The 144,179-nt window shown below is 37.7% G+C and overlaps 1 protein-coding gene across 1 annotated transcript; it reads right to left on the reverse strand.

Annotated features, from left to right (window-relative positions):
* Positions 1 to 1,957: 1,957 nt before the first annotated feature.
* Maob (monoamine oxidase B) lies at positions 1,958 to 112,452 on the reverse strand. The gene is made up of 15 exons (XM_046453856.2): positions 112,302 to 112,452; positions 67,644 to 67,738; positions 66,500 to 66,637; positions 31,783 to 31,887; positions 30,685 to 30,776; positions 24,828 to 24,969; positions 23,259 to 23,408; positions 22,553 to 22,712; positions 18,127 to 18,223; positions 16,316 to 16,369; positions 13,754 to 13,811; positions 8,798 to 8,895; positions 4,650 to 4,761; positions 4,073 to 4,135; positions 1,958 to 2,944 (listed from the first exon to the last, which is right to left on the reverse strand). The coding sequence occupies exons 1-15, from the start codon at positions 112,345 to 112,347 to the stop codon at positions 2,792 to 2,794; spliced, it is 1,563 nt and encodes a 520-aa protein (XP_046309812.1). The 5' UTR covers positions 112,348 to 112,452; the 3' UTR covers positions 1,958 to 2,791.
* Positions 112,453 to 144,179: the final 31,727 nt, after the last annotated feature.

Raw genomic sequence — 144,179 nt, forward strand, 5'->3', positions numbered from 1 at the left:
AGACACTCTCATACTGGTCCTGACTTTGACAACCACAACTCAGATAGTACCACAAGATCTTTTGGTTAGCCAAATTTGACTCCTGTTCAGCTTCTGTTTTCTGGAAGTTTCTCTAGCAGCCTCTCACAGGTCATTATCTTGAGCAGGACCCAGGGTTTCAGATTCTGTAATGGTGAAGAATTAACCTTGAAGTCCCCTCATTAGACTTGGAATAAGAAGGTAGCCCCCAACCCTCTCTTTTCACACATATGCCACCTCAGAACATTGTAGATCTTTCTAAAGAGTTGTTTTCACAAATCTATCCTTTCAAAACCCTCTCCCCACTCTTTTTATATCCTCAAAACTGGTAACAGGATTCAAAAAGGAAACTTCTAGGTATTTCCTTTGACATTTCCCATTTTTTGTCTATCTCCAGACTCACCTTGGTAACTGATAACAAATATAACTTGGCACCTCAGTCAAATCATGTGTTTTAACAAGATTGTACAATTGCAATTTCACATGGTAAGTAGGGGATGGGAATTTTTGCATGTGGTTTTGGGAGAACAAATAAAAGGGTCACCTCTCCCAGATGGAAGTCCAGGATATATTTGGTGAATGTAATTCCTTATTCAACTTCTTTTTTTTAATTTTTAAATTTGTTTTAATTAGTTATATATGATAGCAGAATGCACTTTGATACATTATATATAATGGAATATAATTTCTCATTCTTCTGATTATAGATGATGTATTGACTTCTTTTTGATGGACATATTGGCATTAGTAATGTGACAACTTTTTTAATACCTTTATTTTATGTATTTATTTTTATGTGGTGCTGAGGATCAAAGCCAGCACCCTGCATGGACTAGGCAGGTGCTCCACCGCTGAGCCACAACCCCAGCCCAGTAATGTGACAACTTTTTTAAAAATATTTATTTTTTAGATGTAAATGGACACAACACAATGCCTTTATTTTTATGTGGTGCTGAGGATCGAACCCAGGTCCCGCCCATGCTAGGTGAGCGCTCTATCACTGAGCCACAATCCCAGCCCCAATGTGACAACTTTTTAAGGGGACTTCTCAGAAGGGTACATGCTCAAGAAGACACCTCTGTGCCAAGTATGTTTCTTGTTACTTTTTATTTATTTATTTATTTTTTGCAGTGCTGAGGATTGAACCCTGAGCCTTCTCATGCTAAGTGAGTACTGTACCACTGAGCTATATCCTCGGCCCCTATATAACATTTTTGAACAGATTCAAAAAACTAAAAGAGTCATAAAGAAAGTTGTGGATTCTTTAATTTCCTCATTAGTTTCCACACTTCCTATAAATTCATGTATGTGAATGTCAGTGTAAAATCAGAAACTCTATATTATTATTTATTAATCCTGGAGTATTTCTTATATTTCACTTATGCTAAGAATAATCAGCTTCATTTTTCTAAAGGAGAGTGTGAAAATGGTCATTTGTGGATTTTAAATACATCCTGATAAAAACCAACCTTGAGTGTCAAGAGGCATGAGTGCTTTGAAATGATAATATCATTTAAAAAGTAGTTCAAATAGGAATTAATGGGCTGTGAAACTGTAGTTTTAAATTAATGAGTATACTTAGTTAAAAGCTTTGCACTGATAAAGAATATGAAAGGTCAACTGAAATATAATTACCTTAATAATGAAGCATCTTGCTTATTAATATGTCAATTATTTTCAAAATTTTTTTAGGGGAATAAGAGCAAGGAATCATGTCACTTAACCTCCTCACCATATCATTATAAATCATTTACCAAGTTTTCACACATATGCCACCCATGATGGATCACACAATCAAAATGCATGCATCAACCGGGCTTCAGGAAAATTTTGACTAAATGCTTTCAAGCCACAATTATATACCTAATAGTGGATCTTGATTTGGTCTGTCAAAACCTTGAAGGTCATTACCCAAAAAGAAAAGAAAAGACAGCAGACATCTGCTCAATCAGCTTTATTTTTAATTACTGAAGTGTGTACTGATCTTTGTGTGGAGACATAATGGAGGATACAAAAGAAAGACAAAGACAAGATTCCTACTCTCAAAAAATTAAAGTCAGCTGGAGACAGTGGACAAGACATCAATGCTTAAGGGTATATACTGAATAGCATTGGAGCTGCACAATACAACATAGTACAGAGTACACCCCCACACGGGACACCATTAGCAATGATGGCAGGGGCGGGCAAGAGGACAATTGGAGAATTCATCTTGGGAGATGGGAAAAGCATTGAACCTGTGTTCCAGTCACCCAAATACCAGTGGTTTATTGTGGATCTTGGGCAATTAGTTCCACTTCTGACAACTTTGATTTACTCAGTTCTAAAACAGAAGATGAAAATTACATGGTCTCTAGGGTTTTCCAACTATAACAATGCAGGATTCTAAGGACAAATGCAGAGAACTTGGTAAAGGGAGGATATTATAGGCATAAAGAAGGACAAGCAGAAAGCCACATAGATGGGCAAAAACTAGCTACGTGCATATGGGCAAGGTATATAGTGGGAAAGCAAGGACCTTAAACAAATCTATCATTCTAAAGATTCTAAGGGCAATAAACTTGAAAATGGTTGGGGCAGGGGGCTAAGCTAGGTAAGGGATGCTAGCCAGGGGCCAACACAAAGAAAGATACACTGTTTCTTGGGGTCTGACTTATTCTCCTGCTCCCCACCTCATTCAGCATTCTTTATGTCTTTGTAGAATTTTATTGCAATCCCTTCCCCAAGCTCATATCCCAAATAGAGTAAGAAGAGGGTGTGGTTACAGATCCTGTTAGGCACGCACAAATAACCCCCTTTTGTAGGCCAAGAAGCCAAGAGCTGCTGCTGAAAAGATGGTTGTCAATCCAATCAGCCTTAGCAGGCCTGGCACGGAGGGCAAGTGTCTCTCCAAGAAGGTCGTGGTAATGGGTCGTGCAGGGACGTCCTGGGTTCAGAGAACATTTGGTATTAGCACAGGGCTTGTGTACTTCATTTCAAAGATTCTACTTCCACCACTGCTCCAAAAGTGATTCACTATGCCCAACCTCTAGGTCATTAAAACATGACTCTGCTAAACCACTCACTCCCTCTTCCCCACTTCACATCCATAGGGAGCCATTCTGCAGCCCCCAGCCTGAGATGATCCCCTCTTTTTACATTTTCCTTCAGCATATCTTCTCTGTCATACTCTGTGCTTGTTGGGTCATTATCTGTATTTCCCACCACATGGGGAGCCCTATGAAAGCACTGCTATAACCTTGGTTCAATGGCCAATGCAGAACACATGGGCCATAAAATTTTGTTGAGCAAATGCATCATTGGTCCCTGCAGTCCACAATCCCATCTCTAGTAGAAGCACTAGAAAATCACTTTGGAGTATCAGGGTTATTCTCTTTGACTCATAAAGATAGAGAAATGTTTGACCTTTTTGCCTTTTGTCCTCTACAATGAATTTTCTTTCTAATTTTTATGCATTCTTCCTTCTATCCAGGAATACTTCCTGGGGTTTTATTACAAAAAAATAAGTATATTAAAATAAATTTTAATCTAAATATGTTCCATTTTGTTCTATCCCTTTGCTCCTGGACTGGAGATAATATACTTTCCTTTCTTTTCTTTCCTCTTGTAGAGATTCATGAGGTCAGATATTTATTCAAAAGACATTTATTAAGTTCTTTGTTTTTTTTATTTTTTTTTTTGTTTTGTGGTGCTGGGGATTGAACCCAGGGCCTCTGCAAGCTAAGCAGATGCTCTACCACTGAGGTATATCTCCAGCTTCCTATTGAGTTCTAAATAAGTTTAGAGGAGTGTCTTCCCCTCATCAAAAAATATTTTTTTCTAATAACATGCAATGGGCGTGGCAGCTACAAATTAATCAAAGTTCATCTAAACCTCTCACCTCTGCCCTAACCCATGATGCCTATTTAAACATTCATGGGGTGAACTACTTAAGAAAGGGCCTATGGATATATAACCATGTGTGTTTTCTTGCAAATAACTGCTTTTAGGAAAGATGGTTGTCAATCCAATCTTTGGATTGACATCTAAATTCATGAAGTAAAATATAGCCTACCACAGACTCCGGTTCTGGCTGCCAGATTTCATCTTCTGGAATTTTCCCTATGGCATGCAGGATCTGAAATGAAAGGAACACCTTCATGAAGAGAAAATTTTATACCATCCTTCTCCTAACCTGGTCTTTGGATATAGAACTAAGTGAATGTCTCCATCAAAAATATCAAAGTAAAGGCTAGAGCAATCTACTCGATCTTTAAAAGGCTCCAAGAGTTTTACCATAAATTTTATTAGTTGTGAACATGTTTTAATGGCAATGAGATCAGAGGAATTGTCAAGAAAGATAAAAATGAATTCTGAATCCTAATAGAAACATGTCTGATTCTATAGTATCAGACCTAGGTTATCTCTCCAGTGTAATCCCACAAGCTCTTTTTATTTTGGGTGATATGTTCGATATTCTGGTTATTACTTTTAGGTTAAGAAGTTTCCTTTTACTTGAAACCACTATTATATTGTTCTTCAAAGGGAGATTATGGGGTGGGGGATGGCCACCAGGATCTCAGACATCTTTGATCTTCTTGTTAGGTCCATGTGTTGTTTCCTTGCCCACAGCCCATGACAATGGGCCCTACCTCTCGGGCTGCTCTCTCCCCAGCTTCCACAGCCCCCTCCATGTAGCCACTCCAGTGTGTGGCAGTCTCAGTGCCAGCAAAGAAAATCCTGCCCACTGGCTGGCGTAGAACCCTGGAAACAAAAGAAAAGAGGTAAGTGTGCTTACTGACTGACAGTCAGAGGTGAGCTTTCCCACAAAGATCAAGGCTGGTCAGTTTCTTCAGATTCAAAACTTTAAGGAGGATATTGGTAATTTCGGAATAATGTTCATTAGGTTCTCACAGCTTTTGCATCATCTCTGAAACAGACAAAAATGGATACAAGCCAAAGTCTACTCCTGTACCAAGAGCTCACAGTTAAAGGAGAGCGGACATCAATGGAGGCAAAATATGTACTTGCTTCACCTACATGAAGTAGGGACTATAGGAACCCAGCCCCATATGGCTCCCTTCATGGCTCACCATCTCTGGGTAAAGTGACAGGTGCCCCCAATTTCCCACCTGGTTATTCCACCAATGAACTTGATGAATCACTTCCTTTCACTGAGTTCTGGCTTCCCCATCTCTTCAAGGGGATGGTCTGGTGATTTCTAATACTGTTTTGATCACCAACATAGAACAAATCCATGAGCCTTATGGCTTCATAACTACCATTCATTGAGCACTTTCCTCTGCTAGGGTTGACTATGACTGGACTCTCCTTTCCACCAGTGTTAAATTTCAAGGGTATGCACTAACATACACCCTAATTATTTCAGAGACTGTTTCCTAGAACATAGCCAGCTACAAAGACAAACTAATTTGTTCTAGCTCACAGAGTATAAGTGGCAGAACTACATTTGAACCCAAATAATATGAATCTGGAATCCAACAGTCTTAGTCAACCGGTTATTCTTCCTCTCTATATTGCATTGATTTTCTTTTTAATCCCAAAGATAACGTTTTATTTATTTATTTTTGTTCTTTTTAGCTTAATTTTCAATCTTTTCAAGAGTTTTATGAATAGCTATTATTATCATTATCTGTTTGTACACATGAGGAATTTGAGACTGGGAGAAATGTGCAGTGACTCACCAAGAGCTACACTGATAGAAAATAGAGTCAGGGTTTGAACCAGATCCCACAGAAGTCAGTTTCTGATTTTATCCTATACAATTTTCCTAGTATATCATCACCATTACCAGTTAACAGAGTGCCCACATGCTGTGCAAAGGAATGCAAGTGCCATGGCATTTGGCCTGTAAGAGGGGAAGTATATCGAAACTGAAAATAAATGTCATAAGAGAAGCACTGCCCACAAGTCATTATTTGTATTGTATCAGATAAAGAATGTCCAAAGCTCACATTCATGTTGCACTTTAGTGAACACTATACACCACTGGACTTCTTATCAGAAAAGTGAACAGGTTGGCCTGAATTGATAGATTTTTCTTCACCTGTCCTTATTGCTATCATCAAAAAAGGGAGAGGAAATACAAGAGAGGATATTATATAATATTGGTAAGCTGATAATAATAACATGAAATAATATGAAATAATGAAGAACTTAGGTGTATTCAGGAAAGGTTTCCTGCAAAAGAAGGTGGATTTTCCCACTCCATGTTCATTAAACTATGCTGTATGTATTTTACTGCTTGTTCACTTTTTACAGAGGGAATTTATTCCATTTGGAGACTTCTGGGAGGTCTGGCCAAGCCCTAGAGTTAAAGATTAGAAGAGGGACAACCTGCTTAGAGAATTAATCATACTCACAATCAGAATAGAGAAACGTATAACCCAAGAATTAATTTAAACAGACAAAAGAGATAGTTTCCCTCCACTGTCATGTGGAAATTGTTTTGAGAGAAAAACAAGTTCCACAGCTAGATAAGAAAATTCCTCCCCCTTCTTTTGTATGTGAGTGATCAGACAGTATATATTCACAAAAATATATAAAATATCATAAATGGAGAGATCCACATTTATTTCTGGTGGCTTATGCATTTTACTATGTAATTGTTACAATCAGTTTTTATTTGTATTCAGAAGGAAAAAATGCTTAAGAAATGTGTGTTCTGTTCTTTGCAAAGTTGTACCTTGAACTCTGTCTTCTGTCTTCCTTCTGGTAACAGAACATTTACTGTGTCCTTCTTGTGCCCTAAAGATCTGACTCTTTGCAGTGTCCCAAATGCCACTGCTCTGAAGAGTCAGGGGATGTCCTGTGGGGAAATAGTCTCTGCTCTGGCTGGAATATGTCATTAAACTATGCTGTGCCTTAGTTTCTACTCTACAACTTGAAGGTAGTGATATGAAGCCTGGCATATGTCCATGGAAAGAACAGAGATGAAAGAAGGTATAACCATGTTACGGCCAATGACTGATGCAATGATATTATCATGCTTCTCTCACGTGATCAAGATCAGGCCAGTGTGAGTGTTCTTATTTGCTCCCAGCTCCAAAAGGCATTTTCCTGATAGTCTATGGGATTGAATATAAAACTTACCACTCTGTGGTCAAAAATCTCATGACATCTCGCTTTGGATTTAAGACCAAACCAAAAACAAAAGCACTGTAATGGTGCCCTTTCTTTGTAGAAAAACAAAGTTTTATATTTCTGAATGTGTCACATGAGGCAAAATAACCTATAGAAATTTCTGGTCTGATTCTCTATGCCATCCACAATATCACCTATAGCCCAGCCATGCTAAGCTTTGCCCTGGACCTTCTAAGAACTTACAGGATTCCAAGCATTAGTTCATGCAGTGCCATCTGCCTAGACTGTATCCCCAGTGGCCTTTTGTTTCCTACACACTGCATTGTGAAGCCTTTGCAGATTTCATGGGTGAGGTGAACTCATACCTCCTTGTATTCCCAGGGTATTATTATGTCCCTCTATTAGAGCACTTACCTCAATACTTTAAAACCAATCTTTTTTTTAATGTTCTGTCCCCACCTCATACCCATCCTGACCCACCACACTGTCAGCCCCTCAGCAGGGAGGGGTGTCCTTGATATTTAAGTTTCCAGTACAATGTTTTACAAAGAGCTGGCATTTAGCCAATATATACGAAATGAAAGAATTACTATTGACTTATTCTACACTCAGCATATCTGAAAATTAATGATTCAATAGTTTATCAGGTAGTGCTCTTTGGCCCCAGAATGTTCTCTTGGATCATATTTTGCCATGTGCAAGAAGATAAGGAAAGTGCTAACCAAAATCATTATGCATCTTCTAAAAAACAGCTTTTAATCTCTCTAGGTTTTTATGGTCTTATTGATTAGCCAACTCCATTTACTCATACCCTTTGTGTGTTGACTACTCTCAACAGCCTTTCACTCACTATTCTACATTTCCCATTTTATTTTGATTGAGCTCTTGCCATTAAATGATTGCCTAGTTTAGTGTAACTATAATGGTCATAATAATTACTGCTATATTATTAATTAATGCCATGTTAATTGTCATCAAATACAATGAACTAAAAACTTCAGTGGATCATACTTGGATGCACAATGCTGTGAATACAAAATGTCATTGAACAGTGTACTTTGAATGGGAGGGTCATAGGATATAAATTATATCTCAATAAAGTCATTCAAATAACTTGTACTCTGATTAATGCACTGATTATTGTTTATCATATGCCATTTTGTGCATTTCTATCCACGTGCTAAGAAAAGTGAGACTCAGAGAAATGCAATTTGTCCAAGATAACAAAGTTGGCTATTGGTAGTCCAAACAGGAACCTAAGTCCTTTCACACCAGTCTAGAACTCATTTCATGTTTATAATGCTGCACCCATCTTGGACTTACAGAGGTGCACTGGAGGAAGTTTGACTTAGTTCTAAATTCAGTATAAGGACCCTTCTTCTGCCAATATAAGTGAACCCTCTGACTATCCCTATAGCTATTCTTATGCCCTAGCCTTCTTTGGTTATATTGACTGGGATTACTCTTCCAGATGAATGAAGCATGAAAAGCAGTATCATGGTGCTTCATTCCTGAGAATCACAAGACACAAACAAATCGGGGATTTTTTCTTTTTTTTTAATTTTTAGTTTGTTTGGTATTTATTTTTCTTTTGTTTTGGTTGGTATTTATAAGAAACAGAGGAGAGAAGTGATACAAAGAGTTTGGGTTCTGATGCAGGGGATTTCAGTCACTGCTTAGCAATTTTTTACTCTACCTTCCATATTGAGTCATGATCCCAGGGGGGAAGTAGGTTGTGTAGCAGCCTCCAGAGTACTGCTCCTCACACCAGTTCTTCTCTTCATAGTGCACTGGCTGTAAGACACAGTGACAACAGCCTGAAGGAGATGTAGAGGGAAAGATCTTGTCTAGAATAAATCAAACACAGTCTAGGAGACTTCATAGTAGAGAACCAATTTGCAGTCGTTCCTCATAATCCAAGGGAAATTGGTTCCAGATCCTCTGATGGGTACCAAAAACCTTGGATTTTCAAGTCCTTCATATGAAATGGCATATTGTTGCATATAACTTATGCACATTCTCCCATATACTTTAAATCATCTCTACATGATTTATAATACCTAATTCAATCCAAATGCTATGTAAAACTACTGTTTTGTACCATAACATTTATTTAAAAATAACAAGAAAAAGTATGTACATCTTCATTATTTTTTAAATTATTTTTTAAATTTATATGACAGCAGAATGCATTACAATCCTTATTACACTTATAAAGCACAATTTTTCATATCTCTGGTTGTATACAAAGTATATTCACACCAATTCATGTCTTCATACATGTACTTTGGATAATAATGATCATCAAATTCCACCATCATTTCTAACTCCATGTCCCCTCCCTTCCCCTCCCACCCCTCTGCCCCATCTAGAGTTCATCTATTCTTCCCATGCTCCCTCTCCTTACCCTACTATGAATCAGCCTCCTTATATCAAAGAAAAAAATCCAGCATTTGGTTTTTGGAGATTGGCTAACTTCACTTAGCATTATCTTCTCTAATGCCATCCAATTACCTGCAAATGCCATGATTTTAATCTCTTCTATTGCTGAGTAATATTCCATTGTGTATATATGCCACATTTTTTATCCATTCATCTATTTAAGGGCATCTAGGTTGGTTCCATAGTTTAGCTATTGTGAATTGTGTACATCTTCATTATAAATGCATTTTTTCCAAATATTTTCCATCATGTTTGGTTGAATCCATACGTACAGAATTTGCCTATATTTCTGAAATAGAGTCTCATTATCCAGTTTGTGTGTGTGGGTGTATCTCTGTGTGTGTGTGTGTGTGTGTGTGTGTGTGTGTGTGTGGTGCTGGGGATTGAGCCCAGGGCATGCTGGAGATTAAACCCATAGCCTTGTGCATGCAAGGCAAGCGCTCTACCAACTGAGCTATGTCCCCAGCCCCTTATCCTGGTTTTTTCAAGATTTTTCTTTAGGCAGATCAATGTTTTGGGTAAGAAACCTCAAAGAAATTCAGGTTTTAGTAAATTTTCTCACTTGGTTTGTGCATGTCTTGCCATAAGTACTGTTCATAAGCTGTAATTTATTTCCATATTTAACTTGATCTGATCTATTAAGAGGTTTGTAGTCCCTAATGGTTTTGAGAAATGTTTTTAAAAAGAAGTTGTGCTTACTGGAGTGGTTGGACAGAAAAAATCAGAAAAACATGTCTGTCAAAGAAAAAGGATAGGGTCTGATGTTATGGCTCAGTAGGGTGCTCACCTAGCATGTGCAAGGCCCTGGGTTTGATCCTCAGCACCACATATAAATAAATAAAATAAAGGTATTGTGTCCAACTACAGCTAAAATAATAATTTTTTTAAAAAAGAAAAAGGATGAGCAGATTCATATTTTCTTGTGAAGATGAGCTTTGTTAAGGGGAGCTGGAAAGATAAACCTAGGTTTTGTGGCACGCAGGTGTTACTGTTGATGGTGGTACTTGTAAACAAATATTGGCCTTAATAGGCAATACTTCATGTGAGATTGTACAAAGTTTGAACTTCTTTTAAAAAACAAGGGCTGGCAAAAGATCTAAAATCAGCACACTACAGTGATACAGCCACCTAAATATTTATAGTAGCACAATTCACAATAGCTAAATTATAACGTCAACCCAGATGCTAGTCAATAGATTAATGGATTAAGAAATAGTGAGATACACACACACACACACACACACACACACACACTCTCTCTCTCTCTCTCTCTCTCACACACACACACACACACACACACACACAATGGAGTTCTACTCAGTCATAAAGAAGAATGAAATTATGGCATTTGCTGGTAAATGAATAGAAATGAAGAATAACATGCTAAGTGAAATAAGTCAAACTCAGAAACTCAAAGTTTGAATGTTTTCTCTCATATGTGGAAACTAGAGTAAAATAAAGGAAACAGGGAGGATAACATAAAGAAGCAATCAAATATAAATTAATAGACAGTCTAAAGGAAGTCAAGTGAAGTTGAGGAAGGAGAAAGGGAGAGGAGGAGAGGGAGGACAGGAGGTAAAAGGGAGTATCATGAATTGAAATCAATTTCCATACATTTATGAGTTGGTTGGTAATTATGTGTAACTATAAAGCTCTAATAATAAGTAAGAAAAAAAACAAGTACTGGGAGTCACTCAGTGGAAGAACATTTGCCTAGCATGAGCAAGGCCCTAGGTTCAATCCCCAGGGGGTAAAAACTAAATAGATAATTTATCATTAAACATTACTTTGAAAAGATAAAATCAACATAGCAAGTTTTAAGAGAAAAAAATGTTTCTTTAAAATAGACTTGAAAGATGTTTTGTTTAAAAAAATTTTTGCAATTGCATAACTGACTTTGGATAGTCATTCTTAAGACATCCGATTTGCAAAGGATGAAGCCTCGCCTGATGGGTTTAGTGGCTCCAGGTCTGTTGTGGTGTCCCCAATACAGCATGCTCTGGCATCTGAGGGCTGTAGCCACCTCTTGAGCATCCTTCTCTGACTGCTTGCAGGCAATTTCAAGAAAATTTGCACTTTCACCTTTCTTTGCTTTCAGAATATTTTTTTCCTTCCACACAATACACATTAAAGCAAGAGTAAAGCAAGTGTCTCTCTCTCTATGACAAAACCATACAAGGACAGAACCAACTCATTTTTATCATCTGGAATTAATCATCCCACATTAGAAAGAGATTTTTCCAAATGAAAATGACCACTCTTTTTTTGGGAAATATGAGAATAATTGCTTTCCTCGCCAGACAACCACCTCACAAGTTGCTGGAGGAACTTCAATTACAAACTGCTTTAGCCTGAGAGTGTCTAAGAATGTGACTTCAAAGAAGCTGGAATATCTCTAATAGCATTTTTAAGCAAACACAAAATGAAAACCAAAAACAAAACAAAACAAAAATCTAATGAATTTTAACAGATGTTAAGTGATTGTTTTAGTGTGTATTTTGGGTTTGCTATACCACCCTGAGGCCTGGAGTCTATGTTTATATTTATATTTACTAATGGCATATGAAATAAAAAAACAAAGCATACTCTTCATTAATATTATATTTCTCTCCAAACCAATCAATGACTAGTTTTTGTTCATTTATTGAGCAAGAATTTCAAAAAACCCTTGAGAGCATGTGTTTCACCTATAACAAGCACAGATAATCTCTAATGGAATTAAAAATTTTGTTTTAAAATAATGAATAAATCCAGGTTTGGTGTCACACACCTGTAATCCCAGCCACTTGGCAGGCCAAGACAGGAAAATTGTAAGTTCAAGGCCATCCTGGGTAACTTAGTGAGACCCAGCCTCAAAATTAAAAAAAAAAAAAAAATGGGTGTGGGGATACAGTTAAGTGGCCAAGCACCCCTGGATTCTATCCCTGGCATTATAGAAAGGAAGGAAGAAAGGAAGAAAAGAAAGAAAGGTCAACAAAATCAAAAGCCACACTACTTTACCTGGAGGAAGTCAGCCACTCCAAAACCGAGCAATGTATATATTAGAGCAATAGCACTAAGCTATGTAGCTGTTCAGCTAGATTATGGTATATATTGTAGACACTTGTGTCTGAGTGGTTTACTAGTGAAACATTTTCAGCTCCTTCATTAGATTTTATTATTATTATTATTATTATTATTATTATTATTATTATTATTATTATTTTGTGGGACTGGGGATTGAATCCAAGGCCTTGTGCATGCTAGGCAAGCACTCTACCAACTGAGCTATATCACCAGCCTTTTTTTTCACATTTTAATTGCTCATTTGTACATCACTCTCCACTGTCCTCAAATGGTTCATGGGTACCTGGGTTTAATAACCACTTTCAAAAGGTGATATAATCCATGTCAAAGCAGTAAAAATCCATCAATCTGGTGATCATTACAAGAACAGCAATTTGTCATTTTAAATATTGATGAGGGAGATGGTTATGAGTACCTTGGGCCCTCTGTCACTAAACGTCCCAAGGAAGTACTGGTTTGCTTGCTTACCACACTGCCACCCTCTCCTACCTGCCCCCACCCTGACCTGTAACCATATCAGACTTCTACTTGATTAATTTGAAGATCATCATTTCCTCAGGATTACTTCCAAAGGTGTCTAGGAAACTCATCTAACAGGGATTGGCATCAGCCTGTCTTCCTTCCATCCCTAATATTCAAGGGTAAAACAAGGCAGAAAAGGGGACATTACAGGGAGGGGGACAGGTCCTCCTATTTTTAACTGTAAGACAGAGTGAAGTGAGTGTTAGTTTGTGGGCATGAATGAGACTCTGGTCTTACAAGTTCACCAGAATAAAGGAAAGCTATTTTTCATCCCCAACCTGGCTTCCAGGATCCAGAAACTCCTATGGGTAGCTGAAACCCCTACCCTCTTCACCTCCTGATGGAGCTGGAGGCAGAGGAGCCCAACAACCTGCTCCAGGTAGAGCTCTGAATTCAGGGACAAGTGTAGCACCACCAAAACCACAACATGTCACAAAGTTCCTTACCTGCCATCAGCACATCCAGGACCCATACTCTTTGGGACCACTTATAAATTAACCAGATACTCTGAAAGTATATCAGAGTAAACATGAGCTCTAGGACTCTATATGTGTGAACCCATCCTTGCTTCAGGATGAACAAGTTCTATCACATTTAGGAAAGAGATGGGAAGCAGTCTTACCTTCAGAGCTTCCTGGGAGCCCAGAACTTTTGCATAGAGCTCACACAGTTTCCTCAGCCTACAGAACAACAATAACAACAGAAAAGACAAATGTGAAGATGAAGAAAGGAAGGGAAAGAAAAAGTGAGGGGCACCCATCCCCTTATAAGAAAGACTCGGTAAGCAAGTTGTATTCCATACTTTTGTGATTATGTCAAAATGTACCCTAATGTTATATACAACTAAAAAGAATTTTAAAAAGAACAGTAGGCCAAGTGATTAAGGGCCACTTAATACTGTATATTATAAACCTCATCTAGAAAAATAGAACTTATAGTCAAAATAAAATGTAGACCCAGGCACACACCAGCTGTGAAATTATAGGCAAATTAAAAAATAAAAAAGATTGTAAGCCATTGCTTCTACTTCAACACTTCATTTTAAGTTTTTAGATCAAGGCATTTTGTCCTAACTCAAATGTCTTAAACCAATGAGATCACAAATATGAATCATGGATTGTTGATAAATCTTTAAGAAAATCAAATAATGTGTTGCTCAAATCACTAGGGGACCCAGGGCAATTTCTTCGTTTGTTGGATAAAAGAGACCAGGTACCTCTTAAGTGTCAGTCCATCTGCCTTAGTAAGTACTGAAGATTCTGAGAGGGTGACAATATAGCTCTACTTACCTTCCTCTATCTCCCTCCCTACTATGAGGCTGTGGTGGGTACAGTGGAGAATGTATGGAGCAGGAAAAGCTGTGATTTCTGTTTCTGCCTCTTAGATACTGTGAGATCTCAAGCACATTACTAGAGCTTTCTGAGCTTTATTTTTAACAACAATCTCCATGGTTTTTTTTCATTAATGATGGAAAACTGTGGTTCCCAGATGTACAGCATCAACACCATGAGGGCACTTGTTAGAAATGTTAATTCTCAGGTCCTGCCCTAGACCTCCTAATTCAGCAAGGGTAGTAGCATCAATCTGCATTTCCACAAATCTTCCAGATGATTCTCAAGTTTGAAAACCACTGATGTCAATTTCTCCACCCTCTAACTGGTATGTAATAAATAAATGTTGAACAAATAGTAGCTCTTAAGTCTAATGGGGAATTTGGAAATAAGGCAACCATTATAATTAGTCAACTAAAATGAGTTGATTATTCAATTCAATTAGTCAACTATATTTATATAAATAAAGTTATTTCAAGCCTGCTTTTAACAGAATAGTAATGCTAACAAAGGTCTTGAACATGTTTTAAAGCTAAGCCAATAATTTTTAAAATATTATCATTATTATTTTGAATTCAGAAATTTTTTTTATAAAGGTGTATTAAAATGCCTAATATTTTCTCCTCTCTCTCTCATTCCCTTTCTCTGTCTCCCTCTTAATTTTTACATAAATGGTTTGGCACAAGCAGAGAAAAAGCCAGAAAGAACAAAGAAGTAAAATTAAATTCAGAAATAGAAGCAATTATATAAAAGGATTTAGAATTCATAAAGGTGAACATTTTAAACCACTGAAGAAATGACACATTATTCAATAAAATGGCTCTGGGACAAATGGCTGCCCATGAAAGAAATAAATAAAGTTGGACCCTTATATTACTTCTTATACCAAAATATATTTCAGAAGGATTAAAGATTTGCATAAAATAGATGAGCCTAGAAAAGTAGTGGGAAAATTGGTGATTTTAAAAGAAAAATCATCTTGCAATAGGAAAGTCTTTTCTATGCATGATAGAGCATTTGTCAGTGATGATTTAAAAATGGATAAATTTGATAAAGAGATAAAATGATACTATAGTATAAAAATGAGCTATAAATATAATCAAAAGGTAAATTGGGAAAAAGATTTGTTCCAGGCACTAGATAGGCTGCAGTGAACTAACCAAACAACACTTCCTAACTTTCATGGATCTTATATTGCAATGGGGACATTTTGAGATGAGGGCTTAAGCAGACCTCTATAGCCCTGGCCACACACAGAGATGTCACTGGTCACAAAGGAGCATGCTGACAGAAGGGGAAAGAATGCACATGAGGTTACTAAGGGCTCTTAGTTGGTAAATATGTAGTGGTGTGGGAATACATAATTGGCAGTGATGAATACTAACTGCCAGAAGAAATTGCCACCTCCAGAGAAATCAGTCCCTCTGTACCTATAATCTGTAATTGCTATGCATCACTCATGTATGGCTCTGCAACACAGTAATTTCTCTACCTGGTTATCTTCTCCACCAGTGCATTTTCAGCTTGGTTTATATTCATTTTCACAGTCTTCATAGTTCCTAGCATGGTGTCTGGTGTACAATAAACTCAATAAATACTAATTTGAATAATTAGTTCTTAAGTTATCAGATCTGTGCCTTTATACAACCAGACCCTTATAATTAGCATAACAGACACACAGTATTGTCAATGCACATATTATTGGGCAGTTTGTAAGTTTAAAATTCAGTAAAATCGAAAGGCAAGCAGATAGGTAGTAAAGAAGAAAAGAAAGAGGGAAAGCAGGGATGGAGACAGGGATGGAGAGGGGCGAAAGGAAAGACGGAAGGAAGAAGAAACACTTCTTTTGCTACCTTTCTTCTTTGTTAAGACGTGCCAATTTTCTTGCTTTGTGAGCAAGGATAAATCTGAAATATAGAAACAAGAAAGAGAAAGGAAATTAATGATTTCTTTCATCTTGGTCTCATTATTTATTTATTTATTATTTTTATTTGTTTTAATTAGTTACACATGACAGTACAATGATCTTGACATATCATACATTTGGATCAGATGGAATATAATTTCTCATTTTCTGAGTGTACAGGTTGCAGAATCACATTGGTTATATAGTCACGTTTATACCCACAGCAATAATAATGTCTATTTTATTCTATTGTCCTTCCTATCCTCACTTCCCCTCCCCTCCCTCATCCTGGTCTCATTTTTATACTACACATTTGCCTGGTATTCAATGTTCAAAGCCAACCAGAAGAAACAATCTATACATTTACCTATTTCATGTTCAGAATTTTAACTGTTTACATGTTACATTCCTGACATTGAAGAGCACCTTGTAGCTTTGGGGAACAAGGGACAAAAAATAGATGACTGGCAATGATTTCTGCATAGGGTAACAGGATGAGTGACCCACGTTCCCCCATCTGGCTGGTGGCCAATAGGAATGAACCCTGGACCTCAAATGCTTTAATTAAGGTTGCATCTGAGTCCTTCCAATGTAACCTAGTTCTTGTTCTTTGGTTCTTTCTCCACCATGGTGTCTCTCTAGCAGTGAACTTTCTAGATTCTCTCTTCATTTACAGCACTATGATTGCTTTCAAGTTAACAACTGACTTTGACTGCCCTTTCTCACCTTGGCTGTGTATGAAATAAACTTATACATGTCCTAGGTCCATCACAATTTTAGTTGCTTCAGTTAAACACGTCTTTGGAACAGGTTCTGGACCCCCAAGACAGTTTCCCATCTGTGCTGGTCTTTCCTGGAAAGTTGAGGATAGGACTGACCTTGGTTCCTCTCTAGCAGAAATGAGAAAATCTCAGCATCCCACAGGAATAACATTTACTATGGTTTTGATATGGTTTATTCCTATAAAAATTCATGTAGAAATTTGATTCCCATTGTGATAGTGTTGACAGGTGGTGGGGCTTTTTAAAAGGCATTTTCAGACTTCAGGGATTCACTCTCATGAAAAGATTAATATAGCTCCTACAAGAATGGATTAGTTTTTGTAAGAGTTGGTTGTTATAAAGTAAGTTTGGCTTCCTCTGCTGGCTCTCTTCCTTCCTCTCTCACTGTGATCTTACGTCACACACTCACTTCCCTTTCACTTTTCCATCATATGTGATGCAACACAAGACCCTAACCAGAAACCAAGTAGATGCTGAAACCATGGTCCTGGACTTTCAAAAAATGTGAATTAAAATAACATCTTTTCTTTATAAATTATCCAGTCTCTGGTATTCTGTTATAGTAACACAAAACAGATTAACACAACACTGGTGTCAACGCAGCTTCCACAAGAAGCTTTCTTAGCAAAACACCCCAAGTTATGTCTTTGAATCATGTTTCAACAAATAATAGATTATATATATATATATATATATATATATATATATATATATATATATATCCCAGCACTAAACATGAAATGGATAATTAATATAGCAAATTAAAAATGTCATTGGTATTATATGTCTCTTGTAGATATTTATTCCTTGGCACACAACAAAGAAAAGAAGCAATATGAATTTTTCTATTGCAGGATTTGGATAGTAGTGTCATTCAGTAAAACAATTATTTAACAAAGTTTGAGGCACATGTATTAATAGTGTTTGATTATCTTTTCAATACTGAACACAACCACAATGCCATAATTTGTCTTACCCCATGATAGCAGCATAGTTGCCATCAGGTTTGGTATCATCCAGTGTGTAGGCAATTGGAGCTTCCTCTCCTTCAATAACCATGGTTCCACAGTAATCTTGGATAATAGCAAAATGGAAGAACTCATTCATCATCCTATCAAACTATCTGTAGCACTTACAATAAAGCACACATTTTTCAATTTGAGAAACCCAAAGTCTGAAAACAGCATAGTACACTCTAAATTTATGAAGACAAACCAAATATATTGATAAGAGGGCTGAGTAGCAAAAAAACAAATCAAACTATAAGTCCTTTCTTCTCTGCAAAGAATAGGGCAATATGATATTTTGAATTCATCCAGGTCACCATTTAATAAAATCTGTTTTTTCTTGCCATTAATACTTGTGTCTCATATTTTCTTTTTTATAAGGAATCAGAATAAAATCAAAGATGTGTAAGGGAAATATTAGTCCTTTCCTATAGAACAGAAGGGACTGCATATTTACATTTTATGAAAAGCTACTTATTCTGTTTTGTTTTTATTTTTTATTTTTGAATTTTAGGGATGGGGTCTTGGTGTGTTGGTCAGACTGGCCCCAAACTCCTGAGCTCAAGTGATCCAGCTGCACCAGCTTCTCAAGTAGCTGAGACTACAGGTGTGAACCACTACATCTGGCCACTTATTCTATTTGAACTATTTCTTGACTGAAAACAGGGCAGACAGGACTAAAGTTCATAGAGTCCAAAACCTTCATTTCAAACATGATCTCCAAAAACCCTTTCCCCCTTAAGAAAATCTTGGGAAACAAATTCAGCTCATTCTAGATAAAAGGGCTTCCTTCAGCCCCCACCCCCCATGAAACCCAAAACACAGCCCTTTGAATCTGTGGGTTCCATATTTGTGGATTCAAAACATTGGATTGAAAATGTTTGAAAAAAATTACACATGTACTGAACATATACAGACTTTTTTGTTGTTAGTCCCTAAACAACATAGTATAATAAATATTTATGCAGCATGTATATTGCATTAGCTATTATAAATAGAGATCATTTAAAGTATACAAGAGGATGCATGGCATTTTATATAAGGAGCATGATCATCTGAGAATGTTGGTATCTGTAGGGGTTCTGGAACCAGTCCCCCATGGATCCTGGGAATGACTATATATTCAATTTCAACAAAAGACTGTGACAGAGCAGCAGTAAAACTGTCAGGCCAGGGTCTGAAATGTTGTAATAATATCCTACTGCAGCGTACTCTTCCCCCTGCTCCATCATTTTCTTGCAAATTGGAGGTTGTTTCAACAAAATTATGGTGGAAGACTCTGATACAAATGTTATATAGAAAAGCCAATAGAAGGGTTTCAAAATGAGGAAGAAAGAACAGAGAAAGAACTTTGCAGGCACACATCTCCCCAACCTGTGCTCAGGCACGAGTGTGTGATAAGACACACCCAGAGGCTTTTTTAACTGCCCTTGCTTTTCTCTCTCCTCTCACATCCCTCCCCTCTGTGCACCTATGAGAAAGTCAATGTGCTTGTGTGCCCCTTAGGTGTATTGCGGTGGGAATTATGTTGATCAAGACTGAAGTATGAGAAGAAAAAAAAATTCAAAGTCCGTCCAAGAATTCAAGAAGACTTAAGAATATAAGAGAACTAGCGAAGGAATCACGTGTTATAAGAAGGCAGAAAGCAAAGCATCGTAGCATATGCCTGTAATCCCAGGAACTTGGGAGGCTCAGCCAGGAGGATCCAAGTTTGAGGCCAGCCTCAGCAACTTAGTGAGACCCTGTCTCAAAATAAAAATGAAAAGAACAAAAGGACCCCAGGGTGTAACTAAGTGGTAAAGCATCCCTGGTATCAATCTCCAGTGTGGCCCCCAAAAAGGCGAGAGAGAGAGACAGAGAGAGAGAGAGAACAGATCTCATCAGCAAAACACACAGGCAAATCTTGATGTAGGGATCAGCTGAATTAACTGTCATAGGACACCAGGTAGGGTCAGGGTGAAGATACTACTTTCTTTTTTTGGGGGGTGGAATTTTAATATTTATTTATTTTTTTTAGTTTTCGGCAGACACAACATCTTTGTTTGTATGTGGTGCTGAGGATCGAACCCGGGCCGCACGCATGCCAGGCGAGCGTGCTACCGCTTGAGCCACATCCCCAGCCAGGTGCTACTTTCTGAGTGGAGGGGGCTCTTCAGACACTTTCTTCCCTGAGTGAAAGTGGACTCTGAGTCAGGTGGGTGCAATTAGAGAAAATAAAGAATCAAGGGGCAGAGAGAAAAAGTCATGTTTGTGCCAGTGGAATTTCATGCAGCATCATGGACTTTCTATTACTTGCAGATAGAAAGCTTAGGGGACCTGCCTGTGCACACAGTGTCCCCTCAAATTGAGTAGAGTCTCATTCTTAATAATCCCTTATGTCCCACCATCCTATATATAGTACACCTATGAGAACTTAAATTGAGCCTAGGGGTAGAGCCTAGTGGGAGAGAGGTCTTTAGGTCACTGGGGAAATGTTCTCAAAGGGGACTGTAGGACCATAGACACCCCTCCTCACTCTCTTTTGCTTCTTGGCAATGAGGTGAGCAGTTTTTCTCTGCCACACATTCTCACCATTATGTGGTGTGTTGTCACAGGCCCAAAAGCAATGGGGTCAACTGGATATGGACTGGAACCTCCAAAACTGTGACCACAAATAAACCTTTTCTCTTTACAAATTATCTCAGGCATTTTGTTATGATAGTGAAAAGCTGACTAACACAATGACTATGTGAAGAGATATGTAAACTAGTTTGACCTCAATAATCATTTTACTATGTCTATATATTAAGACATCATGATGTCTTAATATACACAATAAAATAAATGCAGTGTTTAGCATGATGCTAGGAGAAGGAAAAGAAGCAATCAAGAACTGGTTATGTCTGATACCAGAGATGCCAAAAACATTTGTTGGAGAAAAGATAGCCTTTTAACAAATAGTGCCTCGAGAAATGTAAATCCATATGTGGAAGAAAGAAACTTGACCCCTATCTCTCACCCTGCAAAAAAGTCAACTCCAAGTGGATCAAAGACTTAGAAATTAGACTAGAAACTCTCCAGCTGTTAGAAGCAAACACTTAAACATATTGGCACAGGAATTGACTTCTTTAACAAGATTCCTAAGGTGCAAGAAATAAAACCTGAAATCAATAAGTAGAATGGCATCAAATTAGCATGCTTCTACACAGCAAAGAAAACAAGTTCATGAAGAGAGAACCTAGGAAATAGGAGATCTTTGCCACATTCCCCTAAGATAGGGCACTGATATCAAGAATATATAAAGAACTCACAAAACTTAACACCAAAAAAAAGAGAGCAAATAACCCAATTAGTAAATGGGGAAAAGTACTAAAGAGATACTTCTCAAAAGAAGAAATACAAATGTCCAACAAAATATGAAGAAATGTTTAGCATCTCTAGCAATCAGGAAAATGCAAATGGAAAAAGTCAAAGGTTGAATGCTTTTATCCAAATAGTTTTGATCTGTGATTGGCTGAATCCATGGATGCAGAACCTGTGGATACAAAGGGCTGATTGTACACAGGAAATACTACTCTGAGACCAAACTGTGACATTATCTACATTTGTCTCCAGCCATCTTCCTTTCTGCTGTGTTGCTCCTCATTTCAGTCCACCCTGCTCTTTGCTCTCAATCCCAGAGATTGACTGTTCTTTGCTGATCTCCACTTGGAAGAAAAGGATACATGATAAAAGGAAATATGATAAGACTCTAGCATTGTGTTGTCCAAAGCAGTAGCTTCTAGCTACTAAAATGAAATAGAATTGAAAAATTCGGTTCCTTAATTTCACTAGCTACATTTCAAGTGTTCAGCATCCACATGTGGACTGTGGCTAGTGTGTTGGATAAAGTAGATCTAGAACCTTTCTATCATTGCAAAATAGAGGACTTCAGTGAGCATCCACGTGTACTGTCCTCCATGAGGACTAGATATGAATGAAGAAATTAATTTAATTTAATATGGTAGAATCTTGACACTAATGAGAGATGGCCTGGAAATTTCCAGAATTCCCACCACTGCAAATAGCTTTACAAACTCATATTTCAAAAAAGTATTAGAAAATGGTACTAATTTATTTTCACAAGATTTTGTGGGAGGATCAAATAAATGTTACATCTAATTGTACTAAAGAGTTGGTCAGATACCAAGGAAAGTCAATTCCAAGAATTTGTGCTGATGTGTTTTATTTGAAAGAACTATATTTAAGAACCTGGAATTTTGCTTATAACATTTGCTTGTAACTATTTTTATTAAAATTCTGGATATAAAATGTTATATCCAGAATTTTAATAAAAATAGTTTCAAGCAAATGCCTATATTGACACCAAGTGTGTTAGACCTTCTGCAGAAATCTTTATATGAGGAAAGTACTAACCATTTTTCCTCCAAAAGGGCTCCTTATAATAAACGATGCACTTGATGACTGAACCCAAAGGCACACGAGTGATCAGCTGGTTTCTCATCATTGGCAGAGGTGGGTTGAAGTGAATCTTCATGCCCAGAATGGGTGGAATAGCGCTGATCACATATTTTGCCTGAAAGAAAAGCAACATGTTTAAACATCATTGGTATGTTGTTTCAGTTTTTCCCTAATGATCTTCTCTCATTTCACCCTTGTCCCCATTTAGTCTCAACAGCAAAACTGAAAAGATCCTGTTAAAACCTAAAGAAACCCTAATGTTCAAAACCTCTAATGATTTCCCATTACACTTGGAATCAAAGTCAAGTTCCTCATAGTCACATCCAAGGTCATACATGAAACAGACTCCTGGTACATTTCTGATTCCACCTCATGTTGATCTTCCAACTTCACTCCTCTTACTTCTGTCATTTTGACTACCTTGCTATTCCTTGATCATGCCAGACTTTTTCTCACCTTGGCACTTGCCATTCCATCTACTTGGGACAATCTTCTCCCCAACAGACACGTGGCTTAATCCAGAATTTTCTTCAGTTCTGTGCTCAAACATTACCTTCTCAAAGGGTTTATGATAGCTGAGATATTCTTGACTTTATGTAAGCTTTGGTTATCTATGAGACTCTGGTCTCCCCACCTCTACCTGTTTAAGGGTCTCGGTTACCTCATATGTTTCATGGTTTAGGGTCTCCACGAGGACATTTTCTCCTGTTTGGTCAATGTGGATCACAGGTCTCTCTAGCTTTACTCGGTCCCCAAGGAGCTCCATTATTCGCTCACTCACTTGACCAGATCCTCCCACAAATTTCCTCTCCTGGAAAGAAAAAAGGCAGGTGGGAAATACAAGAATGGCTATAAATTTCTAAGTGGCTTGTTTTCCTAGCTTCTCTTCAATCTGAGATGTAGAATAACTGTTGTGAATCATATCTTTAACCACTGTTTTCTAACTGGGGACTGCTGACTTTTGATAAAATCATAGGTTTTCTAAATCAAGTTCAAAGCAACTTGTAGATCTCCAGGATCCAACCTCAGCAGGACATCCTTAGAATGATCTCCAGGTCCTATCTGTCTTGCCACCACCCCTGATCTATGTCCTATTTGTATTTGGGGTGGATTTGGGGGGTTGAACTCAGGAGTGTTGTACTTCTAAGCTATAACTCCAGTCTTTTTATTTTCCTTGCAATACTGGGATGGAACCCAGGCCCTTGCACACACAAGCACTGTACCACTGAGCTACATTCCAGCCCTTTTTATTTTTTATTTTGATATAGGTTCTCACTAAGTTGCCCAAGCTGGCCTAGAGCTTACAATTCTCCTGCTTCCGCCTCCTGTGTAGTTGGGAATTACAGGTGTGTGCCACTATGCCTAGCCCTTCTGCATTGTTTTGTTGAGCTGTTGGGTCTTGTGAAACTACTACTCAGCTACCACCTGCCTGAGCTCACCTAGGCCTTGCCCTATAAATGAAGCTCAGAACATCCCTGCCTCTACACCACACCCCACCCTACAGGTCAGCCTGGGACAGTGCCTGATGCTTCTGTGGTCACCAAGGTCACTTCACCTCACTGCACCCACTTGCCCTGAGCCCTGCTTCCAAATGTTCCAAAACTTCCAAATATTCTGCCTGCCTGTGTACACAGTTGAGCTGGCTCCTCTTTTCCAATTTTCAGTTCAGTTAATTTTTTAAAAATTTCAAACAGATCCAGGAAGAAGAAGAAGGAGTAAAAAGGAAGAGGGAGAAAAAGAAAAGAAAGTAGAAGGAAAAGAAAATGAATGTGACTATTAAGCAGATTATCTAAGGACTTTAATCCCCTTTCTACTGTGCCTAGCATAGTGTCTCATGTAATACTGGGGCTCAGGGAATAGGGAATGAATGAATTAATTAATTCCATGTGTTTTAAATTTGAAAATGCATTTCTAACTTTTCTTTTTGAGCTTTCTAAGAAGTGCTCAAGTTATGTCCATCTGATAGTCTACAAATTTACCAAACAATAATTGGAAATATCTACAAATGGAAATGTCCAAAGTCCATAAAAAGGGATAAGTCTAATCCTAAAATTACATTGGCTACTCAGTTCTTACACTGGTTACCTGATGACAGACTGTTCCTTATAAATATCACTCTGAGCTACCATGATAAAACACTAAAAGCCACAAGCCTGCCTCAAGTTTCAGCAGTTCATGATTGAAAGTAGTAGTGGTTTTCTGTTGAGATGGTGGTGAAATTAATTGGTACCTGTCCTCCATTGGTCGTTGAGATGATTCTAGTTGTGCCCCCACACTGTTTCACATACCACAGGAACCATAGAGCAGAGACCTCATGAGTCTCTGCAGTAACACAAAGGTTCACAAAGAGAGTGGCAAGATTCTTTGCAGATCTGCTCAGGAAAAAGCAACAGCAAAATTGGCAAATGTAGGAGAGTATAACTTAATTATCTAGAAATTATTCAAATAATGCATTTTCTTGGCTAAATTTAGCACAACTTGACAAGTTGCAGGAAAATGTCAATAGAACCCAATATTATAAAACAAGACATCAGATATTTAGGGATTTCTCTTCCTCCGAAACAAAATACCTTACTCAGAATCAGCTTGTGTTCCGTATTCTATGCTGTCACAATTTGTTCCCAGATACCCACTGTTTTTCAGTGATTCCTCATCTCAGTGGAACACACCACCATTCACTCAGTAGCTAAAACCAACATCTTAGAAATCAAGCTTAATTTTTCTCTCTGTCCATTACTTTGTCTCAACTCAATCCATCAGGAAGTCCAGTCATCTCTCAACACACCACTCTACCTTCACCACCACCAAATGAGTGTCATCTCTTACCAGAAGTATTGCAATTACCTCCTCCAGACTAGCCTCTCTGCCTTCTCTTGTCCTCACCTCATATATATTGATCACACTAGAAGACAGATGTTCTTTACCTCCCTCCCCATTATAGGGTTCTTTCTCAAATATAAAATAAGTCATGTCATTCTATTATTAAATCCCTCTACTAGCATCCAATCAAAACCAGAATAAGATAGCCCCAAGTAACATAGCCCATGCCTACCTCTTCTATCTCATCCTCAACTCTCCCCAACACACATTCTAATGTTTTCCCAAGAAAGATGTGTTCTTATTTATCTGTGAAAATGAGCACTGGCTTCCATATTCCCAGAATCTTGGCATTTTATGTTGTTTTGACATTGTATAGTATCTTTAGAACTCTTCTCAATGTCTGAAATTATCTTCATTATTGATTTATTATATTTATTGCTGTTTCCCCCACTATAATATCAACCTATGAGAGCTGGGACCTGAATGAATGAATAAATGAGAAGAACCATTAGTTAAATACAGTTTTTGAAACATCCTTAATGTACAAAGGATATGCTAGGTGCTGTGTTGAATGCAAAATTAGTCACAGTTATCCATTCAATTTATTTTACTCTCTAACAGAAGACAAGCTCAAAGGCTGGACCAGTGGGAAAGCAATTAACAAAGCATATAGGGTGAACCTTTGCTTGGTTTCTTGGCATGTAAATAGCTAGAGGATATATATTGTCAAGAAGCACATCAGAAAGTAAACAATCTCATGTAATTCCAAAGTCTCAGTTATATCTAGCATGCCCTAAAATTCAGTAGTAATGTGTACTCTGGGATAGCTTTAATAAGGACCAATATTGTTTTTGCCTTTGTTGTAAAGTTTGCATATTGTTAGTTTAGTTACACTTGAGGCAGAATTTTCTACCTGATAATGCTGACAAAAGGTGAAATAAATTATACCATTTTTTATTTGTTTAAGTTTTTCCACACTCAGTAGTCTTTAAACTTTTTTTGGTATGGGGGATTGAACACAGGGGTGCTTAACCACTGAGCCATATCCCCAGCCCTTTTTTATATTTTATTTAGAGACAGAGTCTCACTGAGTTGCTTAGGCCTCGCTAGATTGCTGAGGCTGGCTTTGAACTCAAGATCTTCCTGTCTCAGCCTCCTGAGCTGCTGGGATTACAGGTGTCCACTACCATGCCCAGCTTCTTTAAACTTTTTATTTTGTTCAATTGTTGTCATGACCCTATAAAATAACTGTTAGCTTTCCCCAGTTTACAAGCCAGAAAACTGAGTCTCAGAGAGTTTAATAATATATAACTACATGACCCACTATTAAGCTTACTCAAAACTCAGGTTTTTAAAACTTCAAAATCATTTATCATTAGTCAACTCACAACCTTGAAAGAACAGATACTTACCAAAGGGCAGATCGCTACTTTAGTGTATATTAACCCTGGAAATTTATAGGATTGTGACTAATATATCAGTTATTGGCAATGTCTGCAACCTAACAGCACTTTTGTGACAGTTACCATCATTCCATCCCACAAATGTATTATATATACATTGAAGTGACTTAGAATTAGTTTGGTAAGATTCAATATGATCACTGATAGGATGGAAATTGCAAAATCAATTTGCAGCATCTTTCCAAAGCAAATATGCAGACATTAGCTTAAAATAGTACTTCAAAGTGAAAATATCTTTTGTTGTTTTCTATACCCTAATTTTATAGGTAAATTCAAGACATTGACTAAAGGGAGTCATAAATAATAAAATCTTAGCAGGAAACCAGCTAGACTACCAATATTAAACACAAAAATACTGTTGAGATTTTAATTGCTGCTGACAAAAGGTGGGAAAGAAATAATCCTGGTTTGAAATGAAGGGAGAGCTAAAAATACAGTGGTCCACTTTTATTCATAGGGGATACACTCTAAGATCCCTAGTGAATGTCTGAACTTTAGATGGTACCAAAACCTGTATTTATTGTTTTTTTTTCCCTATATATACCATGATAAAGTTCAATTTATAAATTTGGCACAGGAAGAGATGAACACCAATACCTAGTAATAAAATCAAACAATTACAATAATATATTACAATAAAAGTTATGTGACTAAAGTCTCTTTCTAAAAAAAATCCTGAAAAATAATATTTTCAGATGGAGGTTGACAATGGATAACTGAGACCACAGAAACCCAAGGTGTAGATAAGGCAGGGACAACTTTAATTCTCTCTGGTGGGCTAGTCCATTTCTAATCCTTTATTTGATTTACTCTGGGACCATCAGAAGAAAGGGCATGAGCTGAACAATGTTTGAGTATGGAAAGTCAATAAAACTAGTGTAATATTTTTGTTTTTGCTCTGTTGACTTTTTGAGAGATAAATGTTATAACATTTTTCTACATGAAAAATATGTATATTAGATAATTGGAAAACTCATAAGATAAAAATATAAGGGAATGGGTATCTTCCATATTCTACACCCAAAAATATAATTACCAGTCTCATTTTGATATGTTTTGATAGGCATAGGTTTTCTAAAACTGATCACAGCTGTGATCATATTGAAAATATGATTTGTTGTAGTATATATACACAATGGAGTTTTGTTCAGCCATAAAGAAGAACGAACATATGTCATCTGCAGGAAAACAGATGGAACTAGAGACCATTATGTTAAGAGAAATAAGTTAAACTCAGAAGGTCAAAGGTGATATGTTTTCTTTCATATGCGGAAGCTACAGAGGAAAAAGGAAAAGAAAAGTGGGAGTGGATCTCATGAAAATCAAAGGGAGATCAGTAGAGGAAAGGGACCAGATAGATGGGGGAGGAGAAATGCTGGGAAAGATACTGACTAAATTATATTATAATACGGTGTACATGTACAAATATGGAAATACAGATCCCACTATTATGTACAACTATGATTCACTAATACATACATGGGAAAAGGAAAGAAGTATAATTTGTGTTCCTGAAGAGCATTTTATAAATGACAAAAACTGAAAGAATGATCAACATTAGTCTTTGAATGTATGATTTTGCTTTAGTTTGAATCATAATAGGTTGAATATTCTGATTACTTCTTTTTCTCTCTGATATGTGGATGGTGACACACAACAGGAGTGGAGGGAAGAATAGAAGTTCATTGGCTTAGACAAAGAGGAATGAAGGGAAGGGAGAGGGGATAGGAATAGGAAAGACAATAGAATTAATCCAACATCAGTTTCCTAGGTACATACATGAATACACCACTGTGAATCTCACCATCATGTACATCCACAAGACTGGGATCCTAATAGAATAAGATATACTCCAAGTCAAAATATACTATACTGTCATGTATAAAAAGAAAAAAAATAATAAAACCAGCAAATGATTCTGTGTGTATCTTACTTAGGAAGAGTTAGAGAGTTGCCTTGTATTCTCAAACTCCTAATATCTCAGAATGCTTTATTTTTAGTCAACAACCTACAGTATTAATTAAGTGGTGGACTAGGCCAAGAATAATGATAGAAAATCTCAAATCTCTATGATTATAAGGAAATATAATTGGCCCAATCTTCAAGGAGTTTATGGGGAGAAAAGATCAAACTGAATTTATGAAAAACTTTTCATAACAGAAGTTATAAACAATGCAGATGATTATATAATGACTGTATTTTGGAAATCTAAAGTATAGCATTTAAAAATCAATGATACAACCTTATTATGGTTATAATAAGTTATATTTCAAACTGTGTTCTCATAAGAAGAGTTAAATAGCATTAGACATGTGTTTTAAAGTATACAATTAATGATAGGCATTTATTTCATGACAGATGATTTTACTATTCCAGAAATGGTTACTCTCAAAGGCTGAAGACATAGGAGAAGCACAAATATGTTTCTTACAGAGATTAATTATATAATAATAAGAATAAAAAGTAGAAGTAATAAAAATGTCCCACAGAATGATAATAGATTAAATACATTATGATATTTGCCCTCCATGGAATATTCTCCAACTATGAAATGTGATATTTGATGAATAATTTTAATAATGTAATGTCTTTAAACAATCTTGAAATAAATGTCTGTATTATAATATTAAATGTTAAAAACATTTTAATGGATCTCTATTGTTTTGCAGTGCACATATAAGCAGCTTCTTTTTTAGAAATGAGATCATATATCCCACTGTACACACTCTATGACAATCTACTTTTCTGTGTGTTTAATATTATGAGTTTTCAAACCATGAAGTATTACTCTACAACATAATTTTAAAAGACTCTATAGTATTCAATGTTTGGAATGTGCCATAATTAATTCAGTCAATCTTTTATTTTATTGGCTTTTAAGTTTTCCCTTTTAAAAATGATGCTTTTAAATTGGCTTTCTTTCTCTCCCTCCCTGTATGCTTAATTTCCTTTGTTCTTTTCATGCTTCTTTTTTAAGAATTATATTGAAAAATATGCAAACTGCATGTCTTTTGAGTATTTCTATACCTCAGATTCAGATATTTATTAAAACCATATTTTTATGTTTGATTGTCAGTACTCTGTTTCCCTCCCCAATGCCTAGAGAATTTTAACCCCAAAGCCAAATACAATTCTAACTTCTGTTGTTCAACATAAGAGGACCGTCTCTTTGAACTTGGCTTCCGTTTCTCTCACTTTGTTGACCACAAACTCCCCATGTGCTTGAATTACAGCCCCCACAATTCTTTCCACTGTCTCTGTTGTCTAGAAGTGGTGAGGCCTCTTTATGCCATTTGTCTAAATACTCCTCACAGTTTTTATACAGTTTCCAGCACCAACAATAAGATGCTAATATTTGATTCATAAATACTTCCTCTCAATACTACATGTTTTTCGATAAAGGATAATGGTAGTTCCAATCACATGTTTCCCCTACAGTTATGAACTGCCTAGAAAGTCCTACTCAAACTTCAAGGAGTTGCCCTACATCACAAAAGGTGTTTCAAATGCATAAGTTAATCATCTGTGCACCTGACCTTCAGAATACAAAAATATTCCTACATCAACAATTTGAAAATGAGATCTTTAAGAAAATGAGATCATTAAGCTGTTCTAAGGAAAGTAGGCAGCACATTCTGGTCTGTTCTGAGTACTCTATGGGTTAGTACCACCTTCATGATGCAAAACTGTTCTAAAGAAGGAAATTGGATGTATAGCTATTTTTCTTTAAATTTTCTTCAGTACTGGAAATTGAATCCAATGTCTCTTTACCACTGAGCTACATCCCAGTCCTTTTTTACTTACTCAGTCCAGCAGATCTTGTTTAGCAACTCCTTCATTGTCATGTGGTCCCACTCTTCTGCAAGGGGTGCCTTCCATGGGGCATCACTGGGAATCTATATTCAGATTAGGATTTGAAGGAGAAAGACAACAGTAATTTTCCACTCTAAATAACTATTTAAACAGTATTAAAAACTCAAAGGAAAAAATGCAAGTTTTCTAAATTCTTCCAATAGTTTCTTGCACTGCATAAACAACATTGTCTTTGTAGCTTTCCTGCTAAAGTATCTATACTATTCAACCTGTACATAACAATAACACTTCCTGCACAAAAAAATAGAAGTATGCTGTATTCAGGCTATTTCCAAGAACAGATCACAGTACTTCCCCCTTAATCCATGGGGGATATGTTCCAAGTCCCCAAGTAGATGCCTAAAACCACAGATGGTAGCAAACTCTGTATATGCCTTGTTTTTCCTATACATACACATCTATAATTAAAGTTTGATTTATAAATTAGGCTCAGTAAGAGATTAACAATGTTAATAAAATAGAATAATTTTTAACAATGTACTTTAATAAAAGTTAGGTGAATAGGGTCTGTTTATTTCTGGAATTTTCCATGTAATATTTTCAGACATATTTGACCATGGGTAACTAAATATGCAGAAAGTAAATCCATGGATAAGGGGAACATACTGTACTAACTTACTAATTTACAGAGAACATTTTTAAATTTAACTCTTTAACTAGAACCAGACAGCTTCACTAAATCAACAAATCAGAGTCTTCAGTTAGGCTTTACATGTGTTTACTTATGGGCTTCAGGTTTGGGCACAGTGTAGAATAAAAGATCCAGAAGTCTTTGCAGTGTCCTGAGGATTTTCTAAATTAGAAACATCTTCTCAGGAAGGTTGAGCCATACATAATCTTCTATAGCTCATCAGTAGTATACAAATAGCAGTCTTTTGACATCTCATTCTTTTAGAGGTTAAAAACAAATTTATTCATTTCACAGATCTTTACTGATTGTTACTATGTGCTCACAATGTGTAAGGCATGGGAGATGGGTAATAGATAGAAAAATATAAATACCATCAAAGAAGCTTTGGGAAACTTTACCTCTTGCCCCATGTCATCCATTGTCCTCCAAAAGTTGTTATGATCTAAGTAGGTAATTGGATTCCACACTGGTGGGAATGGGCCTCTGAAGGGGTATGATTTGCCCTGTGAGACACAAAATACTTTTTGAAAGAAACATTAGCTATAATGTAAGTGTAGTTAAATCTTCCAAATTGGTAAATGTCAGCCAACAAAATCATGTTAGTGATCAATATGTAACATACCCTCAATTCTTGGCTCCTTGTGTCCTTAGAATCCTAATTTAACTTTTTTTTGGGGGGGGGGGCTACTAGGGATTGAACTCAGGGGCACTCAACCACTAAGCCACATTCTCAGCCCTATTTTGTATTTTATTTAGTGGCAGGATCTCACTGAATTGCTTAGGACCTTGCTTTTGCTGAGGCTGGCTTTGAACTCTCAACCCTCCTGCCTCAGCCTCCCACATCACTGGGATTACAGGTGTGCACCATCGTGCCTGGCCTATTTAACGTTTTAGCAGAGATTTCCAGTAAAATCTTCTGTTCACCACATAAATTTGGTGTCAAACCAAGCACAATAGAGAGGTTTCTCTCTGAAAGTGGCATCCTTACCATGTAAAATTTAAATGCCAGTACATACAGAAGAAGGTTACCAAAAGTCATCTTATTTGCCAATAATGCCTGTAGATATCAGAATCAGGAACCCCTGTGAGCCCCTGTGTTCACAGAGAATCAGAAAGTTACAAGCACAAACATTAGATAATTTAGAAGTGGGTAAAAAACCAATTGCAGAAATGCAACAATCTGTAAGAATGATCACAAAATCGGGCCCAGCAAGCTCTTTCAAGATCAATGCAGAAGTTGCCAGAGACTGGTAAAATCAAAGCAGAAAGATGAGATGACTTCAGGCTTATCCTCAGGACATTTTTATACCACCTGGTTCTCTCTACAGGGAAGCCTTGACACAGAGATAAAGGGAACACATCTCTGCAAAGGATTAAAGATAAGTCAGTGCACAAATCATGTCTTAACTTGTTTTAACTTGTTCATGACAGTTTAGGGACATAAACAAAAAATACTTTGGGTCAATTTTAAAACTTTTGAGTTGGAAGTCAGCTGTGCATTCTGACAGCATCTTTCAACCAAATTGGAATAACTCAAGGTTCTCAGTCAACCCAAATCTCACAACACCTGAGTCATTCCATAAAGATTCATCTTGTATTGATTTTGTAAGCAGAGAAACTAGAGCTGTGAAACAAGAAGAGATTTCATGCTCATTATTTTATTAACTCTGTGGCTATGTGGCTGTGTAGCTGTGTTGATCTTCTCTCACCAACAAAGCCCATAAGATTCATAGGAAAGAGTTCTTCTCAGTCAGGGTTCTCTAGAGAAACAATTGAGGAAGAGCTGCAGTTCAAATTTGAAAGCGGTCAGTTAGCAGAATTCTCTCTTCTCCAAAGGAAGTCAAATCTGTGTGTGTGTGTGTGTATGTGTGTGTGTGCGCACACATGTGCATGTGTTCATGCACTGTGTACTTAACACAGGGCTTTGCCCATGATAGGAAAATGCCCTACCACTGACCTACACCCCAGACATAAATCTTTTTCTCTTAAGGCCTCTATTGAATGAAGTTCAAGTGCATTATGGAGGGTAATCTGCATTATTCCAAGTCTACTGATTTAAATGTTAATCTCATCTTACAAAAAAAAAAACCTTCATAGAAACATCTAGAATGATATTTGACCAAATATCTGGGTAGTGGGATCTAGCTAAGTTAAGACATAAAATTAACCACCACATTTCTTATTTATGGAGCTGAAATGTACATATGATATTTTCAATTTCCATTCTATTTTAGTTATTTTATCCAATGGTTAAAGATCATTGAAACAATCTAAATTGACAAAAAATTGCTTGAATATAACATGTATATGTTGTTTTGAAATAATATTTGTATACATCGTGGAATGGCTAAACTGGGCTAATTAATGTACATTACCTCACATATTTGTTTTGTGGTGAGAAAACTTAAAAGCTACTCCCAGTCATTTTCAAGAATATAATACATTATTACTAACTATAGCCACTATGTTATACAATGGATCTCTTGGACTTATTCTTCCTAATTGAAATTTTGTATAATTTGACCAACATCTTTCCAACAACATATCTATTATAAATGAAAAAATTTGACACATGTATACACTGTGTAACTACCACCATGTTATAGTTTGGATATGAGGTGTCCCTCAAAAGCTCATGTGTGAGACAATGCAAGAAGGCTTGGAGGTGAAATGTTCAGGTTATGAGAGCCTTAACCCAATCACTGAATGAATCTTTCACTAGAGATTAACTGGGTAGTAACTGAAGGCAGGTAGGTTGTGGCTGGAGGAAATGCATCCCTGGGGTGTGCTTTTGGAGTATATATTTTGTATCTGGCAAGAGTCTCACTCTTTCTCTGTATGCTTCCTCATCACGTCCTGAGCTTTTTCCCTCTTCTACACTCTTCCACCATGATGTTCAGCCTCACCTTGAGCCCTGAGGTATGGAGCCAGCCTTCTATGGACTGAGACCTCTGAAACTGGGAGGCCCCAAATAAACTTTTCCTCTGTCCTCTGCTAAAATTGTTCTTGTCAGGTCTTTTAGTCACAGCACAAAAAAAAGAAAAAAAAAACTGACTAAAGCACACCCAATGAAGATGTAAAACATTCTCATAATTCCAGAATGTTCTCTCTTGCCCCTTCCCAGACAATCCCTGTCCCCTTACTGAACTACTGTTCAGTTTCCTATCATTATAGATTAGTTCTGCATATTCTAAATTTTTTTAAAAGACGCATGCTTTATGTACAATTAAATATCTGGATTTCATTTTACACAGCATATCTTTAAAATCTGTCTACATTGCAATTTATTGCTAACTGATAGTCCATCTTGGATGAACTATGGTTTGTTTATAAATTCATTTGTTGATCATTATTTCCAGTTTTGGCTTATTATGAATAATACTGCTATGAACATTCTGGTAAAGATCTTTTTGTATACATAAACATCTTGTACTTTCTCTTAGGTCCATGTCTAGTAGTAGAATTGTTGAGTGGTATACCTTTAATAGCTTCCCAAAGTTTACCATTTTACTTCCCCACCAGCAATGTATGAGAATTCCTCACTTGTTGACACTTGATGACTTTTCTTTTATACTTCTTATTTATTTGTTTTGTATTTATTTTGTTGCTTGAATTATTCTACCTATGACCAATTGGGGGACCTTTCATGTTGGCTCCTATGTTCCCTTTGACAAGCCCTTATCTTTTTGTTTCTTGGGTGTTTCTTTCCATTCTGGTACTAGAAGATTCTCCAGGTCATCTTCTATTTTCTCTACCCAAGTTCTAGATTGTGTCATTTGACCAAGAAACCTTCATTCCTTTTATTAAGAGAGTATTTAGAAACAACTTCTGGCTGCTATGCATTGCTGATTCTTTTTTCATTTTTATTTTTTGCCGTGCTGAGGACAGAATCCAGACCTTCCTGTGTGCCAAAGAAGTGCTCTATCATTGAACTATATCCCCCAGCCCTGATTTTGTTTTTAAAACACATTCACTGAGATACATCACAATTCTAATATTGCACAATTTGCATGCTGGCTTTTTTTTGCAGGGGGTTGCCAGGGATTGAACCCACGGGAGCTTAAGCACTGAGTCAAATACCCAGCCCTTTTTATGTTTTATTTAGAGACAGGCTCACTAAGTTGCTTAGTGCCTCCCTAAGTTGTGGAGACTGGCTTTGAACTTGTGATCCTCCTGCCTCAGCCTCCCAACCTGCTGGGATTACAGGAGTGCGCCACTGTACCTGGCTGCACACTGGCTTTTTTTTTTTTTTTTTTTTTTTGAGAGAGAGAGAGAGAGAGAGAGAGAGAGAGAGAGAATTTTAATATTTATTTTTTAGTTTTCGGCAGACACAACATCTTTGTATGTGGTGCTGAGGATTGAACCCGGGCTGCACGCATGCCAGGCGAGCACACTACCGCTTGAGCCACATCCCCAGCCCTGCACACTGGCTTTTAAAATCTCTTTTTGGGGCTGAGATTGTAGTTCAGTGGAAGAGTGCTTGACTAGCACATGTGAGGCACTGGGTTCAATCCTCAACCATATATAAAAATAAATGAATGAAAAAAAATTTAAAAATCCTGATATATCAGGATTGAAGGTCTAACTCAGTGGCATAGCACTTTTCTAGCAGGCACAAGGTCCTGGGTTTTCCTGAGCACTGCAAAAAAAATTTTAAATAAAACCTCTTCTTATGCTTCCTCCATCAGAGCTCAGCACACAGAAATTACTCGGTAGATATCTGTGGGTTGATCTATGGGATTATTCTCCCCAAAGCAGATGTGAATTCCCATTCTAGCTCTGTCTTTCTTAAATTGACTGACAAAAAAGCAAGTCAGTTGCTTAATATCCCAGGGCCCCAGATATCACTCTTTCCAATGTAACCTCCATAGACCCTATCATCTTCCCCCAGGAAGTATTCCAAAGTTACCATAAATAGCTGGACTAGGCAGTGTGTTAGTTTGTTTTGTGTTGCTGTAACAAAATACCTGAGGCTGGGTAATTTGTAAAGAGTAGCCATTTATTTGGCTCATGGTTTTGGAGGCTGGGAAATCCAAGAGCATAGTGCTGGTGTTTGCTTGGCATTTGTGATGGCCTTTGTATTGCATCGTAAAGTAGTGGAGGGCATCACATGGCAAGACAGAGCAAGAGTGTGTCAGCTCAGGTCTCTCTTCCTCTTCACTAGTCCCAAATCCCTCCCAGAAACCCCACCTCCAAATACCATCCACATATGAATTTGGAGATCATGTTTCAATGTGAATTTTGGAAGTATTAGTCAAACCATTGCAGTGAGCATCTCTGTTTGTTTCACCTGCCTCTAACCCCACTGTCCCTGCCTCATGCATTTATCATTCTGTGTTACTTACTGGGCTCTAAGCTGCAAGAGAGCCAACCTCCTTAGAGCAAATCATGGTTCTTCCATTCACTAGCTGTGTTATATTGCTTAACCTCTCTGTGCTTCAGTTCACATGACTGTAAAATGTGATTATAGTAACTACATCAGAGACATATTGGGAAGATGAAATGAGTTGATCCATATAAGTTACTTTGGACAGTGACCGGCACTTGGAAATTCTCAATGTTGGCGTCATTATTGCAGCTGACACCGTGACAATTATCTTTTATATGCTCAGGACCTGCAGGCCTAGTCCACTGGCACATAGTAGGTTCCCTATATATGTTTGATATCTCATCTGTGTAACCTTGAACTTAATATTTGTTTGATACACAATGTCCTGATTTCTAAATTGATATTTTGTACTCTGGTCTTCTACACTAATATTAACATCATTGTTTTAAGCCCCCTATTGAGCCCGGAAACACCAGTGACCTCTGCAGATCTCCACCCTCAGAATAGTGCCAGCCCCTGTTCCCCTTTTCTACCTTTCACATACACACACTTGTTCAAAGGGAATGACACTATGTCCCATAGGTAAAGGCAATACGAAACATGAAACCACAAGCAGGTTGAATAGCCACCCCTGACATGGGAAGAATAGCACCAATTTTGTTTGAAAATCCCTTAAGACAAAGATGGAGGGGAATAAGTTCATACTCAGCTAAATAATTTAATTATTTAGATTTCTGTTGTTGTTGTTTGATTTCATAAGCATATTGGTTCTGCCAGAAATGCCTAGCATATGACTTGAAGAAGAGTGTGAGCCCAGCAAATTTGGCTAACACATGTTTACTGGTCATCACCAAGGCCTGCCCCCAATAGCCATGGTAGGAACACAAGAAAATTATTTCAGAAAGGGAGAATTTCAATTTGACTCGTGGAACCTGGCCTGAGAAAAGATGAAGGATAAGTTTTGGATAAGGGCAGTTTCAACTGACAAATCATAATACACACGGAGCCCCACTCAATAACAGTATCCTGTTCCACTGTCTACATTAATCTTCCACTTGGAACACCTTGTGAAATGGGTATTTCTCCACACACTTCCCTCTCTTCCCCAGGCATAAGATCTTTGTCTAGTACATGTCATGTGGAAGTGGTGTAATAGGGTCTAGAGGGCCCCTTCCAATGATTCATTTGACAGATTCTAGCTCAGTGGCCCAGTTGAAATGTCAACCCAGCTGAAGTATAGAGACTCTTTTTCAATGGGGTCCCAAACACAGTGAGAGCTCCCCCAACAGCAAAGCAATGATATCAGAGACCAGCAGCCCAAACCCTCCTAATTCTCTTAGAAAGTGGGTGTGTTTGGAACCCCAAAATCAAAATCAGTGGAAAGTGACCTCCATAAATGACTCTGTATGAATAAATTGAAACTAAATTATATGTAAAAAGCACCATGTAGAAGAAGCATCTTGTATGCACTAATTTACTAACAGTCCTCAGTGGTCACATCCAAAGAGATAATGGCTTAGCCTAGCTAGATTCATAAAAGCAAGTATTCTTTTATAAGATTAGGAAAAGCTTCTATTAAACACAGGAAAGATCTATTGTTACACTCATTTAAAAAAAAATCTTCAGGATCAGGGAATAATCAAGATAGGGAGGAAATGTCTAAGTTCATAAGTTTACCCAAGCAAAGCCACTGGAAGGTGATTGAACTTCTGATTTGGCCATAGTAGAAAGAGTTCACCAATTGTTACTAGTTTGAACACTGTCCAAGGAGGCTTGTCCTTCTGAAGAAATCATAAAGAAAAATCTCAGAATAAGCCCCCAGGTCAGGATGTACCTGTTACAAAGTCCAATTTTATCCAACATTTTTGTTTTATCCTCAAAATAGCCCAGTGAGGTAGCCCAGTAGAAGTTATTTATTTCTTTTGTGTGTGAAGAAAATAAAGCACAGATGGGTTTAAATGACTAGTTTGGGATCTCATAGCTCAAGAGCAGAAGCTATTGGAAATTCAATATAATTTATAGTATCTGTGTAGGTCAAAAGTGTATGTGCATGTGTACGTGTGTGGGGGAGTGTGTAGAATGGGGTATTCTGACAATTGTCAGGAAACATTCATTAGCCCATAAATACACAGTGATGCCTCATGTAAAAATCCCTATGATAAAAATCATCTGTAGCAAACACGTTGAGAAAGGGACATCAACATAGGAATTTTGGTATTTGAAAGGAAGTTGCCCTCTGGGCTCCCTAGAAGGAACAGTGAAGTGGAAACAGGGACAAAGAGATGATAGGAGTTCTAAACAATCCAGTGCTCTATAGGGGACACTTCAAGGAGAATGAGTACTTGTGAAAGAGTCAGAAAGGACTGAAGAGCATATATCCTCACTGCTGTGCCTAGTCAGGAGCTACACTTGATGTAAATGGCCACACACATATGCACACACACACATGCACACATGTATGAATATGCATGTATGTTTTATCCATTGTGGAATTCTAGATGGCAAAAACAACTATAAAAATAATTATTCACAATCCTGCCAAGAAAAATCCATCTTGGCTTATTAACACTTCAAAATATTTCTTTTATTCTTTCATTCATTTTATACACTTTACAATTGAGGTCTTCTGGTGCATGCAATTATTGTCCTGCTAATTTTCAGTCAATGTTATATCCTAAATACTTCCCATTCCAGTCATTGATGCTTGTTAAGCATACCTTTCTTGATTATTACATAATATTCCATAATATGCAGAGCCTAGCAGTTCTCAAACTGGGGTTTAAAGACCTTTTAGGGTTCTGAAATGCACCTATGGTGTAGTTGAGGTTCTCCTTTTCTCCAACACATCCATACAAGGGAAAATTTTCTTCATATATTCCAGCCAAAATAATGGATTGCAACAGAAAGAATGCCAAAGCAGATATGAAAATCCAGATGTCCTATTAAGCCAGATGGGAACAGTACACAAGAATGTAAGTTAATGCCACTCATTCTTTTGTGGTTTAGAAACCAGCTTTTTCATAAAAATAGACTATGTTAATTTGTAATAGTATTATTATGATTATTTTAAATGGGTTAATAAATATTTTAAAGATTCACTATTTCAGTTTCTAGTATGGGAAATATAGATAAATAGAGTCATGTCAACCAAAGCTACCTGGGATTCTTAATAATTTTCAAGAATGTAAAAGTTTGAGAGGTGCTAATACAGAACCTCATGAGAAGGGATGGCATTTTAAGAGACTAACAGAATTTACTCAAATTGGCTCTGAAATGTGATAGCTATCTGATTACAGGCAAATTACTCAACATTTATAAGCTTATCTTTATTTTATTTATTCATTTATTTTGCAGTGCTAGGGAAGGAACTGAGGGTCTTGAGCATTCTAGGCAAATCCTCTACCCCAGTCACACATGTAATCTTTGTTTTTTCTTATCTTTAGAATAAGAATCATGGTACCTATCTCAAATTTGTGTGGTAGGAATGAACTGAGATTATACACAGCATGGAGAGTACACTAGATGAATGTTGCTGATGGTTTTGTGATTGTGATAAATGAACTGTCATTTATACAATCACTTCTTGCTATAAATCCATGTTCCCATTATTATTAATCTTTTTATATAAATCTTATAATCTGAATTCCTAGCATGAAGATATATGTTTGGCTTTTTTAAAACAAACTTGCTGAAAACCAGCAACCAAACTAATGCTCATGTGACCTTATTTTAGATCCTGTAAAGACTTGTCAGGTTCAGTAAAGACATCTGAACTCTGCCTTCTAGAATCTTAACAAAAACAGGCTGGCTTGAAGAGGCAAGCATTTCTAATATCAACTTCAATGATTCATGTGTCCTGTCCTCCTGACTTTTGTTCTGGAAGCCAAGACCTCAAACCCCAATTTTTGTCAAATTAGAGAAGCCCCTTTGCCATCTTATGCTTGATGCTGGCCCCAGTCCCTGCCAGTAAGTACAGGTGGTCTAGTCCTTCTTAGATCCAGATCCTGAGGAAAGACTGTTGAGAGCCACAGCCGAAGGGGCCCCAGCAAACTTTCAGACTGCCAGCTGATGATTGGCTCACAGCGCCCCAGCAACATCTAGCTGATTGGCTCCTCTGCGGTGATGCTCATTAGGCTGTTTCCCTGCCCTTTCAGACCACGGAGCTGCTCATTGGGGGACTTTTTTGGCTCCGCCCATGCGACCCAGCCAATCGGCATCAAGAGCAGGAGGATTGTGGGAGGTGGAGAGGCCTGTGGTTGTGAGAGAGGCTTGTGGGAAGCCGGTGGTGGCAGTTGGGCTCTGAGGGTTTTTCCTGAGGAGCGGTTTTGTTTGGCGTATGTGGTTCTAAAAATAAAGTTCGTTTCTTTTGACAAGTGGCTCCTGAATTGTGCCCAGCCAGACTGAGGCAAAAGACATCTTTCTCTCAGGATGTCTCCTCTGACACCCATGGAAATATTTTTAGCCATGGGGACCTAGGGTAAAGTGCCTGTCCCTCTATAACTCAATCAGTTTTACAGCCACCAACTAGGGCTATGCCTGGGCCATAAACTAATTTGGAGGACTTTTCCATGGGGTAAGAGAGGGGGAATACTTGCTTAAAACTCTTCTTAAGCAAATATTTCCCTCCTCTGTTCACATGCCTTCTTTGTGGCCCTCATTCATCTTTCTGAGTGCCCAGACCTGGCATCAACACTGTCTTCTTATTGCACCAAATCATGGGAAATTCTGTGTTTTGGGGATCTGCCAGAAGCACCCCAGCATGCAAAAGGCCTGTGATTATTCATATAGGGATCAATGGGGAATTTGGGGATAAGAAAAATAAGCAAAGCCCTGCAGTAATAATAACAAAAATGAAACCAATAACATTGAATACTCCTCTATATAGGCCCTGTATGGTACATATTACATGTACTCTGTGCACTTCACAATGACCCTATGAGACAGTAACAATATTGTCATTTTCATATGGAGAAACTGAGGCAGAGAAGAAGATGAAATAATTATCAGTTGCCTGAATTCTTACAGTGGCAGCAAGATTTCAATTCAGACATTCAGAGATCAATGCTTTTGATCCTGGAGCTTCCTATCTTCTTAATTATATTGTCAGACACTGAGCTAACAGTTCAAATTAAATTATTTAGTTTAATCCTCACAACAAGCCAGTGAGTAATTGTGTGTTAATAGTGTATTTTATTTTGCAGATAACTTCCAAAGCACAGAGAGGTGGAGTAACTCAAAGTTGCATGACTGGGTGTGGTAGGATCCGAATTTAACCTCAGGTTTGTGTATTTAGAGTTCAAGTTCTTTTTTAAAAAAGAGCTTTATTGAAGCATGATTGAATTGATATACAATAAACTGCACATAGGAGTGATAGAGCTTGAATTTCAGCTTTATGAGCTGGGACAAGGACTCCTCTGAAAATTTGCTGAAGCCATGGAATCTCTCCAGTAGAGTGCACATATATAGTAATTTCGTATATACTGACAAAAGAATGTACTTTAAGCTTATCTGTGCCCCCCCCAAAGTTCCAGAATTTGAGAATAAGAAAACCTAATAACAATATCAACAGTTTGGTGTGGTTCACAAGCAACCAGAACACTTATTCTCCACAAATGGTAAGGTAACATAGTATAACCACTTTGGGAAATTGTTTGGCACTATCTACTAAAGCTGCATATACACTTAACTTTGACTCACAACACCATGTAGCAATGACAATGAACCATCCAGCTACCCCTAAAAACATGGGTGAATTCCAGTTATAGGTTCACAACCTAGACTCAGAAATTAAATACTGCAGAATTCCATTTCATATAAAGTTTGAAAACAGGCAAAATCATCTATGGTGATGGAAGTTGATATAGCAGTTATCCTTGAGGACAGGGTAATGTCTGTAAGGGAACATGAGGATGTCTCTGGGAACTGGTAGTGTTCTGTTTCTTGGCCTGAGTACTGGCTTCATGGTTGTGTTCACTTTATGAACATTTATGAAGCTGCTGCTCATTTATGTTTTATCCCTTTTTCTGTATGTATATTTTATCAGTAAAAATTTACCTACTAGGGCTGGCAATGTAACCTAGTGTTTGAGTGCTTGCCTAGCATGTGTATGAGTCCTGGATTTAATCCCCAGTACAACCAAAGAAAATTACCTACTCAGAATTGAATTGTACATTCTAAGTGGATAAGTTGATTATATCTCAATTAAGCTGTTCAAAAAAAGAATGGTTGATGTAACTTCTGAATCATGGGCGAGGTTATTAGCAGCCAGCAAAAGAGTCCTGCACTGTCTTAAGAAATATAGATTTATTGATTACCCAAGTGGAAAGGAATTTCAGCTTTCGTTTTGACCCAGCCAACACCAATAGACTGATATGGAGCCAAGATTCCTGCAATCTGATGCACTGAGATGGCACCCAGATCACTAGACAGGTCCCTTCTTGGAAAAGGATGTTCAATGTCCACACATTACATAACTGACTCCCTCAGAGAGAAAGGAGAGGAAGGGTTTTAAAAAATCACATTCCTGTTTGGATTCCAGTTGCACTGAATTTGAAGTGGCCACCATTATCTGTGACACAATTATTGTAGATTTCCTGTGTCCTGATGGTGGTGGAAAGGCCACCCTGAGGAAAGACATTCATAATTTTCAGAGTCCAGAATGGGCTGATGTTGTGTTTGATGTCTCTTAGCATTAGATGCTCATTTCTTAAGTAGATGAGCTTCCATGCCATCCTCAGTGGCTGTTAACAAGAGTCTGAGTTAAGAGTAGTATTTCTCCTGGAAGAATCCAGACTCAATCTCTATTTTAACTATGGACTGAAATGAATCTTTGGGGAGTTGGATTAATTTCATTAATTGATTGTACTCCTTTTTACTTCCCCATTACTTTTATTGCCAGACAATGATAATCCATTCATCAGTAAAGCACAGATTGTCTAAAATTAGTTGCTTAAACATCACCTGTGACTTCTCTTTCTCCACTTTCATGCATAGTCAGTTGTACATTTAAAATATATCTAGAATCCAACCACTTCTCACTTCCTTGACTGAAAGCTCCCTGGTTAAAGCCACTATCAGCTCTGATCTTTATTACTTCACTAATTTCCTAAATTCTCTCCATGATTCCACCTTTGCCTCCAAGAATGTCTCCTCCAAAACTCACATTCAAATTTAACTGCCACCATAATGGTATTATGAGGGGAAACCTTTAAGATATGATTATGTCATGGGAATGGAAATTATGATAGAAGTGGGTTAGTAATCATGGGAGTGGGTTCCTGATAAATGGAATATGTTCAGCCTAATTTTTCTCTGTCTTATGCATGCTGTCTTGCCCTTCCACCATGTTACAATGCAGCACAGAGGCCCTCATGAAATGCCAGTGTCAGGCTCTCAGATTTCCCAGACTCCAGAACTATGAGCCAAAGAAATCTCTATTCTTTACAAATTATTTAGCCTGTGGTATTCCATTATAGCAGAAGAAAGTGGACTAACCCAGTAAGGTATAATTCAGAGCATGTTACTCTTTAACCAATTTCCTCTAATGGCTTTTTATCACATCTGTAGGAAATCCAAAGTGCTTGCCATTTTCAACAAGGCTGACATACTTCTCTTTCCCCATCTACCACCTTCTCACTTTCTTCACTTATCTCCTTGTTATTCCTTAGATTTTAAAAAAAAGAGTTTATACCTGCCTCAGGGCCTTTGTACCTCTCATCCCCTCTTCCAGGAACACTTTTTTTATTTTGGTGCTGGGCATTAAACCTGGGGTGTTCTGAGCTATATTCTCATCCATTTTCATTTTTTATTTTGAGACAAGGTCTCATCAAGTCACTGAAGCTGGCCTCAAACTTTTGATCCTTCTGCCTCAAGTCTTCTGAGTCACTGGGATTATAGACATGTCCCTGCTCAGTTCAGGAACACTTTTTTGCCAAATATTCACATGGCTACTCCTTCATGTCATTCAAATAACTACTCAAATTTTACTTCCTCAGAAGTAATACTTTACTTTCTCATTTGAACACTCCTCAATTTATTTTCCTCAAATGCCACTATTCAGATGTTTTTGTGTTGACCTTTATAATTGTTCATGGAAACTGAGACTATATATTATATTCATTCCTGTATGTGTTTCATGTACTTCCCACAAACATAGACATTTTGATCTCCCTTTAAAAATAAGGCACTTAGTCCTTTGGCTGCTGGGGGTGCTGTTGGCAGGCAGTCCCTGGAACTCAGTCTTCCGAGATTTCCACAGTAACTTTGCTCAAGTTCATAATGCTTTCTCTGGGGAGTTCACTTCCAAAGACTGAGTGACAGGAAAATATCAAGGCCTTGCCCTCTTGGCCTGCTCAGGAAATCCCTAAAGGGTCATCTCATCTTCAATGCAGAGTTAGCTGAGGCTTCCACTGAAACTACTTCAGTCTGACTTCTCCCTCTGCCACAGCTGTGGATCCTCAGAGCACTTCTCCATCTCCTGTGATGGCCACTCATTAGACTAAGCATAGCAGACTACAGCAGTATCTCAATCCCATGGCTCTGGAATGGCCAAGACCTCATGAGAAACTTCTGGAAATAGGTCCAATGGAACCTCATTTGAAAATAGGGATGTTTTCTTTTGGGGGTTTGGTGGGGACAACCCAATCTTCTCCATGATCCTCAACAGGGAATGGGAAATACAACAATGACTGCTCAATACAGACTCAAGTGAACAGATTGAAGAGAATATTTTTTGCCATGTTTAGAGTCTTGAAAAGGGGAAGTTAAGATGAGAAAGTTTGTAATCAAATCCAAGGCCCATAGGAAAAGCTTACTTTTATATCATAGATCACAATTTTAAAATCCCACTAATGTTCATATAATAAAGGTTTTTGCAATGAAGAAGAGTGAATTTGTCATCTTAAAAAATATCTAAGGGCCTAAGAAGCAACAATTCCTGTATATTTTGAGTTATTTAGGAAAGAATCTTGGAGGCAAAATCCACATAATCTCCAAATTTCAATGAAATTTAAAGAAGTTTAAATGTTTAAATATTTTCTTCCACACATTTTTTATCATATTCTGCTAACTATATTTGCTTAATTATAATTCTTAAATTAGAGAAAAGATCATTTTAGTCTCACTATAAGATTTCATAAAATCTTCCATAAATAATTTACACCAAAGTTGGTTTTCCCAGATATCATATTCTAGTTTAATTAAAAAATATAATGTGGCTATTCACAGATAAAATATTAACATAATGCTTATTTAAATAGCCATTAAGAATGTGATGGTCATCATTATCCAAAGTACATGTATGAAGATATGAGTTGATGTAAACATACTTTATATACAAACAGAGATGAAAAATTGTGCTCTCTATGTGTAATAAGAATTGTAATGCATTCTTCTGTCATGTATTTAAAAAATAAAATCAATTAAAAAAAAGAATTGTACATTTTGGGGTTTGTACAGATATGTTCTGGTTTGGAAAATTTCAATTCAAACTTTAAGTGGTTCTTTTTTTTCCCCCAATACCAAGGATGGAACCCAGGGCCTTGAATATGCTAGGCAAACACTCTATTATTGAGCTACATCACCAGCCTTTTTAAAAAAAATTATTTTGAGGCAGAGTCTCAATAATTTGCTGACGCTGGCCTTGAACTTGTGGCCCTCCTGCCTCAGACTCCCAAGTTGCTGGGATTATAGATAGGCATGTGCCATCGTGACCAGCTTAAAGTGATTTTTTATCATGATTATATTGTAAGCCAGTAAAGAAAGAGAATCAAACACAATAGCATTAGGACAAAAAGCACACTCAGTGTCATAATCATTGTAAACCCTTATTTTATCCAAACACCAGAATCCACTTGTGAAAGATCCATTTGGGGCTTGAAGGCATAACTTGGTGGTAGAGCAAGGCCCTGAGTTCTACCCCCAACACTGCAAAAAAAATCATTTTTGCCTACATATAAATGCTATTAGAGATCAGAGAACAGCTGTGACAACCAACATCTCAGCAGGTAACCATGAACTCAGGCATGCAACAAGCTGTCTGGATCTCTGTAAATGATGTGGATGCAGATAGAGCCAACGTTGTGGAGATATTGAGGACAAACAATGAGATAATGTATCTATGTCTCTTACCATAGTGCTGAGCACATAGTAAGTGTGTAAATATTGACTAATATCATCATTACTGTCCCTATATTTTCTTTCCACAAAAGGTATTGCCAACTTTCATTTGGAATATGGGAGCCTTGGATCAAGAAACAAATTCATTTTAATTCTGTGACTTTAGGTAAGTTATATCTCTGATGTTTTCTGGGCAGCTCACTTCCATTTTCCAGATGATTTTGCAAAATGTAGATAGCAACACCTCCCTTCAGGGCTGTGGCAGGGATTAAATGAGTTGATATGTGCAGAATGCTTAGAAGGATATAAATTATTATTGGTATCATGACTTTAATTATCAATTCCCTTTCCACAAACATCTTGAGCCTCCCATAACCCTCTAGGGCAATTTTGTTGTATGAACCCACAGACTTGGTAGTAGAAATCTCAAAGCTTCCCATCCTTATAGTATTGCTGAACATGCTGGGATTTACCAGCAGAAAAAATAAATCCTGAAGTGCTCAACTTAGTATCCCCTTGTCTGGAAAAGAGCTCATTTGGTGACATTACGTAGCAAGCCCTCTCTGAACCTCCAGGCCTGGACCCTGAACTCCAGCCTCCAACAGCAGATCAGCTAATCCAAAACAACTGTAGCCTCTTTGGGGTCACAGGTGCCGGATGACAGGTGTGTCCCTTGTCTTTCAAAGATATTATCCGAATGCTTTTGATGTCCCTGAAATATACAGAGTAATAAGAAGATGAAAAAGCTCCTTATAACCTGGGTCCAAGTCTAGCACAATAAAAAAGGAGGTAGGGAGAGTAAGAAATAGAAAAAACTGACATTTAAAACAAATGTTTTTTTTCTTCAAAAACTGGTTTTTCCTTAGATTTTGATTATCTTTGGGTTACCAGACTATCATTTTAAAATCTAAGGACATGTGATGATCTAAGTCTGGAAAAAATATGTCTAAAAAGTAAGTTATCAAAAAAATTTCTTCCTTGATTTTAGTAAAGTGAGGAAAAAGGGGTGATATTCTAAAGGAGGAAAGATCAGTGGAGTAGAAGAAGGTGACTGGAGGGAGGAATGAATGATGGGGAATAGAGGAAATGAGGACTGAATCTGACAAAAATTATACTATGTGCATGTATAAATATACCTCAGGGAATTCCATCTCTGTGTATGTCTATAAAACATCAATCAATAATAAATAAGTAGAAGAAAGATCAGTAGAGTATAGGAAGAATACGGAAAGAGGGGAAGAAAAGAGAAACACAGGGGTCTGAAATGTAGCAAGTTAAATTCCATGTACATATTCTGATATCAAAATGAATGCAACTAGTATGTACAACTATAATTCACTAATGAAAGCATTACAAATTCCTTCCTAAAGGGTTTCTCTACTATATAAGATAAAATAATCATGATGAAAGTATCTGATATTTAAAAAGTCATTTCATATATTGTCATACTTAATTTTCATGGTAACACCAGGAGAGAGAAACTAATAGTCCCACTTTACAGACTATAAATTGAAGCTCCTAAAATATATTAAATTAAATGTCCAGAGTCCATGGTGAATTTACTGGTACTCCAGAAATTTAAGAGGTCTGTGACTCCACAATAACATGCCTTCTTCTCAAGAAAGATTATATGAGATGGAAATTCATGACCTTGAATTTATCCAAGAACAAAATATATTCTTTTCTCTGCTGAATCACTCATTCAGTGCCAAGTCTGATTAATGTTTACAGGTACAAGCTTTATACTCCATAAGCTATTGGGAAAAAATGCTGACTGTCTTTGGCAGTACAAACCAAAATGATGATTCACTTAGACATGTCAGAAGACTCCTTCCAAAGAAGTTCAATGCTGTGAAATAAAAACTCCACTTAAAATCAATCAAAAGAGATTTCATGTACAAATGCAAATGTTTTCTTGGTCCCAAAAGGAGCTTTGTTGCTGTGAACATTAATCTCTAGTGTTGAAATTGTGTTGACTTAAGGAAGATTCACTTGTTGAGGTAGGAAGAAGGGCGTTTAACAGATGCTGATGAAAAGAACACCTTGGTAACTAGTAGAGAAATGACATGGCAGGAGAAACCCAGAGTGTGGTTTGGATAAAGCAAGAGACAAATTTGGCAAAGAAACAACTTGTGAAGTTTACATGGAAGACACTTTAAGAGAATTCAAACTGTAACAACTGGACTGTGAAGAAAGGGCTATTTCAAAGGCATCTGCTTATGTGAAAAAAAAAATGTTCAAGAGGAGGTTCCAAGAATCTCACCTAAGGGATATTTTTGATCAGCACCCATATCGTCTTTTTTTTTTAAATCACCACTATCACCACTTCAAAATAAGCATCATTCATGAGCAAGAAGAAAGTGTTGTGAGAAATAAGGATTGTAATAAGTAGGTATAGTAGTCAGCTTTCTGTCACTAAAACAAAATACCTGAGATTATAAACTTGAATACAGAAAAGGCTCACAGTTGTGTAGATTTCAGTCCAGGAGCAAATGGCACCATATCCTTGGACCTGTGGCAAGGCAGTAAATCATGGAAGACATGCAGAACCCTTACCTCTAGCCAGTGGGGGAAGGAAGACGAGACGAAGAGGAAGGGACTGGTGCCCTACTATCTGCTGTCATTGTACATCCACAATGACCAAAAGGCCTCCCACAAGGCTCTACCTCTTAAAGGTTTCACAACCTCCCAATAATTCCAAGGTAGGAGTCTAAAGCTTTAACATATGGGCCTTAGGAAACACTAAAGATCTAAGCTACAGCAGCAAGCATCGTAATCACCACCATTATCAGCACCATCATCATTGCCACCTCCATCATTATCATTATCATTATGGCTAACACTTTGTAAGCATTTGCTGAATGCTTTCAAGTATTTTATACATTTCATTCATTTCTCTCAATGACACTATGAGAAAGCTGTTATTATTAGTTTTAAAATTACAAAACAGAGGCAGAGACAGGTGAAGAAACTTGCCTCAAATCACATAGCCAATAAATTGTGATTCTGAAATTCAAATTCATGCCCTCTAGGCTCTAAATCTATGATATATGAATCTGCATATTATTACAGATGTGCTTAATTTTATGTCTTTTTTTAAATATTTAGTGTTTTTAATTGTAGACGGACACAATACCTTTATTTATTTATTTTTATGTAGTGCTGAGGATTGAACCCAAGGCCTCACAAATGCTAGGCTCTACCACTGAACCACAACCCCAGTCCCTTATTATGTCTTTTGACTTGCCTAAGAAAATACAAGGCTAACCACCATTTGACCCAGCTATACCACTCCTCAGTGTGCATCCTAAAGTTAAAGTCATCATACTATAGTGGTACATGCTTATCCATGTTTATATCAGCACATTCCACAATAGCCAAACTATGGAGCTGGCGTGTAGGTATACAGCAACAAGTGAATGGATATAGAAAATGTGGTATATATACACAATGGAGTTCTTTGCAGCCATAAAAATAATGAAATTATGTCATTTGTAGAAAAATGGATGGAACTAGGGACCATTATGTTAGGTGAAATTAAGCCAAACTCAGAAGGTCAAGGTCATATGTTTTCTCTCATATGTGGAAGATAGAGAGTAAAAAGGCAAAGAAAGGTGGTGCAGTGGGGATCTCATGAAAATCAAAGGGCAATCAGTAGAGGAAAGGGACCAGGGGGTGAGAGGTGGGGAGGGAGCAGGGAAGTGCTAGGGAGTGATATTGGTCAAATTATATTGTTAAACTGTGTATGTGTATGAATATGTAACAACAAATCTTGGAATTTCTACATATCTTGGAATTTCTGGAAGATATTAGCAAAAGATCACTGAGATAGAGTGCTTCTTTCATAGCTAATATAGACATCGTTAAGATGTTTAATAATTCATGGCTTCTGTTAAATTTATAAGCATTTGACTTTTCTTCCCTCTTGACGTTATTTTTAATTATTCCACCTCTTCCATCTTCAAGCCTATGTATTTGTGCTCAGAAAGTCTGGCACTGTGAAAATATTTTCTCTTTCTTTGATCTGTATTATTTGGACCCACTCAAAGCTAATCTTTTAATTTAGAAGGCCCCTAAAATACCCCTAATACCATTCACCATTCCATCACTCTCCCTCCCCTTCACTTTCCCACTTCTCAGTACTGAGGTTTGAACTCAAGAGTTCTCTACCTCTGAACTACATCCCCAGACCTTTTTGATTTTGCTTTGAGACAGGGCCTCACTAAGTTGCCCAAGTTGACCTTGAAATTGTGATCTTCCTGCCTCAGCCTCTTGAGTAGCTGGGATTACAGATGTGCACCACCATACCCACTCCCCACCAATACCATTCATTTAAAAAATATTTATTTTTTAGTTTTAGGTGAATACAATATCTTTATTTTATTTTTACATGATGCTGAGGATCAAACTCAGTGCCTCACACCTGCTAGATGAGCACTCCACCACTTGAGCCACAACCCCAGACCCACCAATACCATTCTTATGCATAGTTTCAATTTAATTTTTTTTATTTGGGGATATGGTCATATATAATGGCTTTAAATCTCAAGGAAGGCCACAGGGTGCTATGTAACTTACACTGAACTAAATGGGTTTGAGTGATGACAATGATAATGAGAAATGCAGAGTGTCTTAAGTTTCAACTTACTCTTCTTCAAAATTATTGAAGGAATACTGACAAAACTCTCATCTCCCAGACATACAAACATCAGTTTGGATATCCTCAGAGCTGAAGAACAGAGCAGGATCCATCAAATCTTTCTATCACCAGTGAATGAGATGTGAAGTAATAGAAATAATTGTGATGGTATCATGATTTTATAACATGTGCTGAATTTCACTTCTATGAGAACCTCTGGAGTTGAATGATCCTCATTCTAAAAAATCATGATAATATAAGGCATTATTATTTCAGTGGGTTCACCTAAATGGAGAAAGAGTATTGGCCCTTCACAGGAAAGAAGGTATATTCTTTTGTATCTGCCCCAAAGAAAGAGTAGTGACCTGGGTGAATTACCATGTATGGGGAAGAGTATACATAGACATTTGTGAGTGCAAAGAATCTACTTGCATATGTGGGAACTTCTGTAGAATACTGCTTTGAATATGAATCAGGTCTGGGCATCATGGCACACACCTACAGCCCAGTGATTTGGGAAGCTGAGGCAGGAGGATAGCAAGTTTAAAATATATTTTTCAAATGTTGTTAAGGAAATGCTTTATTATACATCAATTTTAACACAGTAACATCTTATATGAGTATATAGGAGATTTAGCAGTTAAAAACTGGTTAAAAACTCAAAACATCAGTATCAGTTAAATCTTACCATGGGAAAAATAACAGATTTTTTAAAGCCAAAGCTCTTTGGATAATTCAGCAATTTGGTGGTTAACTGAATTTTAATTGTGATGGTATTTAAAATATACTAAAAAATCAACTCATAGACCCACTAAAATTGAGAGTATTAAATTAAAAAGTAGCAATTTTATGAAGTTTCAGACAAACTTATATGTGAATTTTTGGTACATCTAAATTAATCTCATTTAAGAAAATTCATATTATATAGCATTTTTAACTTTTCAATTTTTTTCAGCACTGGCGAAGGAATCCAGGGTTTCACACATGCTAGGCAAATGTTCTACCACTGAGTTTTACCTCCAACTCAACCATATTTTTTGATTATGCCACTCCCTCCAAGTGAAAAGCAATGTAAAATTAAGCATAGCTAATTCGAATTATATTTTAGGTGTATGTTATTTTCTATTTTCTTATTTGTTAACTTATATATATCCTCTCCAGTTAACACACAAGCTCCTTGTGGACAGGGAGTTTTGTTCACTTCTGTATCTCCAGTTTATTCATAACTTAACTATAACTAAGAAAGTAGTCTTAGTTGTGGTATTTGAGTGGGAGCTGGTAGTATGTGTTGTAAAGGGGGAACTCTCTAGTTTCTTGACGTCATTCTAGGGGAACACTTAATTTTCTTGTAAGACTTGATTACTTGTGACTAAAATATTTCAATTTTTCCCCCAAAGAGTGATGCCAAATAAAGATTTATCCAATTGTTCTCTAAAAGGGACAGACTCACAGGGCACAGTGGCACACACCTGTCATCCCAGGGACTCAGGAGGCTGAGGCAGGAAGATAATGAGTTCAAAGCCAGCCTCAGCAACTTAGTGAGGCCCTAAGCAACTCAGCAAGACCCTGTCTCCAAATAAAATAAAAAAAAATAGGATTGGAGAATGTGGCTCCGTGGAGTGCCCCTGAAATCAATCCCCAGTACACAAACACATACAAAAAAGGGATAGACTCACATGAGGCAAAGACCCATTCTTTCCTTCATTCATGTAAGAAACATTTACCTAAGGCCTACTAAGTGTTATGTCCTGATCCAAGTGCTGAAGATACAGCAATGGATACCCACACACACACACACACACACACACGCACAAACACACACACACCCACAAACACGCACACGCACACACACACAGAAAGATATTTCTGTAATAAATTTATTTATATGTAATGTATATATTATATATTTTATTTATTTATTTATTTATTTATGCCCTTTTGGAGCTCACATTTGACCAGAAGGCAAATAAAAAACAAACATATCTTGATGTCAGATAATGATGTCAGAGTTTTATAAGTGCTATGAAAAAAAAAAAAGAAAAGAAGGAAGAGATAAATTAATAGAGAATACCAGATGGGGGTAGTGGAGGCTACTCCTTATGTAGGGACTAGCGTCACCAGGGAAGGCTTCTCTGAGGAGGTGATATTTGTGTTTAGACCCAAGAAACAGCATTGTAAATGGAGGAAATAGCAAGCGTATTTTGGTTATCTACTGTTGCATAAAGAAATAACCCCACAGCTGGGCATGATAGTGCACAGCTATAATCCAACTTCTTCAGAGGTTGAAGAAGAGGATCACAAGTTCAAGGCTACCCTGGGGAACTTAGTGAGGTCCAGTCTCCAAATAAAATTTTCGAAAGGGCTGGGATATAGCTTGGTGCTAGAGCACTTACCAAGCATGGCACTCCAGCACAGCCATCTTGGGGTATTTGGGCTTCTCTCATGATCTACATAACTCCTCCAAGCTCTAAAAGTGAGTACTACAAGATAAGTGGAACCTGCTGGTTTATTAAGGCCTGGGCTACCAAACTGGAGCAGTATCACTTCTGTCATATTCTGCTAGTCAAAGCAGTGAGAGAGTCCTGCCAGATTCAAAGAGAGTGGGCATGGAACCCACCATTCCCTCTCCATAGGAACACCATCAAAGAGTGCATGGCTAGCCATCTGTTATCAACCTTCAAACCCAAAAGCTACGGGATTGGAATAAACTTGGCACGGTAGTCACCAGAGTGGATAGAATAGAGCCAGGTCAGGTGGGTGGTGGACACATAACCTTTAGGTACTTGTAGGTCATGATAAAGATGGATTTTATTCATTCTCTTTCTTATTTCTACTTCTTTTTGTCTCAGGGCTCAACAGTTAAAAAAAAAAAAAAAAAACCTTATTCCAGCTTGGATACATAGTGAAGATGTCAACAGAACTCTGGGAGAAATGCCTGGAACCAATCAGGGAGAAATATGAGGCCCCCAAAATAGCACCAGCACAACTACATTGACCTTAGAAAGACAAAAGGCAGCTTACAACAACCTGTTGTTTTTCAATGGACTCACATCCTTTCTAATCCAAAGGATCAATGTCATTAGGTATCATAATGGCACTCTTCAACTGCTAAAACATCTACTCTGCATAAGTCATTCTTAAATATATAGTTTTATCTTCTCCATTCTGCCTAAGTACAAAGTTATACAGAAAAAAATGCCTCTTCTAATTTTATTATGTTTACACTTTCAATGGAAACAGGAAATCAGCCCAAGATACATATGTGGTCATATACTCATATATTTATCTTCAGTGACAGAGTCCCAGCAGTCTCATGAGAATGAGCAGCTTTAATATTTTTTAAGTTCCTGGATTAAGAATTAAATGAGATAATTTAATGTTGTATAAATCCTTTCTCTGTTGCTATAACAAAATACTCAAAGGTACTTTTTTAAAAAAGAAATAGTAGAATTAATTGGACATAACTTTCCTAGCCTTGTATTTGAATACACAACCAGGATAATTCTGAATTGTGTACAACCACTATAAATAGTGTTATATTCTATGTAAGTATAATTTGCCAAAATACATTCTACTGTCATGTATAACTAAAAATAACAAATAAAACATTTTTAAAAAGAGGTTTATTTAGTCATAGTTTTGGCAATTAAAAAGAATGGCACCAACATCAGCACCAACCCTGGAGAGGGTCTCCCTCACTAAGTCACAACTTGGATGGCATCATGACAGGAGTGCATGTGAGGAGATATCACATGGCAAGATGGGAAGCCAGTAAAAGCAGGGAGGGGCCAGTCTTGTTCTTTTATAACAATTCGTCCTTGAGGGAACTAACCAGGGTCCATGAGATCCACCTTAATCATTAACTACCTTAATCAGTGCATAACCCCCAATGACCTAATAACCTCCCACTAGGCCCCACGTCTTAAAGGTCCCACCACTTCTTAACATTACCACACTTGGGACCAAACTTCCAAAGCATGAATCCTTGGAGGAGAAACCATATCCAAACTACAGCAAATATCTCCCTATAGTCTTTGATTTAACCAAAAGGATAGTTCTTCCATGGGTTGCTAATACTATGGGGAGATCTGGGAAGTCAAATGAGGATTAAGAAGTAATCTGTAATGGGGCATAAGACAGAAAAAGTCAGCATTAGGAAGGAAAAATTGGAAATGAGCCCCCCCGCCAGCACCCTCACTCTTTTTCTTGTCTTTCTGAGACTTCACCTACCCTTATATGATTTTCCAGGTAGGTTAACATCTCAACTGAATCATCAAGTCCTCACTTCTGGAATAAGATGGATCAGGGTTAGAGTTCCTATTCTATCACCCACTAACTGGGTGATCTGGTACAAGCCATGGAAATGCTTTGTGCCTTAATGCCCTCATTTATAAAGGAGAGAAAACAATAACCATTGGGCTTTTCTGAGTATTGGAGAAATAATGCATATACAATTCTAAGAACAGTGTTTTGCATATATGGAAACTTTAAAAGATAATGATGATTATTTTTTGTGTGGTGCTAGGAAGCATGCTAAGCAAGTACTCTACTACCGTGCCATATCCTAGGACCACAATTATTGTTATTATCAAATTCAATTTATAACGGAATCTCCAAGATTCCCCATGTACACGTGTATTTGGCTCAACTCAGGAAACTAAACTACAGGTAATTTATGAATTAAAGTTTTTTTTTGGTTTGCACATGACTAGAATGTGTCCACAGCAGCTGCCCTTAACATTTGCCAACTTCAATAAAGGTGGAAGAGTAAAGGTCAGCAGTAAAGGGCTCCTTATCACTCTACAGCCCTTCTGCTTAGAATTTTGCATGGAGCATGTGTGCTGAAAGATGAACTGAGTAAATAAACTTCTTCCATGGAAGAAGGCTTATTTCCTCTATTTTGCCTTATTTGTTGGACTCCTCTCAGACTGTATTTGAAGAAAATCACCACTCATACTTCTTTGGGCGAGTTCTATGATTACTCCTCTGGTGGTCATAGTTAGGAACAAATTAACAAATTCATTAAAATAATGATGCTGTATGAAAAGCATTTAAGCTCTCCATAAAGTTATTTTCCTAAATTTATTGGACAGAATCTTTCAAGGTTTGGGGAAGTGTTAAAAATATTCATTTATAGTTTTCTCTCTGACCACTTCCACCTGAGTTCCAACTTGATCACTTTCTCATGCATTAAAATCATAGGGATGTAGCATCACCCTATGCACATAAGAGAGTTTTCTCCAAATGATTCAAAGCAACAGGCATACAAGGAATTTCACTTTGTTTACTTCCACGTTATTTGTGATTGTCAGAAGATGTGAAATTGATTTTTGATAAAATGTAGGATGTATGTTGGGAGATTTAAGCAGATATTTTACAAAGATTTTTTGTTAAATTTAAGATGCATTAGAAATGTTTGCACAAATACATGGAATATGCTAATCTCTCAGACCTGTGCTATTCAATATAGTAGTTACTAGCCACATGTGGTTGTTGCACTTTTGATATTGTGACTAGTCTGAATTGAGATGTGCTATATATACACTTGACTTTAAAATGTTTATAAGAGGCTGGGGATGTGGTTCAGTGGTAGAATGCTTGCCTAGCATGTGTGAGGAACTGAGTTTGAGTCTCAGCACCACATAAAAATGAGTAAATAAAATAAAGGTATTGTGTCCATCTACAACTAAAAAAAGTTTATTACAAATAAAGAATGTAAAATGTCTCATTGATAATATTTTATATTGATTATAAGTTGAGATGATAATTTGGATATATAGGGTTAAATAAGATTATATTATTAAAATTTATTTCACCTGTTTCATTTCACTTTTTAATATGGGTCCTAGAAGTTTTATTTACATACATATATTTCTATTGGACAGTGATGTTTTAAGCTATTTTAATGAGGATTACCAGATTTCATTCAAATAGCAAAAAGAGGAAATAAATAATGTATTTGAATTCTCTGAACTTAGCTCTATGGCCTGACCACTAAGTAATCCAGTAGAAGGCATCTCAATTACCCTAATCATAATCACTGTCCCATACTCCAGAATGGAGCAGAAGAAAGCTTAGAAGTTAACCCAGCCAGAAAATGGTGCATTATTTCTCTTTTCTATGATCTCTTTAGTCTGTGTGGGCATGAGAGTTTAGCTGCAGTCAAATGCTAATCTCCAAACCTACTCATAATGCAGGAACCAAACCAAGAAGGCAGGCTTTGTAGGGAAGGGACCCTCCAGTTCTGTGTCTAAGGAGCCTACAAAAATATTTTCAGGATGAATTTATTGGCCTGATTCTCTTGTGAAAAGAGTTTGTAAATGTTATCCTACCTTATGTCTCATCAGGTAAATTCTTATTTAATAAGAACCCGCCAAACCTATTAAAAATTATGATTTCAGAAGGAAATTAAACAGATTAGTCTTCTTATTAAAATGTTCTTAGGATCTTTAGTGTATCACATCAGCCTTCTGGGTGACAATGATGTCAATCAGTGTCTTCTCTTAATAACCTTTCTCTGTAAAACCTTGGAGCACTGAATTTTAGTACAATTATCCCTCTCTCCAGATGGAGAAATCAAGAGATAGAGGAATAAATAACATGGGAAGGTCACACAAAAGGTCGATGATGATGATGATGATGATGATGATGATGATGTGTGTGTGTGTGTGTGTGTGTTTTAGAGAGAGAGAGAGAGAGAGAGAGAGAGAGAGAGAGAGAGAGAGAGATTGGGAAATTCTGCAGCCCAGTAATACCAGGATAAAAGCCTTTGAGGTTCTGCATTAGAACAGCTGCTTTGGGATCTAGACTGTCAAAACTCAAAGGATCTCAGCCTAGCTGGAAGCAGTTTGATTATTTTTAATAGCTATGTAACCCCGGAGACTGCTAAGGCTGGTAAGAGGTAGAGTTCTACTGGCAACACAGGGTCTAACTTCTCATAGATCATGAGCTCTCCAAAGTCTAATTACATTTTTAAAAAACAAATATGAGAGGTGCTTTTTATAAAATGGTCTAGCCATACAAAAATGTGCAAAGAAGAAAACAACATATGACCTCCATGTCACACCATCCACGTTAGCAGAAAAAGCCATACCAATTGCTGTATGACATTGCAGACCTTTCTATAAGCACCTATAAGATAGAAAGATGGATAGATCAAAGGATTAATAGTTGCTGTAGAGGGATAAATAAACAAACAGACACTCAAGATAGGGAGGGAAGAAACAAGGGACGAAAGAAAGAGAAAAGAAAGGGTAAGGAAAGAAGTGAAAAAATATGAGAATTGAATCATTATTTTATATGAGATAAATATACTTGACTTTAATGACAGAAACACAAACTGAAGGGAATTGGAGTAAATGCTAAACTTCATAAACCTCAGAAATATTAGCTCCTGAAAGAGTACTGTAGCACTGTGAAAAGATTGTAAGAATAACTAAGAGATTTGAGTTTTTGTATTTTTTTAAGAACTACAAGATTTTCATGTAGATTGATTTCGTGCTATGAAAGAAGATTTAAGTGGCTAGTACTCTTTTCATACTTTTTTCTTTCTCACCCTCTTTACATTTTTATTTTGTTGATTATGTAATATTTTACCATCTAAAGTTTTTAACAATTATATTCTATACTAAAATTGGAATTCTTCCAATTTTTACATAAATCTATTTAAACGTATTCAGTGTTTAACAACAATTTCACCAAAGCTGACACATTCCTGAATTTTCTTTTTCTCTCTCCTTCCTTCCTTCCTTCCTTCCTTCCTTCCTTCCTTCCTTCTCTCTCTCTCTCTCTCTCTCTCTCTCTCTCTCTCTCTCTCTTTCTTTCTTTCTTTCTTTTTGATACTGAGAATTGAACCTAGGGATGCCCTACCACTGAGCTACATCCCCAGCCCTTTTTATTTTGTCATTTTAAGACAGGGTTTCACTAAATTGCCCAGGGCTGGCCTCAAACTTGAGATCCTCCTGCCTCAGCCTCCCAAGTCACTGGGATTACAGGCACATTCCTGAATTCTTTGCATCATCACTTGGTGATATTTTGAAACAGAGTACCGCTATGATAAAATTTTCAATTATGTGTTATTGGCTTAATGAACAAGCTATAGGTAGCCAGAAAATAGGTGTCCCAGGATTGAAATATAGACAAAGTGGCAAGGCATTGGTAAAACTGTGGCCTGGATAATTTGGAAAGCAAACCAAATACTTATCAGCCTTGAAGCTTTAAGAGAAACTTCCAGAAAGAGTATTAGTGATATTTGGCTTTTACTTGTGTAATTCATTTGTTTTTAGAAAAAAATTATCTCTGGAAATTTAAGAGCCAGAATTAGGAACTTAATTTTCCTTGCCATCAATTTTCAGATATGATGATCTAAGCCTGTTCCCTTTTTCTAGTTTGACTATGGCATGGGGATTTTTTTCTTATTTATTTTATTCAATAATTTTTCCTTTTTGTTGTTGTTGTTTTTCACTTCATTTCACATGAAAGATAATCTTTGTATAAATCCATAACATGTGCACACCATATTGTCTCAAATTTAATCATTTACCCCACTACCTCCCATATATTAGAGGCTGAATCAATGTTAGATAATCTGAATAGAGAATAAATGCTTCATTAACAGTAATAACTAGATATGGTTCCATTGTGTGCATGTACAAATATGTAACAATGAATCCCACTATTATTTGTAGCTATAATCCACCAATTAAAATAGCAACCAATTGGCTACATAGCCATTATACTACAGAGTGTTCATATAACTGAATATTATGCATATATTTAAAATTGAATTTACAAAGAACTTTTAATGACCTTGGAAAATATTTGTGAAATATTCACAAGTGAAAAACAGATGTCAAAACTTTTTCTATATAAAAAGTATGAACATAGGAATAAAATAATGTTAAATCTAAACAAAATATTCTATATATGTGTGTATGTGTATGTGTTTATATATACATACAGAGCATATTTTGTTTATATACATGACTTGGGAATGAGCCATTGGAATAACTGTAATCAATTGTGGAACGTTTTAAGAAAAGGAGAATCTTGAACTTGACTTTTCCAATACATCAGGGGGCAAGTTTGGCAGTAAGGAAGATGGACCAGTTGAGAGCTGGAGCTCAGAAGGAAATGACAAAATGCACCTCCCCACTCCATTCAGCAAACAATAAGCTTTTTATAAGGTGTTCTTGGCACCTGAAGACTTCAATTCATGCTCTGATCCCATTGCTTCCTGTCAGTTGTAATTAATCTCTTTAACCTTTATGTCCTCATCTGGTGGCAGAAGAAGCAAAGAGAAAATCAAGACCATGTAATATACAGGCTGGGAATCCATGCCTAAACCTTTCTTCAAGCTGTTGTTGCAGAGGACTTAGCAAGGCAGGCTGATGCACTTGAGGCCATATTGTCCTTCCTGTTAATCCCTTGTTGCTACAGACTGCTGAATCTCTACAACTTATTAAATAGTGTTCTTATTAGTCATCATCCTTTGATGAGTTGGACCCCTGTCATTGTGAATTATTTGGACCACTTGGCCATACCTCATGCTCACATGGTATGATGTGGCAAAATTTTGCACAAGACTTAATGCTATATCCCTGTTTCCCTTAGTGAATCTCACCATCATAACTGAATTCTATATGTTCTTTATCCTCTACTCCCAGCATAATTTAAACCTCACTCTGTGTTTCCCACAAATTTAGTCACTAGTAAGTTTATCCAGATGTGTGTGTGCATAGAGAATACGTTTACTGATTTTTATCATATTTTAAGTTCCAAATGGGTATAAAGAGGGCCAAGAATAAATTCATTTCATACCCAAAATGTTGCTCCAAATCCAGTCATCAGAGGCATAATTTCAGCATATTATTACATGCCAAAGAGCTGCCCTTATTTTCTAAAGAACACAAATGAGCACTTTAGTTTCCAGAATAACTACATAAACTTCAGAATGATCACCAAATGGATCTCATTTTTTAAAGAGGATATTGATATTCTCCATTTTTTTTTCTTTAAAAAATACTCCCATAATGATGGAACATACTAGCTCCCAACAAATAAGAAATGAAATGGAGTCTGGGTGGAGGTGGAAGAGAAAGTTCATTAAGCCCACCTCAGATGGGCATATTTGCAGAGCCAATATACTCATCATGACATGGGTGAAGTTCATGTGAAATGGGCAGCTGTTCCTGGGTGAAAAACGAGAGTTTGCCTAACCTGTTCCCGGAGATTTCTGTCACTATGAAAAAAGCAAATACACCCTGGACTTTGATTCAGGCTTCCCTGGTTTAATAGGTTTGGGCATAAGGGTGAGAAGAAGGTGACATTAGTGGCCTGGAGAAGACTAGGCACTTTTGGCTTGCTGATCTCTGGGAGATGCCAAGGTCTTATGCACCAGGATGATTTCCATTTGCTACATGATTATTATTTAAATATTTTAATTTCCAACATTGCTACTATAATTCTGTTCCTATTCCCCAATATCAAGAAACAATTTAGACTGATTCACTTATATGGTATTATAGATAGATATCTACAGTTTCTCCCTTCTGCCTTTATGTGATTTTCAGGTATCATGTTTTCAACTGGATTTCACAGTTAACAACAAGACAAGCTGTGCCAAATGCTCCTCCCTCCATGGGGTTGTTTGAGCGATAGCGATTATAGAAGCGACAAGTCTCCCCATTCATGTGCCTCTTTATCATTGAAGCTGACCATATACAACATAAAAGGGACTTTGAATAATGAACTTCACTTCTGCCCATTGGCAAGTAAGTTAAGACCAGAAGGTTTTTTGTTCAGTTCCTCCAGATAGCTGAAGCTTGGAAATGATTATCAATATGAAGTTGGGATCTGGATTTTAAATCACATCTTAACATTGACCAAACTTCTAACAAATGAATATTCAGTCCTAAGGCATTTTCATGGGCACTTTGACTAGATTTCAGTTTCAAATTCCAGACCGATGAAAGCTTCTGAGACAGAGAAATCTTATTTGCCAATAGCCTAAATTGTACCAAACTTCAGAATTTTTTTGCAACTTCTTCAAGGTAAGAACTCAAAAGAACAAAAACACAAACAACCAAACAACCCTACACATGAACACATGACAACACATACACACGCAATGAAAGAGGAAGAATCCTAAGTCAAAATATAGTAGGATTCCTTAAGATGTTTTTGTTTTTGTCTTTTTCTTTTTAATAATGAGGTATTCCTTAAAAAGGAACAATTTTTGCAAGTCACTTCCAAGGCATCTAAACATGAGCCTTCTAAACTATACCAGTAGAAATTAACATGACTATTCACAAAACAAACCTCAGTAGGTGTTTAACAATAACCCTTGAGTACTAAAGGCTGTATCACTGACTTTGAAAGTGAAGAGAACACCTTACAAAAATTTGGCCTGAAGCAATCACTTTTCCCATTAATAACTAAAATCCCAATATAGTTTGGTATCACATCTTTTATTACAAAGTCATCTTTGGAAAACCACATTTTAACAACAACAACAACAAAAAAAAAACAGATCAACAGTAACACTAAAAAATGAATGCCACTCAGTAGAAATAAACATTTCTGATAGACTGGATCCAGGCAGTGTAGGGACATGTTCATCATGATATGCCAGCAGTTTATGGATGCCTATTATGGGGCCAATATGAACACACCCACGTATAAGTAGACCATTTCTTCTACAACTACTAGAGAACTTATGATATTGAGAAATATCAAGATGCCAGGAGATTCATTCTCTCTTGGGGCAGGACATCCTTTCATTTGGGTAGCTCATGAACTGCTGTATCCTCCTCTTCTTAGTAGTTCCATTTCATCATTTTCAATATCAACCAACATATCCAAGTTCCTTAGCCCAATGTTATTAAGGCTCCACATAAAATTCCATCTTCCCTTACCAACCATGTAGGATATTTTTAAAAAACTGATCCTTTTGAACAGGCTTATTCAAACAAAGGATCAGACAATATGGCAATCAGCATATATGATACTCTCAGGATTCAGTTTAAGAAATATATACAGGTCCACTGAAGAAACCAGGAACAAATACAATACTTACATGAATAGTAGTTTGAACTTGGGAACAGTATTCATGAAAATAGGTAACAGAGGGCAATGTTCAAATGCCTAAAGTGCTATAACAGAGGAGATAAATTTCTGAACCACATTCTCTGGCATGAAGTAGGAGATAGAATGTCAATTCTTTTCAATAATTCCAGAAACAGACATAGACATCTAAGATCCTTTTTATAGGTTGAAAATGAGAAAAATTACATATGTGGCCAAAGACACAGAAGTGATGAAGGTAAAAAACAAATGTTTAGTTTGGGAAGTCTTCTTAGCTACCAGGTCTTTATCATTTTTAATTATTGTATACCTATTTTCATAAGGAGGTCAAACTGACACTTTGTTAAGATTGCAAAACCCAGGCTGGGGTTGTGGTTCAGTGGTAGAACACTTGCCTAACGTGTGAGGCACTGGGTTCGATCCTCAGCACCACATAAAAATTAATTAAATAAAGGTCCATCAACAACTAAAAAAAAGATTGCAAAACCCTTTGCTTCACAGAATCATTAGTGTTTCAATTTGTCTCATTAGTGAGAATTAATCAGAGAGCAGGTCAGCATATCAAGCATATACACATATGTATATGCATGTATTTTTAATATGCTGATATTTCTATTTCCTCCAGCAGAGGTCAGACAATAGCAATTCTGGAATATGAAAATCTAGGAACCAAAGATAATATTTTAGAGTGATTTTTCTCAAGATAAGCTTATGGAAGGGTTTTTTAATTATTTTCTTTACCAATATTTTCTAATTATATTTTTCAATAGGCATGTTTTACTTTTTTAATAATGAAAAAGCAATTTCATTTTTTGCAATTTTATTAAGAGCACTGTTGGCATATGTATCTACCTTGTATTAAGTCAGGGATATTGCTTACCTATATTTTCTCAGCTGCATAGAGATTATTGGATATAGTTTAAGATTGCAGCACATTTGGCCATCTCTATGAAAAATCATTTAAGTGTAACACTGTTTCTACAAGTAATAACTGTGAGCAGTCTCTAAAACAAAGAACTTAATGGGAGCTGTAAGATTCCCAGGAGAAAATAAAGCATCCTGGACATAGTTGTGATCTCCCAAGAAGTCTCTGGGCATGCAAAAACAGAAAAGTGAATATAATCTCTGATTACATCCTTTGCCTGGGGAATCTATGACATCCTAGTGTCTGAGAAGTCAATTTCAGCAAGTCATATGTGTAAAATAAGGAAGACATTTTAAAAATCAGTCAATATGATCTACATTTTTTTAAAAAAAGAAAGAAACCCCACGATGGATATTTACTAAAAACTGCTGATTGTTGTTCAAGAAATGACACTATCACCAATGCTATATTCTCATTTCTAATTTGTGTCTTTTTTTCCTACTAGAAGCAAGAAAAGGCTTATAAAACAAAATTTGAATGTTAACCAAAATATCTATTTATAACTACATTATGCCAAATTAAGTTAAAAGCTTAGTTCCTGTTTTGCTAAGTGATTCATAATGTATGGTCTGTTATTTGTCCTTCTTGATACCATCACTCATAAATATAAGTGAAAAAATTGTTATGTAAATTGAAACTGTTGCTATTTTCTTATTTTTTGTTGTTTTGGTGTTTGCAGTGTTGGGGATAGAACCCAGGGCCATGCATATGCTAAACCTATGCCCCACCACTGAGCTATATCCCCAGTACCTCAGTGTCTTCTAAGGGGATGATTTGTACCTGTGCAAAATATGTCTTTACGTTGCTGACTTATACCTCTGGAACAAGTGAAGAAAAGAAAAGAAAGGGTGAAATTCAAAACCTCTGCCAGTTCTTCTGTGGGACCCCAGGGTGGGGCCCTGAATAAGTGCCTCTTTTATTGTCATAGAGTATCTGTGAGTTTTGGGACCAAAGCAAGCATTCTGGGAACACAGTGGATCAAGGAGATGTGAAGAGAATTTGAGGACCAGCAACATAGTGGGAGACTGGAATCTGCACAGAAACAAGACCAGTGAGAAATCCTCAGGTGTCTTTTGGTATGAGGGGTTATTAGAATGTCCAATATGCAGTTCTAAGCTGTTTGGGTTTCTGCCACTCAAAAGCCTTCCGTTGGGGCTAAGGTAGTGACTCAGCGGTGGAGCACTCACCAGGCACATGCAAGACCTTGGATTCAATCCTCAGCACCTCATAAAAATAAATAAATAAAATAGAGGTATTGTGTCCAACTCAACTAAAAAATAAACATTGAAAAAAAAAGCCCTCTGTTGCTCAAAACTTCAGTTGCATCTATTGCACAAAAATGTTTGGGGTGGTTTTGAGAAAAACCAAGATGAAGAGGTGACTATGATCTCAGTTTGGCATACAGAAGAGGAAAAAAAAGAGTCACAGAACTTGAAATGTGAATGAGCACAGGTGTCATGGAAGCAGGAACAATGAGCCATAATTGATCATGAGAATGAGGCATCCAAAACACTGACAGAAATCATGGGGAGATCAATGGAACTACCCTGAAAAATATGGGATTTGGGACTTGAGCCACTTTTACATCAACCTTCAAAGAAGAATAACTTCAACTGACATACGATATAATAATAAAATTTCAAAATACACCATGAGCTGTATTGCAAACAGTATTTATAATATAAAGTCTAAGGCAGCATTTGTAAAACTGTACACAGATTTTTATATAACATGAAAGTGGCATGGGTATTTAGATATTTAATAAATAAATGACATTTTTTTTTACTGAAATTAGCATTTTACCAAATGGAGGATACCAGTTTGTCAATAACCTTCCTAAATAGGTTTAGAATTTCCACCTAATTCTCCTTTCATAATAACAAATTAATTCTCAGAATGGCTGAATTTCTAAAATATATATGCATCATCCATAAATGAAAAAGGTTCTCTGAGAGAATGATCTGGAACTCATATAGGGGGATACTAATAGAGTATTTCAAGTCCTTTAACATCTGGCCTTACCTTTACATGGTGGATCAGACGTTCAACTTCATTTACTTTGTAGGTCTCCAATCCCAGCTCCTTGGCTAATCTTAAGATACGATTCTGGGTTGGCCCAACATAGGATCCTCCAAGGTCCACATATTTAACCTTTTGGTTCTGTTACCCCATGGAAAAAAAATATTTGTGAAAATACCCCTAAACTTAAAAAGTCCCCAAATAAACAAAATGGCATTTCACAGGTTATATAGACATTTTGAGGTATCATAGAAAACTGGATTCTGTTCACAACTCCACTGTATTTCATTCATATGGCTTAATATTTACTAAATCAATCTTCTTTTTTTCTTTTTGGTACTAGTGATTGAACCCAGGGGTGCTTAATCACCAAGCCAAATCCCCAGCCATTTTATAATATTTTATTAGAGATAGGGTCTCACTGAGTTGCTTAAGGCCTCGCTGAGTTGCTGAGGCTAGGTTTGAACTCATGATCCTCCTGCCACAGCCTCCTGAGTCACTGGGATTACAGGCATGTGTCTCCATGCCCCACTTAAATCAATCTTTAATTTAAAGAAAACTTGCTTTAATATTGAATAGGCAAGATATTTCTGAACACCATTATTCACAACAGTTGTTGATTAAAATAACATAAATTTTAAAATAAATACATAAATAATAAATGAGACCAAAATAAAAGTTTAACTTGTGTGATTGAAATAATTATGTTGGTTCTAGAGAAGCCTCGCAGTCAGAGGTGAAGAGTATGGACTTGTAATATTCTTCTTTTTACTTCAAACACAGACATATGCATACCCTCCCTAGTTCCCTGTGCCCCAGTCCTAACTCTATGATGTAATATATCATGAAGTGAGAGGACTAAAAGGGGAGAAGAAAGAATTGAAAGGGACGCAAGTTAACAGAGAGGCTGAGGCTGGGAATGTAGCACAGTGTTTGAGCATGTGTTAAGCATGTGCAAGGTCCTGGGTTCCATTCATAGCACCAAAAGAGAGAAACAAAAGACAGTAAGTGAGATTGTGCCAATTTTTCCTGAGTATTAACTTCTCTTTAAGAATCAAATGGAATTAAAGGCTTTCAGGAAAAACAAAAACCAAAAAAAAAAAAACAAAAAACAAAAAACAGTCTCACCCCATCATTAGTGTCTTACCCTAAGGGTGTAAGTCCTGCCTCCCACGCGGTCCCGGGCTTCTAGAACCACGACATTTAGGCCAGAGTCATGCAGAAGTTTGGCTGCTGCCATACCTGGGGGAAAGTACAATAAGACATTAGGATTAAATACCTTACAAGGACTCCAGACAAGCTCCTTATGCTAATGGCCCATGAAAAACATTCATGTTGGTTCACACACATGGCCGACCACTACCTTCAACCTCCAGTTTGATAGGTTTTCTCAATATAGGCCCAGAGTCTAAGTCTGGGAAACCAACTGATATTTCTAGAAAGAATAAAAGGGATTTCATTTTTGAATCTCAAAACTGAAAAACATCCTCAGTCACTATATCAAAATGTCTACTTTAATAACTAAATTACAGATGTGACAATGTAAATGAAAACAAGCAAGGCCACACTCAAGAGAGAATCATACACCCTACAGCAGATACAAGTCCAAGGCTGGACACTGACTTCATTCTTAGAGTACATCTGAAAAATCAATCAACTGGGGCAAACTTGGCTTTCAAATGATATGTGAAGTCTTGGAATTTACTGTTAAATCAGACTTTTGAAATTGACATAAAGTTTCAAAACCAAAAAGTCACCCCTTCTGGGCTGGGGTTGTGGCTCAGTAGTAGAGCACTTGCCTAGTATTTGTGAGGCCCTGGGTTTGATCCTCAGCACCACATAAAAAGATAAATGAATAAAAATATAGGTATTGTGTGACCATCTACAACAAATATATACACATAATTTTCTCCTTCTACATCCTAATTCCAAAATGTGTTCCATCACTAAAGAATGACTACATTTATATACACATTTAGCTTTTCATTCTCACCAGCATGGACCTAGCTGTTAAAAATTCACAGTTTTAGCCAGGCATGGTAGCACACACCTGTAATGCCAGCAGCTTAGGAGGCTGAGGCAGGAGAATCACAAGTTTGAGGCCAGCCTCAGCAATTTAATGAGGCTCTAACCAATTTAGCAAGACCCTGTCACAAAATAAAAAAAAAAAATTAAAAAAGGGTTGGGGATGTAGCTCAGTAGCACCCATGGGTTCAAACTTTGGTATCAGAAAATAAAAATCACAGTTTTATTGAGATAAGTGTAAATTTCACCTATTTTAGCATAGAGCTCAGTGAATTTTCATGAAGCACAAAGCATAGTGTGTGTGTGTGTGTGTGTGTGTGTGTATTCATTCACATGGCTTAATATTTACTGAAATTAAATATATATATATATATATATATATATATATATATATATATATATATATATTATCTTTGGTAATAATACATCTGAGATATAGTTTCTTTGGTATTAGAACTCTAAACATCTTGCATCTTTGAAACTGCTGTTAGGCTTAGATTGTAACTCATTGGTAGGGCACTTGATGGCATATGGGAGGCCATAGGTTCCATCCCTAGCATGACAAGGCATAAAAAATAAATTACAACTATGATAAAACTACTCTTAACAGATAGTAGCAAGAGTTTCTTCCAACAACAGAGCTCTAGTGCTCTTCTGATAAATTTAATTTATTCAATTCCAATTACCTTCCTCGTTTGCTTCATGGGACCAAAAGAAATCAAGGAAAGGCCAAGAACTGTTGTGCTTTATAGATAAATAAAACAGTTTCAGAGTTGTTTCACAGTACTAAGAATTCTGTGACTTTTAGATTTCACTGGTGAAAAAAAAAAGATTTCTATTAAAAATAGCTAATACTTGTATAATGCTCACTACACTTAAACCACTATTCTAAATGTTTTAGTATATCAATTCAGGCTGGGGGTATAGCTCAGTGGTAGAGCACTCACCTAGTATACATGTGGCCCTGGGTTTCATCCCCAGGATCCCCCATCCAAATTAAAAAAAAAAAAATTGTACCAGGGATTCAACTCTGTGGCACTCGACCACTAAGCCACACCCCCAGTCCTATTTTGTATTTTTTTTATTTAGAGACAGGGTTTCATTGAGTTGCTTAGCACCTTGCCATTGCTGAGGCTGGCTTTGAACTTGCAATCCTCCTATCTCAGCCTCCAGAGCCGCTGGGATTATAGGTGTGCACCACCATGCCTGGCCCAAATTTTAAAATATATTAATTCAACAAATTATTGTAACCATCCAGTGAGATAAAGTACTATGAACAGTCCCATTTTATGACAGAGGAAACGGAAGCAAAATTAAGTGTCCAAGGCCACATAATAGAATAGGTGGCAAAGCCAGCTCCGATACAGCATCTGAGTTTGTAATCACTACACTGCCCCACCTCGGCTATCCTCATCGGTTGATTATATCTCTCAATATTTGCTACTGGGAGAAATTACATTTCAAAAGGTATTTTCACTTTATTTGAATCAATGTGCTTTGAAGATATACTTGAATCATGTGGGTTGGTAAGAATCCCTAGAACATAAAATATTAGCCCATGTGTAAAACTGTAATGAACCAAGGCTTCAGTCACCATCTCTTGGTGATCTTAAGAGAAGAAACCCATTTTTCAGAGAGGGTAATTTGACATTTCATTATTTGAATTAATGCCTCTTTCCATTGCTACCCCTGGGGGCAGGGCTCAGGCTTCTAGTTGGGGGCTCGATAATGGGTCCCAAAGTCCTGGCCCACATGCAGTATACACAAACACACAAGCATTGCTCAACCTAGATTTAGAAATAGAGGGCTTGGACTTTTAACTCCTGTTTCCTAATTTTACCTCCATAAGAGGGGGAAAAACACCTCTTCTTTTTAAATTCAGGATTGCAGACAATTCAATGACATTTCTCTTATCAAGCATCAGTTCAACAAATGAAATAACATGCAACCATAGTAACAGCTGTTATCAGTGAATTCAGATAAATGGCAGGAGCATGCTGAGGCTTAAACAAAAGGGTTGAGAAAGAAATACAACATTGGGCATATACACTAGCATATTAGATTCCACAAAAGGTACTGTTTTTGAATAAATGCAATTACCCAATAACATCTGGTGCGAAATGTAAACAGTTATTAGAACAAACAAGAGGCTTATCAAACCACTGAACAGAGTTCTCTCTGCTCATGTGCCTTAAAATATTCTCAATACAAAATTTCAAAAATATATTTAAATAGGCAACACGAAAGTATTTTGTCAAAAATAACTTGCCATTTCTCTCACTAATATTTCTGGGGGGTTGGTTAAAATGCTTGTTGGTATGAATTAAAATAATAAACATAATGACAATAGAAAGGAGATCCATAGGGAATATAGAACAAGGGGGTCTGGGGAGGGTGGAAGGGAAGGAAAAGGAAAGTCCTGGGGACTTTTAATCAAATTACGTCATGTGCATGTATAAATATGGCATAACAAACCTCACATTTAAGTTTAATTATAATGCACCCATAAAAAATGCTGGTTGGGCACTTACTGTTAAAGATTGATTTGAAAAATAATTGACTGGCTTAAGGAAGTCCCTGCATTTTAGGAGGAAGGATTTTTTTTTAGATACAGAAGAAATTGGACAGTTTGGGAGTCTGGCCAGAAGGCAGTTTGGATTGCCAAAAAGACATAACTGTCCAGAGAACCCTCAGTGATGACTGATAAAAAGATTAAGGGTTTGACTGCTCAAAGAATAAGCAGACAACTTTCAAAAGGGTTATTTTTTCCCCAAGCATTCTTTTCTATGTTGGTTGTTTGGAACTTTTAACACATTTCGCCATAGAAACAAAAATATGAGGGATGGTACATTCTCTGAGAAGTCTGGGAATTTTCAAGGGCAATAAATAGCACTGCCAAAAAATTTCATAAAGTAGTAGAGACATAGCTGCCCTACAAATACTAGACAATGTAATTTGCACAGTTTAAACACAATAGTTTAACAATATAATGTAATAAATGTTGTTTTTTAATACCCACAATATTAACAGCTACCACCATAAAGCATGAAGCATTTACTTGGTTCTGTGTGCAATAATTTACACCCAAAACTCACTTGATCCTCACCATGAGGACAAGAAGTAAGTATTTTTAATCCTCATTTTAAGAAGAAGAGAATGGTGATTTGCCATAGGTTATGAAATTAGTAAATGGCAGAGTCAAAGTTCAACTCCAAACCTGAATTCTTGGCCACTATCTTTGGACCAAAAATGGAAAAATTAAAATTACAATAAATCTGTACACTCATCCTGACAAAGAGTCTTAAAACATTGTGCTCTGTATCTAAATATAAGAATCTTAAAATATCAGACTTTCTCTTAAATACATTTTAACTTTTACAAACAATTTATGAGCAAGTTTATAGTCAATTTGTACTTCTGAAAAGCCAATGAAACTCAAATTTAATATGCAGGATCCATTAATATTTCATAAACAAATAATCATTCAGCACTTCCAGAAGCTGTCCCTATGTGCCCCTGACAGGCTGTTGCATAAATAATCCTACATAAATCATACATAAATAATAATAGAGTAATACCTAATGCCATGAAATTATACAAATATTGCATCTCCTTGAGTAGTTTATTTTGAAAGAGTTCTGTCTAAGCAATGAGTACAACAATTATGATTAGACATCCAAATTATTTTGAAGACCCAGAAATCAGTGATTCATAAGATTATTAGCATTTTGTGTTTCCAGTTATGTGCCATAGAAAGTAATCCAAGTTAGATCCTAGAGGAGACTAGCAAATATACAGTGGAGGAGACAATGGAAGGGGCCCATTAAAGTGTCTTCAGAGCAGTGGAGAAGTTAGGATGAGGAGAGAAAATAAAATCAAAACCAACCCCTGCCTCATTTTTTGCATGGTCAATCTGTTTCTCATGCTTTTCATATCAAAATGTGATATTTAACAAAAAAATTATAAACACTTTAAAATGCAAAGTTAATTGCCTTGAAAATATTATGAAATAGCAGTACTTTGATACCATGTAAGGACCTTTTCCCAGTTTAAAGTTACCAAAAGGAGGGAAGAACCATTGTATCTGAAAGGGACAATGAAATTCACTGTATCCCCAAAGAATCTCTAATCCTGTAACTTTGAAAAACTATACAGGCATTCTCTCAGGACCTATAAAAGTGGAGAATATGCAAATAGCACCCATCATCTCTGTCACTTCTGACAAAGCAATGGTTTTCTGAGGAAATTCTAGAAAGAACCAAGCAACCTTCTGATCAAAGAACTGAAATTCTTTGATGTCTCCAAAGAGAATGCTTTTTTAGTTATTTAACACAAACACCCATAAAAAGGTCTGGAATAAGAAGAAAAATATCCCCACCTGAAGTTAAATTCATTGCAGGAAAGTGGTATTTGTAGGGAGAATTCAGATGTTTGTTGTTGAACTTTTAGTTGCAGAGACCCTGGACAGGTAAAGCCATCATTGAAATGGCTAACATTTTGAGAACCAATTGTGTGACAGTTCTAGGTGTTTTACACACAAGAACTTATTCATCCCAACAATATTACAATGTGGGCAGATGTAAACGGTGAAACACAGAGGCCAAGTAATGTGCCTAAAGTCACACAGCTAGCAGGTGGCAAAGCCAATATTCAAATCCAGATAATAAATACACCAGCATATGTAGCAGTGAAACATCAAAAACCTTCCTTTTAACATCATGCACCACACAAGCAAGCATCAAGGCTGCTGCTGGCACATTCCATGCCTTTGTGTAAATTATAAGAAAGCACACATTCCTGGCAGGCAAATTAAAAAAAAAAAAAAGATGCAGCCCATATGGGTGCAAAAGGCTTGGCTGGCAGAGTGGGGGCTGGATTCCATCCCCGTTTTACTACATCACCCAGGTGCCCTTGAAGCTTATTTTCTGAACAAGATTTTAATTATCTATTCTTTTTCTTCTCAATGCTGAGACACAGTTAGCACTTAAATGTTTGTTGAATGAATGTATCTAATATCCTTCAACAAAGATGACAATTACATTTCAATAAATAAATAAGTGGTTACAGTATTCTCTATATAAACACAGGTTATTTTTTAAAATGTAGTTGTAGAAGGAAAGAATGCCTTTATTTTATTTATTTATTTTTATGTGGTGCTGAGGAATTGAACTCAGTGCCTCACACATGCTAAACAAGCACTCTGCCACTGAGCCACAGCCACAGCCCAAGCATAAGTTATTTTAACACAGTCCAAGAAACAAAAATATTTAGGCATATTGATACTGAGTAATGGAATCTCTTGAATTTTTTCAGCTGGAAAAAAGACAACCACCTCATAAGAAGAACTACCTCATGTTTGTGCAGCACTACACAGTTCCCAACACTCCCACACCCACACGTTCAGTATTTAACAATAACTCCATGAGATTGACATCATCATGCCTATTTCTCAGATTAGTAAATAGAGGCTCAGAGATTCAAGGGCTTACTCAGAGTCACACAGTGAGAGCAGAGCCAGGTCTGAAATCTCATTATGTTTCTGGGCCCCATCAGCCACATTACCTCCTGTAATATAACAAGGCTTATGTTGTTAAATAAAATCTGGCTGGGCACAGTGGTATACACCTGTAATACCAGCTACTCAGGAAACTGAGGCAAGAGGATTACAAGTTCAAGGCAAGATTTGGAAACTTAGTGAGACCTTGTCTCAAAAAAAAAAAAAAAAAAAAACTAAAAGAGGCTAGGGATGTAATTCAGTAGTAAAGCCCTCCTGGGTTCAATTCCCAGTATTGCAAAAATAAATAAATATAAATAAAATTTTAAGATAAAATAAATTCTGGAAACAGACAGGATTTAAAAATCAGAACATTTTTCTTCATTAATATTCTTGGAAAGAATATCTTGATAAAAATTACTGGAAGCCTGTCATTGTCCAGAGCTCTGAACCTTTTCATTAGAGGGAGGGAGATCTGGAAGCATTTGGAGCAAGCGGGGCTTTTTAGGGCATCTGGACCTCTAAACATGAAGAGGGGCTTTGCCAAACAGTTTCTCCTCCTGGAGTTCAAACTGACTTCCCTTCTCTGGGAACATACTCATCACAATTTGGGGGAAAACTGAAGTAACACATGATTTAGACCACACACATGGATGTGTACCATCATTTTGATCATTGAGAAAAAAACTATAATTATGTTATTTACATCTTGTTCTCTAAAATGAAAAAAAAGCATTCTAAACCTTCTTGGAAGCATGATAACCTTTGCTCTATTTTCTCTAAGATGATAAAAATACATAACTCAAAAACAAATGGAAAAATCTTGTAAAATAAAGGAGACCTTTACTGGAGCCTCAGGCTATGGGACGATTTATGCTCTTGAAAAGGATAGAAAACATCAAGCTTCCGTAAGTTGCCATAGAAACCTTTCTCCAGATGCAGCCCCTTTGAGATACTAGAATGAGATTGCCTTCCCATTCCTTTCAGAATATTTCTAAAACCATAAAAATTGTTTCTTCATCACGCTTTATATGCAAATGATTGCATTTTTCTAAAATGTCAGCAACCATAATGAGTCTCTGTCTCATATCCAAGCTTTTGTCTTTACCCTTTGTTGTTTGAAAAGAGTCTAATATCTTTTGTTTATTGTAATCATGGTAGACAAAATTTGTTTTCTTTTTACCTCAACACTGTTTCTCATTAATAAAAGAAACAAACCCAGAAATTATAGCTATGTCCTTCTCAAGTATGTGTGCTATACTATTCAGGTATTCTTCCTTTCTTTCTTTCTTTTTTTTTTTTTTTGGTATCAGGGATTGAACCCAGGGGTGCTGACCCATTGAGGCATATCCCCAGCCTATTTTATATTTTTTTATTTAGAGACAGGATCTCTCTAAGTTGCTTAGAGCCTTGCTGTGTTGTTGAGACTGGCTTTGAACTGCTATTCTCCTGCCTTAGCCTCCCAAGCTGCTGGGATTACAGGTGTGCACCACCACACCTGGCTATACTATTCCATTTTAAACCTTCAGTTCTATAATTTTTAATTCGCTTGCCTCAAATACTCTTGAGAATTAGATGCACTGTGTATGAATAAATAAATATATACTCTTTTAAGAAAATTGAAAACTGTTTTTTTTTTTTTGCTTTGTTTTGTTTTCTTTCTTTTCTTTTCTATTTTTTTTCAGTGCTCAGAATCAAACCCATGGCCTCTCATGTGCAAGGCAAGTGCTCTATCACTGGGTTACACTTCCAGCCTGCAAAATGCTTTTTTAAGTATAGAAGATAATCATAGGATGGCATGATAGTCTCCTTGACAGTGATCTGAGGATGAAACGTCCCCCAGCACCATAGTAGTCCTCCTATGGATTGTCAATCTCATTTTTAGAATCACAAACATCTTCAAGGCAGAATATAAAACTGGAGAGCTACCATATGCCCCGAGGTTCACCCTCTCCCCAAATCCTACCCTCTGAACAAGATGGCTGTTACAAATGACATGAAGTGTAAGAGACCTACTTCTCCATTAAAATATCCCCTTTTTACCAAATGTCAGGTGATGGATTAAGAATTCTAGAAGGACAGAATAAAATGTAGGTATTGGCAAGACATCTGGAGTGACATAATGAGTTACTAGAAGAGAGTTACAAATGAGTTATTTGGCCTTTCCTCCATCTTCTAGGAAACCTACTAAGCCTGTGGGGCTGGGGCCTGGTTCAGGAGCTTTACTTTCCTGGGCTCTTAAACATGCCTGTGAAACAAAGTCCAAGGCAGTCAGAGATGTGCAAGGACCACAGTGGGAGGAAAACAGCCCGGTTCCAGAACAAGTCAGAGTGATGCCCTTCTGTAGGAAAAGCCCTCTGCCTAGCATGCCACTTCCTGGCTGTATAATCTCAGGCAGAAGTCCTCAGTTTTCTCACTTTTATCATTCCATAAAAATAATGTGATTAAATTAGGACCCTTACAGCCTGTGATTAAACTAAATGAAACAGAATGGTGATCTCACATAAGCTGAGATTTTATTACATACATAGTATATTCATGAACCCAAAGCATCTGTGCTTTGTAGTTAGACATATGGATGACATCAATAAAATGAATACAAACGTGATTTTTGTGCTTATGAAGGGCAAAGAAATACTGATTTAAACAAAGCTGCTTAGGGGTAGGTGTGCTAAGATACTTGGGGTGAAATATCATGATGTCTGTGTTTTGCTTTGACATGCATCTCAAAACAAAAGGGTTTGATAGATGGAGAGAGGCATGGCAAGATGGATACAATTAAATAACACAAATATAGCAAAAATGCTAATTGTACAATCTAGTGTCTATGTACATGAGTTCACTGTACAATTCTCTGAAATGTCCTATAATTAGGAAATTCTGGAAAAGTTAAAATAGTTCTATTCAGCTGGACTTGTCAGAGGGTTAAATTAATGTATCCTATACTTCCATCAGGAGGTAATGTAGTGTTTATATAATTTCTTCCTCTTTGTAACTTACTGGGGGATAGGGATAGAAGTGATTTTTCTCTGGGTGGAAATTTTCCCTACATGCTTTGGGAAACATACCTAAAGCAACTGGTTAGTCTGGTCAATGTAGCTAAACCTGATGGTGGATTTGTCAAAGAACCTTCCCCTCAAAATAAAATATTTCTCCCTTCTTCCCAACAATTTAAACATTGTTAGTGACATCATTGTCCTAGGTTGTGCATTATCAGGGACTGATGCCTAAAACATGGCTTGCCTCTAGAAAAGATCAAAGCCTAATAGGAGAGGTACCACAAAGGCAGGAAGAGGGTGACTATAAGGTACAGTCAAGCTATGGATAATGATGCTTTGGTCAACAATGGACCACATATATGATGATGATACCATAAAATGACATTGCCTAGTGACACTGGAGCTGGCTTAGTTTGTAAGTGCACTGTGATGTTTTCACAATAATGAGGTTTCCTAACAACACATTACCTACAAAGTATTCTCATCATTAAACAGTGTGTGACTATATTTGGAAAGGGAGTTTCCTGGGGAGACCGGAAGTACATTTGATGTAGCTGAGTTACAGAAAAGTGGAAAATAATGATATGAAAAGTCAAAAAAAATAGAGTCCCACAAAGAAATTATTGGGAAGATTCCCTCTTTAATCTTTCAGGACATGCCAGAGTAACACATTAATCCAGATGAAGGCAGGCCAGAGATGGGAGAGAGCTCAGGGCCCTGGAAGGCTTAGGACAATGCCCTCCACTGGAACCTGAAAGAAGAGAAAGAGTGCCCTCATCTCAGAGGAGCCATGAATTGGCTGAGGGACAATCACATGAGTAAATTTGGTTAGCATTCTGTTGAGAGTTGAATTATGCCCCACCCCAATCCATATGTTGAATTCCAAATCCCCCAGAACCTCAAAATGTGACCTTGCAGGCTGGGATTGTGGCTCAGTGGTAGAGTGCTTGCCTAACACATATGGGGTACTGGGTTCAATCCTCAGCACCACATAAAAATGAATAGTAAGTAAAATAAAGGTATTGTGTCCATCTACAACTAAAAAATGTGACCTTGCTTAGAAGTCATCTTTACAGTAATTATCAAATTAAAATGAAGCTATTGTGACTAACTTTAATCCAATCTGACTGGTATCCTTAGAAAAAGAGGAAATTTGAACACAGAGAATGTCACATGAAGATGAAGGCAAACATTTGAGTGATAACTGACAAGCCAAGGAATGCCAAACATGGCCAGAAAACTACCAGAAATTAGGGAAAGGACAGAGAACAGATTTCCTAACAGCCCTCAAAAGGAACCAATCCTATCAACAACTTGATCTTGAACTTCTGGCCTCCAGAACTGTGAGACCATGTATTTATTTTGTTTTAAGCCACCCATGTTGTGTTACTTCATTATGGCAGCCCTAGCAAACTAATGAATGGGGAATCTTATCTTCCACATTAACTTCACTGTTCACTGTATTTATGTGTGGATAACATGGTGATAAAAGTGCTAGTTAACCAGAGGAGGCTGGCATTTCTTATCTTGCTAGGAACACTGAGGTGTTGGTGGGGAAGGGGTGATAAAGCAAAGGGGGCATTCCTAGCAGAAGTACTATTTCAGGTGACCTGTTGGGCTTGGGGAATTAGACACAGGCATTGGCCCACACAGGTATTACATAAGCGGATGGCATCAAAGTTTTAGCCTTGGAATTGTAAACAGCATAATAAAAGGGGAGGCCTCTCACCACTGGACACAGAGCAGCACATAATAATGAGGGTATGTGAATGATCTAGAACCTAGGTGAGAAATAAAGCTTTCTGAGATGTGACTTAACAAGAAGGCTGAGGTATAACTCCATGGTAGAGCACTTACCCAACATGCACAGTGTCCTGAGTTCCATCACCAGCACCACACACACACACTCACTCACAAACACAGCTAGTGCCAATATTATACAAATTCTTTGCTTGATATGAATTCTGCAGAATTTTTAGAATGTCTGATGTTTATTTTTGCCATTAAACTCTAACGTTAAAGGATTGTCCATAATATTTATATAACTATCCAACTCACTAAGAAACACTCTGGCTCCAGGGCCTCGATGCTTTTCTCAATGCCACAGAAAAGTTGTGACAAACCCAGACACAAGAAGTTCTATCCCGTCAATTCAGGTGCTCTGAATCTGTTGGTTACCCAGACCAGATGGGATGGAAACTCAGTGACAAGAGTATAAATGTAAATGGGTTTAAGCTGTTCAAAAAACATATATGTGAAAATCTGTCCTTTAAGGCCTTAAAAACCACTTCAAACAGAAGTCAAAAGAGGCAGAGGAATCAATTCTGGCATGAAAACACTGACCCCCCCAAAATTACAGGTCAAGCAGATTGTTCTTCTTTGTAAAGTCTCATTTGGAAAGCACTGTAGAGTTCCCCCCCTAACAGTGTGACCTTGAGCCACATAAAGTGGCTCAGTATCTAGCATATTAATGTTTCCATTTGTTAACACAAGTTTGCACAAAACCACATGCATGCATGCATGTGCTGAATCTGTGAGCAACTTACATGACCAACAATTGGAATCTTTGAGAATTTTCTTTACTTGATTCATCTAGAACAGACAACAGATCAATAAAGGGCCATGAAGAAAAGGTTAACAAAAAAAGCATAGCTCTTCTGGCTAACACTACCAAGGCAAGTGTCCTGTAGGGAGTAAGCAAGAGGACATAAAATGGGAACATGGGCAAGGCTGATAGCCAAAAACACTTTCCAGGAGTGCTGAAGTATGTCTCAGTCTGAGTTCTGCTTTCCTGAGAAAAGAAAGGCATCTGTCCATCTGGCTGCAAAGAATTTTCTTCCCCATTTCTGGCTGCTCTGTAAGGTTCTTCCATCTCCCACCTCCTCAATGTCACCTCCTGGAAATTTCATTGCCTGGATTTGTCTCAGAGTTATAGAAGTTGTGGCAATATCTCTCTTTATTTTGCATTCCAAGTCTAGGTTTGACAACCCAAAAGCCTCAGGGAACAGCAGAGCAGATAAAGCATGAATCAGGCAGATATAAAATGAAAGCCTTGAACATGGGCTTTGGAGAGCTGAATTAAAGCACTAAAATTAGATTTTGAGACACTAGAAAGCTAACCCCCAACTTTCCTGTGGTTTCTGGTTTAAAACCTTACTTTCAACTACCATCTGGGCCTCACTTCCTTACTGGGATTGTAGCTTCAGCAGAGGACACCATTTTTCTGGTTAAAATCAGCTCCCTATTGCCAAGTAGAGCTCTTTGTGAAACTAAGGAAATTCCCAGTTTTCAGGATGTTTACAATCTAAAGATAATTGACCATCCCGAAACCAACAAATAATCAAATCCCACCCATTTTCTCAACTTTTTTTTTTTTCTGACTCATTACATGGATCCAGTCATCTGCCTAAGGGCTCAAGCCTAAAGCCCAGGTTTCATCCTTGAGTCTCTCTGGTCCCTTATCCCATTTTACCCCAAATGCACAACCTGGATCTTGTCAGTTTCTCTAGCTTCTTCGTCTATTCCCTACTCTACACTATCAAATACTGCACCATCTCCCTCATGGTTCTTTTCATACCCAACATTGCTGAGTGTTTCTAAGCTTTGGTTCTGTTGAGATTTCACCTTATTCTATCTCACCACCACCACCACCCCTAAACACAGCTCAGGTGTCACCTCCTCTAGACAGTTTGCCCCATCTAGCTCCCAGGGTATGTTAGGAACCCCAAGTAGGGGTTTCCACAGGAATGAATACTTCATTCCTTATTGGACCACCCACAATAAGAAGGAGAACACAAGAGAAGGAAAACTGAGGCAGAGTTCACATCTAAATCCACAAGAATCTTTTTGGGAACTCCACGATTTTAAACTTTTCACTCCAAGTATTTTTGGAAAGAGTTTTTTCCTGTTATTCCATACCAACGGATTGAAGATAGGTTGAAACTTTTCCATGTCTGGCCAAAACCCAGTTGGTGATTTGATAAAAGACTAAATAGAAAGCCAAAACAAGCTGGCAATGCTTGTTAAGGACAAGGCCTCAAATGGAAATCAAATGGAATTACTTATACTTTTATTAGGTTTAATCCATTTTTGAGAAAAATATACTTTTAAAAAATGAAAATTCCAGATCTCAGTGAGAGGTCCTGGACTCAGTTATCAAGATTGGTATCATAAGAAGACCTGGCACAAAAATTAACACTAACACAACAAGTTAAGGGAAAAATATACACTGCTGTCAGGGAAAATTATTCTAGGGGGTGTATGTGTCTGAGAACCAGTTTCCTCGTTCATTTTAGAGCACTTGCACAGTCACCCCAAATTACAAAACAAACCTAGATGATTTTAGTTGAATATCTAGATGTCATGCTGAGTGGTGGGTCCTAATCCTTGGCAATCCAATTATTTTAATTAATACCTTATGTTACATTGGCTTAAAAAAGGAAATTTTCATGCAGTTACAAAAATTAGACATCTTTCATATTCTGGGTCTGCTATTGACTCGGTGATCAGAAAATCAAATTTTTTCCATTCTTTAAATCTCAATTTGCAGATCTGCAAAAGAGTAACAGTGTTTTTTCCCTACCTCATCAAGTAGCAGTGATAGAAAATGACACAACATATATATGGTACTTGGCACAGCGCCTATTGCATGACAAGTGCCCCACAAATATTTGTTTAATGAAGAAATGAGTACAACACTTTAGAAAGCATTTGGCTTTGAAATTGGAAGAATCTGGTTCCATATCCACCCTCTTAGGCACTGTGAATCTTGGACAAGTAATTTCTTTACTTCTCCTTTTTCCAGTGTATAAAACAGGGCCTATACTTTCCAAGTAGGGTTGATGCAAAGATTGTGTGCAAAATTATTTGCATGTATTGGGCCTGCTGCTGCTATCTGGTGATGGGCTTGGGAATGAATGATTCTTCTACTTCTTAACTTTCATCCTCTTACAAATGCTTATTGACAATTTGGGGCTTTTTGCACACCATCATCCTTTGACTCAATAGATGACTTATCTATAGGTCAAGTGTTCCAATAATGACATGACCTCCTAGATTTTAATATTTCTTCAAACTGTGCATCATACACACATACCCACATTCATAGGAGTAAAGGTCTAAAAACTGCCCTCTTTTAATATATAGCAAAATAAATAGATAACTAGTATCATGGATTGGATGAATGTTCACCAACCAGAGCAGAGAAAAGGCAAGGCCATTTTTTCCATATTTATAATATTTTAGTCATGGACTTAGAGCAATCTAAGCAGTATCTTTTGCTTAGTTGTCATAAGAACAAATATTGTAGCCTCTATTCTCTGAAATTAAGACCATTGTGTTTGATAGATTTCTCCCTGCAATTAAATGAATGATATTTTAAAACACTAGTTCATAATTTCCTGCTGTCCAAAATGGCTATTTCATACTTCTTTTTCTTAAATTTTCTATATCACAATGACCCACCCCCATCTCTCTTCAACTAATAACCCCGTACTGTGGTTTGTATATCATTTGTCCCCCAAGGATTCATATGCTGGAAGCTTGGTCTCCAGTGTCGCAGCATTAAAGTAATGGAATCTCTCCTAGGAAAGCTGGGAATGGAACCACCATTTGACCCAGCTATCGCCCTTCTCGGTCTATTCCCTGAGGAACTTAAAAGAGCATACTATAGGGATACTGCCACATCAATGATCATAGCAGCACAATTCACAACAGCTAGACTTTGGAATTAACCTAGATGCCCTTCAATAGATGAATGGATTAAAAAACTGTGGCATCTATACACAATGGAGTATTACGCAGCACTAAAAAATGACAAAATCATGGATTTTGCAGGGAAATGGATGGCATTAGAGCAGATTATGCTAAGTGAAGCTAGCCAATCCTTAAAAAACAAATGCCAAATGTCTTCTTTGATATAAAGAGAGCAACTAAGATCAGAACAGGGAAGAAGAGCATGAGGAAAAGATTAACATTAAACAGAGACGAGTGGGGGGAGAGAAAGGGAGAGAGAAGGGAAACTATGGAAATGGAAGGAGACCCTCATTGTTACACAAAATTGCATATAAGAGTTTGTGAGGGGAAAGGGGAAAAAAACAAGGGAGAGAATTAAACAACAGCAGATGGGGTAGAGAGGGAAGATGAGAGGGAAGGGGAGGGGGGATAGTATGGGATAGGAAAGGTAGCAGAATACAACAGTCATTAATATGGTATTATGTAAAAATGTGGATGAGTAACCGATGTGATTCTGCAACTTGTATTTGGGGTAAAAAATGGGAGTTCATAACCCACTTGAATCAAATGTATGGAAGATGATATGTCATGAGCTTTGTAATGTTTTGAACAACCAATAAAAAAAGCAAAAAATAAAATAAAATGAAAAAAAATAAAATAAAGAGTAAAAGATTTTGAACATTGGAAAAAAAAAGTAATGGAATCTCTAAGAGGTAATTATGTCAGTTATGGGGGCTCCACCCTCATGAATGAATAAATGCTGGTCTCAAGAAATGTGTTGGACTGGGAGGAGTGGATTCATTTCCAAGAGAGTAGATTGCTATAAAAAGAGTAAGCCTAATCCATCCTCATCTCTTGCTTCCTGTTTCATCATGTGATCCTTTCTTCCTTCAGCCTTTTCCCTTTTCATTTCCCTGCCATGTTATCATGTAGCTAGGGGGCCCTCACCAGGATGCTGTTGCTGTGTTATTTGAACTGTTCCACCACCAGAATTGTGAGACAAATAAACCTCTTCACTTTATAAAGTACTTAGCCTCTAATATTCCTGGGTTTTGTTCCCAGGAATAATTATATACCTTCTCTCCTAAATCAGCAACTTCTTCTGTCCTGGATCAATTACCACCAGCTCCCACTACTGTGCTAGTGTCTCCCATTTCCAACCAATCTTACTTTGGCCCAACATCTCCTTTCAGCTCTAACCCCTCCCCTCTGAATTACTTCATAGCACTTCTTCAAGAGTAATCTGTATATGCTGCCACTATTTCTCCACCTCCCATCTCTACCATTCTACTGAATTTGCTCTCGAATAGGATGTGAGTGACTTTCATGTTGTCAAATCCAATCTTGGATCAGTCTTTGTCCTTAAACTATTTGTTTTCTTAACAGCTTTTGCTCATGATCTCCTTCTTGCCCTACTGGCTTTCCTTTATTTCTGAGTCACACTCTTCCTTGTATTTGAGAGATTTCTCCCTGCAACTAAATGAATAATATTTTAAAACACTAGTTCATAATTTTTTTCTTCCTTTCTACCTTGTTGCTCCTTCTCAGACTCTTTTGCTGGCTCTATCACCTCTTCCCAATTTTTAAGTGTTGAAGAAACCCAGGACACAGCCTATGGACTTCTTTATCTTTTCTTTTTAAATTCCCAGTTAATATTATCCAAGCCCATGGCCTTAAAGCTTCAGACTTGATATATAAACTGTTTACTTATTTGTACCTTCAATATGTAATAAACATCTTACACTTAACTTGTCCTAAGTAAGGTGCTTGAATCTACTCTCCCAAAACAATTGCTTTCCAGACTTTTCCATCTCAGTAATGGTACCACAATTCACCCATTTATTCAGGACAAAATCTAGGGATTGTCCTTGATTATTTATTTCTATGACCATTCTGCCCTCCAGTCAATACATCAGCAAGTCAACTCTACCTAAGTACAACCATTTCTTAGAATCCCTATTACTATCTTGGTCTAAGATGATACAATCTCTTCTTTGGGCCATTGCAATAGACTTGCAATCACTTCCATTCTTACATGTCTAAGATTTACACAGCACAGAGTATATTTTTAACTAAATAAAACTCAAGATATGTCTTTGTTCCAAATCTTTCAATGACTTACCTTACAAACAGGAGATCTCACCAGAATATCTAATATGTAGGGCCTCATATTATCCCCACTGTTACCTACATATCTTCCCTTACCACCCCTTCTTCATTTCACTCCACCATATTCTTTGAAAATGTATTTCCCATCTTATGGGCTTTGCAATAAATTGTCCCAATCTGCTGTAACACTGTTCCCTTTGATATTACATGTTCAGCATCACAGATCTCAGCTCACATCTCATCTTTAAGGAAGAGGCATCCTCTGACTGTGTTCTATGACCCCATCCTATTTTATTTGACATGAATTATTTATCACTAGCAGTACTTTGTAGGGAAATAAGTATCTATTTGGTTGGTTCATTGGTTATTTATTATGTGTCACACACATGCACTGGGCCATAACCTCTGCGAGGGTTGGAACGAAGCTCGTGTCATTTCCTGCTTTATCTCCAGCATCTGGCAAACAGACAACTTCAATAAATATTAGTTGCTGGCATGAAAGACATCAGGCAAGGCAATTAGTTCAGCTGGGAAGGATGAAAAGTAGCTCATTTTGCAAAGAACTTATTCCATTAGACTCCTTAGAATGCATTTCTACTCAAAGTCAGATGAATCACAGAATTCATTTTAATGTTAATGTGACCACTTAATCACAGGTGTCCCTTAATTTTTTCAGCTCCTAATTTTCTGCTCCAAATGTCTTTTTTTAATTAAAAATTTAATATGAACTTTTACTTGGAAAAAAATTAAAGTACTAATGCAGAAGTGCAGTCTTCCACCTGGACAAGGATTCAAAACAGGCCCCCAAATAGTGACAGCATAATGTCAACTCTACAACTTGTCTATTTCCTGTCTAAAGTCTATAGAGTGCCCTGTAGTCCATACAACATCATTTTGGGCCCTTGTCAGAAAATTAAAGAGCTGCCTCTGCTGAAGGTCAGTTGAACACCTGCAATTCTAAAGTTATTTCAATGGTTTTATTAATTATTAATTCCCCTGCAGCATTTACATTTCTGTGTCTGTACTGTTAGATTGCTGAAAATAAAAACAGTCTATGGTATTCTAGCCACTTTCAATTTTTTTTTACAGATTAAATGTGCTTTAATCTGTATTTTAGCTTAAATAACATGCATGCACATGCATACACGTGTGTGTGTGTGTGTGTGTGTGTGTGTTGTGAAGTACTTTAAACAAACTCCCTGTACTCCCAAGCACTGGGCACAGCCCCAAAACTATATAATCCAGCTTTCCAAGCTGAAAGGTGAAACCACTTCTGCTGACAGAGGTCAATTCTATCTTGTTGAAGGAAGTATAATCCAGATCTGAGGAACCTTTAATCCTTGACAAATTCCTCCTAGACAAAGGAGCAAATCTTTTGTCAACTGAAAATGGCAATGTCACCACTCATATCCACAGTCTCTAAAAATACATTTTAAAGGTCTTTAGTGGCAAATTTCTAAAACCAGAAAATTATGTTGTCATAGTATGTTCTTTTATGCCTCTTTGTCCCTCTGGATTTATGTTTGATCCCACAAGCCTTTATTTCTGGAGCTCCTTTGCTCTGAGCAGTGTCTGCATAGGTGTCTCTATGTATATTCTAAGCTTTGTATCTACCATGTCCATCTTCCCCAATGTTTCCCCAATTCCTGCTGCTTATCTTATCTGATCAAAAAGCAAAGCCAATACATATTTACTGATTTTCACAATTTAAAGATTGATTTGTTGGCTTGGATGAGAATGTATAGACATTTGGGAGTCATCTTAGTAAAGGTGAGTTTTGAAACCACTGAGTTCTCCTGGAGATTTGTAAAAGTAGTAGAAACACAACACTACACAGAAAACACATTCAAGGAAGCCTATTTATTGGATTAGACCATTTGAATTGCAGGATCAGGAATCATGCTGCAGCTTTGGTCAAACACCTGGGTTAGAACTCTGTATGTTAGACATGTTTGGGAGGCCCATAGAAGAGGGTTCATACACCAGAAAGACATAAGAGCTCTCAAAGGCAATTGGTCAGCTTGGCCAAGATGCTTCTGATATTAATTACTTATCAATTCAGAAACATCAAACATGAATAAACACTGGTTTATTCAAATAAAAAAATGGATCCCATTTGTAGTTCCAGCTACAAGAAAAAATTAAAATAAAAATCACCTTCCCAGAAAATATAATTGAGTTACACACGAGAAAAAATGTTTGACTTTGCTAGTAATTAAAAATAAAAAGCCACAATTTTTACTTCTCAATTTGAGGAAGACTGAAAAAAAGGATGATATTAAATGCTCCCAACAGTGTAATGAAACAAAGCTGCTGGAGGAATAATTGGGAAAGCACTTGAGAAAAGCAATTTGGCAGCATCTGTCAAAAACTTCAAAATCTCCATATTTTTAAATCAGAAGTTATTACTCTATGATTCAATTTGAAGGAAATAACACCAAATATGGAAAAAAGTAATTATGCCTAAAGATATTGAGTACACTGTCATTTATAACAAATATACAAACACAAAATACATTATGTCCTATAGTCTGATATAAGTTCAGTAAGTTATGATGTGCCTTATTTGATTTTACATGAATTATGTTCATGAAGACAGTAATAATATGGAAAATGGTTATGTTGTAATATCAGATGAAAAGATACAAAATTATGTTTATGAGAAGACTACAAATATAAATGTGTGGCACAGGTTCTCATGCACATGCGTATGTATGTGTGGGCATGTGCGCGTACACACACACACACACACACAGAACCAAAATAAATGTATGCAATAAGACTGAAATAAAATATTCCTGAATGTTAACAGTAGATATCTATAAATAATAGTAGTTTAAAATGAACTTATAAAAATAATTTGTCCAGGAGTGTAACACAGTAGTAGAGTACCTGCTTAACATGTATAAGGTTCTGGGTTACATCTCCAGCAACACAAACACACACACACACATACACTCATACACACACATACACACATTACCCAGAATTAGTCATCAGTCCCCAAGCTTCTATCTTGTCATAATACCATTTTGGACAATTTAATTTACTGGAATACTTCTAGAACTCTCTATATAAATGATCAACTTTTTCTTCAAAATTTAGACATTTTAGAGTTCTAAAATTAAGCATTTAGAGTAACATAATTGCAAAACTTCTCTATGAATCAGTCTATCTTCCTTTATATTGCCACTAAACTTTCCTATTTCAGAAAAAAAAGTGGATGCAAGTAAATTGATAGCAATGCTTTCTCAAAGGTCAGCTATATACCAAATTAAATAAAAATAAATTCAACTACTTGATATTTTATGAAATTTACTTCAATTATAACCTAATGATCAGACTGGGAATTGGAGAGAAGGCGGCACATTATTTTTTCAAGGCTAGGGAGCTGTTTCCCTTAATTGTGTTTTCTTTAACACCACCAATACATCTTTATTAGATTACACTGTAAACTTTAGAATTTAATAACATTGTTTATATTATGCTTTCTAAACTGATGAATACAATGTAATTATTGCTCACCGATTAAGGGATTGAACTTGGCATCTCTATCTGTAACTCCAGGCTCAGGGTTTAACAAAAATGCCCTGGGCATTCACATAAAAACCAACTAAGGAGAATACTTATTATATGTTAAATATAATATGTATTTTTTTTTTTCCATGCAAATATACACAACATTATATATATATATATATATATATATATATATATATATATATATATATATATATATATACATAAACATATATATGCATACACTGAAATATACATAAAATATTTCTTTAACATAAGTAGTAATGTGAATATTGAGGTATTTTTTATTTTGCAAGCATATATGTCCATATATATGTATATATACATTATATACATAAGCATATAATCTATACACATATGTAAAATATTATTACCACATATCTGTTATTTAGGATAATCTTTTTTAGTGATGGATATGTTTTACCTTTATTGGTCTCATGAGTGTCATTTACAAGTGGAAACTAAAAAGTGTGTCCAAATTTCCATTTATTTTGCATTTCATTCCTGGAAGCTCACCTATTTCACACTATCTCTCAAGACTGCCTATTGTCAGGGCCATCATCCAGAAAATAATCACCTCAAACTATAGATGGATAAACAATGTTTTGATGAATGAGTTTATCTCTACCAATGAGATCTTATTTGGACTTTGGGCCTAACTTCACAGAGGAGGCTTAGTTTTGATTATTAATTCAACAATCAAGATGGTCCAGAGTTAGCTTTTTTAAAGGAAGGGGGTGGTGCAGTTTGGCATGGTTCATGGATCCCATGTCTCTATTTAGCCTTTGGAAGCCTAAGTAAGATCAGAACTAGGTCAGCTTCAGGCAATATCTTATCTGAAGAAGCTGAGCTGGCTAAGTGTTTTGCCAATGGATCTCTTGCAAACCCAACTATCTGGGAAATGCATATGAGAGAAGCAGACAACCCCAAAAGCCAGGCACCTCTACCCTCATTCCAGAAGGCAACATATAATAATGACTTTCTAGGTACCCCTGTACTATGAAAAATCCAATAAATCATTGTAAATCATATCTTTAAATCTTAAGAAGTTGATCCTAAAAGGTAAACACAGAGTTCCCATTATGACCCAGCAGTTATGTCTTTAGTTATATATCCAAAAGAAATGAAAACATGCCCATACAAACACTTGCATACAAATGTTCATGGCAGCACTACTTATAATAACCAACAACATCTCAGGAGTTTATTGACTAATGAATAAAGAGATTATGATTTATCCCTACAATGGGATAGTATTCATCCTTGAAAAGAAATGAAGTGCTAATATATGCAACAACATGGATAAACCTAGAAATCATGGTAAATGAAAAAAGGTAGGCACAAAAGGTCATTTATAGTATGATTCATTATGGTTTGGATAGGTGTGCCCCAAAAGCTCGTGTGTGGGAAAATGTAAGAAGGTTTAGAGGTGAAATGACTGGGTTGTGAAAGCCTTAACCTAATCAGTGAATCGATTCCCTGATAGGATTAACTAGGTGGTAAGGGTAGGCAGGTAGGGTGTGGCTGGAGGAGGTGGGTCACTGGGGGCATGCTTTGGGGGTATATATTTTTCCCCTGGTGTGCAGACCTCTCTCTCTCTCTCTATCTTGATTATCATGTCTGTGCTGTCACGCCTTTCTGTCCTGATGTGCTGTTTCACTTTGAACACAGAGCAATGGAACAAGGTGTCTATAGACTGAGATCTCTGAAACCATGATCCCCCAAATAAACTTTTCCTCCACTGATTGTTCTCGTCACGTCTTTTGGTCACAGCGATAAAAAATCTAATTAAGACATACAGTATGAGCCCATTAATATGAAATGTAAATTATCTATCTACACCCCTGGCAACCACTAGCTTGCTTTCTCTTTCTAAAGAATAGACAAAGCAAGTTAGTGGTTGGTTGCCAGGGGTACAGATAATGGTGGTGACAGCCAGGAATGGGGAATGACTGCTAATGGGTATGGGATTTCCTTTGGGGGGAACAAAAATGTCTGAAAATTACATTAGGGTAATAGTCATATGATCGTGTGCATATATAAAAAAATCAATGAATCGGACACTTTAAATGAGTGAGTTCTATGTGGATGACAAATCAACAAAGCTATTATTTTTTTTAAATCTTAGGAATGTTAAATTTTGGACCTCAAAAAGGACAATTATTAGTATTATTACTTCTTTAAGTTATGTGTTGGTTTTAATAAAAGATGTTGAAGAAGTGCTGTTGATGCCCCATTCATATTCCCTCCTCATGTACTTTTATGGGCATCCATTGCTTCCTTGAACCTCCCTGATTCTTTGCCCAAAAGCTTTTTTCTGGCTACAGGTGCCATTGGGCCACTAAATCATGCAGTTCCTTCACACCTCAGTGGAGATAACTGAGGAATATCCTACCCTCCAGTTCCCCAACAGGATTGAACTCCAGGCTTGAAAACATACGTTTCTCCATTCATTTCCTTGCTTGCCCCACCTCCCTTTTCCACTCCCCACTCCCCTACTGGTACAGCTGGACTTAGCTCCCAAATACATGACTTGCATCCAAATCCTTGCCTCAAGATCTGCTCCTAGGAACACTGAAACCAGGATACATTTTACTTTTTTTCTCTTCTCAAGTAATATTCTTTTCTTACACTACTAGAAAGATCTGAAATGACTGTTGGTCAAGTCATTAAAAGAACCCTTCTGTAGTTTTCTGTTTAGCCAACACAGAGAGATAGATTTTAGAATTAGATTGTATTGATTTGTATTGGCAAATAACACTGAGTTTCTCTAATTCACCATAATTGCAGTATATGTTTCAATGAACTGAGGCTATAGACCAGGCTACATAGGAAACATGGTAGCCTTTGGAGCAGTGATCTTCAGAGGCCCTGCCTCACCTGGGGCTCAGTCCATAAGATTCTGAGACCTCAGCCTTACCAGTGTAGGAAAAAACCAGTAGCATAATGGCAATGTCTCCAGCCCATAGAAACACTATAAAGGGTTTCGGGGGAACAGAGCAGGAACACTGAGACTGGCAGAGACTAGCACACAGAAGGCTGCAGAATCAGCCAAGTGTTAGTGAATATTCTATGTCCTCTAGGATTTAGTGTAAATGATGGCCCAACTCTGAGGGTCAGAAAAATATATGTCATGGAAGTGCTGTCATCAAGCTATCAAAAGCACAAAATGAGGACATTTTGTTGGAACTTCCACATATTAAATTTTTGCTAAAGGTTGGTGAGCATAATCAGATCCTTTCTGAGAACAATGAGTCATATGCATTAGCAAAAACAAGATGTCAACTAAAAAACAAAAACTTTAAGACGGAAAATGGTATACTACCATTGTATTTGAGGTATTTACTTATTTATTTATTTAATTCATTTATTTTGCAGTACTAGGGATTTAACCCATGGGTGCTCTTCCACTGAAGTACATTCCCAGCCTCTTTTTTTTTTTATTTTTTGAGACAGGGTCTCACTAAGTTGCCCAGGCTGATCTCAAACCTGCAATCCTCCTGCCTTGGCCTCCCAAGTAGCTGGGATTACAGGCATGTAATATATTCTACATGTAATATACAGGCATGTAATATTAAAGGCATGATATATTTTTTTCTAATGTATGCTGTCTTCCTGATATATATTTTAAATGACTTTGCTGATCTGAAACACTTAGGATCAAGTGTACTTCACAAATGTGAAATTTTCAGACTGAGGTAAGACAATGAATATGTACATATTATCTAATAACCCTAGCAAGAGCTGAGACAACCACCCTATAATCATCTGCATTATTATGTCTGCATTAAAATATGGCTAGTTGTAAACTAAACACATCAGTTCTGGTCAAGTTTTGCTTGAAACTCCAGAAAATACTTTCCATTTTCAGAGCTCTAGGGATTGTGGAAATGCAGATAAGGGACTGTAGCCTGTATTATGGTGGATTAGAGCCACAGCTGCTATCAAACAACTGCTGAGTATGTGGATGTTGAAAATGGGATTAAAAAGAATCAGGGAAAATAAAGACACTCCCTTTACTACCAATATAATTTTCCTGGCCAACAAGGTGGGGTTCCAAAACAAGTGTACCTAAAAGACACCCTCTAACCCATCATAGTAACAATAGTAAAATAACCCTGAAAAGAGGGACAGCATAGAAAGGCCCAAATGCAATTCAAAGTTCTCAATTTATTTCTCCAGGAAAGATTTAATGACCAATAAATATTTATTTTGAGCATACTATGTACCAGGCACTATGAGGAGGGTGAAGAAGATACAGTACTTGCCCTCTGAGCCATTATAACAGGGAAGGCAGAAAAGATGCAGAACAAGGTGTCATAGTAAGGAAAAACTAGGAGATGCAATGTAGTTTGCATGCAGCTGTCCCAAATATTATGCATGCAGCATGCAGCTGACCCCCCCACCCCTGCAAAAAAAATGAGTTATAAAATAAATCCAGAAGATTGTTCAAAAGTCAGACTCAAGTTTGGGGTTGACAAGAAAGAGACCTAGGAAGAGATTCCATATGGGAGAAGACAAAGTACAAAAGCCAGAGACCTTGTGGTAGGTAATTCAAAAACTTGAAAATGGCCAGTGTGATGGCAGAGCCAAAGGCAGAAAATAGCAGAAGACAAATCTTTCAAGTTAGGCAGGGGTCAGGTTTATTTTGGGGTGAATAGGAGATTACTGAAAGGTGAAATAGAAGAATAACCTCAAGAGGTTTACATTTTTGAAAAGTTGACCTTCTAGGAGAAACGTATGGAAATGCACATACCAGGCTGTTAACATAGATTGCCTCAGAAAGGTAGGGAAGGGACAAAGATCAACAATTAGTTATTAGCTTTCTTTTGAATAACTTCATTTGCTTCACTTCTGACAATATTTTATGACTTAAACATGGTTTTATCATTACAAACAAACTGTTCTCACTTAAGTATGGATTAAATGGATAAACCTTGAAGACACGGTGCTAAGTGAAATAAGCCAGACGTTAAAGGACAAATACTGTACAGCTCCACTCATATAAGGACCTAGAGCAGTCAAATTTATAAAGACAGAAAGTAGAGTGGTGTCTGTCAGGGGCTGTGGGGAGGGAGGAATGGGGAATTAGTGCTTAAGGGGTAGAGAGTTATTGTTTGGGAAGATGCAAAAGTTCTGGAGATGGATAGTGCTGATGGATGTACATCAATTTGTATGTGCTTAATGCCATTGAACTGTGTACTTAGAAATGGTTACAGTGGTAAATTTTATGTTATGTATATTTTACCACAATAAAAATTGCATGGACTAAAAAAGGGCTAGAGTTACCGATGGAGTACAGATGAGCAAACCGATAAACACAGTGTTGCAAATGAGGAGCCCCAGATCCAGAAGGGGCATGGAGATATTGAGGTAGACAGGTACAATTTATGTTTTGAAACTTGAACTAACAGGACTTTAGGAACCATAGAAGAATTGGGCTGGGGTTGTGGCTTAGTTCTATAGGTGCTCACCTAGCACATTTGAGGCCCTGAGCTTGATCCTCAGCACCACATAAAGATAAATAAATAAAGGTATTGTGTCCATCTAGAATTTTAAAAAAATACTAAAAAAGAAATCATAAAAGAACAGAACTAAAATAATTGTGTCTTGACTTGAGTTGGTCCAAAAACAGACCCTGAGATTAGGATTTGGGTATAACTAATTTATTTGGGAAGGGATCTCAAGACTCCCAAGTGGGGGTCTGTGAGAAAAGACAAAGGAAGGCAGTCACTGAAGAGGGCAGCCTCAAGTGGATTGCCATTGTGGGTAATTATAGGGGCATTTGGGAGGCAGCATGGAACACACTTCAATTATTCTATGTAGGAGGTGAGGAAGCTGGGTTATCTACCCATCACATATCAGTCATAGGCTGACAGTTGCCCCTAGGTGTCATTAAGCTCATCCCCACTGCTAGTCTGCCCTGTGTATGAGCTAAGAGGGGCTTCAGTGGGCAGAGAAATTCGTAAGACAAAGACCTGCAGCAGACAGAAGCCATAAGTCCACATATATAGGAAATGAGTGCCAAGGGGAGCTAGTGGGACCCCAACAATGTCTACTACAAAAGTCAAGGCTCTTGGCTTGAAAACTGGCTTAAAGGTGGTTCCACTTCCCAAAACAGGAAACAAGGCGAAGCAAGTAGGGGTGGGCAGAGGAAGAGAGCTGGCAAAGGAGATTGAATGAACAGCTAAAGACTTAAGAGGGAAACAGGAAACTGGCATCAGGAGTGATATGAAGAGTTGATGTTTCAGAATATCCAATGAATAAATAGCATGAGAAGCTGCAAAATCTTTTCTTAGGTTGTGGGAACTATTTTAGAAAAGAATATTAGTTAAATAACAGTTTATGAGAGTGGGGGAAAGTGCTGGGGAGTGATATTGGCCAAAATACATTGTGATATTGTATGTATGTATGAATATTTAACAACAAGTAACACCATTACAAGTATAATACACCAAAAATGTGAAAATAAAAACACTTTATGGGATACAAACACCCCTATGCTGCACTATAGAAGCTTAGATGCCAAAGATTGAGAAAATAACATTCAACGAAGCAACAGTATGAGATAAATATCAGCTCTCAGCCTGGTTTTCCACCCTTTGTTTCTTACTGACTGTCCACACTGAATGTATAAATGATTAAAAAATTATTCACAAACCATATTACAGGAAAAATGTATTTGTTAAGGGGAAAAAACCTAATATTGCCTTTCTCATCACATGGACAAGAATTATACATAACCAAGGTCCTTTAGACATATCAGACATTATTGTTATATTTTGCACATGTGTATTTTTTATTCTTCACATATAGCTGCAATTATTTTAGTGGCAAGATTCAATAAGCTTTCACTTTAAAAATTACCCACAGACATCATTTTTCACTGTCACCGAGGTCTTCATATAATGTATTTGAAAACTGTTGAAAAACAGTGCTAAAAATTTATGTATAGAATGCATTAATTTGAAGACTGGTTTGAATTCTAAGTGCTAATACTTTTATAAAATCCCAATTTTCTATGAAAAATTATTCAAACAACTTAACATATACACACACATATTCATTGGAAATTTAAAATTCACTAATGCTCTTAATTTTAAAGATCAGTTTTAATTTTATTCTCAAGCAATTTTTAAACCTACAAACTCCTTCCAAAGAATTTAGGTATGGGAAAAGAAAACTGGATTTAAGAGATGTGTTTGCTGAAACACACTTTAAAAGAACACAGTAGGAAGGGGGAAAAAGTGCTTTCTTATCTCTATCAGCCTCTCATAGTTTTGTGATCACAATCTAAAACCCAGAAATAAAACAAGCACAAGCTCCAAATGATTTTTCTTCTACACGCAAATGCTTCTGCCAGTTCTACCTTCCTGTCATCTCTTTGTAATTTTCCCCATTTCTCAGACCTGTCCACTGAAAGCTCAATATTGTGAACTGGCAGGCTGATTTATCTACAGAAAACTCATTTTCCCCTTGGACACATTCTCCATGAAATCAGAGAGAAAAGAACAAAGGGAGAAAAACAGAACACAGGCAGTGCACGTTGGATGCTCTGCTTTTTATCAAGCAGGACCATGTGATTTCCTTTCAGCTCTGCCCACTCCTGTGCTCAGCCTGATTTCTGATAACATAAAAGGCATATGTGATAGTCTCCTTACCCCTCCTAAGGCCAGAAATATCACATGAACTATGAATAAAATTTTTAAAAAGCTAGCAGAGGATCAAGCACTTGGAAACCAAAATCAAAGTGATCTTAGCATCCTTTCTAACTTTGTCGAAAGGGAAGATCTTTCATGGGACCAAGAGGCTTCTTTCATTTGAAAAGTACATTTTTTTACACAGTGATATATGGACACATTATTTCGTATGTCTGTGTGCACACATGCACATCTAGCTGGAACTGTTTCCTGATTGTTCTTTCCTAGCATCCAGCATGTATACAGCATTCAGTTAATGTTTTCTAAATGAAAGTGGCAGACAGATAGAATGGCATAATGCCATCCAAACTTTGGGTGGACAGAAAATACAAAGAGGCTGAATAACAAGACTAAAAACCATTCCATAATTTCCTTTTATAGACATGTCCATAAATAAGGTGCTTTTTTCTTTTTCAATCCAAGAACAGAATCCTCAAAATGCTAGACAGCATAATATTAAATAATAGCCTAGCTCCATGAGGTTTGGTTTGGTGAGGCATGGGAAGAACAGGATTGATATCTATCTATCTATTATCTATCAATCTATCTATCTATAGCTCTAGCTCTCTCAGTTTTCTGTGCAACATAACAAAGTGCTGTCCTTAATAAACTCCAAATAATGCTGAATTATAGTCTCTGCCTTTTTTCTAAGTTTTTCTAATCATCCTCAAGAAAATGAGCCAGGCAGGGCACAGTGGTGCACACCTGTAATCCCAGTGACTCAGGAGGCTAAGGCAGGAGGATAGCAAGTTCAAAGCCAGTGTCAGTAACTTAGCATGGCCCTAAGAAATTTAGCAAGACTCTGTCTCAAAATTTTTTTTAAAAAAAGGTCTGGGGTGTGGCTCAGTGGTTAGGCACCCCTGGGTTCAATCCCTGGTGAAAGAAAGAAAGAAAGGAAAGAAAGGAAAGAAAGGAAGGAAGGAAGGAAGGAAGGAAGGAAAGAAGGAAGGAAGGAAGGAAAGAAGGAAGGAAGGAAGGAAGGAGGGGGCAGGAGGGGGAGGGGAAGGAAGGAAGGAAGGAAGGAAGAAGGAAGGAGGTGAACCAGCAGGTATAGTCTATAGTAGACTCCTTCCTGCTTCACATTGCTGGGTCCTAGGCACCTTGCTTTGGGTCAATTCCCCATCCTGCTGTATATCATATTTTTTGCAAGAGACTGCATCCAATTTTAACACATGCCTCTATGTAGAATCTTTTTCTTTTTGGTACTGGGGATTGAACTCAGGGGCACTTGACCACTGAGCCACATCCCCAGTCATATTTCGTATTTTATTTAGAGCAGGATATCACTGAGTTGCTTAGCACTTCGTTTTTTCTGAGGCTGGCTTTGAACTTGCAATCCTCTTGCATCAGCCTCCCCAGCTGCTGGGATTACAGGCATGCGCCACTGTGCCAAGCTTCTATGTGGAATCTTGAGGACTCAAAGTATAGAATTCCTGCCTTTCTCAATCGGGCAGAGAGGCCTATCAGTAATCTGTAAACTTAGACCATGTAATTCTCTCTTCTCTGTCCAATTGTAAAGCCAATGGCTGATTTAGTTTAAAAACAAAACATATCATTTTCCTGGCTCTTAAATTGCTTGTTGAATCACACAAAAGATTACATCTCAGGATATGCTGATTCAAAATGTTATGGATAGGGACTGAGGGTGAAACTCAGAATTTAGCATGCATGCAACCCCAGGTTTGATCCTCTAATCATAATAAGGAAGGAAGAAAGGGAGGGAAGGAAGGAGGGAGGAAGGGTGGATTATGGTCATTTTCAGAAGTAGAATCAAAGATTACCTGTCAAAAGCCCATGGCACATTATCTCCCAGTCACAATCATCTATCCTTCCAGTTCACTTGCTCAAAATCCTCCAATGTGAAAGACCTTCAACCAAAAATCTCAAATCTATTAACCTCTCCATTTGAATTGCCTAACCAGCTAGCTCATTCACAGTCTCACTTTCTTCCTTGTCCATGTGAAATTCTATAGCCCATTTTTATAATCATGTTCAGTATCTTCAACTCCCTGTGAGAATTCCTATAGGAATATGCATAAAACGGTGGCAGGACTAGGGAAAGAATAGAAGTAGACACCAACAATGGTATTTTTCCAAGAACCCAGACTCTAAGCTAAATCCAAAATGGTGGTCTGGGATAAATGGACAACCCCCAACTTCTCTATCCAGTCTTCACATATTAATGTTGTCTGTTTCATCATTTCTACCTTGGACACATTGCCACAACTTTCTCCAATGAAGAAAACATACATATTTGTAAGCATTTCCACATAAAAGGCTCTACTTTCAGCCCTAAATCCACCCACAGAGCGGTGAGAAAAGAATTGGATTTCCTGAGCATGTTTGAGCCACTGTAGTAATCAGCCTTCACTTTCCACCCCTGCTCCTGGGGCTCTCAGGAAGTCAAAGAGAGGTTATATAGAACTGATGAGGTTATGCACCCTCCCCAGATCCTAATGGCTTCTTGTATCCTTGATGAAAAATACCACATCCTTTAATGGCTTCCGCCTTCAACTGGCCAAAGCTGCATGATTAGAACATTTTGTGATAAACGGAACAAAATGTCTTTCAATCAATGTCTCTCTTGATTAAAGTCCCTGGGAAGCAGCGTTGAAGAGAGTTTTGCACGTAGAAGCTTCACCAGAGCTCAAGCTGTGTAAAGTAAGGGAAGTAGGATTGAGCAGAGGGGTGAAATGAACTGCTATGCAGTCACAATAGGGAAATCAGTCAATCTTATAGGGAGCTCTGAAGCTGAGGTGGCCCTTCAGAGTTGTCCTGAGTTGAGGCAATGAAGCCAGGCCTTCGTGTACCCACACTGGCTGCAGGGTGCCTCCAAGGAAGAGGCATGCCCTTTGGTGAGTCAGTTCCCTTCAGTCAAGGGCAATATCCAGAGAAGGTCTCAATTGTGAGCCAGTGGCAGTGTTAACAGTCTTAGCAGGTCCAGAAGGGGGCTCCAAGAGGCCTATTACAGTATACATTACACTGCCATTTTAGGGTCAAGAGAAAAAGAAAGAGTAACTTGAAATTTCAATACCCTATATATGTTAAATTATGAATTTAAATTTTAACTACTTAAAGCTATATTTGAAGGAAGAATATTTGAACTGGAAGATAATATCTCCAATAAATCCTATAGTCAAATCTTCCTTCAAGGGCTGAGGCCCTTGAAGTGAAGCTACCATCTTCTTCATGTCTTTCTCAGACCCGTCAGCCCTCAGGGCATTCACCTGTGAACACATCTGCTTCCCTCTGTTTGACGTACACCTCAAAGGTGGGCACATATATTACCCAACTGTATATCCTCACATCTAGCCCAGTGTCTGGTAAATAATGCATCTGACAAGGGTTTAATGAATAAATGAATCAAAAAAATGAACAAATGGGGGCCAGGGTTGTGGCTCAGTGGAAGAGTGCTTGCCTAGCATTCGAGAGGCACTGAGTTTGATTCTCGGCATTGCATAAAAATGAAAACAAATAAAATAAATGTATTGTGTCCAACTACAACTAAAAATGTACATATTTTAAAAATGAACAAATGTATTTCCCCCTGCAAAAATAACAAGATGGAAAAACACATTTGATGAAACAAGGACGATTCATTTTAGTATACAGCATTATGTGTGCTTATCAGCAGTGTTAACAAAGGCTATTTGATTTTGACTAACTGACATGGCATAAAAGGGCTATTCTGAAACAGTCAACTATATCTTACAGTTCTCCTAAATAAATTAAATCTATCACAGGATTTGAATGCAAACTACAGAGGAAATTAAAATGCAAAACATGAAACAGCTGTTTGATCAGCTGTTATAATAGGCTGTGGACAAAGGCTATATTTATGTCTTATCTAGATGAGTAGAAATAATTAATCATAGAAAATGGTTCGTTACAGGGTTATTTTCTTTTCTTTTCTGCATTGAAACACAATAGTCATCTAATTAATGATGCCAAACTTCTAGAAGCACAGGATAAATGGTATCCAATAAATTGAACACTGCTATAAAAATATATGTTCCTAAATAAACAATGGTAAGGCCTAAGGTGGTACTTGCTAAAGCCAGTTTTTCTGCATGTAGTAGAGGGCAAAATTTACTCACCACCACTAAGGTTTTACAAAACTGAAGATATTTGTAATTTCTGAAACCTGTAATTAAGTGAATTCCAATTATGAACTGGTGAAGAATCATGGTATTCTTTGTGCTATGCCAGAGGTGGAGAAAATGTTGGCTTCCTATTGTAATGTTTAAGAAGCCACGATTAACAATTCACCATAAAATAAACTGCTAAGACTTGCTTGGGGTGACAATTTGCTACAAATGTTAAATACCTTAAAAAGAAATCCCAAAATTTATTTCAGGGAATTTTTCTAAAGAAATATCTGGAATTATACACAACAATTTAGGTTCATAATAGCTTTGTTTAAAATAACAGAAATTTGGAAATAACACAAGTGTTCAGCAATAGGAGACTGGTCAAGTTATAAAATAATCATGTGAATTAATATTATAAAGCTATCAAGATCATATGAGAGAGGAACATTTAAATGTGACTAACAATTCATAGAATTTATTATTTTTAAAGAGATACCAATGAGTAGGGCAAATAAAATATATGGTTTGCATAAAGAAAATAATTATAAGAGTGGTTATTTTGTGGGTTTCAATTATGGATGATTTTCATTTTTTCTTGCCATTTTCTGTAATTTAGAGATTTTCACAATAAATATCTATTATTTCGGCAATATGTGTTACTAAAAAAATTCCCATCTCTCTAAAAAATTTCTTCAAACCATAAATCACCAAGATGAAATGTGATTGCATCTTTTATTTATATCAGTGGATTTTCTTCTTCAAAACTTTTGAGAGAATTTCAGTTATTAATTAATTTGATTATTAACTTTTTACTTTGTCCTTCTGGAAAAGATGACCTGTCTTATAACAAAACCCCACCCAAGAGCTCATAGCTTTAAGAGAAAACTGGAAAATAACTCAAAGAAGTGTGACATAAAAAAATATATATAATTATGAAGACACAATTTAAGATGGAAACACAACTGAGTTTAAAGGAACAAAAAGTAGCCCAACCCCAAAAGATGGGGTTGGGATCCCAAATACAATACAAAAGAATTGCTAGAAACACTGGAGAGGTTAATTGAAAGGAAGGGTTATTTAGGCTATAAGGAGAACAAATAAAGCTAAGGACCCATTAGGACACCTTTGCCATTCTGCAATTCTGATAAATGTTGAGAAGAAGCCAGAATGAAAAAATGACCTAAGTAAGAAATGACTAACATAAGATCAAGAGCTTAAACTTTAGACATGAAGTGGAAATTAACTAGAATATAACAATTAAGATGCATTTTATCAGAGAGTGTGGTAAAATGACTACATTTGAAAGGTCAAGCCTACCTGAAGACTCTTTCTGATGGTGTACCTTCTGTCACAAAACAAAAGGTTTCAATGACAGTTTTTATATAACAAATAGATAAAGTCTGTGTCTCAGATTGCTCAAGTTATGTGTTTATAACTTGGTAAACTGGGTCACAGCCCTTAGCATGACAATCAATCCCTCCCTCCCCCACCCGTTTTTTTCTTTTGGTACTGGGGATTGAAACCAGGGGTGGTGTTTACCACTGAGCCACATCTCCAGCCCTTTTCATTTTTTTTTTTTTTTTATTTTGAAACAGGGTCTTGCTAAGTTGCTTTGGGCGTCTCTAAATTGCTGAGGCTGGCCTCAAACTTGTAATCTTCCTGTCTCAGCCTCCCAAATCACTGGGATTACAGGCATGCACCACCATCTTTGTTTTTATGTCTTAAAAATAAAGAAGAATTTAAACATAGTTAAGTCTTCCTATCCCCATTATAAAACTTCAGAACGAAAACATTAATTATTGTTTGTATTATTTCTCTTCTGAATGGGCACTCGGTAAAACGGTGAAGAAAGCCAAGTGAGTGAAGACCTTCTCCTCCCCATTCTTGCCTCCTTCCACCCTACCCCATCCCTTTCTCTTAAAACCTTCTTTGGGCACTAAGGGTAACCAAGTCACTACAATCAGGTGATCATCTTTGAACCTTTTTCTGAATTTCTATCCATGTCTTGGCTTCCTTGGTGTTCAGGCTCTTGACCACCCATAAATTAGCATAAATTTTCAGTGGCTCCCTATTTCCAACCACAAGAACTTTTCAATTTGCTTTTCAATATCTCACTTTCTGATCCTGCCTTTCTTTTACTAACTTTATTACTCATGTCTCCTTATCCTTCTATTCTAACCAGATGGGACTTCCTACTGTTGTATTAATATAAATATTATCTGTTAACTGGAGTCTTTGGCCTTATGACTTACAGTTTTCCTCCCATCTTTAAACCTCTGTTTCTTTCTCTACTCAGTCAAACCTGGACTGCTTTTTAGGACTGCTAAATTCCACTCTCTTGGGGCTGGGGGTGTTCCTTGGTGTAAGACCCTTGCCTAGCACATACAAAGCCATGAATTCCATCCCCAGCACTGCAAACTTACTTAACTAATTTAATTCCACTGCCTTGATAAGAACTTCTCCAATTCTGGGGATTGTCACTGATGTCTTTTAACTCTTGGGTCCCACAATTCAGAACTCCATGATATGCTATTTTCCACTGTTCCTTATTCTTTGTGTGTCCTAGCCTTGTGGCTTCTGCTGCATTTTAGGTTTCCACTTGGTCTTACTCTTCTTCTACAGCTCCCTTCATGCTAACTTTGGAAACATTGCTAACTGGATCTTGGCCTTCTATGATGTCTTATTTACCAAACTGACTAAGGGGGGGCTGAACATGGATACAGTTTGTGAACATGAAAGTAGGACCAGGTGATCTTAACTAGTAGGTAAAAATCTAAAGATGTCTTTTATCTTCAGACACCAGTAATTTTTCTAAGCAAAACAAAACACTTTTAGCTCAAAAGAAGACGATTACTTGGATGTTCAAAATCAAGAAGGAATATTATATTACACCCTTCTCTTAGGGGAAGTAACTTTTATGCAGACAGACTAGTAATAAGCTAAGCCTAACAAACTCAAGGTCTGTGCAAAATGGCAATGCTGCATGTTTAATCAGCAAATCTCCAAAACATTCTGTTGTAGGGATGAAAACAGTGGTTCCTCAGACATACAACACCTCTGAGCATTGGCCTCTCATTTTGGCTCATTTTTTTGGACCTAGAAGTGTATTTGATCTTCCAAGTTTCCAGAGTCCCCTCAGTGAAATAGTGCCCAGTAACTTATAAAACTAACAATGTTAACATTTATTGAATAATTTGGGAGTTATCACCAGGGCCATGTTCCCACATTATAAGTAAGGATCCTGAGGCTGAATAAATAGGTAACTTGCCCAATCTGCATATTTAGGGGCCCTTAAACTCAAGTACCAGGGCCCCCGAGTCCTTGGATTAAACATCTATGTTATCCTCTATCCTCCATTCTTCCAAAAGTTTTCCAACTGTAGGATTTATCTCCTCTTGGTGCAGAGAGTGAAGAGACCCAGGATCATCATCAAGGGATTCTATCAGTTTAATTCAGTTTCTAGGGGCTAGGGCAGGCTGGATAATAGAGAGATAAACATGGCACCCTGCCAAGATTGTAACATTCATCAAATCCAAAGAGAAAGTGAAGCTAACAGTAGTTCTTTTACAGGGTCACATGCAACTGTACCCGTTCCCATTTGTTCTGGGTGCTGACTGACATCTGCAATTATACTAGTATCTTGTCACTGGTACTAATTTAATATATACTAACTTTGTATACTGTCTAAATTGGAGAAGTTTTAATTCTACATATATCATTCAAATATAGCTTCATTATTTGTTTGAATCTTGACAGAAATAAAGAAATGTACCAATACACTAGAAATAGAATATATGCTATTTGCCATTATTGATATTTTGAGAAATACTGTTGACAATGATACAATATTATATAAACTTTACTATGTTAGCAGAACATAGAAATGCTACTGAGGCACAAAATTTCAGAGAAATAACTTAGAAACTTAATTATCTCTTCAAGTTCACAGGAAAATTTTGACCCAGAGGCCACATGAGTATTTATTGTCAAAACTTCAGGAATCATTGGAACAATTAAGTTATATGCTGTAGCCTTTAAAATAAACTTTGATTAGTTGCATGAAGTAACTGCTCTACTAAAATCTTCTAACATGTGTGTCTTTACAGCCATGTCAGTGTGAACAAATGACACCCTAGCAAATTCTAAATTATCTTTGCAGAGGAAATGGCTGCACTAGTAATGGGCAAACATTAAAAGAGTAGAACTAGCGTCTTCCATAATGACATTTTCACTGGGATTAGAAGAAACCAAACAGGGAAATGGATGCTAAATGGTAGAACAATTGGGTAATCCTAACATTAACATCTGCCACACACCAAATCAATTATGAGTCTCGGTATAGCAGGAGACTCATTTACGGTATCTGTCATATTTATCTTTTAAACATATCTTTAAAAGTAAAGAGGACTGGGGATGTGGCTCAGTGGTAGAGTGCTTGCCTAACATGTGCAAGGCCCTGGCTCAAATCCTCAGCACTGCAAAAAAAAAAAAAAAAGAGAGAGAGAGAGTTCAAGCTTTTTTATTTAGTGGCAGGGTTGCTTACATCATCTGTGTTAGTAAATCATATATTAGCCAAGAAAGCAGGGCTTGGAAGCAGCATCCCACTACAGGATAATATTCCCTGAGTGTGTGTGTGTGTATGTGTGTGTGTGTGTGTGTGTGTGAGAGAGAGAGAGAGAGAGAGAGAGAGAGAGAGAGAGAGAGAGAGAGAGAGAGCACACATATGCACACAGCCAAAAACCATGTCTTCAACCCACAAGTGGGTAAGTGGCCATTTTGTCAGCCTAATTAATAAAAGCAGCCAATGTCTATTGTGTGCTTTACAGATGCCAGACACTGTTCTAAGCTCTTTTAACCCTATCAACCACTTTATGATATACAGATACTATTGTTATCCCCATTTGCTACATGAGAGAATGAAGGCATGGGAAAGTTAACCATTTTGCCTAAGTAGTTAGTGGTAGAATCACAATAGACACCACACTCTTAACCTCTGTGCTCTACTGCCCCTGCATGGCAGGGAACTCAGACCTCAGCACCCGCCAGTGGGGAAGGGAATTCTTATTATTGTTAATGGCTCACCCATGTCTTAAGCCTACCCTGGTGACTTCTGAGAATACACAAAGACCCAGAATTGTGGCTCTAGCAGCACCTGGCTCTGTCCACATAGCCTGACTGGCTCCACTCACCAATGGGCCCTTGGTGTGAAACTCAAGCAGAAGAACAAGGAGTTTTCATTCCAGACTCTTACAGAGCTGCCATGGAAAGTCAACCTCCCAACAGCTTGCTCAGCATTTAGACAATGCTTGATAGGCTTCCTCCTTTTATTATTTAATATTAAATAATATTATTAATATTAATGCACTTATTTTCTATTATAATTAAGACAGGAGTTGGGTGGCTGAAATGATTACCAGGCCAGAGTTGGAAGAACTGCCAGGTTGGGATGACACTGAAGTACAGATCTAGGGCTTCCAAAATTTCTCCTGATGAAGAACCCAATGGGTCCAGCGCCCAAGGTAAGCCTGAGCTCCTCAGACTCTTCCTTGGGGAAAATAAAAGATGGGCTGGGGCAGGATGAGGCTGAAACTGTGCAGGTCCCTTCTGACACCTACAGTGTATACCCTGCTACCTGTTGCCACCTCATATATGTCTCACATCCAGAAAAAAATATTGTTTGAAGAAAAGGAAGAAATGGTTATAAAGGAAAACCTGTTTTTGTTTCCAGAGATTAAACTGGAGGACATTTTGTTAAGGAGAATCAGCCAGGCTCAGAAAGACAAATATTCCACTCATATGTGGAAGCTAAAATGTTGGTCTCACAGAAGAGAGTAGAACAGTGGTCACTAGAGGCTGGCAAGAGAAGGGAGGAGGGGGATAGAGAGAGGTCAGACAAGGAGTAGAAAAAGACAGTTACAAAGGAAGAATAAGTTGTAATGATATCTAACATAGCAGGGTAATTATAGATTACAATGATTATTACATATGGTTATATATAATAAATAAAGAACTTGAAGATAGGTGTTTGAAGGCTCCTAACACAATGAAATGCTAAGTGTTAAAGCAGAGGGAAAGGCTAATTATTCTAATGTGGTTATACTTTGTGTGTGTGTGTGTGTATATATATATACACACACACACATATATATAAAATTATCACACTATGCTCCTTAAATATGCACAATTATTATGTGTCAATTAAAAATAAAAAGATTAATCTGTCTAATGTGAGATAAGGCAAATGTAGAATTCTCACTAATGAAAGATATTTTTAAAGCTATTAAATATTTTGCAAATGGCTAGAGAAGAGGAGCTTGAAGGCTCCAAACACAAAATAATAATGAGAGGGAAATGTAACTACCCTGATTTGATCATCACACACTGCATACACATATTGAACTATGACACATGGGGCCTGGTAAATTTGTAAAATTAAAATTATATTTTTAAAAATAAAATGTATAGAAAATAGAAAAAAAAAGCTACACCCAGTGGTACATGCCTGTAATCCTAGAGGCTAGAAAGGCTCAGGCAGGAGGATCACAAGTTCAAGGCCAGACTCTGCAATTTAGTGAGGCCCTGTTTCAAATGGAAGAAGAAGAAGAGAAGAAGGAGGAGGAGGAGGAGGAGGATAAGGAGGAGGAGGAGGAGGAGGAGGAGGAAACTGAATGGGGACATAGCTCAGTGGTAGAGCAGCCCTGGGTTCAATGCTCAGTACCACAAATCTTTTTTTAAAAAGATGTTTTCAAATTATTGTTACTATTGTATATACATGATAATTTTATAGAACTTTATAGCATAATGGAATCTATATCATAAGAATTACATATTTAAATTGTTCTAAAAAACAAAACTCTAGAAGAAAAACAAGTATTTATTTTTCAAAAGAAGCATAAAGCAACCCAAACCAAAGCTATAGAGACCACCATTTACAGTCCTTCACATGCATTTCTTATTTCTTTCAACAGTACTAGGGCTCAAATTCAGGGCCTCATGCATGCTAGGCGAGCACAGGGCTACATCTCAGCTCTTTTTTCATTTTTGTATTTTGAGACAGGGTTTCCCTAAGTTGCCCAGGCTGGCCTCCAAATTGTGATCCTCCTTCCTCAGCCTCCCTAGTAGCTGGGGTGACAGGTGTGTGCCACCGTGCCAGCCTCACATGCATTCTTTCTAATTGTTGAAACAGGCCCACCAGGAAGGCATTTATGAATCCCATTTTAAAGAAGAGGTGAGGGTTAAAGGTATGGCTCAGTGGAAGAGTGCTTGTGTGAAGCCCTGGATTCCATACTCAGGACCAAAAAATAAATAAATAAAATCATTGTTGACTTAAACATTTTCTTTAACAACTTTCTTGATTTTTTTTTAGAAATATACTCTTTCTCTTGTGTTTTGTTCAATGAGGAGGTCTTTAACCTTTTGTACTCACTGATTAGTATTGATTTCATGTTGAACATGCTAAAGTATTTCTGATTTGAATGTTTTTGCATATTCATTATAGATTATTAAAACTTCTAGTAAAAAGGAGCTGAGGCAACAGAAGGACAAATTATATAACTTATTGGGTTACACAATATTTAAACACAGGAAATGGGATTCACTGTCATTCTGTGTGACACTGAAGCCTATGCTGATTCAACATTGTTTTATTGCCCCTCTGTTCTCTCCTTGACTGGGATATAAAAATTTGCAAGCACATGAGTACAAATGTTACTTTTTAGAACATTCTGTGAGTTAAAGGAGCCCAGAGAAGTTTTCCATTCTTCTTCACCAAAGGTGACAGGGAGGGCTATGGTTGTGGCTCAGTGGTAGAGCCCTTGCCTTGCAAGTGTAAGACCCTGGGTTCAATCCTCAGCACCACATAAAGATAAGTAAATAAAATAAAGGTATTGTTTCCACCCACAACTAAAAAAAGATATTAAAAAAATGTTAGGAGGACTTTTAGCCATCAACATCCAGGCTACATCTGCCCGTAGTGTCCCTGAACTCATGATCCCTCATGAACTATCTCTTATGCTTCTGGCCCAGACTAGTCCCATCAACTAGCAACAGGGTTTGCTCTCCTGGCCATAAAGATCACCTGCCAGGTGTTTATTACCATTTAGAAGGCTAGGTTGGACACTTCCAAGAATCAAATGAGTGTCTGCCACCCTCAGATGGCTGTATCTCCTCTCCCAAGCCTGCCCCTGCCAAAAAAATTCTCATTTCTGTTTTAAGTTGCTAAGCTTCTTAGCTTTTATTTTGTGGATTGAGCAAGATCCATTCCAGAGTTGCAAAAGATAGTTCCCATGGTTCCACCAACCCAAACACTAAAACTGAGACTTAAGATAGAGGCATGCAGCTGGCCAGCTCCGCATGGGAGATGCTATTTGTTCTGCCAAGTTTCCAGACATGATCTGCCCCTGACATGATGGAAGAGACTACAGCAGGGATTCATTTACATACCATGCACATTTCTTTTTTTTTTTAAGTATTGTAAAATGTCTTGGAATTTTTTAAATAATTAAAAAAAGAAAGTTATAAATTAACTAGCTATACTCCTAGTATATCTCTGTTTATCCCAAAGGGAGTGATTAAAATTTGCTGACACCTTTAAAAATTATCAGGGAATTATCAGAAGGTCCCAAGTTTAATTATTAACAAAGTTTAAAAACCAGAGTGGAATCCAGAGACTTTTAAACATGGATTATTGTGTCAATCATCTACTAATTCTAAAATTCTACACTCTCCGTTCTTAGTTTTGGCCATTTTGTCCATTTAGTGGCTTCAACTAAAACTTCTCTGTCAGATACATCTGTAACCCCACATTCTTTCTCACACTTCTAATTGCTAGAATTCTCTTCTTCAGTGGCTTCCCAGCACCTCCAACTCTGGATATTCTGTTTTTTTCCCAAACTTGCCCTCTCTCCTCTTCACTTCCCCCTTTTTTGCCAACACCATCCCCATATTCCCAGCCATTGTGTGCATATTTCTTTGTGAATAAAAAAATCATCAGTGTAGGGACTGAGGTGGGGGCTCAGTGGTAGTGTGCTTGCCTAGCACGTGTGACACACTGGGTTCAATCCTCAGCACCACATATAAATAAATGAATAAAATAAAGTTTAAAAAATCAGTGCTCTCTGATGAACACAGAAAGAACTAAAATTTGGGGAGATGACATTCAAGCTTCACCATAATTCGTTCCATTAATCTTTTTAGTTTTGTCTCCAGCCAGACCCTTCAACTCTCCACACTGAAATTCTTAAAGTTTCCTAAACATGTTAGCATGTTTTTTTTTGCATATTTTTAATTGTATACACACCATTCTTTAGATTAAAATGCTTTTGTCATCTAGTATCCTGGTGAATTCATTTTCATTATCTTAAGAGTCTCTTCACTGTCACCTCCTCTGTGAAGTCTTCCCAGATTTTCTTAGTTTGATGTTCCCTCCAATCACCTTCCCTAATTTTTTGTACCAGGGATCGAATCCAGGGTTGCTTAATCACTGAGCCACATCCCCAGCCCTTTTTTATATTTTACTTAGAAATAGAGTTTTGCTGAGTTGCTGAGAGCCTTGCTAAATTGCTGAGGCTGGCTTTGAACTCATGTCCTCCTGCCTCAGCTTCCCGAGCTGCTGGGATTATAGGCATGCGCCACCATGCCCGGCTCTCTAGAACTTTTAATATGCTACTAAAAGCACCTATCATAAGTCATTAGAATTAGTTATCCATGACCCTGTGTCCCACATTCACTCAGGAGCAATGACCCAGTATTACTCATCTTTTATTTTATACGGGACAGGATGTAGGACAGGGAATAAATCTTCATTGAATGTCTAAATAATGAATGGACCCCTCCTGCAGTATGTACAACCTTCTTCTACCTTTAGTGTCTTTTAAAATCGTTTTTAATTGACACATATAATTTACATATTTATGAGATATAACTTATTATCTTGCCACAGGTATGCATTGTGTAATGTCCAAATCGGGGAAGCCTATTTATCTCCCCAAACATTTATTATTTATTGGTGATGAACGCATTCAAAATCCTTTCTTATAACTTTCTGAAATATACAGTGAATTATCATTATCCATAGTCACCCTACTGTGCAATATAATACCAGAAGTCATTTCTCCTGTCAAACTCTAATACCTTATATTTTCCTTATTTGGGTATCTCTTCTCTTTTCTTACATTGACAAGTCTTCCAGGACAAAAACAGCATGATCCATTTATTAATCCCCTACTAGAGCCTCCCCTAATGTGTATTGTCTGAATAAGTGTGTAAAACTCATATGGAGCCTTGTGCCATATTTTAGACTTTGCATTGCTATTAATCACACAGTATTTCATTTGCCCTTCATGATGATCCTAAAATCTAGCTATAACTAACTGGTGTTATCCCCATGGAGCAGATAAAAAAAATTGAGTAAGGCAGAGCCTTGAAACTCCACTTCTTTGATTCTTAGAACAATGGCCATTCCATATAATGTTGTCAACAAAAGACATGTCTATTCATTAGTCCCTGGTTTTGATCAGAGTTCGGGGGTGAATGTAGAGATTTACTACTTGTAAAAAACAGCTAAACTCTAATCTATGTCTCCTGTATGAGTCTAACAGGAATACTTTGAGTGAGCTTGAAGATCTGTAGTATGAATCAGAAAGGGCAATATAACCCATGAAGCTTACAGTGGGTAAGAAAAGGACTTCAGAGACCTAGAAATAGAACATTCAGTTTCTGTAAGATAGAGGCTGGGGTGGTGGCTTAGTGGTACAGCGCTTACCTAGCATGTGTGAGGCTCTGGGTTCTATTCTCAGCTCCACATATAAATAAATAAATAAATAAAGGTCCATTGACAACTAAAAAATATTTTTAAAAAAAGATGAGATGCTGTGCAAGGAAACATTAAGAGACTCTTAGTAATATTTTCTAAAACCTATTTCTAAGAGTCTAAATTCCTCTGGAAGAGAAGATGTCAAAAATACCCAAAGAACACTGAATCTATGCACAGCTTCAATGATCTCAGCATGCTGTGTTTGTGGCCTCATGTACCTCTATCACCAGGCCCTCAGCCTGGCATGGGAGTTTTTTCAGGGCTGGCTAGACAGAAGTGGTAGCCTGAGATCTGACCCAAAGGTGAGGAGGGCAGCACCCAATATCCAACCATGGATTTATTCTCCAGGTACAAGAGTCTGGTCACCTCTGCCCTGCCTCCTCACAAGGAGCAAGATTACTTGAGATCTGGTGAGACCACATATCTTTGAGTTCCTGAGGCATCCTAATTGTTACTTAAATACCAGGAGGCCATGAAAGTTAAGTCAAACCACCCGAGATGGGAGGAGTCTGTTAAACTAGCTGGGCTGAGAGCATTGCTTATTTCCACTGACACCCGCCCCTCCTAAGAGGGTACATTCCTCCACTGACTCCATCCCACCTGTCTTCTGTGTTTGGGGGTTCTTCCTGTGTGCACAGCCTCCCTGTGGCCTAAGGGGCAGCCTCTATCCCCATCTTTGCCAAATATGGGCTAGGCCAGAGAGCCCAGTTGCAGCTTGGCCACCCTGGGTGAGGGGAAAGAAGCAGGGGAGGGGTTATGAGAGAAGAGGCATTTGCCAAGGAGGCCCTGCAGGCTCAGGTAGACCCAGGACGATCAGGGAACCACAGAGAATCTGGGGAATCTGAAAGGTCTTTGACAATCCATAGGCCCCAGGCCTACCCCCCTTCCTGTTCAAGGTCGTTTTCCCAATTCCAAGATAACAATACGTTGTGGTGCTTGCCTGCTCCATACGAGGGTTGGGGATAAGTCAAACTGAAACAAATGACTGATCTTTGCGGCAACGCCCAACAGGTGTCTCCCACCTCCCAGCCCCATTTCCCCTCCCTTCGAAAACTGCAGCCAGCTCAGGCCTGGCAGTCTTCTGCAACAGGAGTTCAAAGCCTGGGCCAGAGCCTTAACAGGCTTCCAGTCCCGGACTGTGTGCAAGGGCGTGCCAAATCCTTCCCTCACAGAGCTCAGGACCTGCTAGATCCCCGCCGGTGCACAAAGAGTCCGAGACTCCGGGATCAGCCTCCGCCCGGCCGCCACCCTACGCCTCACCCTGGCGGCCACCTGTTCCAGCGCGCGCAGCGGCCACTGACCTGAAATTCCGCCCCCCACCACGACCACGTCGTATTTGTTGCACATGGTGCTTGCCCCGCTCGGCGCGCTCCGGGTACCAGCTGCTCGGGTGTTTGGGCCTCTGCCCCCGCCCGCACGCTGCACGTCGCCCCCCGCTCGCTAGCGCCTTGGGCTGAGCCGCTATATTGCCGGCCCCCGGGTGCCCGGTCGCACAGCCCCGCCCGCCCGGCAGCCAACGCGCAAGCCGGGTTGGAGCGCTGGGCCACCGCCCCCGCCAGCAGATCCGCCGCTCAGGCCTGGGGAGGGCGGGGGCCCGGGTGGAGACGTGACAGGGGCCCTCAAAGAGTCCCTCCCCCGGGGCCACCACCCCATGGCCTTCAGCATGGTATTTCCCAATCAGCTTCCCTAATATGCAACTGAGCTTGGGGGCAGGGAGGATTGCAGATCGGGTTGTGTTCCTTCAGCTCCCCAATTATTCCTGGGCATAAAGCAAATAATTACAAATACTGAGTGCTTTCCAGGTACCAGTCACTATGCTAACTGCTTTTCGCAAGAATCCGGTTCAACCTTACAAGGAACCATTTTACAAAGGAGGAAAGCAAATGAATTAGTTGTGAGTAAAAAGCCCGAAAGGAAAAGAAAAAGAAAGCCATGTATCAAAATATCACACTGAACCCCATAAATATGTATAATTAAAGTAGATTTATTACAACAAGGAAGATTCTGCTAATCAATTTGATCCACCACAAAGGATTACCATTACTCATGGCAGATATGTGGGTGGGATTCCCAGTCTACCTCAGCCTCCTTCCAAACACCTACTTCCTAACCCATTCCCTGTGCAATTAACTGAGGCTCCTCCTTAGCGTTGCAAATGTAGCAACCTTAAGACACTTAAATTTCCCAACCTTTGTCAGTAATCCAAACAGCAAGCTGTGGGGGTGTAGCTCAGCTATAGGAGGCTGGCCTAGCATGCTCAAGGTCCTGGGTTCCATCCCCAGCACTGCAAAAGGTAAAAGAAAAAAAAAAAAAAAAACAACTGAAGGTTAAACAACCCAGTAAGTCAGACCCGCAGCATTGGAAGCTGTTGAGGCTGTACCCAGGAGGTGGTGGTGGCAGGGCAGAGGCCTTCAATGGGTAACATGCCCGAGTAATCCTGGGATGTGGGTCTGAGGGCTCTGGCTTTTCCAAACAGGTGCAATTCAATGGGGTTATAGGTCGCTCAAATTGAGGTGGCTCCAGGTAAAACAGGGGCATATTTCTTCAGAGCAATAAGAAAGCCATCTCTGAGAACTAAAAGTGGGAAGAAGCAAGGTAAGATGGCTTTTTGAGAAATAATTGGGTGATCTGGGTGGGGCAGCACACACCTGTAATCCCAGTGACTGGGGAGGTTGAGGCAGGAGGATCCCAAGACTGAGGCCAGCCCCAGCAACTTAGCAAAGCCCTAAGCAACATGGTGAGATCCTGTCTCAAAATAAAAAAATTTAAAAGGCTGGGGATGTGGCTTAGTGGTAAAGCACCGCTGGGTTTCAGCCCTGGTACCAAAAAATCAAATAAATAAATAAATAAAACCAGGTGTGGTGGTGCATGCCTGTAATCTCAGTGACTCAGGAGGCTGAGGAAGGAGGATCACAAGTTCAAGTATAGCCTGGCCAACTTAGCAAGACACTGTATCAAAATAAAAAAAAAAAATGTGAAAAGGGCTGGGGAAGTGGCTCAGTGGTAGAGTGCCCTGGGTTTAATACCCAGTACGAGAAAAGAAATTCAAAAATTGGGTGAAGTGCTTCCATTCAGTTTGGGGAAGCTGTGAATCTGGGAAAGACTGGCTACAGGGAATTGCTGATTTGATAAGAACTTAGAGTAAACCTCTGCCTCTTCCACACTATCCCACTCCCTGCACCCACCTCCTACCAAGGAATCCCGAGCTTCTGTTGCCCTCAGGCAAAGAGAGAATTGGGGTACTTCTTGGTTAAAAAGTTATAGCAGAAAAAGTTTTGGTCCAGCTGTGACTTAGATTCTAGAAACTTGTACTCCCTGTGCCTGAACCCTGAGCCCCACCCCATGTCCCCACTGCAAGGAGTGAAGTTGCCTCACCCTAAAGACAACCTGTGCTGACTTCTTCCTCGCCATGCTGTAACTGGTCCTCCTTTGCCCGGGAGCCCTGAATCTATGAGCTCTTTAGTGATAAGCACTGTGTTCCCTCACCTAGCCTGCAAGTGAATCACATGTCAAATGGGTTGGGGTAGATGGAGAGGATTCTTATAGGATCTATTTGAAATCTCTTTTGCTTAGTCTCAGCAATGTGAAGTCAGACAGGGGACTAGGAATCTAAGAGTTTGAGTCTAAGGCAAACTGACTATCCCTTTTCCATGTCCACTGGCAACAAAGGCAAGAGAGGGGCCACTATTCCATAGTGCTTGGAGAAAACTCACTCGCACATGGCATTATTTCCCAGACAAAGGTAATCAGTTACTCTCTGAGGTAAAATAAAAAAATGAGTTAAATTAGAACAAACCTTGGTAGTAGGGAAAACAGGTGCTTCCCTTTCACTTTTCTACCACACATGGAGTAACATGTAGTCCTCATCAGAAGCCAGGCAGATTCCAATGCCATGCTGTTAGACTCCTGGAACTGTGAGTCAAAACAAATGTCTTTCCTTTATAAATTACCCAGCCTCTGGTATTTTGTTTTAGTAATAGAAAACGGACTAATTCAATGTCTGTTTCTTAGATCAGCATTTGTTGAACACTTGCTATGCTGAGCCCTGGGGAAGAGAAGAAGATGGGAGCTGCCCTTACTCTCATGGGGCTCATGCCCCATCAGGGAACAGATCGAGGAAGAATAGTCAAAAGTGTAATTCTAAATGTTGCTCTGGAGCATATAGAGGATTAGATAACCTAGCCAAGGCAATCATGGAGGACTTCCAGGAGAAAATGAGATTTCTGCTGGGGTGACTAGGAAACAAATGTTTAGGGAGTATTCAATTACTGAGGAACACCAGTGTTCACACAGGCAGAGTGAACAGCGAGTATTATATAGGGAGGCAAATCTGAGACTGGAACATTGGAAGATGTGGACATGTTCTGGTGCAGAAAAAAGCACCTTTGACCACCTTTAGGACTTCTCATAAACACCACAAAATTAATAGAGAATAATGTAACAGTGAATGATTAACAATGAATAAAATGATAGGAAGCATCATTTATTTGTGTGTGTGTGTGTATCTGCCTTCTGTTCCCAACCAGATCATAAATTCTTGCAGGAAAGGATAATGCAGCATCTTTTATTCATCCATTCAAGAATAACTTATTGAGCACCAAGTCCATGTCCGCATTGTGACCATAGTTAGAAATTTTCTATTATAAATTAAAAATGATGCTAATCCTGGGAAATGAAAATGGATAATTACAAGAAACCTAATTCAATGTTCCAATGAAGCGATGCTCAACACCTCTAATCAAAATGCTGTTTGCACCAGTAGTGTTTATCTGCCTTTTCGACTTCATGAAATCCGTGTTTCTTTCATCAATTAAAATGAACATGCTTTCCTTTTTTTTTCATTAGAAAATTGCCAAAGAGATAAAATGTCCTTATTACTTCATTCTTGCTGTCCAGCTTTTCATTAACGGATATTTCAGTGAGTCTGTTATGATACTGCTGAAGGTTTCAATAAAGAGGCAGGCTGTGCAGAACAGAGTTCACCAGATATCATCTAAGTTGTACATTTTACTTTTTTTTTTTAATTCTGGAAGCTTCACAGGAGACAGCAGAAAATTTGTTTTAAAATTAGATTTTTTAGAACTTACCAGTTTCTTTTCCCCCAAACACTCTGTTAATCTTTTTTTTAAACATACATTGAGGGATAAAATAATGAAAGGGCCTAGTCATTGCAGCCCACATAGCTCTTTAATAACACATGGAAGTGTTGTAAGACCCCTGGTTCTGTGCAATAAAGTATCCATCATCTGCTTGAATACTAATCTGAGTGTCCAAATTCACTCCTTGGGGGCAACAAGAAGGCAATGGGGACCCTTGCATGGATCAAGACGTTACTTTCACACCCAAAATGTTGCTTAATGGAGAATTTCTTCCTCAAGCAGCCTAAAAGTTGGGAGGACCCTAATAAAATCTAAGTCAATGTCCTTCCCAGGAAGCTGAAGTAGATAACCCAGATCCAACTCAAAAGTCCATATACTGGTTTAAGATGCCAAAGGAAAGATTTACTCCAGAGCCTGAGGACTTACTTTAACAGCCTGAAAGCTTTGTGGCTTACATGAGGTGGTTTATTGAGACACAGTTGAGATGGACAGAAAAATGATTCTTTCTACCCAAAGAACACAAATATAGCCCTTTTCCTCATGACCTCTTCATCATAGTATAAACAGAACAAGGAACATAGCGGCACAACAAAAAAGGGCTGATTCCTCAATATATGTAGTCAGGCGGAGACACCAAGCTACAGGACTTCTGAATGACAGAAGTCATTTCCAGGCATGTTGTAGAGAATGTTGAAGCAAAAAAGACCTTATTTGATTATAAGTGTTAATCAATCTGTGAATTGATTCACAAGGACTTTTTACAATGACTAATGTCAAGACTAAGAATATTTCTACAAATCATAAAGGATTTTACAAAAGAGTGACCTATTAGAACAGATGATGTGACAAGAACTTTATGGGGCATACAGAGGAAGGGGAAACATTCAGCTGACACACATGAGAAAAATTAGAGTAGATGTTGCCTGAAAACATCAGGTTAGAGCTTTCACCAATTATTTTCATAAACTAGTACTTAAAAATTAATATTAGAGCCACACCATATACTGATTATTGATTGTTGAATACAGTTATTCTCAATATTTTTTCTGCTTTTTATAACTCTAATTTCATAGTATAAGTTCATGGGTACATAATCAATTCTTTGGTTTTATTTACATAGCTTTGATTAAATAGTCTTTCCATATTTAATTATAAATAGATATTTACATCATGTAGACTCCATGATTGCAATTAAGAGACTGGTGACCATGGTAATCAAATAAGAAGAGAAGTTTATTTTCTTATTCCTGGCTGAGAGGGCTAATCATCAGCAAGTCCAAGTCTTGATTAGAAGATTGGACATATTAGCCCCATCTCCCAACTCCACATAGGGGTGATAGGCTGAAGACTAAATCAATCAATAATGGCCAATGATTTGATCAATCAAGTCAATATAATGAAACCTCCATAAAAGCCCTGAACAATGAAGTTAAGACAGTTTGAGTTGACAAACACATCCTCATGTCTCAAAATATCTTATTGTACTATGCTCACCCTTCTTCTGTTGATAATGTGCCTATATGATGAGATGAAGTGAGGTGAATGATGTAGGTATTGTTACTTAGTATCAGGCTACTAAGTGAGAGTTACTTGCACACAAGCCCTGTAACAGATCTTATAACCAAGGTGGTCACTAAATGATTAACAGTCAGGGAACATATATGGTATGGATACATTGGACAAAGGGATGATTTTCATCTTGGGCTGAATGGAACGTGATGAAATGAGATTTCATCACACAATTCAGAACAGTGCACAATTTAAAACTCATAAATTGTTTATTTCTGGAATTTTCCAATTAATATTTTCAGATGTTGGTTGAATGTAGATAACTGAAACCACAGACAGCCAAACTGCAGACAAGGGGGGACTATCATGTGTATGTATACCTGTGCACATGTATAATTAAAATCTCTTTTCACTTGCAGCAGCTTTTCCAGTGATTTATTTTGACCTTCCACAAAGTTCTGAAAATAGAGATATATCTACCCTAAAGTACTCAGAGAGACCTTGAAAAAGAAGAGTAAAAATAAAGGAAGGCAGAGGACTAGTCCTATCAGAAATAAAAACATATAGTTTTGTTTTAATTTAAATTTTTTCCATCTTAAAGAGGGGCTTGGTGGTGTACCTGTAATCCCAGAGGCTCAGGAAGCTGAGGCAAAAAGATTGCAAGTTCAAGGCCATCCTCAGCAACTTAGTGAGGTCCTGAGCAACCTAGCAAGATCCTGTCTGAAAACAAAAAATAAGAAGGGCTGGGGATGTGGCTCAGGGGTTAAATGCCCCTAAGTTTAATCCCTGGTAGCAAAAACACACAAACAAACAAAACAACACAAATCCATCTTTATTGAGGTATAATTGACAAATGAAAATTGTATATACTCAATTAGTACAGTAACATGACTTTATATACATTAATATTGTGAAATGATTGACACAAAAAATTGACATTTTAATCAGCACATAGTTACTGTGTGTGGTCCAAATGCTGAGGACACTTATGATCAGTGGTCTTGAGCTGGGCATGTAGCTCAGTGGTAGAGCACTTGCCTACCATGCACACAGCCCTGGGTTACGTCTCCAGTGCTGAGGTGCGCGTGCGCGTGTACACACACACACACACACACACACACAAACTTGCAGTGGAAATATCTACAAATTTTTATGGTGATTTCTTTAATAGACAGTCTTGGCTTTGCATAGTATTTTGGACATTTATTTTAAATTGAAAAATTTTAGCTAAAACATTTTTACAGTAAAGCCAACGAAATTTAAGTCTTTTACACATTTTCTGAAAGAAGCTATATGACAAAGGTTTTAGTTTAGTTTTGTTGTGCATTACTTGGAACATTGCTACAAGAATATACTTAGCATTCTCACCATAAAAAGATAAGTTGGTGAAGCTCAATATAATATTCTTATAAATTTACCTTTATTTTTATGTGGTGCTGAAGCTCAAACCCAGTGCCTCACATATGCCAGGTAAGCACTCTACCACTAAGCTACACCCCCAGCTCTCAATCTTTCTACAGATACACATAGGTGAAAACACCACATTGTTACCCCATAAATATAGACAATATTTTAAATTTGTCAACTTAAAATTAAATATTATTGGTTAAGAAATAAGAAGTTATGTATAGTATATACATAATTCATATATAGAGAAATTTTATTATATGAAGTATCTCAAGATTCTCTGAAATATTAAAATATTTTCTAAATTGTCCAGCAAAAAACTATCAAATGTTGCTCATTATAAGTGAGACTTAAGAACCCAACCAATTCCAATATATAGAATTGTTTGGATCCTGATCAGAGTAAACCAACTGTATTTGGGGAGCTACTATAGAAAATTGATTATATATTAGCTGCTAAATTATATCAAGCAATTATTGTTCATTTCGCTGTATGTCCTAAGAGTAGGGTGGTCATATTAAAAATGCCCTTATCAGTTAGAGATACAGACTTAAGTATTTGAGGGTGAAATGACATAGTGTTTGGCATTTGTTTTTAAAGACTCTAGAAGGACTGGGGGTATAACACGGTGGTAGAGCACATGTTCAGCATGCCCAAGGCCATGGGGTCCATCCCTAGCACCGAAAATTAATTAATGAATCCATTTAAAACCCTAGGAAAAATAGTGGTAGCTGTAGATGAAACTCACAAAACAGTACAGTGGCAGATGCTGAGGCTGGGTGATAAGTGCATGAGGGACTCATTATACTATTCTTTCTATTTTTGTGCATTTATGAAATTTTTTAGAACAAAGTATTTAAAATATGTTGACTGTAATTTTATTAAATATATTTTAATTTACTTACATGATTTGAAAATTGTTCATTGGTTGATGAAATCAGTTGATAAACTAGGTAGGATAATAGAAAAGTTGCTGTATTTTAAAGAAAGGAAGGGCTGGGGATATAGCTTAGTTGGTAGAGTGCTTGCCTTGCATACATAAGGCCCTGGGCTCAATCCCCAGCACCACACACAAAAAAAATTTTAAAGAAAGGAAAGCTGTACCATTTTCCTCACTGATAAATCATTCAGTTAATTTGTTCTCCACTTGGATATTACTTAGAACAAACAAGTAAATCTTCCCACCTACTCAAAACAAATAAGAATTTAATACCTTTTGTTTTAATGATGTGCACCATCTGCAGTCTTAGAAAAGATCTTTGGAGCCATCTAATCTAACCCACTTCTGTTACCTCCTTCTGCTGTAGCAGCCCACCTAAAGCAGGGGAGATAATCTCATCTCTGACTCCCCATCCTCCTGCAAGTAATAGGCCCCATTTATACAAGACATAAGACTTCTGGCTGTGAAAATCAAATATGAAAAATAAATAAATAAATAAAATGGTGTAAAGTAGTTACAACCTTTTATATGTAGTACTCTGTTAATTGTAGGACATTCATCAGCCAATTCCAGGTAGCTGAGCATTTTCAAGCTCCCAAAAGTAATACTTGCTGTTGAAAAATAGAAAATGACCCACTCAGGTTGGGTAGTATTTGAAAATGACCGTGCTTTCTTAATATTCAAATCAAATCATTTCATCAGTTTTAAGATTTCACGGCAGTCCCTGGAATTTGCAGTCATAATGTTCATTAATAGCAAAGTTCTAGACAGAAAAATACTATTGGGGATTATATTTCCATGATTAATTACCCATGTAATTGAGGTTCGAATAAGTTGTTTCCTTCCATTACCAATATACAATACCAATGCCTTATTTAAGACTCAGATTTGGAATGTAAGGTACTAACAGATAAATTTTCATAACCCTATCCTTCAGAGAAAAAAAAAGTTTCTAGGGCTTAGAGTCTCTTTTCTCCTAATCTGACATTTTAGGAGTCATTTTGAAAATACCACCATTTCCTGGAAGATCATCCCTTCCTTCAGATCACATCATATTTGATTAGAACTAGAACAAATTACTCACTGTAATTACCTTCAGAAGAAGAAGATTTTCACTATCTACCTTCCTTAAAGGAATAAGACAACTGATTTTTATTTGGGTACTGACTGTACATCCAGCCCTTTGTCACATATCCTCAGATCTAGAGAAAATGTTAGTCTTTGCTCTAAACAGGATTGCCAGATTCAGTAAGCAAAAATATAGGCTGTCTAGCTAAAGTTGAATTTCATATGAGCAATGAGAAAAAATAATATAAATGTGTCCCATGCAATATTTCCAAACATATTTCTACCAAAACCTTATATGTCATTTACCTGAGGTACAAATTTAACTATATTTGCTATATTTTATATGGCAACCTTAGCCTTAAAAGGGATTTTGTTCTGGTTCAGGAAAGGAAATCAGCACATAGAAATCAAATTGAATATAATAAGCAGCAGAATATGATCAAGTATTATATTATGGGATGCAGAAAAGGGAAATATTAATGGAAGTCAGAATTCCTCCATCAGACAGTGAGTTCTTCAAGGAACTGTCTTTGGAGGGTTTTCCTATGTCCCCTGCCATTACCATTGTGACAGTGGTGTTTAATATATTCAATGTGTTTAATAAATTTATAAATAATGAATACATCAATCAAAATGAGAAGACTTGAGATGGGTCTTGAAGGAAGATCAATATCTGTATAGGAAAGGGTAGCAAAGACAAGGAATGGACTTACCTATGTTGGCAATAAACTGAGCAGAAGGGGTTGTTACAAAGGACAGTTTCAATAGCAATGGCTCACAAAACTTTTTCTGATTGAGGATGACTTAGGGCAGAGCCAAAGTTTCCAGTAGAAACAAAAACAGAAAGAAACAAAAATAAATAAAAGTCTATGGCATTTCGTGAGATGCTCCTAGAAAGGCTGATCTGAAGATTTACATTTTTAGGTCACTTTATATCTCTCTGAGGGACACCTTGTCACCCACAAGTAGCCTAAGAACTGTATTTTGAGCAAGTTTCAACTTGAGTATAAGAACTAAGTTTTATAATAAAAAACAAAAGATAAGAGATGAAATCTTAGGTCCTTGACATTCTGATATGAAAGTGTTAATGTCAAGAACATATGCTATGGCCTGGCAGACTAAAGGAATTTGAAAAAGTTATGTAAAAACTACCTTTGGTGGGTGAAATGGCACATAATTATAAATCCCAGAAAATTGAGAGGCTAAGGCAGGAAGATTGCACATTTAAGGCCACCCTGAGCAAATCAGTGGGACCCTGTCTCAAAATAAAATTTTAAAAATGACTGTAATATAGCACTCCTGAGTTCAGTCACCAGTAACACAATCTATCTATCTCTCTATCTATGTATCTGGGACTAACTAGACTATCTAGACTTAAATTCTAGAATTGCCTCTAGGTAGATCTGGATTTCTCAACTTCAGCATAATTGACATTTAGACAGGATGTGGAGGCCCAATCTTTGCATTATAGGGTGGAGCATCCCAAACTTCTACCCCTTTGCTGCAGCTTGCATGTTTGTGTCTCTTGAATTCATATTGAAACACAAAATCTGATGCAGTAGTATTAAGAGGTAAGATCTTTAGAAAGTAATCAGATCATGAGATTAAGGCCTTTGAAAAAGAGGCTTCACACAATCTTGGCCCCTTTTTCTCTTCTTCTGCATTCCACCATGTAAGAACACATCTTTTTCCCCTTCTGTTACTTGAGATGCAGTAAGAAAGCCATCATCAAACATTGAGCCTGTCTGTGCCTTGGTCTTGGATTTCCAGACTCTGAAATTATGACAAATAAATTTGATCTTTATAAATTACCCTCCTATGAGGACTGGAGATGTTGCTCAATGGTAGAACACCTGCCTAGCATGCACAAGCCCTGGATTCCACCTCAGCACTGCAAAAATAAATATATCAATAAATAACCCATATACAGTATTTTGTTATAACAGCACAAATGTATGAAGACACTACTAGATGAGAGTAGCACCCCCTCCCCTGTTTGTTTGTGATAAGAAAAATGACAAATGTCCCCTGGGTGGGGGCAAAATCAACCCTTTCTTAGAACCACTAATCTAGATGAAAGCATCCTGTACTGTTTGATTTAGATGACTAAGAACTCTTTTCTGTAATTCTCTTCCCATCCAAGTGAGGCAAATAAGGGACAATTTAAACAAATAAAGCCTATGCATTTGAGAAACTTGTCTCAGAGATGAATGAAAGTGCTGCCAGACATAAATACTGAATGATGAAAAGGCAAATAATAATCTATATCCATTAAGATCATATGCATTTACTTCAAAGGTGCGGACTTCAGTGGTCCTGGGTCAAACTCTATTAGGTTCAATCATTGATATAAGTGCATTTGACAATGAAAGGCAGATAGTTAATGGCTAAATACAGGGATGATTACCTTAAATGTATGCTTCTGCATCTGCAATGTTAGACCAAAGAAAAATTGCCCATGATAAAGAGAATAGGGAAAAACCCTTGGAAATCTGGGGTCCCTCCCAAGAGCAACTCCCCTCAGTAGATAAATGTTATATTCCAGCAGTTCAAAAGTCCTCTGGAAATTCACATGCTTGGTATTATTCTTCCAAATTAGATAGATCCCATGTTGTTTGCCACTGGTAATCCTATTCTAGAGATATTGGTACATCCTTTTGAGGAACAATTGCCGCCTCCAACTGATATTTGGGAGCCCTTAAGAATTGATCACAATGGGAAAGATATAAGCAATATATTTTTCCACATAATAACTGCATTTTCTTCCTATGATGAAGTTAAACAAATCTTTTTTTTTCTTGAGTTTATTAAGTGAAATTTACTACAGGATTCAAAAATATGGATAAAATAAATGTGTGTATATAAAGATGTCAATATAGATGTGTTTTGGTGCTGGAGATCAAACCAGGGTTTCACACATGCTAGGCAAGAGCTCCACCACTGAGCTATAACCCTAGCCCAAATAAACTTATATTTTGTTTCTGTTGGTTTTTCTAAATAATTTTTAATTGTAGATGGACACAATACTTTTATTTTGTTTATTTATTTTTATATGGTTCTGAGGATTGAACCCAGTGCCTCGCATGTGCGAGGAGAGCACTCTACTGCTAAACCACAACCCCAGCCCCTGTTTGTGTTGTTTTAATAATATTCTTTTAGTTGTCAATGGACATGTATTTTACTTATTTATATACAGTGCTGAGAATTAAACCCATTGCCTCACACATGCTAGGCAAATGCTCTGCCACCGAGCCACAATCCCAGCCCCTAAACTTATATTTTGAATGCCCACTCTTTTAAGAGAATTATTGACCAAATATTAGAAGAAATTGTTTTATCCTTGTCTTTAAAAATAATGCACTGAATGGAAGTTTTGAAATCACAAATGATGAGTGTCAGGGATTTTCAATAAAGTCCCTTAATTTCCTGCTCATGGTAACATTAAGCAATAATCAGATATAAAACTTCTATTTCTAGTAACATGATATAGTACGTATCTTGAAACTTCTTCCAATAAAAAGTAGTTAAAAATTCTAGAAAAATAAAAAACATCACATTATTCTAAGCACAAGTAGACAGACCCAAAAGGTCACATAACTGCATGATTTGTTTTATATAAAATATCCAAAGTAGGTAACTCCATTGAAACAGAAAGCAGAATGATGTGTGCCAGGGACTGAGGAGGGGAACAAATGGAAAATCAGTTGCTCAATGGGTATGGGGATTCCCTATGGAATCATGAAAATGTTTTAGAGGTAAATTAAATGGTGGTTACCCAACATCATGATGCACAAAATGCCACCAAACAGTACACTTCAGATGTAACATGCATGTAGTCCAGCCATTTGAGAGGCTGAGGCAGGAGGATCACAAATTTGAGGCCAGACTGGGCAACTGAGTGAAGCCCTATTAAAAAAAAATTAAAAGATCTGGGCATGCATTTCAGTGGTAGAGCGCTCCTGGGTTCAAAAAATTACATGTTAGAATGATTGTTTTGTAATGTGAATGTCATCTCAAATATATATATATATATATATATATATATATATATATGCAAATTTCTTCTTAAACATACAGCCAAGTTAATAAGAAAGTGATAAAATCCACAAGGGCCCCAAGGTAGGAAACAGCTAGAAGTACAAGTGATCATTAGAAACTATAGCTATCCTGGGACCTTTGATGATTTTTCTAACTGAGAGAATTGGGTTTTAAAAGCAAAACAGGGACAACAGACAGAGCTTTGGGCCCTCATGGTATGAAGCATTATTGAAGCCAAGGCTCCTAAATGAAGCCCACACACTAAAAGTAATGAGTTAATCAACGTGCTCATTAGATACAAATCACCTGCCTGGAAGATACAAGCAATGCAATATATCTTGGTCTGGGATCTGGATTTGCAAAAATGAAACAAAACACAATGGTTTCTTCTCTGTAAAAGCAGATTACACTGATTGGTAGTAATGAGGAGGAAAAGTAATAGCTAAAAACTTGAGTGAAAGAAGATAAATATTTATCATATTAAGTAAACTATAACTGAAATCAAACAAAATGGTAAAAACCTAAGGAACTGAAATCAAAAGAAGTCAGTGCATTGGAGGAAAAAAAGGAAAAGAACTAAAATATATAAAGACAAATTTAAAAGGAAAAGATGGAATATGATGGACATTATTATCCAAAGTACATGTATGAAGACACGAACTGGTGTGAATATACTTTGTACACAACCATAGATATAAAAAAATGTGCTCTATATGTGTAATATGAATTGTAATACCTTCTGCTGTCATATATAAATAAAAAAATAGTAAAAAACTTCAAAAAAAAAGGAAAAGGTTGGCTGTGATAAGCTCACTGATAGATGCTTGCTTAGCATGCATGAGACCCTGGCATCACACATACACACACAAAAGACATACCAAATGAACAGGTAACCAGAGGAGTTTTGTTTTGTTTTGGTTTTTTGGGAGGGGGTTGTTTTGCAGTGTTGGGGATTGAACCCAGGGCTTTGTGCATGCTAAGCAAGTGTTCTACCACTGAGCTACACTAGGAAAGGTTTTAAGAATAATAAAAAAAAAAGAATAGCTGGGCATGGTGGTGAATGCCTGTAATCCAAGCTTAGGCAGGAGGATGGTGAGTTCAAAGCCAGCCTCAGCAACAGTGAGGCAGTAAGCAACTCAGTGAGACCCTGTATCTAATAAAATACAAAATAGGGCTGGGGATGTGGCTCAGTGGTTGAGTGCCCCTGAGTTCAATCCCTGGTACCCTGACCCCCAAAAAAAGAATGAAAAAGAAAATAAGGGACTAATCCATAGAAAAAATAATTTAAAAAAATAAACAAAGTAAGAGCATGAATAATCAACAAAGAAATGCCAAGCTGCAAATAATTTTAAGATAAAATAAATGTGTAATTAATCACAGCAAAGAAACATAACAGCTACACAACTAAGCCAGACTGGTTGAGAATTCTTAACCCAATGACAGACTGTGGCTACACCCATTTAGGCCTCCTGGGGCAAGAGTCCAAATTCCCTACCCTTTGGCTATTTATCAGATTACCTGAAACTCAAGACACCCCGCTGTCCAAACACACAAGTAGAGACTGTGTACTAAGGATCAAGTTTTCTTCCACAGTACACAACTAATATATGGCAAAGTCATTATTTCATCTATGGTCTTCTGAAGCTGAGAGCAAAGATAGATAAAATATCCTCAAATTCTTATCTTTATAAACACAAGTAGTGAAGCAATTTAATTTCTTGACTTTGGAAACTCAGAAATGTTATATCTCTTTAAAAGAAATAATGGGATAAGACAAATATAAATCTTTTTGCTCTGAGAGAAACAGAGTAGGGTGACAGTGATCAGAGGGAGGAAAAGTGAGCACAGGGGACCAGGATATAAGGAGACAGTACCAGTGTCCTCATGGGAGCCCAAAAGGAGCAGGTGATGACTAAGCCCTACTCAGAATTACCAACCATCATAAAAATAGAAAACTGAAGGACACTGTACTGAAGTTTCAGAAAGCTAAGATTACATAGTTTGCAAATCATCACCTGATCTGAGATTATAGCCTCACGCTGTTTTGCCACTAACAACTCCTTTCTTTTATAAAAAAAAAATGATGAAAAAAGTAGGTAATCACTGAAATCTCTGTATTGGGGGAAATTAAAATTTGACAACCTTAAATTGTCCAGTTGATCATTACTATGACTTTTATGGAAATTGGATCAATCTTTGAAATGGAAAAGTCTAAGTATTCCACATTTGTGGGACAAGTATGATAAACCTTAATAAGAGAGTACCAGCAACCATGTTATGTGTCTGTGTGTGTTCGTGTGTGTGTGTACATGAGACAGAAAGCTAGAGACACAAAAAGCAAAAGAGAAGCATGGAAGGCAAGTGTAGAATAGGGGAGTGTTAGAGAGGCATTCTGGGAACATGGAGGGAAGAAAGTAGGATGGTTGAGGTTGGAGAATATCAATGCCTTGTCTCATCTCTGCATAAATACAGTGCTTGCCTTGGCCTGGGTCACCCCGAAAGCATAGCCTGGGACAAGGTTGTTCATATGGGTAGTTTATTTTGGAAAGTGACTCCAGGGAGCAATAATGGAGACTGGGAAGAGGGAAACAAGCAAAGAAGGACATAACATGGGCACCTAGGGTTCAATCTCACTGGAACCTTCTATGGAGCTATATAGAACACACCTCACAATTATCTACTAGTGGCATGGCAGGGGACGACACTCATTGACTGGCTCACAGTCCCCATTGCTCCAAGGTCACTCTGTGGAATATTAAATACCCCACACTTCCACTATATGTGCATATGAGTGCCAAGAGAGTTTCTGCAGGTGTCCCAAAGACTGGTGTCTGGGGAACCCTGGGGCAGAAAGTGTGAAGTACAAGATACAGTTTAGATAAAGTGCCATGAGGTTTTTTGTTGCCACTTTGATAGTTGGAACAGAAGGTAAGCCAGGAGGATGTGAAGCAATGCATTTGAATTGTCTGCTACAATTCTTTAGTCAGGTAGAAAGATCCAGAAGCAGCTATTTCATCATACTAAGTCAAACTTTTCTGGGGAAATTTCAATTTGAGGAGATGGTCTTTCCATGAGCTTGTAGAGATTCTGGCGTCATCCCAGTGTCAGCTTGGGCAGACAGGCATCTTCTATATGCCATGTGAATAAGCCCAGATATGACTCTCCCTCCATCTGATCACTGTCACCCTGCTCTGTTCCTCTCATTTCCCAAGGTACTTAATGTCCTCTCACGTTTACACTATAGCTAAGGTAACCTATTTTCTTTCTGAATAATCACTTAATAATTCAGTCTCAAGTGTTAATTGAGCTCCTTTAGTTCTCCAAGATTCAGACTAGCTCAGGCCCAGGCTGGGATAAGTCGGAACAGCCACTGCCATGTTTATATGGCCCTACTAAAGTTAGAGGACATTTTTTTCTTGACATTTCTTATTTAACCCTCACAAAAGCCATGGAGAAATAGGTTTCAAGTGATAAAAGTGACAGCTATATTCCAGAGGTAACTTGATTTCCAAGCTGTAGGATGTTAAGGTTTCTGACAATTCTCTTTCCTTGTAAATATTATGTTTCTTGTTCATTCACAATAATCTGAAAACAGATATAAGGCCAAAATGAATTCCTTCTTATTAATTAGTGCTAGGCCATTGCATTGTGAACAGCTTCTGTAACCATTGTCAGTGTACACCTAGTAAGACATTTCATATTCATAGTATAAAGGGCCAGGTCAATAGAGCCTACCTTAAGAAAGAAAGAACATACTGGGAAGATATGGGTTGCCTCACAGAATTAGGGGGAAGCCTAAAGAACTAAACTAATGTATAAACAGTAACCAAAGTGGTAGGATTGCTAAGTTATATTTAAACCATTTAAATCAATAAAGACTTATTTCTTGCTTAAACCACATATGTACCTTGGGGTAGCAGAGGACTCTGCTCCATCCTCAAGGTCCTAGGTTGATAAAGTAAGCACTGTCTCAAACATTGTCAGTGGCTAAGCCAGAGGGAAAACAGAATTCTGGAAAGTCTTGCTCAACTCATTCAAGTCTAAGCCTTGGAGTAACATACATCACTTCCATCCAGTCCAGCTCAGTGAACATTCCTGATCACATGGGTCCACTCAACCTCAAGGCAGCCAGGAAATGAAATCATACCACATACCCAGAGAAAGAAAAGAACTGGCAATAGTTGCAAAACAGTACTCTATAATACCACAGGCATGCAGAAGAAAATGTCTCTGGTTACAGTGTCACCATTGGACACTGTTAATCACCATTGGCATTGCCAGAATGAAGCCTAAACTACCCTTCTCACTCATTCTAGATTCTAATCCCTGAATTCATCATGAATTCAGAGTCCATATGGATTGACTGAGCTTGGGTCACATGCATATGCCCTAACGGTCAATACCTGTTTCCTATCATGTCATTGCGTGAATTCCCTGGCAGAATCCCCAAATGTAAGAAAGGGGTTTAGATCCTGGACAACCAAAAGGTACAAAAATGTCCACTGCATGATAAATGTCTAATACATTCACCTTGCAGAAGAAAATAGAAAAATAGATATAAGGGCAAAAGATTTATACAATTTGAAGAGAAACTGGAGTATAAAACAATGGATTATAAATAGTCCTATTTCAAGTGTCATTCTATCTGTCATCCAATTAGTATGGAAATTAATGCTGGATGGGCTATTCACTCATCTCCATCCACATGTTCAATTAGGTAACAAATGTTCATTGAGATCCCACCTACTTCCAGGCACTTTAAAGATACCAAGATAGATAAGACATGGTTCTTGTATTCTAATATAGAAGGTAAACATTAAAGAAATAATTTTAATGCAGTGTAGCAAGTCTTCGATAAATATTAATGCTAAGGGATGGTGTTGGCACAGAATAGAGAGTAATTCACTTTAATGTGGGTAGGATGCCTTAATCAAGGATGGCCATTCTAGGAAGAAACTGTAGTAAGATGTATAGTAACTATCTTGGGCAGAGATAAGTAATATAATATATCAGAGGCACAGAAAAGCTGACATAACTGAGGCTGCAGAAGGAGGCAGAGACCAGACCAGAGAAGGCCTTCCTGTCCAGGCCGGAAATGAACATTGCCCTTTGGACAGTAGAAGCATTGACATTGAAAGTAGGATGGTTGGCCCAGACTAGGGGAAAGGTGGGCTGGCACCTGTAGATTGGTACATTCCTTGAGAAGGGCACAAATTTCCAAAGGACGACCAGATAGGAGGAAGAGAAAATCCAGGTAGCATGTTCAGGACAACTGGAGCCCAGTAAAGTTAAGGTTCATTCCAGCTAAAACAGGAAGTCTAGCTACATATGTCATATTCCAGGGCAGGGACCTCAGCCACTGACCTCAACCATGAGTCAGAGAAGGCTCATGGTTGGAGGGTGTGAAGTCTCCAAGTTCTACCAGTTGGTAGCAGGTACAAGGGAAGCACAAAGCCAGAGCCTTCAGTCTGCAGCTTAGGGCCGGGAACTGTGACTTGAGGGAGCCAGTAACTGATATCTGGAAATGCAATTTAGGAGACCTCCAGAGTAGTCAAAATGGGAGACCAGAAAACTAGTGAAAAATCCCTGGGTGAGTCTGAACAGTCCATAGGGAACCTCCTAAGTGGAAAAACTTGCTGGCTCAGGATTTATCTTTTTTTTCAGTGCTGGGGATAAAAACTGGGCCACATGCTCTGACACTGAACTATATACCCAGTTCAGGAGTTATCTCTTAAAGGGCTAGGTACAACAGAGTCCATAAAACAAGGATGAAATTAACTAGAAAACCCTGGCCCAGGTTTGGAGGAGGGAACAGAGGTATTGGCTATGTTTCCAGTTTGATATAGTATTACTGACTCAGAATAACTTTCTATAATAAATGGCTTCATCATAGGAAGATGGAGGGGAGAAGGCCCTCATAGTCAGAGAACTGAACCCCAAGACACATCCAGCAGAAGGCTGATTGAATTCTCAGCAACATTTGGTATTGAAACATTGTTCCTTAAAAAATGTTGTAGGGGGTGGGAGGAGGGGAAGTGGGTGGGGGGAGTACTGGGGAGTGATAATTGCAAAATTATATTGTTATAGTGTGTGTATATATGAATATGTATCAACAAAATAATACACCAATAAAATAATGTGGGGAAAGCAAGGAAACAAAAAACAAACAAACAAAAGAACAGTGTTGTGACTTTGTTGCAGGAAGAAAAAGGAAGAAATTTCAGGACAGGGAGCCAAGCATAATTTTGCAGACATGATTAGAAGTAATGATATGACAGAGTTCAGCAAATATAGGCCCTTGCTACAAACATCCATGCATTCTGGGCCTGTAGAGTAAATCATTCTCCTCCTCCAACTTTCAGCATCGTCTAAGTTTGCTCAAGCTGAAAAGAAGAATTAAGTATATGCTCCTTAGCATGGCACACCCCTTCCCTGCTCTAGCGCCTACATATCACTGGCCTTATTTACCACCCTTCTGCCTCATATTTCACCCTCTCACAATTGGCTAGTCTCTCCTCTGTACTGTTGTTAAAGCTATTACCTTAATCTAGAATTAGGATTCCCAGATTTAGCAAATAAATATACAGGGTGCTCAATTAAACTTGAATTTCGGTAAAAATACATTCTATGCATGTAAGTGTGCCTTATGCAATCTCCGGTACATACTCTGGTACAAACATACTATACATTCCTCATTGTTTATGTAAAATTCAAATTCACCTGTGTCCCATACTGTACCTGGCCAATTACTGTGGTTTTAATGTGTCCCCCCTCCAGTTTTATGTGTTGAAAACTTAATGCCTAAATCCAAATGTTGATGATATTTGGAGGTAGGGCTTCTGGAGGTAATTAGAATTTAATAAGCTCATCAGATTGGGGCTCCATGATAAAACTGGTGCCTATATAAGAAGATGAAGAGAGACCTGAACATATCCTTGCTCTGTTTCACCATGTGATGCCCTCTGCCATGTTATGATGCAGCAAGAAGGCCCTCACCAGATGCTAAGCAGATTTCATCAGAACCATGCTCTTGAACTTCCCTGCCTCCATAACTGTAAGCCAAATAAACTTCTATTCTTTATGAATTACATGGTTTCAGGTATTTTTTTTACATTGACGGAGAAACAGACTAAGACACCATCCTCACAGGAATGCTTTCTTACTCATTCTTTCTGATGCATTTCTAATATCCCATCATCTAGGAAATCTTCCCTGAACCCCTAGATTGGCCTGAATGCCCTCTTCTGGCCAGCTCTGGGTTCATATGTGTGCCTCCATTCTCACATATGGCACATTATCATAAGGTTATCTTTGGAGGTGTTGTTGATCTCCATATTATTCTCTAAGTTTCCCCAGAGCCTGATGAAATATGAACTTGTATTCCTATCACGAAGGCTGCCTGATAAATGTTGATTGACCTGAATTAAGATACAATTAGAATACAGTTGACCCCATGTATCCATAAGCTCCACATCTGTGGATTTAACCAACTGGGGGTCAAAAATATTTGAGAAAAAAATGTGTTTTTTATACATGTACAAATTTTTCCTTGTCATTATTCCCTAATCAATAGACTATAACAACTCTTTATATTGCACTTACATTGCATCAAGTATTATTAGTAATCTATAGATGATTTAAAATATACTGGAGGATATAGCTAGGTTCTATGTAAATAAATACATTTTACATAAGCAATTTGAGCATTTGAGAATTTTGGTGTCTTGAGGTCCTGGCACCAATCTCCTGCGGATACTGAAGGATAACTGCCTTTGTAGCTTTACAAGTAAATGTCAAAGAGGTTTAAAGAAAAAAGATTGCCATTGCTCTCTGTTTCTTGGACAATAAAAGAAAAGCAAAGTGAGACTTTCTGATAGCTGAGCCCACACCTTACTCCAGTGCTGGGTGAATGTAAAGCACAGTCATAAAGAGCTTTAAGAAATCAGATTGTACTTTCCACAAAGCATCAAAGTTCAAACAACGGAGAAGTTTGACCTTTGAGTGTAAAGATATGTTTGCTTTGCAACTTTGTCAGGGAGGATATTTTGCATTTTTCCATCTCAGGATGCTGTTGAGACGATAAGAACATGTGAAGTATGCAGTGCTTTAAGAAGAAAATCATCATTGCAAAGCAATTAACAGCACAGCAAGGAAATCTAGACCCTTCCTTTACTTGAGATAAAAATCATTCTAACAAATGAGACTCTAAACCAAGAATCCAAGGTGTCCTCTATTAATCCAAAGCTGCCACTTTACATATAGAAAAGACCCAGAGAGTCTAGGAGACTTGCCCAAGGTCAAGAAACTGGTGGATCCCTAAAGGTTAAAAGGTCTTCCCAGCCCACAGCTCTCCTAATTGCTACAAAAAGCTTCAAGGCAAGATTTCAACATTATTGAGGAATCCATTCAAGTGTTTATTAGAGGATACTTCCTTATTCCACTTCATACTAAGGATTAAACCCAGGGGCTCTGTACTTTTGCATGACACCACCAGCCCTCTTTTAAAATTATTTTTTATTTCAGACAGGGTCTTACTAAATTGCCCAGGCTGGCTTGGAACTTCTGATCCTCCTTCCTCAGTCTCAAGTACCTGTCATTCTACCTGGTTTGTTAGAGAATTCTTATTATTTAAACAAAATCCTTTTCTTCCATCTTAACTAAGTCTTTCATTCTCTTAAAAATCTTCTTTCAATGAAAAAGAAAAAAAATAAGAAAGAATCAAATATTATCTTTATTAATCCAGTTTGGTCACTTTTTAATTTTTTTTTTAGTTGTTGATGGACCTTTATTTTATTTATTTATATGTGGTGCTCAGAATCGAACCCAGTGCCTCACACCTACTAGGCAAGTGCTTCACCACTGAGCCACAACCCTAGCCCCAGTTTGGTCACTTTACAGATTAAAAAAAAAAAAACAAAACATTAAGACCCAGAGAGGGTTAAGTGACTTGCTCAAGATCATGAAACTGATGAAGAGTTAAAAGGTGTTCTGATCCCCAGCCCAGGGCTCTTGTGACTGTTTACAGAAAACTTTGATGCAATATTCCAACGTCATCCAACATCACTGGGGAATCCATTCAAATGTTTGTTAAAGGATTCTTATCAAAAAATCCTTTGATTTCTTCTGTTTTTTTTTTTTTCTTTTTTGGTTACCAGGATTGCACTTAAGGGGCTTAGCCACTGAGCCACATCCCCAGCCCATTTTTCATATTTTATTTAGAGACAGAGTCTCACTGAGTTGCTTAGGGCTTCCTTAAATTGCTGAGGCTGGCTTTGAACTCAGGATCCTCCTGCCTCAGGCTCCAGAGCCACTGGGATTATAGGTGTGCCCCACCCAGCCTGGCTATTTCTTCCATCTTATCTGAGTCCTTCATTCTTTCAAAGTCTTCTTTCAATGAAAAGGAAAAAAATGTAAGCCTCACTCTCACCACCCTGTGCCTTGTATATTTAAAGACCATTACTGAGTTGACCCCAATGTCTTCTCATTCTTAAACAAAATAATAAATAAACAAACAAATTTTATTGTTCTGGCAAAGTAACTATCCTTTACACTATTTCCTGGATCTTTAACTCTTTCATACATTCAGAGAAGATAGAATGGATATGATATTTTTAATATGAACCTAGTCTGTCTGGAAATAAAGGAAATGCTTTTACTGTGCATTTTCATATATCCCTGTAATATCTTATGATTACATTTCCTTTAAAGAAAAAAAGGTGGAGAAAATAGCTTTTAGTTACCAATTCATGATCATGCCATTCACTTCAAATTATGACATAGATCTACTACTATCAAGAGTAAAGATTCAGGAGATGGGGTGTTATGCTCGAATTTGGGACCCTCAAAAAACCACCAGAGACCAAGATCGATGTAAGCAGCAAAGAGGTGTTTATTGAGAGCTAGCTCGATCCTCCGCGCACACACAGCAACTGGTGATGCTGAGAGGCCCCGAGCCCAGGGTTTGCAGCAGTTTTATACACTCTTTGGGGAAGGCAGGGACTTCACATACATCACAGCATCTCTTAGCAAATCATCACACACAGTGGGAAAATCATAAAACAACTCTAAAACATGATTAGCACATTCACTGGTGGGAACAATTTGGGTAGGGGTTTCATTAACATCAACAAAGGAAACAGTTTGGCTTGTTTGTTGGTGAACCCATTCTGTCACTCAATGACCAGGACTTCCTTGTGTATATTCTCAACCATTGCTCTGCTATAGTTTTGCTGAGCAATTCCTTCAAGCACATTCTTCCCTGGCTTCCAGAACCCATCTTTCTTCCCTTTTGGTTAGTACAAGAGGGGGATTTGTTTGAACTGATTGGTTTAGGCCACAAGAGGAGTACGTGCTGAACTACAAGGTTTCCCAACATGTTACCAACCACCATAAACTACTGGGGGGTCATCTGGCATCCCAGGTATTTTCCCTGTCTCATGCTGATTGGTGGCTGCTAGGGGGGTTGCTATGGGTCCTCACCTAGCCTGACTGAGTCAGGGACACTTGGCTCAGTAGATCTCTCCTGTTATTTGTAGATAAACAACTCAGCAGGGTGGGTATGTGCCTAAGAGTGCTCTGTGGGTTTTTCCAAGGACAAGGGCCATGCCCCCTTCCTTGGACAGGCTTTGCTTTGAGGTAGAGGCTGGTTTCTCAGGGGGTGTAGTTAAGATATGGAGCTTTGCCTAACATGTATAAGGCTCTGGATTTGATCAGAGCAGTGCAAAAAAAAACAACAACTCTGCTCATGATTAAGCATTGTCCTCACCTTTGCCTAGGATTGGTCTTATATTACACTCATTCTCTTTGTTATTCCTATGCTCTGCTTTAGATGTATTTCACTAAGACCTCAAAAACCACAAGCATGCAGGCCATAAATCTTACCCAGGGCAAAGTGTATTGAATACCAAGGAATTTTAAATCTTGAGTTACTTCTTGGACAGTTCTCACCCAATTTCTGATATCCATTTTGCTTAATCTCCTTCTCAGCTATTTAATATGTGCTATCCTTATTTTTATTCTACAAAGCCTCTAATTGCCTGTAACAACACAGGCTTATGTTCTTAGAGACATTTCCTTGTAAATTTAGTTCATAATCTTTAAAGGTACAAAAATGCCCATGTTTTAATTTAAAGACAGCAAAAATATTGCAATATTCCTTTAGTAGTATTGAGGAACAGAATAAAGATTAAATTCATTTGGTTTATAATCTTGCATGAGAAACTTTTCTATTAATTCAACAACTTTACAAACATGTAATAAAATGCTTTGTCAAATACTTCATTGAATTTGAAATTCACTAGTTCAATGAATCCCTTGCCTAGAGGTTTCATTAACATCAACAAAGGAAACAGTTTGGCTTGTTTGTTGGTGAACCCATTCTGTCACTCAATGACCAGGACTTCCTTGTGTATATTCTCAACCATTGCTCTGCTATAGTTTTGCTGAGCAATTCCTTCAAGCACATTCTTCCCTGGCTTCCAGAACCCATCTTTCTTCCCTTTTGGAAAATAAGAACATTTTCCCAATTCCATTGTAAATTCATTTAGTTTTATATTTTGTTCTCACAGTGTCTGATAAAATGCATTGCTCAACGGACATTTTTTGGATTGCTTAAATTGGCATGTAATTTATGTGTGCGTGGGCTGGTGATCAAAACCAGGGCCTTGCACATGCTAGGCAAATGCTCCAACACTGAGCTACATTCCCAGCCCTTTTTATTTTAATTTGAGACTGGGCCTCACTAAGTTGCCCAGGATGAGCTCAAATTTGTGATCCTCTTGCCTCAGCCTGTAACATTGGCCCACTTTATGCTTTGAATATAGCCCTTGCTGCTCTGCCACTGCAACTGATTTTTAAAATGGACATGTTTCTTTCTCTTCCTCTCTCCCTGCTCCTCCCTCATCTCTTTCCCTCCCTAATATCGGGGGAAACAGGATTACCTTTCTTCCCCATTTTAGACAGAGTTAATCTGTCCTTGAGTTAATCTGTCCACCACAGGAATGAAGTAATCCAGACTTTGTGGATGGTACCTGAAGATCTCAGAAATGACTAGCTCCCAAATGAACAAATGAATTGCAGCTCTAACAGAGAACATGGGGAATGTAGCCTTTGAATCACCTCTTTAAAAGCTCCCTGTTTCTGCTGATGGGCAGAATCACAGCATTTGGAATGGGAGTTCCCTGTGTTGTTTTTTTTTTTTCCTCCGATGCTAGTAAAGCAATAAACCTTCTTTTCCCTTTTTCTCAAAACCATGTCCTTGTTATTGGATTGGCATTGGAGGAAAAGACTGAGTTTCCGGTAAAAAAAAAAAAATATTCCTGTTTAGATGGAATTACAGGCATGTGCCACCATGCTCAGCTGAGCACATAATTCTTACAATGTGTTTGGACTTGATTAGAATATATAGAGAACCTTACTATTCAAATAATCATTTGGCCACTAATATGATAACTAATAGTTCTTGTGTGCCAGGGAATGTGCAAAGCCTTTGCAAGCATCATTTTCTTTAAGTTTTGCAATATTACTTTGAGTTAATTACTATTCTTATCCCATTTTACAGCTGAGAAACAGGGATTTTTAAATTACATGTATTTCATGCTCCATAGTGATCAAAACACACACACACACACACACACACACACACACCAAACGACAAAAAAAAAAAAAAAAAACAGAAAGAGTAATTAGCAAAGAGGTAGTAGGATAGATAACAGAATGAGAAGTGAGAAGGTGTCTGAATTCTCAGAGGCTTTAATTACTTTTTTTTCTAGTTCTTATTTTTAATCGCTTTCTGGACCCTTATTGGAAAAAAAAAAACAAATAAGTTCTAAGTAGGAAGACTTTCTGGAAGATATTACAGATAAAATTTTGTTTTGAAGAAGTAGGAGTTTACTAAATGAATAAAAATCGTTTGCAGAGGATGCAGCATCACATGAGAAGGGTATAGTGATTCAACCCAGTACAACGTCCAGGGTGTCTCAATGTTCCCAGTAGAAAGGAGACTGAAAGAATGTGAAAGGTGGAGAGAGAGAGAGAGAGAGACAGAATCAAAATCATGTTGAAGTCTGCATAGCAAGGATAAAATGTCTCCTGAACATTAAGGAAGTAATTTCAAAATTAAAAATAATAAATGCAATAAATATAAAATTAATATTAAATAAATATCAATATAAATATTTGATATTATTTAGACTGAATAATTTTAAACTGGAGACAGAATTTGTATATCAGACTGATTGCTCTGGCTGAAGCACTGCAGTAGGATTTGGGAGACTCATGACTATCAAAAGTTGGCGGATTCTGGTCATCCAGAAAAGTGGTGAGGGGTGGGGTTTGAACAAAGGCAGGCGAAGTGACACCATTAGCTATGTGTAAGCGAAGGATTTTTAGGACTATTTTTAGAACATTTTTTGGTTCACAGCAAAATTGAGCAGAATGTATAGAGATTTCCCACACCCCCTAATACCAACATGATCTTCCCTATTAACATATGCAACCAGAAAGGTACTGTTAGGTGGGTTTTAGGTGGCTAAGGGAATAAAGCACCAGGCAACCCATGTGTGCGTTAAAGAACAACCAATCAGGTGCCTCATAACCACCTGTCAATCATCGGGGTTTCCTGACCAATCCTGGAAGGACATGAATCTCAGCAAGATGCCCCGACCAACCCCAGCAAGACAAGGGACTCTAAAATCCTCCCTTTCCTATCCCAAGCCCTCCCTTCCTGCCCTAAGACAAATAAAATTCCTTCTGGTACTATTCCCCCGGCGCACTCTTGTTGAGAGCCACAGCCGAAGCCGCCCCAGCAAACTTCCAGCTGATTGGCTCACAGCGGCCCCAGCAAATTTCCAGCTGCCAGCTGATTGGCTCCTCTGTGGTGATGCTCATTGGACTGTTTCCCCGCCCTTTCAGACCACGGAGCTGCTCATTGGGGAACTCTTTTGTTGCCAGTCTAAGCTGAGATGTGCTGTTAAGTGTAAAATGCATACCAGATTTTGAAGACTTGATATGACAAAAAGAATATAAACTTTCTCCATAATAATGTTGAAATGATAATATTTCAAGCATATAAGATTAAGTCAAATATATTATAAATTATATCTGCTACTTTTGATGTTTTTAATGTGGATACTAGAAAATTTACATACTTTAAATATGTGACTCACATTATGTTTCCATTGGGAAACCCTGCAATACTATCTGTGTAGGGTCCTATATTACAGGACTTTTTTAAAATTCCATTTTAAAATGACTACAGATTCACAGGAAATTTTAAAAATGCACAGGGAAGCCTCATGTTTTCCCAGTGATGATGTCTGCATAGAGTACAGATATAGTACAATATCAGGCTGGGCCCAGGCACAGTGGTGCACATCTTTAATCCCAGGGGCTTGAGAGCTGAGAAAGGAAGATGGTGAGTTCAAAGCTAGCCTCAGCAATGGCGAGGTACTAAACAACTTAGTGGGACTCTGTCTCTAAATAAAGTACAAAATAGGGCTGGGGATGGGGCTCACTGGTTGAGTGTCCCTGAGTTCAATCCCCAATACCCCTCCCCCACAAAAAAAAGTCAGGCTGGAGATGTAGCTCAGTGGTAGAGTACTTGCCCAGCATGATTGATGCCCTCAGTTTGATCCCTAACATTACAAAAGAAAAAAAAAAAAAAAGAAGTATGATTGGTAGGATTTACAGAGCTTTTTACTATATTCAGATTTTCCCCACTGTTTTTATGTATGTTTTGTGTATGTGTGTTTTTGTATGTGTGTTTTGTTGTTGTTGTTTGCAGTGCTGAGGATAGAACCTAGGGCCTCATGCATGCTAGGCAAACACTCTACCTTTGAGCTACATCCCCAACCCAGATATTTCCAGTTTTCTGTGTGTGCCTGTGTGTGTGTGTTTTCCTATGCAATTTTATCTCATGTATAGATTCCTGTAACTACCATCATAGTCAACATATTGAACAGTTCCATCACCATGAAGCTCCCTCCTGCTATCTCTTTATGACATCTACTCACTTACCCCATTTCTAACTCCTGACAACCACTAAGTTTTTCTCCAAATCTATAATTCCATTATTTTAAGAATGTTATATAAATGCAGTACAACTCATTTAGTCATTTACCTCCAAAAGATATTTAGGTTGTTTTCACTTTGGGCTATTAAACAAATAAGGATGCTCTGAACAATCGTGTACAGGTTTTTTTATATGAACACAAATTTTTATTTTTCTGGGATAAATTCCCAGGAGTACAACTGCTGGATGATATTGTAGAGGCATGTTTAGTTTTTCAAGGACCTATCAGACTATTTTCCAGAGTTTGGTTCAACCATTTTACATTCCCACCAGCAATGTATGAGAGATCCAGTTTCTCCACAACATCACCAGCATTTGCTGATGTCGCTATTTCCTAAATTTAGCCATTCTGGTTAAGTGTGTAGTGTTATCTCATTGAGGTTTAAATTTGTACTTCCCTGATAGCTAGTAATATGAAATGTCTTTTCATGTGCTTATTTTCCATCTGCATATACTCTTCAATCTAATGTCTGTTCATGCCTTTTGTTCATTTTCCAATCAGATTGTTTCTTGTAAGATGTCTTATTTATTTGGGAATTCTTTTTTTCAATGTGCTTATTAATTTTTGTCAATGTATTATTATTCTAAAAAAATAAGCTTTAGAATATACTGACCTAAAGCGTAAAGTCTAAATTTCTTATCATGAATGATATTGCTCTAAATTCATCTTCCACGGCTGCCTAGGATTTCAAATATTCCATCATATGAAGATGAAATTTGATAAAAGACGATGCAGTGTATTGGGGATGCAAGATACTGAGGAAACATGGCAAATGAGAAGAAAATTATCAGAAAAGGGATGTTTCTCATGTGCCTTCAAGAAATGGAGATACATTTAATGGGGAAAAGAAAAGAAATTTTGCCTGCAATTCTCAGGATCTGATGTATGTGTGATTGTCTAATAGTAACAAATTTTCCACATTTTTCAGATGTTAAGGGGATAACAAAGAGTGATAAAAAAGGAAAAAAGGGGTTTAAAAGCTCTTGAAAAGTGATTACAGTTGAGGAAAATGTTTTGGTTGAATGAAGGAGACAGGAGAAAGGAATAAATTGTGAAGGCAATAAAGAGGAGATAATGGAGTAGTATGCTAGAATAGGATATTTGCATATTTGTATATATATAGGGGTATGTGTGTGCTTATGCCTGTATGTGGTAGGACTGGTGGAAAAGAGAAGGTGAGGGTAATATTCTGATTTCATATTTAATTCTTTGTAATTATGTATTTTTTTGGGGGGTACCAGGGATTGAACCCAGGGGCACTTAACCACTGAGCCACATCCCCAGATCTTTTTTTTTTTTTAGATGTTGGATGGGCCTTCATTTTGTTCACTTATTTATATGTGGTGCTGAGGATCGAACCCATTGCCTCATACATGCTAGGCAAGCACTCTACCACTGAGCCACATCCCCAGCTCCCCAGATCTTTTTATATTTATTTAGAGACAGGGTCTCTCTGAGTTACTTACTGTTGAGAGCCACAGCTGAAGGGGCCCCCAGCAAACTTCCAGCTGCCAGCAAACTTCCAGCTGCCAGCTGATGATTGGCTCACAGCGGCCCCAGCAACATCTAGCTGATTGGCTCCTCTGCGGTGATGCTCATTGGGCTCTTTCCCTGCCCTTTCAGACCACGGAGCTGCTCATTGGGGGACTTTTTTGGCTCTGCCCATGTGACCCAGCCAATCGGCCTCAAGAGCAGGAGGATTGTGGGAGGTGGGGAGAAGCTTGGGGGGGAGAGAGAGGCTTGTGGGAAGCCGGTGGTGGCAGTTGAGGCTCTGACGGTTTTTCCTGAGAGGCTGTTTTGTTTGGCGTGTGTGGTTCTAAAAATAAAGTTAGTTTCTTCTGACAAGTGGCTCCTGATTGTGCCCAGCCAGACTGCGGCATTTGGTGGCTCGCACGGGGAGCAACTGAGGGTAAGTGAAACTGCTCGCCCCTGAGGGCAGGGCGAGAGGATGGGTAGCCATTTTAAGATTCCTCTTTTATTTTGCTTCACTTTTGTTTTAAGTTGCCTGTCCCTGGAGATGAGTGAGACGGAAGAAAAACCGCTCACATCTGAGGAAAAACTATTTACGTCTGAGGAACAGATAGGGAGAAAGGACGGATGCACATGTCAGGAGGATAGAAAGGCTATAATGACTTTTTGTTGTTCCCTTTTTATTTCATTCTGTCTCGGTTTTGTTTGGCGTCATCTTGTTGGGTTGTATTATAGTAGAAATACGGGATCAGAAACTAGTAAAAAACAGACTGAAAGAGTGTTAAGTAAATTGTTAGAGGAAGGAGGCATCTCAGTAAAATCAAGAACAGTCAGGGCATACGTTGATACAATACAAAAATGTAGCCCATGGCTTTTTAAGGAGGAGTTGTTAAATACATCACAATGGAACCATCATGGTGAAGATTTAAAAAGAATAGAAAAGAAAAGCCCAGGGACTCTGCCAGTTGGCACATTGCCATTGTGGACATTCGTATCTTGTTTGCTTAGTCCAAAGCCTTCAGTTCAGACAATGGTAGAGGAAGGAGAAGACATATTGATTCAAGTAAAAGAGAAGGTCTCTCGAACTAGTCAGACAGAGGAAAAGATTCAAGTAAAAGAGAAGGCCTCTCAAGCTAGTCAGACAGAGAAAGAAAGTGTAAAACAGAAAAAGCCATCAGGGGGAAAGTTACAACAGGAGACTGCTACTAACACCTTTCTATCACCAGAGGGTGTAAGTGTCCAACCAACAGCACCACCTCTACAAGAGATTGCTACTAACACCTTTCTATCACCAGAAGACGTAAGTGTCCAACTAACAAGGCCACCTCCATATGCTGGGAGGTCCCCAACCCCCGCAGTTGATAGTTGGGATCCTGAGACAAGATCTCAAATATTAACATGCCCTGTATTTGAGGCAGGAGGGCAGCGATTTTACCATGTTTTAAATTTCAAAACAGTGAAGCAGCTAAAAGAGGCTGTAACAACCTATGGTCCTCAAGCACCCTTCACTGTAAGCATGGTCGAATCCATTAACAACTTGAACATGACGCCAGCAGATTGGGCTAATATGTGTAAAGCTGTGCTAAATGGAGGACAATACATGTTATGGAAGGTTGCCAATGAGGAATTTTGCAAGGAGACGGCTAGGCGAAATGCAGCAGCTGGTTATCCTCAGAGAAATCTAGATATGTTGTTAGGAAAGGGACCTTATGAGGATCAGCAGCAACAAATTGCATATGATCCTGGTGTATATGCACAAATTGCTGTAGATGCAATTAAGGCATGGAAGACTTTACAAGGACATGGAGGTTTACAAGGTCAATTATCTAAGGTAATACAAGGAGCTAATGAACCTTATGCTGAATTTGTATATAGGCTTATTCAAACAGCTACCAGAGTTTTTGGGAATACAGAACAAGCAATGCCATTACTAAAACACCTGGCTTATGAGCAAGCGAATCGTTGGTGCAGAGATATCACTAGACCATGGAAACATGAAGATTTAAACACATATATTAAATTATGTAGAGACATTAATGAACAAGAGCAAGTTGTGGCAGCTGCAGTAAAACAGGCTTTAGATGCCAGAGACATTAATGAACAAGGGCAAATTGTGGCAGCTGCAGTAAAACAGGCTTTAGATGCCAGGCCAAGAACATGCTACAATTGTGAACAAACAGGACATTTTAAAAGGAATTGCCCCATTGGAGGAGGGTTTAAAAAAACTAGGTATCAAAGAAGTAGAATACCAGGTATTTGCCCACGATGCCGTAGAGGGAGACATTGGGCTAATGAATGCCGTTCTCAAACCACCATAGAGGGTACTCCATTATCAAAAAAAGAACAAGGACCAGGTGTTTATCCACGATATCATGGAGAAAAGCATCGGGCTCCATTGCCAAAAAATGGACAGGGGGGCCCAATGCTCCGGGGCCCAAAACCACAAATATACGGAGCACTGGAGGAACCCAGCAACCCCATCAGGGTAGTGCCCAGGACACATTGTCCATCAGATCCCTCATCAGACAAACCAGAGGGAGCGCAGGGTTGGACATCTGCGCCTCCGCCAGAGCAGTA

Source organism: Marmota monax, unplaced genomic scaffold, assembly GCF_021218885.2.
Source record: "Marmota monax isolate L192 unplaced genomic scaffold, Marmota_monax_Labrador192_F-V1.1 WCK01_AAM20220418_F8-fsc00182, whole genome shotgun sequence".
NCBI classification, from domain to species: domain Eukaryota; kingdom Metazoa; phylum Chordata; class Mammalia; order Rodentia; family Sciuridae; genus Marmota; species Marmota monax.

Excerpts from the sequence above, each read along its gene's own strand:
- Maob (XM_046453856.2), bottom strand. The coding sequence starts at position 112,347 with ATGTGCAACAAATACGACGTGGTCGTGGTGGGGGGCGGAATTTCAG. Across the intron at positions 8,896-13,753 it reads GCTCCCAGGAAGCTCTGAAG|CCAGTGCACTATGAAGAGAA; the intron begins GTAAGACTGCTT and ends TGTGTCTTACAG. Across the intron at positions 4,762-8,797 it reads ATCATGACTCAATATGGAAG|GGTTCTACGCCAGCCAGTGG; the intron begins GTAGAGTAAAAA and ends TTTTGTTTCCAG.